Source organism: Eumetopias jubatus, unplaced genomic scaffold, assembly GCF_037043125.1.
Source record: "Eumetopias jubatus isolate StellerSeaLion01/CBP00866 unplaced genomic scaffold, mEumJub1_p1.0 scaffold_32, whole genome shotgun sequence".
Taxonomy (NCBI): Eukaryota; Metazoa; Chordata; class Mammalia; order Carnivora; family Otariidae; genus Eumetopias; species Eumetopias jubatus.
In genome coordinates this window covers 1,118,842-1,263,020 of record NW_028274838.1, presented here as the reverse complement: position 1 = coordinate 1,263,020, position 144,179 = coordinate 1,118,842, and the positions used below count along the sequence as shown (strand labels likewise).

The window sequence follows — 144,179 nt, the reverse complement described above, 5'->3', positions numbered from 1 at the left end:
GATGGGACCTTTAGGACACCTCATGTCAGTTTTGAACTGGGGGAACGTGCGGGCACGTGCGAGACTAGATGTCAGCCAAGTAAGCAGTGTGTGTTCAAGCCCCAGTTAGGACTCTGGACATGAAAGCTGGGGTGAGCTTCCCAGATTGGCTATACCCTGAAGCGTTGTTGTACATGGAAGCTTAAAGGGCCTAACAGTATTTGGGACTCCATGGGGAGAAGATCAGAAACTTTGCATTTAGACCCTCTCAGGCTCCACTTGATGTGTCCTTCCTTTTGGTTAGTTCTGATTTGTCTTCTTTTGCTATAATAAAACTGTAATTGTGAATGCAGCACTTTCCAGAGTTGCGTTGAGTCATTCCAGTGAATTACTGATTTAAGGTGTTTGTGGGAACTCCTGAATTTGTAGCCTGCAGGGCATAAGTGAGGCCCAGGGTGTGTTGGACATGCAGCTGTTGTCTGAGTGAGGGCAACCCGTGGAAGACTGTCCCTAACGTGTGAAATTTGGCCCACCTCTGAGTAGTTGGCACCAGAAGTCATGGCAGGATGAATTATGTAGATTTGTTTTCAATGTTAAACCAACTTTGCCTTTCTAGAATAAATTCAACTTGGCCACAATGCATTATTTTTATTATCCTCTTTATGTTACTGAAAAGATTTATTAATACGTGATAAGTGTTGTACATCTATGTTCATAAGAGGGATTGGCCTGAATTTTCCTTTCCTATAATGTCCGTGTTCGGTTTTGTTATTGAGGTTTTTCTGGCCTTATACGAAAGTGTTAGGAAGTATTCTTTTCCTGTTTTCTAGAAGAGCTTGTGTAAGATTGACACTTTCTGCCTTAACCATTTGGAACATTTTTACCAATAAAACTTTCTGGACCTAATGTGTTCTTTAAGAGACGTGGGCTACTCATAATTCTATTTCTTATTCTGTCCATTTTGGAAAGTTTTGGCTTTTAAGAAAATTATCAATTTCATGTAAATTTCCATACTTGCAGGGTAAAGTTATTCATAATATTCTCTGATTAATTTTTTAGAGTCTGCAGGTTCTCTAAAGACATCATCTCTTATATTATTGATATTGGTAATTTATTTCTTCTTTATGTTTTTTTAGATCGATTTTTGTGGGAATTTACCAATTTTATTAGTCTTCTCAAGATACTAAACTTTGGCTTTGTTCGTTTCCCCTTTTTTTACATTATACATTTGTTTTCTGTTTGATTATGTTCTGCTTTTTCCTTTATATTCCTTTCCTTCTTGGAATTTTCTGGTTTTTCAAATATAATTTCTTGAGATTGATGATCAGACCATTGATGTTTTAGTGTTTTTCTTTCTTCCAGGTACATTTAAGACCATATATTTTATTTTAAACATGGCTTAGCTGCGTGCCACACATTTTCATTTTGATGTACGTACATGTAAAATGTCTCCTATATATTTGAAAAATATGCAGATTCTGCAGTTGCTGGCTGCAGTGTTCATGCAAATTAGGTCAAGTTTGTTAATCACATTGCCAGAAGTGTCTGTATCCTCTTTGGCATTTTGTCTGCTTGTTCTATTATTTCCTGAGAGAGGTGTGTTAAAATCTATCAAAGCAATTGTAGATTTTTTTGTTTCCTCTTTTATTTCTATCAATTTATGCTGTACATATTTTGAATATATGTTAATTAGGTGTATGCACATTTCACATTGTCACATCTTTGCGATAGATTCCTTTACCACCATAAGAGATCCCTGTGTATTTCTAGTAATGCTTCTTTCTTTAAAATGACTTTGTACAGTATTAGTATAGTGTGCTGTCATTCTTTTGATTGGCGTGCGTGGATCTTTTCCTGTGCTTTGATGTCCAGCTTGCCGGCATCCATATGCAGAAAGCCGGTCTCTTTTACAGCATAGACTGAAAAAAACCCAATCAGGCATTGTTCTCTTTAACTGCAGTATTTAGTCCATTCATATTTTATATAAGTACTAATAATATATTTGAGTTTATATTTACAGTTTTACATTTTGTTTTCTCTGTTGTGTGTTCACTTTTAATGTTCTATTTTTTCCTCTCTTGCTTTCTTTTATATTAATGAACATGTTTTTGTTATTTTATATTCTCCCTTTTTAGCTTATTATGCACTCTGTTGCTATTTTCATGGTCTGACTAGATATTCTAACCTGTATCCTTGAGTCATTACAGTGTATCTGCTCAACTTAATGAGCACTTTCACAGCTTCCCCGATGATTTAATTACCGTACAATACTTTGCCTGTTTGGCCTCTCTCACCTTCTGTGTTACTTGTATACTTTATATCTAAATATATTTTAGATGCCACAGAGCAGGATGATGATGGTGATGATATGCAGGTTGTCTAAATAACTCTTGAGATTGACACATGTAGTCACACATTTATTTTTGTTCTCACTTCTTCCTGAATCTGCACGTCTGTATGGGATCACTTTGATCTCCCTGTAGATACCTTTGCTGATTTGCATTTATTTGGAAAAGTCTTTATTTGGTCCTCACCTTCAAATACAGTTTCACTGGGCATAGGATGCTTGGTTGGATCTTGTTTTTTTAGCCCCTTTGAAGGTGCCATTCCTTATTCTGCTGGACTCCGCTGTCTCCGATGTCAGCTGTTACTGTCCCCGTTTGCTGCCGTGAAGGTAAGGCCTCTTAGCTCCTGGCAGCCTTGCTCTTTGTTTTGAGAATCTTGGCTTTCTTTTAATTTACCCTGGCTTGTCAATCTTGTTGTTACTTCTATGAAATAAGGTGGTTTATTTTGTCTGGTTGCTTTTAAGCTTTTCTCTTTGTCCTCGATTTCCTCCCTTCTTCCCTCCTTTTCTTTCTTTCTGTCTTGTAGGCTCCGTGCCCAGCGTGGAGCCCAGTGCGGGACTTGAACTCACGATCCTGAGATTATGACCTGAGCCGAGATCAAGAGTCAGACACTTAACCAACTGAGCCGCCCAGGCGCCCCTGTCCTAGATTTTCAGTGCTTTCATTAAGATGTCCCTGGCTGTGGCTTTTAAAAAATTTGCATTCTTAGGGTTCATAAAATTTTTGACAGATGACTCTGTATTTTGTATCAGTTTTGGAATATTCTTCCATTAATTCTTAAAATTGGGGTTTGTCTCTGATTGCCTACTTCATCCCGCTGAGACTCTAGGGAGATGTACGCTTAATCTTCCAATCACGTGTGTGATTTCGGCTTGTGTCCCTGTTCTCACGTCAGTCTGGGCATGGTCCCCATCCCAGCCACTTACTTACTCTCCGTTCTCACCCGTGATGGGTCTGTAGCCAGACTCATCTATCTATTCAAAAATGTAACTTCAGGTACTGCCTTTTTGAGTTCCAGAATGCCCATTTGCAAGCACTTTCTAGGTTCTAATTCTCCACTAAAATTCTTTGTTATTTTCCCGAATGCATTGTAGTTGTTTCCAAATCCATGCATTATGACTGCAATGTATAGATCACTGGTGGCTCTGTTTCCATTGTTCGTGTTTTCTCTGTGTCTTACACATAGTATGAATGCTGTTTTTAAAAAGTTTCTGATTGAATACTGGAGTAGAGCCTCTGTATGTTATTACAACCTCCAGAAAGGAACGTCACGTTTATTTTAGCTTGCAGTGGACAGTTGTGTCAGGGAGGGGCACCTCACGCCAGCCGGAATTTCTCTTACCATTCCAGGACCCCTGTTTGCCCCTTTCCGGGACTAGTCTGCGCTCATCTCAGCTGCACAGGGTGGCTGGAAGGGTGCTGTTTCTCTGGCATCGAGGACACTTTCTGCTTGTCTTCTTAGGCATTTGCGATCCCCACTTAGCAGTCAGCAGATGTCTCCGGGGAGCGTCAGAACAAAAGGTTGAACTGTCCGCGCTCCCTTTGTCTCCACCTGCATCCCACATGTAACACCAGCCTGTCTCTGGCTCTGTGCGCTCTGCCCAGCCCCCACTTCCTGCTGGCTTTCCGCCCGTGTTCTCAGCCCCCTGTCCACACTGCTGGCCTACTAGCGAGAACCTCAAGGTGAGAACATTGTAGAATATTGGCCTTCTCTACCTGTGTTTTACTTTTCTCTGGGACCTTGGGTCTTCCATCCTTGGTAGTTCTCTATCTTGAAAAACTAAGCTATTTATGTAAAATTCAGCTTTTCTTTGTGTGTGTTTTATATAGTTTTTCTGTAAAAGATTTTTCTTGCTGCAGATTAGTCATTTATACCTTTAACCAGATGATAAAATTTATCATCTTAGTCACTTGGTTGCCTCTTATAAAATAATATCCTATGTATCAGTCAAAACTTTTTTTTTTTTTAGTAAGAAGCAGAAACTGACCCTGGTTAACTTAAGGAAATCAAAACAAAAACTTTCCTCTGGGATAGGCACTTCCATCACCTTCGACGTGGACCTGAAGGTCTGAGGTTCCGGAAGGTCAAATAGGAGATCACACAAATGGTACATTGCAGAGCGGGCATTCAGACGGACGCTCTGGCTCTGAAATACTCTGAAACACCACTGTGTACTGCCATCCCCCAGTAATTACGTAGATTCCTGTGCAGTTGTTAAAATAATACAGAGAAATCCTTCCCTTCCTTCAGCTTCCCCCAGTGGTAACATCTTGAAAGGCTATGTAGTGCAACATAAGCCAAAGATACTGACATTAATACAGTCAACCAGCTTTATTCTTACTTAACTCAACTGTGTGTGTGCATGTCATCCTATGTGATTTTATCCCATGTGTCGATTCCTGTGACCCCCCAGCACAGTCGAGATAGAAAGCTTCCCACCCAAGGACCCCTCATGCTACTCCGTTAGAACCCAGACTGCACTCCCCCCAACCAGACCCTGGCAACCACTAACCTGTTTTCTGTCTCTATAATCTCTATAATCTTGTCGTTTCAAGAATGTTCTATAAATGGAATCATACAGTATGTGAACTTTTGAGATTGACTTGTATGATTCAGCATAATTCCCTTGAATCTCCTGCAAGAGTTTGCATGCACTAATAGCTTATTCCTTTATATTGTTTAGTGGTGTTGCACATGAATTAAAGTTTAAGGTTAAATAAGAGGTGGGGCGCCCGGGTGGCTTAGTCGGTTAAGCGTCCAAGTCTTGATTTCAGCTCACGTCATGATCTCAGGGTCGTGGGATGGAGCCCTGTGTTGGGCTCCATGCTGGGTGCAGAGTCTGCTTAAGATTGTCTCTCTCGCTCTCCCTCTGCCCCTCCTCTCCCTCTCTCTTTCTCTCTCTCTCCCTCTCTTAAAAAAGGAAAAGATATCCTATGTGAATTGCTTCCCACAGTGACTGCCACATAGCAGGACACCCCGTATTTGAAGCTGGTGCTATTTCTCTGTGCAGAAACATGATGTAATGTTTAAAACAGAGTACAGTTCCACAAGCCACGTTAGAAGTTTAAGTGATCCAAGCACACTTACACTGTCCTATGTGTTCAGGTGTGAACAGTGTTGGGAGGCCAGATTGAGGCACCGTTCTCATCCCCCAGAATTTAGCAATACTGGCCTAAGTTGGCCTCAGAAACAGAACACCACAGCCCGCTGAGGACGCTGGCAGGAGACTGGCTCAGCTGGCGCCTGATTGAATCTATTAACGTATCTAAGGAGAGTTTGTGCAATTCAAAGTTTTGCTCTGTCAGGGAAGCAGAGCTAAGCAGGAATCCTACTGGCAAACACTGGAAGTTTCCTTCAGAGCCTCTGTGAGGGGTAAGGAGAACTTAGCCTTTGGAGCCACTTCTGCCCAGAGTGACAAAGCCTGTCATGTAAGGCTGATGCATCTTCTGAGCCTGATGACATTAACTCTTCAGTACCCCTAGCTTTTCCAGGATCCCCAGGGTACTGCTGATTATTTCTGACGCCCCCGTGGGTCTGTCTGCTGGGAGATAATGCAGAAGTCATGGGGACTGTACGCCTTCTCTTCTCGGTCAGAGTTACTTTCCATTGTAAAATCCAACAAGTGATATTCTGAATATGATTTAGCGTCTGTGGTGAGAGAAAGCTTGGTCATGCAGAGGTGAAATTTTCCAATTGCCGTGATAATTACAGGGCGTTTTGATGCCCTTTATTGAATACTTACTAGGTGCTGGGCTCCCTATGAAACCTTTTGTGTGCATTAGCTTGTGCTGATCCTTACTTCAACCCCACAAGTTCTGATAACCCAGATTTGGGAATCCAGGGAGCATTTAGAGAGGTTGTGTCTCCCCTTCATCCGCAGCTAGCAAGTGGCAGAGCTGGGATTTGAACTCCGGGTGGTTTGACTTCAATCTGGGTTCTTACCCACAAAATTACAGAGCTGAATTACCATAGCTAAAACGTTGGCATTCGGGTCTTGCTCTTCCACTGTAAAAGCTTGACTTATCTGAGTCTGTCCCTGGGAGAGGGATCAGCTCTCAAGGAGCTGGCCGAATCGGTCTTTGATCTATAAACCAAGGGCCACAGCCTGAACCAGAGGGAACTTGCAGGCTGAAGGGGACAGCAGGAATCATGATAGTAATAACAGTGAGAAGAGTGAGAATAAAGCTACCGATGCTTAGGGAGTGAGTATTGGGCCAGCTCTGCACTCTGTGCTTTATGTGTGTTGTCACCAGTCTTTAAAACAAGCCTTTGAGAGGGGCACCTGGGTGGCTCCGTCGGTTGAGTGTCCAGCTCTTGATTTCGACTCAGGTCATGATCTTAGGGTTGTGAGATGGAGCCCCTCATCAGGCTACAGCTCAGCGGGAATCTGCTTGAGATTCTCTCTCCCTCTCCATCTGCTCTGACCCTAAAATACATAAATCTTAAAACAAGCCTTAGAGATAATTAAGATCATCAGCTGCATTTCACAGAGGAGGAAACTGAGGCACACAGGGTTTAGGTAGCACCCCGAGGTCACACAGCAGTAACAGAGCTGGGTTCAAACTGGACTGCCTGCGCCCAGAGCACACGCACTTCCCGCTTACGTGCAGCCAGGACAGAACTGAGGCAGCTCGGCCTGCCCCGGGTTGGGGGCCCATCTAGGCATCCTGCAAGGCAGGCGCCTGCAACCTCTCTGGCAGTGGGTGGAGATGAGGCGCCTGGAGGTGGCCTAGAGGGCTTCCAGCTGTCTTTTCCCAGGTGGGAAGGAATCATTTAATCAGGTCATCACAAACTCCGGTTCTGCAGGAGAGGGATCTAGTGGGAGCAGGTTCCACGGGCTTACATACTCAGCGGGGAAGCTGGAGAACCAGGCTGGATAAGGGGCACCGTCCTGTGCAGAGCTGGGGTCTGGGGCACAGGAACCCCCATCAGGCCCCTCGGCTCTGTGCACCTGGTATGAATCAGGGCAACTTTCTCCCATCTCGTGTCATTCTGGTTAACAGAATAAAATATCTGGAGAGAGAGCTGAGACTGTCCCAGCAGGCGTTCCAGTCCCCCCACCTACACCCCACTAAGCAGTGGCAAGGCACCTTGACTTAATGCCTGCAGAGGTAATTGCCCCAGACCTCAGAGAAGGGGACTCGGGCGTGGGGAGCCTCGTCTCCTGGTTGTGCGTGGCCTGCAGCCCCCACAGTGGAGGAAACACCAGAGGCAAAGAGCTGGGGAGGTGGCTGCAGGAAAGCAGAAACAGCCTGCCATGTTGCTGCCGGTTCCTCTGTGGAAGTTCGCAGTCTCCGTAGTGAACCTCGCAGGCCCTAGGAGAACTCAAGTTTCCAAAAATAATGTGGAAACAATGAAAGCATTTTACTAAACTTTGGGTGTATTAATTTGACTTTCTTTCAAGTAAAAAAAAAAAAATCCAGAATCATCTTTCATTTCCTCTTCCGTTATTTTTACTTTCCATGACCGTTTGTTCTCAAACGGGGTAAGATCCATCCAAGACGTCAATGAAGTGAGAGGGTCCTTGCTGGGTGTGTCTAATCAGACAGCGTCCCTTAAAATTGCCTTATCACCCAAGATTTTACCCTAAAAATTGGGATGTCTCTGGAAGTTTAAGAAGGAAAGGTTTATCAAAAAGAAAGGCAAAAGGAGATGAAATGCTTCAAAGATACTTCAAAAGGAAAGAGCTTCAGATGAGAAGTATCCAAATGATTCCTTTGAGCATGAAGAAAAGGCTATTTGTGGGGAGCGGTCTGCAGGAGGCACTTGGCCCCTGCCTCCGCTGTGTTGAGGCAAAGTGTAGTACCTAAGGAGAGATGAGGTCATTGTGCATATTTATACCCACCAAAGGCAAGACCAGATATTTTACTGGGAGCAGCTGCTTTTAATTTTTATAAAGGCTTTGAAATCATAAAAAATGGGATGCTTTGCCTCAACGTGAAATGTTGTAGCGAAATTTGTAGGGAAAGTGTTCTCAAAGTAAAGTTCCCAAAGAGGATGAGCTGGGCTGGCCTCTGTCCACCACCCTCCACGCCCCTCCCACCCCTGACCCCCGCCGGGAATTCCAGCAGGATTGGCTGGTTAGGTGGGAGGTGGCAGCAACTGTACTTGTGAGGCATAAGACTTCAATGAGTCTTGTAAAAAGAACTTTTAGTACATCGGTTTCCAGAAAAACAAAACAAAACAAAACAGTCCTGTGTAGTATTTTATTAAAAATGAATTGTCGGGGAAGGGAGCAAGATGGTGGAGGAGTAGGAGACCTGGATTTCATCTGGTCTTAGGAATTCAGCTGGATAGGGACCAAACCATTCTGAACACCTACGAACTCAACAGAAGATCGAAGAAGAGAGTAGCAACAACTCTCTGAACAGAGAGGCAACCGCTTACTGGAAGGTAGGACGTGCGGAGAAATGAATCCGAGGCGATATTCGGGAGGATAGACGGCGGGAGAGGGGGCCCCCATCGGCCGCTTCTGGCAAGTGCTAGAGCCGCGGAGCACAAAATCGGAACTTTTAGAAGTCGGCTCCGCTGAGGGACGTCGCTCCAGTGGCTAAGCGGGAGGTGGAACCCTCGCAGGACAGCGTGCTCTCAGGACCCTCGGGGTCCCAGGAAGACTGGGGGTGCCTGAGTGTGGCAGAGCTCCCAGGTATCGGAGCAGGGAAGCCGGCTGCAGAGACGGAGCCGAGGCGTGGGCTCTCAGCTCGGGGTTGCCCTAAACTGTGATCGGCGACACAGTCGGGCCACTGCTCCTCCATCAGGGACCCAACAAGTGAGAGATCCCGGGAAACTCCCCTTCCTCCCCCGGGAGGAGCGGCGTGGGAGCGCATCTCAGGGATCTGCTGGGTTTGGAGACTCCACACGGGTCGGGTGCCAGAGATAGAAACGCTCGGTCACAGGCCGGGTGAGCACGGAGTGCTGCTGGAGACCAGGGAGATGGGAGTGACAGCTTTTCTCTGGGGGCGCACTGAGGGGCAGGGCCCCGAGTTCTCGGCTCCTCCTGGGAGGAGATTGGGAGGCCACCATTTTCACTCTCGTCCACCAAAGCTGTACCGAGAGCTTGCAGGGAACAAAAGCTCCCCAAGAGCAAACCCGAGCAGCTTGCTTAGCCCAGACCAGGAAAGGGCGGGGCAATTCCGCTTCCGCAAAGACATTTGGGAACCACAGCAACAGGCCCCTCCCCCAGAAGATCAGCATGAACAGCCAGGAAGCCAAGACCAAGTTTACTGATCAAGAACGGGAGAACTCCAGCGCTAGGGGACTACTGCACATAGAATTCATGGCTTTTTTACCATGATTCGTTAGTCTTTCAAAGTTAATTTTTTTAAACTGTCTTTTTCCTTTAATTTTTCTTTTTCCCTTTTTCAACCAACATCTTATAAATCCCTTTTTAAAAATAAATTTTATTTTTCATTTTTAGAGTCATATTCTATCCCTTCATAGTAGTTACCTTTATTTTTGGCATATATATATAAGTTGTTCTCTCTTTAAAATTTTGAAATACAGTTTCTTCTAACAGATCAAAATATACCCTAAATCTCTAGTGTAGGGCTTTGTTCTAGTCTCCTGCCTGATCACATTCTCTCCCCCCTTTTTTTTCTTTCTTTTTTTTTAATCCTCTTCTTTCTTTTTTCAAACACCTTCTTATCAATTCCTTTTTAAAATTTTTTTATAATTTTCATCTTTACAGTCATATTCCATCCCTTCATCGTATCAATGCTTATTTTGTACATATTTAAGTCTTTCTTTCTTTAAAATTTTAGGAGGCACTTTCTTCTAAAGACCAAAATATACCCAAAATCTAGTGTGTGGCACTGATCTATGCACTAGCCTGATCATATTTGATCATATTCTGTTTTGTTTTGTTTTCTTCTGTTTTTGTTTGTTTTTATCTTTTTTTTTTCTCTTTTTTTATTTCTTTCCCTTTCTTTTCCCCTGGTTTCAGGTCTTTTCTGATTTGTTTAGAGTATATTTTCTGGGGATGTTGTTACCCTGTTAGCATTTTGTTCTCTCATTCATCTCTTCTCCTCTGGACAAAGTGACAAGATGGAAAAAATCATCTCAACAAAAAGAACAAGAGGTAGTACCATCTGCCAGGGACCTACTCAATACGGACATTAGTACGATGTCGGACCTAAAATTCAGAATCATGATTTTCAAAATACTAGTTGGGCTTGAAAAAAGCATGGAAGGTATTAGAGAAACACTTTCTGGAGAAATGAAAGAACTACAATCTAACCAAGTCGAAATCAAAAAGGCTATTAATGAGGTGCAATCAAAAATGGGGGCACTAACTGTTAGGATAAATGAGGCAGAAGAGAGAATCAGCGATATAGAAGACCAAATGATGGAAAATGAAGAGGCTGAGAAAAAGAGAGATAAACAACTACTGGATCACGAGGGCAGAATTCGAGAGATAAGCAATACCATAAGATGAAACAACATTAGAATAATTGGGATCCCAGAAGAAGAAGAAAGAGAGAGAGGGGCAGAAGGTATATTGGAACAAATTATACCAGAGACCTTCCCTAATGTGGGGAAGGAAACAGGCATCAAAATCTGAGAGGCACAGAGAACCCCTCTCAAAATCAGTAAAAATAGGTCCACACCCCGACATCTAATAGTAAAACTTACGAGTCTCAGAGACAAAGAGAAAATCCTGAAAGCAGCTTGGGAGAAAAAATATGTAACCTATAATGGTAGAAATATTAGATTGGCAACAGACCTATCCACAGAGACCTGGCAGGCCAGAAAGGAATGGCATGATAAATTTAGAGAACTAAAGGAGAACAATATGCAGCCAAGAGTACTATATCCAGCTAGGCTGTCATTGAAAATTGAAGGAGAGATAAAAAGCTTCCAGGACAAACAAAAACTAAAGGAATTTGCAAACACGGAACCAGCCCTCCAAGAAATATTGAAAGGGGTCCTCTAAGCAAAGAGAGAGCCTAAAAGCAGCACAGACCATAAAGGAACACAGACAGTATACAGTAACAGTCACCTTACAGGCAATACAATGGCACTAAATTTCTGTCTTTCAATAGTTACCCTGAATGTAAATGGGCTAAATGCCCCAATCAAAAGACACGAGCTATCAGATTGGATTAAAAAACAAGACCCATCCATATGCTGATTGCAAGAGACTTATTTTAGACCCAAAGACACCCCCAGATTGAAAGTGAGGGGGTGGAAAACCATTTACCATGCTAATGGACACCAAAAGAAAGCTGGGGTGGCAATCCTTATGTCAGACAAATTAGATTTTAAAACAAAGAGTGTAATAAGAGATGAGGAAGGACACTATATCCTACTTAAAGGGTCTATCCAACAAGAAGATCTAACAATTGTAAATATCTATGCCCCTAACGTGGGAGCAGCCAATTATCTAAGGCAATTAATAACAAAAGCAAAGAAACACATTGACAACAATACAATAATAGTGGGAGACATTAACACCCCCCTAACTGAAATGGACAGATCATCTAAGCAAAAGATCAACAATGACACACTGGATCAAATGGACTTCACAGACATATTCAGAACATTCCATCCCAAAGCAATGGAATACACATTCTTCTCTAGTGCCCATGGAACATTCTCCAGAATAGATCACATCCTAGGTCACAAATCAGGTCTCCACGAGTACCAAAAGATTGGAATTATTCCCTGCATATTTTCAGACCACAGTGCTTTGAAACTAGAACTGAATCCCAAGAGGAAAGTCAGAAAGTACTCAAATACATGGAGGCTAAAGAGCATCCTACTAAAGAATGAATGGGTCAACCAGGAAATTAAAGAAGAATTAAAAAAATTCATGGAAACCAATGAAAATGAAAACACAACTGTTCAAAATCTTTCGGATGCAGCAAGGCAGTCCTAGGAGGAAAGTATATAGCAATACAAGCGTTTCTCATGAAACAAGAAATGTCTTCAATTCACAACCTAACCCTACACCTAAGGGAGCTAGAGAAAAAACAGCAAATAAAGCCTAAACTCAGCAGGAGAAGAGAAATAATAAAGATCAGAGCAGAAATCAATGAACTAGAAACCAAAAGAACAGTAGAACAGATCAATGAACCTAGGAGCTGTTCTTTGAAAGAATTAATAAGATTGATAAGCCCCTGTCCAGACTGATCCAAAAGAAAAGAGAAATGACCCAAATCAACAAAATCATGATCGAAAGAGGAGAGATCACAACTAACACCAAAGAAATACAAACAATTATAGGAACGTATTATGAGCAACTCTATGCCAGCAAATTAGATAACCTGGAAGAAATGGGTGCATTGCTAGAGATGTATCAACTACCAAAATTGAACCAGGAAGGAATAGAAAACTTGAACAGACCTATAACCACTAAGGAAATTGAAGCAGTCATCAAAAATCTCCAAACAAAAAAAACCCAGGGCCAGGTGGCTTCCCAAGTGAATTCTACCAAACATTTCAAGAAGAAGTAATACCTGTTCTCCTGAAACTGTTCCAAAAAATAGAAATGGAAGGAAAACTTCCAAACTCATTTTATGAGGCCACCATTACCTTGATCCCAAAACCAAAGACCCCATCAAAAAGGAGAATTAGAGACCAATATCCTTGATGAACATGGATGCAAAAATTCTCACCAAAATACTAGCCAATAGGATCCAACAGTACATTAAAAGAATCATTCACCACGACCAAGTGGGATTTATCCCTGGGCTGCAAGGTTGGTTCAACATCCGCAAATCAATGAACGTGATACAATACATTAACAAAAGAAAGAACAGGAGTCATATGATTCTCTCAATAGATGCAGAAAAAGCACTTGACAAAGTATAGCATCCTTTCTTGATCAAAAGTCTTCAGAGTATAGGGAGAGAGGGTACAAACCTCAATATCATAAAAGCCATCTATGAAAAACCTACAGCGAATATCATTCTCAATGGGAAAAACTGAGAGCTCCCCGCTAAGGTCAGGAATGCAGCAGGGATGTCCACTCTCACCACTGCTATTCAACATGGTATTAGAAGTCCTAGCCACAGCAATCAGACAACAAAAGGAAATCAAAGGCACCTAAATCGGCAGAGAGGAAGTCAAACTCTCACTCTTTGCAGATGATATGATACTGTATGTGGAAACCCAAAAGACTCTACCCCAAAACTGCTAGAACTCGTACAGGTATTCAGTCAAGTGGCAGGATATAAAATCAATGCACAGATATCAGTGGCATTCCTATACACCAACAACAAGACTGAAGAGAGAGAAATGAAGGAGTCAACCCAATTTACAATTGCACCCGAAACCATAAGATACCTAGGAATAAATCTAACCAAAGAGGCAAAGGATCTGTACTCAGAGAACTATAAAATACTCATGAAAGAAATTGAAGAAGACACAAAGAAATGGAAAAAACGTTCCATGCTCATGGATTGGGAGAACCAACATTGTGAAGATGTCAACGCTACCTAGAGCAATGTACACATTCAAGGCAATCCCCATCAAAATACCATCGACTTTTTTCAAAGAAATGGAACAAATAATCCTAAAATTTGTATGGAACCAGAAGAGACCCCGAATAGACCGAGGAAAGTTGAAAAAGAAAAGCAAAGCTGGCGGCATCACAATTCTGGACTTCCAGCTCTATTACAAAGCTGTCATCATCAAGACAGTATGGTACTGGCACAAAAACAGACACATAGATCAATTGAACAGAATAGAGAGTGCAGAAATGGACCCTCAACTCTATGGTCAACTTATCTTTGACAAAGCAGGAAAGAATGTCCAATGGAAAAAAGACGATCTCTTCAACAAATGGTGTTGGGAAAATTGGACAGTCTCATGCAGAAGAATGAAACTGGACCATTTCCTTACACCACACACAAAAATAAACTTCAAATGGTTGAAAGACCTTAATGTGAGACAGCAGTCCATCAAAGTCCTAAAGGAGAACCCAGGCAGCAACCTCTTCGACCTCAGCCGCCGCAAATTCTTCCTAGAAACATCGCCAAAGGCAAGGGAAGCAAGGGTATAAAGGACTATTGGGATTTCATCAAGATAAAAAGCTTTTGCACAGCAAAAGAAACAGTCATCAAAACCAAAGACAACCGACAGAATGAGAGAAGATATTTACAAATGACATATCAGATAAAGGGCTCGTATCCAAAATCTATAAAGAACTTATCAAACTCAACACCCAAAGAACAAATAACCCAATCAAGAAATGGGCAGAAGACATCCAAATGGCCGACAGACACATGGAAAAGTGCTCAACATCGCTGGGCATCAGGGAAATCCAAATCAAACCTCAGTGATCTACACCTCACACCCGTTAGAATGGCTAAAATTAAGTCAGGAAACGACAGATGTTGGCGGGGATGTGGAGAAAGGGGAACCCTCTTACACTGTTGGTGGGAATGCAAGCTGGTGCAACCACTCTGGAAAACAGTATGGAGGTTCCTCAAAAAGTTGAAAATAGAGCTTCCATAAGATCCGGCAATTGCACTACTGGGTATTTACCCCAAAGATACAAATGTAGTGATCCGAAGGGGTACGTGCACCCCAATGTTTATAGCGGCAATGTCCACAATAGCCAAACTGTGGAAAGAGCCCAGATGTCCATCGACAGAGGAATGGATAAAGGAGAAGTGGTATATATACACAATGGAATACTATGCAGCCATCAAAAGAATGAGATCTTGTCATTTGCAACGACATGGATGGAACTGGAGGGGGTTATGCTGAGTGGAATAAGTCAATCAGAGAAAGACATGTATCATATGACCTCCCTGATATGAGGAATTCTTAATCTCAGGAAACAAACTGAGGGTTGCTGGACTGGTGGGGGGTGGGAGGGATTGGGTGGCTCGGTGATAGACATTGGGGAGGGTATGTGCTAGGGTGAGTGCTGTGAATTGTGCAAGGCTGTTGAATCACAGATCTGTACCTCTGAAACATAATGCAATATATGTTAAGAAAAAATAAAAGGTAGTAGGAGGGGAAGAAGAAGGGAGGAAATCAGAGGGGGAGAAAAACCAGGAGAGACGATGGAGTTTGAAAAACAAACTGAGTTCTAGAGGGGAGGGGAGTGGGGGAGCTGGGTTAGCCTGGTGATGGGTTTTAAAGAGGGCATGTTCTGCGTAGAGCACTTGGTGTAATGCACAAACAAATAATCGTGGAACACTATATCAAAAACTAATGATGTAATGTATGGTGATTAACATAACAATAAAAAAATTTAAAGGAAAATAAATGAATTGTTCTGTGGTTGGGTAAGGGAACCCGTGTCACCCCCGTGTAGATTTGTATTCATCAGTACCGTAAGGTCTCTTAGAAACCCTGCACGAAAGACACTCGTGTCACTTTCTGAAACCCAGTGTTTTTTGAACTTGTTGGAAACACATTTCCTTTATTCCAAGGATTGTACGTTTTGGAGATGCTCTTTTCCTGGGTTTTGAATCACCAGTTGGGCCCCCCATCTAGAGAACGGAGTGCTGATGTCTATGGCAGAAGACTTTCCAAATCAGAATTTTCTTCTCTAAGTTGCCGTCTTCTTAAGTGGAGAGACTTCACCGCTTTGTGGAAAGGAAGTGTTTCCCCAGTGCACCAAGTCTTTTGAAGACAGAGGGTTGGCGAGCTCACTGGGTCTCAAGCAGGATGGTATAATGTGGCAGAACACAGGCCACTCCGCCTCCCTTGTTTCAGTCTTGACAATACCATCAAAGTGAGTGCATTTGGCAGGACTTTTTAGGCAAAACAAACAAATAGAATCCAGCTCAAACAGGATTAGGCCAAGACAAGGGGCCATAATCGTCCACAGGCCTGGCCAGCCCAGGCTTCAGGCCGCTTTTCTGTCTCTACCATGACGCTAGTTTCACTTCTGGGATGCCTCCTACTTGGGGGATCTCTCCAAGTCATAGTAAAGGTGCTGCTAACAGCTCCAGGCTCACATCCTACCAGCCCAGCACCCGTACCAGAAGAAGAGCATAAATCTAGCAAACCGTTAGAGGATGATGTTCATATGTAACTGGATTTAGTGATGCGTCAACCTCTGAACTAATTTCTGTGACTGGATGTGGGACAGGGGACGTGTTCCTGGAAACGTGGTATGGGTCAGTTCTGAGATTGGCAAATAGGCAGGATCTTAAAATGAGGGCACAGCCGGAAGGAGGGGAACACTTGCTTGGCTGTGGGCAGAGACCTCTATTACATTAACACTGAAAAATGGAGGATGAACATGGGTCCAGGTGGCAAGAGAAGCAGGGATCAAGATTAAGTTCTCCCTACTGCTATGCATTTGGGGTGTCCCTGGGCCGGTGCTTCATAAGTCTTTGTGAAATATATTAGATGCAAAAATGATCGTAGGAACAGCTGATGGCAAACTGTATTGTCTCTAGCAAGGTGCACAGACGTTGACCACCTTCCACCTCACTGGTTTGGAAGTCAGAGGCTTTGACACCTGGGCTCCTTGGAGAGGCAAGGGGGGCGGTGCCAGAGTCTGGACAGAGTAGGTACAGTTCCCACAGGATCTGCCACAGTCCAACACTGGAACCCCAGACTGATCCAACCTTTGCCTTTGGAATGCTGTGGCCCTACTGGGCTTGGAGGGGCCCCTGTGTCTCCATGGTTCCCACGGGCCACGCAGAGCCCTGACAAGGAGATGGCAGCATTTGCAGGAGCCTCTCGCCAAGGCTCACTGTGGTTCCGGGCAGATAACTGCCGTCCTGACAAGCCTGCCTTGCCCTCGAGCCTTTCCACAGCCAGGGCGTTGGCTGCTGCAGTGACCTGACTTGCTGTGGACACAAAGCATTTTTTTAAGTGACCTATGGACAAGCAGGCTTTGGGTCTCCCAGACTCTGCTTTTCACCTGCAGGTTGCTCTATCCGTAGGTTCTTTTCCATCACTGCACTTCCACCTAAATGTGTAGACCTGGATCCCTAGCTGGAAGAACCTGCTTTCCTGCTTCTGCTCTTCCCGGTCTGTGTTTGGCTAAAGGAATGACGAGATGTGGCTCAGGACGGAAGGAGGCCAGGCCCCCAGGTCACTGACAAGTGGGCCCAAACCATAGCTTTGTTTGATGCCAACTGCTTGTCTTTGAGAGAGACAGACTTAATTTTTTTTCTATTTGTTTTTGGTCTTGGCAAACCTTTTATTGTAGAATAGTTTTGATTTACAGACTGCTAAGATAGGACAAAGAACTCTCATCTACCCCAAACCCAGTTTCCCCTATTATTAGCACCCTACATCAGTGTGATACATTTGTTACAGTTAATGAGTCAGTACTGATACATTATTATTTTTTTAAAGATTTTTATTTATTTATTTGAGAGAGAGAGAATGAGAGAGAAAGCGCATGAGATGGGGGGAGGGTCAGAGGGAGAAGCAGACTCCCTGCCGAGCAGGGAGCCCTATGCGGGACTCCAGGATCATGACCTGAGCCGAAGGCAGTCGCTTAACCAACTGAGCCACCCAGGTGTGCACTATTGATACATTATTAAAGTCCATACTTTATTCAGACTTTACTAGTTTTTTCCTCCAGTCCTTTTTCTGGTCCAGGATCCCACCCAGGACACCACATCACATTGTATTCATCATGTTTCCTTAAGCTCCTCTGGGCTGTGACAGTTTCTCAGACTTTCCTTGTTTTTGATGACCATGCAGCTGGGGAGAACTAGCCAGGGCTTTTGTAGAATGTTCCTTTGCTGGGATTTGTCTCATGTCTTTCTCTCTCATGATTATACTTTCATTTCTGAATCCTGATTTCTTTTCGAATTGGCTGATGTTCAGGGAGCATTGCTATGAGCCAGCACATAGCAAATCCAGCCTTTCACCTGGATTATCTCACGTAATCCTCTCAAAACCTCACACCAGGTAGACACCATTGTTAAACCCATTTTACAGATGTGGAAAGTGAAGCATAGCAAGGACCAGTTACTTAGCCAAGATTGGCAGCCGATGGACATGCAGCTGGGTGCCGAGTTTTCCTAGAACCCCTGCTATGATGGAGAATTGACCTTAACACCCTAAAACTGCTCTCTAGACCTGCAAGGTGTATGAGCTCTAGGTTGAATTATGCCAGCTTCTGAGGTTCATACAAGGTGGTTTCCTCCAGTGTGGAGCTGTGCTTGGTGGCCTGAGAACCTACAGCAAGGGAAAGGCCATCCTAGGCAAGGGGGCCAAAAGTTTTGTTGGCAAGATGGTGCCCATCCCGTGGACTGGGAATGGTGCCAAGCTGGTGGGTCCCAGCTCCAGGTGGAACGACGAGATGGGCCATTAAGGAGTGAGGGATTCCTGTTGGGGGTGTGGTGGGCTGGAGGTGGTGGTGGGCTGGAGGTGGTGGTGCAGAAGGGCCGGAGGACAGCCTGAAGCCGTTTCATTCAAAGAGCCTCAGTACAGGCCAACCCCGTCTGGTCTCCTTGCCCGCCATCTGTACTTGGCCTTGTCATGCGGTGGGGCTCTTTGAGCTCCTTTCTTCTCCATCGGCTGGCTTCCTTGGGGTCCCAACAACAGGAGACAGCACACCTGAAGGAGAAGGGGACACAGTCCTTTGCACTCCTGTCCCAACTCACACCACCATGGCACCGTCTTCTCCCTTCCATGCCCCAGAACTGGCCTCCTGCTGCCCCTGCAGAGGCTCCAGCACCAGCTGGGCACGGCCCCTCCCCCACCCTCCCAGCTTCTAGGTTCTGATGGCGAACAAGGAACATTTACCAGTTTACTGTCGCCCCGAATCTAGTCGTCTGTGGACCACCTTTAGATTTTCTCCAAATCCTGTACCACAGGTCAATTACTTGTTAATTTCATTCAATCTAACCATTCTAAATTTCAACATATTTATTTTAAAAGAACATTTTATATCATTACCTTCAGTGGAAAATCTTGCCGTAATTCATTTTAAACAACGTATGAGAATTAAATGAGTGTTTGTCCTCAGGATACCTAGAACCCCTCTTCTTCCATGGATGGTGGGTGGCAGGCTTGGGGACACCCCTGGGGTATTCAGTCAAATAGTGCTTATTGTGTGCTTGTGGGTGCAGATGCTTTTGTAATTGCTCTGAGGGGTTTTACAAAGGTGGCCTGGTCCCAGAGCAGCATTAAATCAGCCTCCGTCCCCATCTCCTCTCCACCCACAATGACCACACACAGGTTTGGCATCCTTTGAAATGCCCCAGGCAGGTGGCTTCTTTCTCTAATGAGCGAGACTGGTATGAAGAACCGGGAACCCCCAGTGAGAGTAGAGAGCTGAACTTGAATTACTCACATCACACATTAGTTGAAAACCCCCCAGAAGTTTAAAAGGACATTATTTATTGTAATTTATGGAAATATATTAGAGAATTTCCTGATGTAACTGGAAAGGTCTCAATTATATTCAAAGGAGAATATTTAACGACATGTTAGAAGGTGCTATATTGGAAGCTATTTGTTAAAGTGCTCCCAATTTTGACAAACATTTGTAGAAGTGATTTTATTTTTTATCTTGAGGGAACAGAAGTAATATATGGATAAAAACTTTGAGTAATATTCACAAATGACATTGGGAAAATAATTCAGCATCTGACGTGTTTTGCTTGCCTAATAAATCAGGCATCACTAGCTTATGTATATAATCATCAGAGCTCATTTTTATTAAACCAATAATGTTAAGTCAGGAATTTTTTTTTTAAGATTTTAAGTTAAACAGACGGTAAAAGACTCTTCCTTGTGCTGATTCATCTAATAAGAAACTCAGGGTAAATTCATCTAATTTCATAAGATCAAGGCAAATAGAATAACTGCTCTGTGTATGTACACGTCTAAGCCTGTTTATTATATACATATATGCAGAGTGTATCACATTAGGTGCATTCAGAACAGTGTGCAGCCGTCACCACCTCCATCTCCAGAATTTTTCATCATCCCAAACAGAAGTTGTGTCTCATTAAACAGCAACTCCCTTTCCCTCCCTCGCCCAGCCCTGGAAACCCTCCTGCTCCTTTCTGTGTGGAGCTGACTGCTGCCTACACCTCCTGTAAGAGGGACCATGCATACAGTGTCTTTCTGTGTCTCACCTACTCCACTTAGCTTGTCCTCAAGGGCCATCCCTGTTGTAGCATGTTCTCAATTTCATTCCTTTAGAGGGCTAAGTGATAGTCCAGTGTATGCATAGCCCTTATTTTGCTTATCCCTTCATCTGTGGATGGACATTGCGTTGTTTCTACTGTCAGGCCATCGTCACTCAAGCAGCCATGCACCGTGGTGTGCAGGTGTCTGCCTGAGCCCCTGCTTTTCCCTCTTTGGACTACACACCTAGGAGTCGACTTCCTGGATCATATGGTAATGCTGTGTTTAACTGTTTAAGGAATGCTTTTGCCATATTTTCGTGCCAAATGAATTACCTGGGAATTGAATCTGCCTATCTGTTGTGAGAGTGTCCCTTACTTATTTCATTAAATAGCAGTGTTCTTTCCTCCTTCACTTACTCATTTTCATGGAGTGCCTCCTGATCGTCATCAGGCTTCTAGACAGGGCCCATAGCAGAGAGCAAGATGCAGACCTTGTTCTCCTGGAACATGCATTCTAATGTGCAAACACGAAGCAGGCAAAGAAGAAGTAGATGATATCAGAGAGTGAGAAGGCCCTGGGAGGAAAAGCAGACCAGGAAGGGGGCTGGAGAGTGCACAGAGTTCCTGTGACCGCTGTGGGGTTTTGGGGAGGGCCCCTGTGGGGATGACATTTGAGCAGAAACCAGCAGTCATGCTGGGTGAAGCTGCAGGAAAAGGTGACGGAGCAGTGAGTGTGGATGCTTGGAAGTGATCCTGGGAGGGTGTCCAAGAAGCATTAGGAAGGCCAGTGTGGTGGCAGCCACGTGGGGACAAGATGGGCTGGGGCACAGAGGGCCTTGTCAACCACGTTGAGAACTTTGGGTATCATCTTAAGAATGATGGGAAGCTGTCAACAGGTTTTGCGTTGGGAATGACAAGATCTGGCTCATGTTTTGAGAGGGTCTTTCTGCTTGTGGAGGGGGTTGGGGGATGGCCACAAGAGTGACCAAGAGTGGAAAGAAGGAGACTGACTTACTATGTGTGCTGAGTACCAGTGACAGGGCGTTTCTTCCAGGCTTCTAGCGAATTCCTGAAGCGCATGTTGGAAATGGGACTTTGATTTGACATTGAGGTTGCTTTCAAAGAAATTACACTCTTTCCATGTCTGTGTCAGAAGGGTTGTTTGGACTGTTCACCTTGCATTTTCAATTGCTTGTCAGGATCATTGCCCAGTGTATTCTCGAGATTATGCACAAATGACCAGATAAAGAGCAAATGGCATCAATGGCTTCTTTATCATCTCAACAGCTGATGTCTGCTTCTTGCCCAAAGACACCGAAGACAGAAGGCTAGGTCGGGATGCTCCTTCCTAAGCTATGACCCAGGAAAAACAGCCTGTGAAATGAATGCTTGCCTTTTTTTTTTTTTTTAATAATGCTTTTCTTCTGTGAGCTTCTCTTGTGCTGTCTGGAGAACACTGAATGTGAACAAGGAATTCAATAAGAAATCTGAAAGTCTCACCATGCAGAACTCTATGGCACGGCAACCAAACCCAACTTTTGGGTTTAACATGAAGATTACCTTGGGTTGTAATACAAAAGAAAAAACTTAGGCTTTGAAATACTTTGTTTATTTAGCAAGGTTTTATAAACTTAGGCTTCAGATGTTCTTTACTACAATTTATTGCTGAAGGAGGGGGAGGAAATAAAGGAGGAAAAAGATTAATTGGTTCATTTTGAGTATATGTTTCTTTTGACAAGTGAAGAGTTACTGCCAAATTTGATATAAAATAAGTTGTTATGACCTGCCATTTATCATTTGGATTTATTTGAGTAACTTACTTCTCCAAATTCAATAATGCTAGGAAGCAGAATTAAGCTAGGTGACTCCATGAAGTGCCCTTTAACCCCATTGGGGGATGTCGACGAGAGACTCCACACTTGGAGGTCAGTGATGATGATCTTGTGCATTTTCTTGCCTTCTTCACATTGAGGAAGCTATATAACCACGGGGATATTATTTTTTTTTACATATTAAATCCCATTCTGTATCATATGGAAAACCCAAAAAGATATTTTAAAAACCCAAACAAGATAAAGAGACAGCAAAGGGCCAGAAAGTATTGAAAGATAGAAAGCAAATAGAATCAGACATTCAGAGAAATAAGACTAGAGCCGGCACAGAGGGAGGCAGCTGAGAAGGTAAGAAATGAGCTGAAGGTCCTGGAGATGCAGGGGGGGGTGGTTCCTGGGATTGACTGAGGGTCTTAATTAGTTAATAAATTAGGTGGGGTGACCCTTCCCCTTCTCCGTGTGTTAGGTGGGAGTGGGCATTCCCTGAGGCCAGGGCAGTTGGTGAGGGCTCAAGGTCAGGGAGCTCCAGGCCTGGGGAGGGCCAGGGAGCCCCACACCCTGGCAGTAAGATCTTCAGCCTGCCACGCATCAATGAATGGGATAGACAACAATCCAGGGATTGACAGAAAGATAAGCAGATAATTCACACATTAGCACACACTCAGGGGAATGAACTCTAGGCACGTGTGGCTCCAAGGCACCAGGTAGAAAAGCTAAAACTAACAAAACAGGGGTCACACGGCAGAGGAGAACCCAGAATGAACCTGACTAGACTCACGGAGGGGTTCCCAGAGATGCAGCGTCTCTGATGTGAACGCCAACCAGAGCTGCACAAGTTACCAGTGAAGCTCTGAAATTGGAAGCTCCGTTGTGGGCAGCAGAGCCTGGGGGGATTCCAGCACGCAGCAGAGGTGTGGGACCAGGAGAGGAGGGGCCGGGGGTCCGCAAGTGTGGCCTCCAGCCAGAGAATTCTGGCAGCCCAGACCGGGGCCCAAGTCGAGGACAAGATGGAAATAGACGAATCCGTGGAAATCCCCGAGGTGAGAGCCCTGCCTGGACGACGCACCGCCCCCCTCCCCACCCCAGGATGTGCGCTGGACCTTTAGAAAACCAAGGAGGCGCAGAATGCCTGAAAGCCTGGACACAAAAATGATGTTTCCTGCTAAGGAGCAAAAATCAGACTGGCCTTCATCCTCTCACTTCCAGAGTGCTGTGCGGAGAGACCTGAGTAGCAGCCTCCCGGCTCCCAGCAAAGCAGACCACATGTGGAATCTTCAGCACGGGGGCAGTAGCATGGGGTGCGGGTGGAACGAAGGCATTTCAGATACGCAAGGATGAAGGTTTGCCTTCCAGAGATACTCAGAGGATCGCCTGGGTATGTCCTCGAGCAACACATAGAATAAATCCAAAATGAGCCTATGTTTGCAACACAGTCAGATAATGATAGAAACATGTCAAGTGGGAAAGTGAAATGTCTTCATTGTCCCCTTCTTCTAGGACACAGTCACTAGAAAGGGTATATTCTTCCACATACTTCCTGTGTATGCGCCAACAGTTCACTCATAGGTGTTATGTTCATGAACATGTAGCTTTACAAAAAGGCTGCGTTCCACATAATATTGGCAAAATTGTTTCCGTAACTTGACATTTTGCTGTGGAAATCTGTCCTGCTTTACCTGCGAAGTTCCCTTGTTCTTTGTAAAGATTGCTTGGCTTCTGTGCATTGGAGGGCCCTAGTTTATTTGAACAGTCCCCTTAGCAAGTGTTTAGATTGCCTTTACATTTCACTATGAAAGGAGTATTGCCGCGGATATCCCTTGGACTTTGAGTCCAAGTCAGAGTATTTGCTGGACCACAGGGAGTGGGCAGCTAACTCTGCTGGACCTTGGTGCCCTCCGCCCAGCACCCTCCTCACCATTTGTCCTGTAGGTGAGGGAGCCCTGCATTTGCCCTTGGGGCAGGGAGGTGGGAGGGGAGGGGTGCTGCTACTGAAGCTGACCAGGGCTGTGATGTTTGTCCTGCAGGTGGGGCTGCCTTCTGGTGCTCTTGCCACTCGTGCCCACAGGGAAGCATCCTAATTATAGAACAAAAAGAAATTAAACTGCTCGCAGAAGCGGACTGCGGCGTTTTTAATGTTTATGACGAGACAGCCCAGATCTACGTTGCCTTACCTTCCAGACTGTAAAACTCAGATAACTTTGTGATCCACTATTCTTCAGAAGAAAAAAGCAAAGATTCTATTTGACCATCTTTTTTGAAATCTTTAGAATTTCATCCTTTGAAAATAAGTCTTTGAGAATTTCCAACAATGTGCATCCAGTCAGTGTATTTCAGGAGAGAAGAAATAATTTAGGTTTCAACTTTTAGTTTTGTTTTTCCATCTCTTCCTTCAAAAAAAAAGGGGGAAAAAAGGGGGGGGATCGCTCTTGATCCAAAGAGAACAAATGGAGAACTGTATGATGATTTTGCAGAATTAATGAGCATTTCAGAAGGCATTGGCCCCTATGGTCCTGTGCACACTGGTGCTTAATCTCCAGGGCTAAAGCCCAGTGATGATGGGAGTGAGGGGTATTCAGTCTGTTGGGCAAGGGAGGGAGGGTCACTCCTGGGCTTTTGGCTGTGTCTCCTCCAGTGTGCGGGGTGACAGATCCCGGTTGGTAGTGAATCAGAGTGCCTCTCTCCCCAGGCAGAAACTGGGGTGGCGTTGGGGAGTAAAGTGGGTAGGTTTGCACAGTCAGGCTCCTGAGCTGGGGACGGCTCCAACATGCTTGGTGGGAGTGGCCAACCCAGAGCAAAGGCGATCAGCACAAGGCACAGACAAGGCACAGCAGACCCGCTATGGCCCAGATTGCCCTCCCTTTCAGCTCAAAGCAAAGCACTAGGCCCTGTAGCAGGTTCCGTCTTCAGAGCACTGGTAAGCTGGGACTTGCTCTGGAAGGGGAGCGAACACCGGCAGGGAGGGATCAGCAGATGACGCTCTGCCTTCAGAGATTTTTATTTCATGCATCCTTTTAGAGGTGAAGTGCACTCACACGTTCCTCTCAGCACAGAGGGTTCGGGGATGCAGCAACCTTAATGGTCACACAGGGGTAATGAAACCCAGACGGAGAGCAAGCCCCTGTCTGGTTGCCATCCTTTGGGGATCTCTAAGTGGGCTGTCTCAACTTCTTCCTACGGAGGCTCCCCTGGTCTACAAGTACAGATGTGCGGTTGATTGGTGGTCCAGTGTACATCAGCCAGAGCTTTGCTTTGTCGGCATTATTAAAAGTTAATTTGTTTCTTTGTGTAAATGCTTATTCTACTGGAAGGGAGCTTCTTGGTTGTTACTATAGTCTTACATAAGCAGAGGAAGCACTCTCAATACCTTGAAAACGTGATGCTTGATACTTCTGCTTGATACTAAACCTGTCAGAAAATCAGAGGGATTTTAAAGGGTGGGTGTTCCCAGAACTGACAGTGGCTGCAAGGTGCTGAGCAGGCCCTGTGTGTGTGTGTCCAGGGTGGTACTGTGTCTCATTTCAGACCCCCTTTCAGCCCAAGGTCATAGATGGCAAAGGTGGACTGATCTCAGAGTATCACCTAGAATGTGAGGTGCAGGAGGCAGGGTTGGCCCCATCTGAGGACCCTGGGCTGGTGTCCGGGAGTGGACAGCTTGAGGTCATGTCTGAGTTTGGCCAGAGGTCAGGAGTAAAGAAGTGTTTTAGGAGCCTAGATTTCAAGACCAAGGACAGCAAACTCCAGGTCTGGGAGGCAGGAGGTCAGCAAAGCAGGAAGGAAGGGGGTGTAGCCAGGTGATCCTGGCCAAGATCCTGGAGGCAGCCTGGTGACAAGGCCGGAGGAATGAAAGGGTAGGGTGATGCCACACCAGCCCTCACTGCTCCTGGGCCATGTGGCATGGGGCATCCCTCCCAGCTTCCCACGGTTTCCTTATTTACTGCTCCAGCATTGGCTGGAGTCCGAGCTCAGTGCTGAGGAGTCAGGCAGCCTTGACAAGGGTTCACAGCCAGGCCCGAGTTGGAACCCAGGTGCCCCGACTCCGGACAGGACTCCCATCCCAGCCGCCAGACCCCGAGGTGCCCAGGCTCCCAGCCTTGGCCGTGCTGCTCTGCCCTTAAGCCTGGCACCCAGGCAGGTTCTCGTGTTCTCCTGCTCCAAGTTCCCAGTCCCAGGTAAGGCCTTTCCCGACTTCTGAATCTCCACCTTCAGTCACACCAGATCCTTCCCCTTCTGCCTCCAAAGTGTTCCCCGGCCTCAGCCTCCATCCCTGCAGTGTCTGGCGGCTCCTGGGGCGATCTCGCTCATAGGAGCTGCTCTCTGTCTGCCTTCCCTGTCCTTCCTCTGCCCTACTTTCCCCTCTGCTGCTTGCTCTAACCCAGTCTCTCCATTGGCCAGATTTTCCAAAGCACTGACAAGCTAAATGCTCCTCTAAGAAGCAGCAGTGATGTCCCCTTTGCCCCAACTCTCCAATGTAGCCTTCCTGTCCTTGTTCCGGCTCTTGTTGGGTAGGCTGCTGGAGCCCCCAGAGGAGGAATCCCAAGCTGGGTCAGAGCTCCCTGGAGCCAGGCCATGGTTGACTGGTAATGCCTGCCAGGGACACAGACATGGCGAGTGGGGGTGGGCCAGTCTATCCTTGTCTCTCTCGGACTACTTGTGGTCACTTGAATGTCCTGTGTGCTGTTGTGTGAGTTTTGCAAATGTTCCTTTCATTTCGTGGGCTGCTCTTCCCTTATTGGATCACCTTGCAAACTCTTACTTGCCCTTCAAGACTCTGTTCTGCAAAGTCACTCCTTTGAGACTTCAACTGACCCCACTAAATGTTTTATCCCGGTTGCTGCCATAAGCCTTTGTATATCTATCTCTTGGCCCTCCCTTCCTGTCTTATAACTGTCCCCCACCCCTCCCTGTAGTTTCTGTGAGTCTCAGAGAGCAGAGGAGGTTTTAGAAATTGCATATCCCCAGTACCTGGCACATAATCAATTTTCAAAATGAGTGTTGAATTTTAGAAATCTATGTCATTTATATCTCCTTTAAAATCAGCACAGGTTGGCACAGTTACACAGAGTTCATACCTCATTGTATAATTGCATCTTTTACCCGGCTCAACTCTTAGGAAAGACTAAGGGGAAAGAAATTAAAATAAAAGGAGAGCAGGAATTTGACTAAGGAGAAGTGAACTTCCAGGTAGGTTCTGCCCTTCCCTTGGCTTCAGCTCATCTGCGATAAGCAAGCACCTGCTGTGTGCCCACCCTGTGATGGTGGCTTCTGTTCTTCTGTGACACAGTGTCTTGGGCGACGAGCACTGATGCCTTGTCCTGGTCTCAGGGTTCCGGGGGTGTGGTGCTGTGGGAACGGGAGTGGGCTGGACCCCAGGTGACATGGGCATGAGCACCAGGCACCCCTAAACAGGTGGAGCTTGCTCATGCACAGAGTGAAGGAGGCGATGCAGGCACAGCTAATCCAGACTGGGCACTCACTGTTTTCACCCCTTTTGTCGCACACTTTCTATGGATTAGCCCATTTAATCCTCAGGACGGCTCCACCAGGGAGGCCTATTACTCTCCCCATTTTATGGATGCAGACTGAGGCTCAGGTTGATGGAACTGCTCTGTCTTCTTTCTGAAATGCAGCATGTAGAATGGTTTTGGCAACCACGTGGAGGTCACTGTCATTCATTCATTCGGCAAGTCGTTACCAGTCAGCTTTCTTTGGTTGGGGGTCAGGTGCACAGGTCTCAGAGTCCAAGGGGGACAGGCGCTCAGGAAGTGGCCTCAGCCCTGGGCAGTTACTCCTATCTGTGCTCTCACACCTCCTCACAACCCCTCTAAGTGTTTGCTCCAGGATTTTCCCCATTCTGCCTTAACACACACTTAATGCTGTGCACATCTGTCCTCATCATAGGGGAGAAAGTTTTTTGAAAACAAGGACTATATGCTTTTCATCTGTGTCTGGCATGATGCAGAATAGACCACATGTAGTTTCAGAATCAGATGACAAATTTAACTCTATCACTGCAGGTGTGATTTTGAGGGCATTTGGGGGAATACTGTCTTCTCCAGGAAGTAAATCAGTATCACATACATTTATTGAGCACCGGCCGTGGGCCGGACCCTGGGGTATACAAGGAGGTGAATACCACATCATCCCCACCCCTCAGAAGGTCACAGCTAGAAAGGAAAACAAGTGGTTCTTTCTAGTCTGTGTTGAAGGATCTCTGTTTCTGAGGTGTTGGATGAATATGCATACCAGGCATCCAGGCAAAAGCTTCTACCGATTTTTCACGTAGCAAAGACCAAGTACCAATAGCTGGATCCTGGTCAGTAGATTTTGTAGCTGCTAAGGGGAGACTGTCTGGGGGAAGTTGCCGTGGGTGGGTAGGTGATGTGGGAGAGAAGGAAAGAGCTCGGATTATGATGGGTGGGGAGGATCCTGGGTGACCAGACCCTGATCTTGCTTCAAGTGCTCAGGAGAATTTGCCATGCTGCGGGGCTGCTGGGTGGGGCTGCATACCATGCTGACCAAAGTGAAGTGTGATTTTGAGTCCAGACCACAGGTGAAGCCTGTCTGTGCGACATTGGGTACGTGACTTAATCTCTCTGTGCCACAACATCCTCATCTGTAAAATGGGATTGGATCACGCTCCTACCTTCGGGGCTTAAGGAGATGGTCATGTGCGTGAATCCGTGGCTGGTGCTGGCTCAGTGGCTGACCCGTATCCAGACAGCTGTCCTTACTGATAGGCTACGGTGTCACTAGTGCCTGGCAGCCCATCATTCCCACAGCCGGCTGATCCTCAGTTACCTGGGGAACTGGGACAAGGTACTGATCGTCCACTCTGCAGCCGTGGTGGAAGTAGATCTCTGTATGCTAACATGGCGCGATTTCTGGAATGTGTAACTGGATGAGGAAGCAAAGTGCCGTTGAGTGTGTAGGGGTTTCTACTTGTGCAGAATAGTGGCCAGATACAGGTACATGCTTGTTCATACATGTTCACACTGTTTCCGGAAGGATCCACATGGAACTGTCACAAAGGAGCCCACAGGAATAGGGGACTGGGATTGGGTTGGAGGGGCGGCTTTAACGACTTTACATTATAACTGAAGAGCTCATCTAAATACAGTTTCCTGGATCCTGTTTCCAGAATTCTGACCCTATCGTTTTCAAGTGGAATCTGGGAATGTGTTTTTTTACAAAGTTCCTTCCCTAAGTGGAGTGTATGACCCACTGGCCTCTGGAGCCCCTGCTTTAGGGGTAAGGGTTGCCGGATAGTGGTTTGGAATCAGCAGCTGCTCTTGCAGGTAGCAGTTTGCATTCTTGTGTTTGTAGAAAGGAAACTGAGGCTGCTGCTTTAACAAACCTGACATCATTCCCAAGCCCCTTCTCCCTTCTCTGTCTGCCTCAGAGGCTGAAAAGTGAATGTCCACTTTCTCAGAATCCTAAGCATTTAGAAGTGGCCATATATAAGAAACACAAGTGTTTTGGGCAATTGCTGCAAAACTTTGGCTTTTGGGAGAGAAAGGACTTATTTAGATACTTCCCTTTCCTTTTCTTTCTGGCCTTGACCATCTACATGATGGCTGGAGTTGTGGCAGCCATTTTGTACTCATGAAGGAAGGCAAAGGAAATTGCAGAGACCCCAGCCCTGATATCCTTAGACCTGTGGAATGATGTCAGCAGTCACTTTTGTAGACTTCTTGTCGCGCAGGTAAAATTAGCCTTTACTGAAGTTGAGTAGGTTTTCTGCTATTTCTAGCAGATAGGGGCCTAAGATGTGGGCACTGAATTAGGGAAGCAGTAGATTTGGGTCCTCGCCCTGGTTATTTTGGATTTGCTGAGTGGCCTCAGGCAGGTGTTTTCCTCTCAACCTCTAAAGTGTGGCGGTGGGGACTTGAAGACACCACCCATCCTTCATGACTTAGGCTGTTTGTAAAATAACTCAGGGGTGATGCTGCCCTTCTTCATCTGAGAAGCACCTTCTAGATCCATTAGGTTCACTTGGTGGCAAACAAGAGAAAGCTGCTTTGCCAGGTTAGGCAGGAAGATAGTTTATTTGAAGAATAGCAGGGACTACACTGAATTAATCGAGCCACCGTTGGAGGACTGACCTGGGGAAGGACAGACTCAGCACAGATGCGACGGTCCAGGGCAGGGGTTCCGGACCGACGGCCAGCTGTCTGTGTTGTAAATACACTGGAAGAGAGCCGCCCCCATTTGTCCATGTGTGGCCAGTAGCTGCCTTCACGAGGGCAGAGTTCTGACAGGGGCACACCCTGCGAAGCTGGAAACAGCTAATCATCTGACCCTTTACTGACAAAAGTTTGCTACCCCTGACCTAGGGGGTTGAACCCACCCCTGAGTCTCAACAGGAAATGCAAAGGAGGAAGGAAGATCAGGCCCCACTCCAGTGCCCCCTGTGCATGCGGGGCCTGGGGGGGGGTCCACCCTGGGGCTCCCGCATGGCGCCCCCTCAGTCCCTGCCCCTTCTTACATCTGCTGCTGCTTTGTTGTCATAAGCCGACTGCTACCTGAGGAGACATGGTGTGTCCTTCTGTTTGTTCCCTGCCGCCCACTTGGAAGTGGCAAGGGCACCCGCCTGGCCCCTTCCCCCCTGTGCACCCTCAGCCCCTGGAATGGGTCTGGCATGGAGCAGGTGTCAGTGAGTACAGTGAATATTTGTTGAACAAATAACTAAGTTCTAGCTGTTCTTTAGCTACACTGCCCCATTTCCCACGACCAGGAGAGAGTCTGTCTGGTCTCATTCGGATCATGTTTGGTTTGCAAACCATCACTTTGGTTTACAAAGATGAGCACATCAGGAGAGAGACAAGTCCCCCGAGGAAGCTAAGTTGCTGTTATAAAGGAGGGAGCAGTAGGTGATGGATGCGGAGAGTCTGTAAAACGACAAAGATCGACGATAGAGGAACTTGGTCTTTGGGAATTGCTTGCACATGGCTGCCCTGTGACAATTTCTTATTGTGTTCTTAGGTAACCGGCCGTGAGGTGGTGTCTTCCTTCCTTCTAAGGGCAGGGAGGCTGGGTACCTACCTAACACTTCTTGGTCTCCCATGGTGGGGAGAACCCTCCGTGCCTAGCACACTGCCTAGCAGAGATGAGGGACTAAGCCAATAGTTTGGGCAGAGATGAGGGGCTCAGCCAATAGTTTGGGCTTGGTGCATTTTAATAGTGACAGGATTGTGCATGCATTTATGTGTCAGCCTTTTGAGCTGAGAAGGCAGAGTTCTGGGGAAAACAACAGGTTGGAACCTCATTATAATCCAAGACATGTCTAGCTGGTGTATGACTCCATCTGCAATGACTGTTTGGATAAAAGTATTCCATACTGGAGGCTCCATTCTTTTTGAATGTACAGATTAATCAATACCATGATTATTTCCAGAAAGCTCCTTGCTGAAGTTTTGTAATGGTGTGTGTAGGCTTTACAGCTACAAAACGTGATCTTCTCGGTGAAAGAAGATGAATAGCTTCAGAGAGAAAGGTATTTCTCCATTCCTGCCCCTGGAAAACATGACCAGATGATGAAGGAAAATGACTCGTGACCTGTCTCTACCTCCTGCGAAATAGTCCACTTCTTGAGCATTTTATTCAGCCAGAGTCAACCTGGCACAGTGCATTAACACCACAAGCTTCTTGTGATGTTTTGTGGCTGATCATACTTTCCTCCTAAGTTCTCTGTAGAACTAAAGCAGTAACAAGGAAAACAGGGCATTTCTTTGCTCCTAAAAATGCTCTCACTGTCTGATTTCTTGAACTGGGCAGAATCTTCTTAGTTTACATGATGATCTCCAGGGAAGGGTGGGATGGGGCATCTTAAAGCTCATGATTTAGACAGCCGGACTCGGAAAATTGGGTCGAGACTACGGGCCCAGCAATAGGCCAGAAGTCAGGAAACCTGGCTGCTCATCAGCCACAGGGCCTTGGGCACCAGCGTCCTGTCAGTTTTCTGTCAGCGGAGCAGGGGTAGCATGGTTCCTTGTGTGTTGGGGAGCCGCGTCCCTGGCCTCTACCCACTGGCCAGTAGCAACCCCCGGTTGTGACTCCAGGCATCTGCCGATGTCCCTGGAGCCGGAGGGCAGTGTTGGCCCTGCCGCTGACCTTGCAGTCGAGATGGCGTGGTGATAGGTGTAGAGGAGGGAGTTCAGGGTCTGTCATGCCCTCCATGTCCTGCAGCTCCTACTTATTTCCAGGGCCCCTTCGTCTCCACCTGAGAAGCCATCCTGTGTTCCTTCTGAAAGAGGCCACAGACGGAACATGTCCTTACCCAGCTTTGTGATGTCTACGTTTTCACTGAGGAGTGACACACAGACAGAAGTGCACACATTGGAGGTTCACAGCGTGGTGAATTTTCACGGGGCAAACAACCCCTGTGAATGTAACTAGCACCCCAATCAAGCAGCAGGTTTGGAACAGGAGCAGCACCCCTCCACACCCCAAATTCACCACTGTCCTGACTTCAAACATCACAGATTGGTTTTGCCTGCTTTGTTGATCTTCATAACACGGACTCATAAAGAAGAATATGTTGTTTTTCCACCTGGCTCCTTTCCCTCTACGGTACTTGTGTCAAGTTCACTTGTGTTATCGTGTGTACGTCTAGCTTGTTTGTTTTCATCAGCTAGCATTCCGTCACCTGAAAACACAGCAACTTATTGATTGATTCCATTGGCCGGGGGCTTTTGGGCAGCCTCCAGCTTGGGGATCATAAGTTGCGCTGTGAACATTTTATCCGTGTCTTTTGGCGAATGTGTGTAATTATTTCTGTTGGGTATGTACCCAAGATTGGAGTTAATGGCAGTATAAAGCACATGACTAAACAAACAATCGTCTTACTGTTTAGTGTGGTGAGTGAGGGTGTCTGAGGCAGGATGCTTCACCGGTGGTGGTTATGGAGAATGTTGTCTTTGAGAAAGCCAAAAGGGCGAGCAGGAGACAACCATTCGTACACAGGAGCAATGCCAAGCAGAGGAGACAACCTGTGCAAAGGCCCTGAGGCAGGGCTGAGCCCACTGTTTTCCAGGAAGTGAAGGAAATTGACTGAACGTGTCTGGGAGAAGTATGTATGAGGACCAGGTCATGCGGGGCTGTGAAGTGGGCAGGAGGGGCTTGGGAAGGGCAGTGGGGGATCATTGCAGGGTTTGAAACAAGGGAGGGAGCATAATGTGGCAAGTGTTTTAGGTTTGTTCCTCTTTCTGCAATGTCAAGACTATACTGGAGGGACTGGCGTGGAGGTAAAGGGACCATTTGGAGAATGTCTGAGAGGCTGGCAGTGATGGCAGCCCAGATGAGGGTGATGGAAAGGAAGTGTATGCATTAGAAGTACAAATACAGCAGTCATAAAAAAGCACTGTTATTACTATAGCAACTAGTACTTGTTGGTTCCCCACTGTGTGCGAGGCAATGTGCTAGCTGTCTCATCTGTGCTTAATACCTGATACAACCCCATGAGGTAGGTACCCGCTATCATCCACATCTTATGGCTCAGAAGACAGAGGCTTATAGAAATTACTGCTGCATCTGTCATTGATACAAGTGTTACTGAATCTGAGAGAGTCGGCCTTGCCAGCCTGTATCACTGACACGGTGGGATCTGGACTCATGGGGTCATGAGAGGCCCCATCCTGTCGCTTACCAGCGTCACGGTGCACGCGCCCATGGTCTCCCAGCTGCTTTTCCCCAGTGGGGCTGGGATTGGAGGTGAATTTGTTCTCAGGTCATATACAGTTTTTGTAAATGCAGAAGCAGTGCTCAAATTTGCATCATTACTAGAGAAGATAAACCACCAGTCCCAACAGACTCAGTGCAGTTTTCTTCTGGAAAAACAGGCTCCAGAACAGGAACAGGTGTTTCATCCAGAGACTCTTGTACCCGGAGAATCCCAGAGGGAGCACAACCAGGAGTTCCTTTTTCCTGAAACTAGATGGAACATCGCAGCTTGGGTTTGAGGTCTGCTCTGCCCCCCCAACCCCCGTCCATTATAGCCTCCGGTATATTCTGAGGCTTCATTAGTCATGGGGTACTGGCGGTGCCCAGATGCACTGTGCCCTTCCCACCTTCCTAGGGCGTTTGGGAAGTGAAGTGGCCACTCCTCACTCCTGCCTTCTCTGCAGACCTTGCCTTGACCAAAGCCACCCCTGATGTCTCCCCCACCCCGTCTCCTCCCTGCTTCTCCTCGTCTCCCTTTGTGCTCTGCCCGTGGATAATCGCCAGCATTTAGGAAGTGCTTACTCTGTGAAAACACTGTTTTAAGAGCACTGAAAGCGCTGCTTCGTTGGGCCCTCCCTCACAAGACAAGTTGTCATCACGCTCCATTGCCAGACGAGGAGACTGAGGTCCAGAGAGCTTTCAGAAATTGGCCGAGGCCGTCACGCTGGCGAGAGGTGCCCTGGGACTGAGCCCACATCTGTCCACCCTGCTGCTGCCTGCCTGTGAGTTCATCTGCCTTCTCAGTGAGGTTGGGCCCCTTCATTCCTGACCCTCGTTAGTGTGGTGCTGGGCATGTCGTGGGCCCCCGGTATATACTTGCTGACTTAAGCTGAGAGCTGGAGAATGTTTGGTTGCCATGGGATGTTTGAGCTCTACTGGAAATGACCCCATGGAATCCCATGACCATGACCTGATGTGGTGGCTGCACACTGAGCTTAGAAAATTCTGCTTCTGACAATGACAGCAGTACGTCATGGCTGAGCGTTTGTTTTGTGCCAAACACTGCAGAGCGCTTTAGGGTCGTGTCCCCAACTCCTCATCCCAGTCCTCTGTGCAGCCGTCCCGCTCACCACAGCTCAGAAAGCTACAGTGAAGGGCATCGCCGGGTGGCGGAGGCTGTACCCCCCTGGCCTGTCAGCATTGCCATCGCGGTCTGCACCATCGAATGCCTGGGGAAAGGTCGCCCCCCGGGGCAGCGGCTGAGGATGGACCACAGACGATCCAGTCGTATGTGATCACTACCTTTCACTTCCCTTGTTCCATCATCAAAAAGGCAAGTGGCACTCTGGCCATTTGGTGTCACAAGTTCTGTTATCTTTCATTATTCTGTGTTTGAGTCCCAAATAAGAAGGAGGAAAGGAGCTGGAGGAAGCAGGGAAATGTGCTCAGTGGTCTCAGATCTCCAGATGTCCTCCCGGTTAGGGGGCTCACCAGGCTGGCTAGGGAGGAGGCAGGTGCGGTGGTTTGGGGAGGTGACGTCTACCGGCCAGGATCTGCGGGCATGTCCTTGCATTAGAGTGGGGACGTTTCTAGGTCAGATCCCACGTGTATCCAAGGACTGGGGGTTTGTAGAGGTGGCATTGTCTGGGTCTGTGTGTGGGAGACACCTGTGTGGTCGTGAGTGTGACTGGAAGTACTCACTCCGTGGGCCTGGAACGTTGGTCTGGACCCAGCTGAGGGTCAAGGGAGTGGCCCCAAAACTCCACTTCCTCGCTGTCACAGGGGACTGGGAGCTGGAAGCACATGGACCACCAAGAGGTCCCATGTAGGGACGGATTGTGAGAGCTCGCTCCATGCCCCTCCGCAAGCTAGCCACTTTGTAATGAGGAGCAGTACCCGGATGAAGCAGCTGGGAAAGGGCAGTGGCCTCTGAGCCCGGCCTTGGAGCCAGGCTTGTGTGGCCTCTGTCTGTTGCCTGTGTCTGTTCTCCGGAGCATCCTGGGTGTGCCGTCACCTGCTGTTCTGGGCTGATGTGAATCTCCAAAGCACTGCTGTATCACCCCTGACTGGAAGGAGCCCCAGACCTGAGGCCAGCCAGGCCCTGGGCTGCACGTGGAGATTTACCCGTTCAATGCTGGCATGGCCTTCTTTGTCCATTGGCCACTCCCCCGCCCCCCCCGCCCCCCTGCACCTGCTTTGCTGCCTCACCACTGTGAACTAGAGGCAGTTTGGTCCTGGAATGGACCTTTGACAGCTGTGGACTGCAAGAGGTTGGTGTCAGACTCCACATTGTTCAGTAGGAACCTTGGGTGAATTACTCATCCTCTTTGAGCTCCAAGGCTTGTCTCTGCTGATTCGGGAGGAAGCTAGCATTGCTGAACTGGGGATGAAGAACATGATCATGATGGTGACTCTAGTAAGTGACATTTAGTTTAGACTGACTATGTGCTAGGCACTCTGTTAAGCACCTTTTATATATTTGTGTATATATACATACACGTAACCTGAACAGACTTTCAGAATCACCCAGGAATTAATATCCTAATTTTCTAGATAAAGAATCAGTGCTAAGAGGGGTTCAATACCTTGCTTCTGTCACTAAATACTAGAAAGAAGCTATAATGAGTTAAGTGGTGATCCTCCGGAAGGTATGGCCACCAGGAACCTGGGAATGTGACCTTAGGTGGGTTTTTGCAGATGTCATTGAGTTAAGGGTCTTGAGATGAGATCATCCTGAACTATCCAGGTGGGCCCTGAATCCAGTGACCCCTGTCGTAATGACAGAAGAGAAGGCAGAGAGACACACAGAGATGAGGGCCACATGCAGGTGGAGACAGGATGGGAGTGATGCAGCCACCAGCCCGGGGGCCTGGAGCCACCAGAAGCTGGGGGAGAGCAAGACGACATTCTCCCTTGGAGTCTGCATCCCTGTTGACATCTTGATTTCAGACTTCCAGCCTCCAGAACTGGGAGAGAATACAATTCTATTGTTTCATACCACCCTGTCTATGGTCCTTTGTTGCAACAGCCTCAGGAGACTAAGACAGAGGCGCAGCCAGGACTGAATCTCAGACCATCTTCTTTTGGGAGGTGATGTACATCTGTCAGACATGTAGCTCATGCTCAGTTATGTCTCAGTCTCTGTGAGAGTGTGTGAGTCTTGCTAGTTGTCTAGGGAGACTTCTCCCCTTGATGTGCTCTCTGATGCTCTGGAAGACTGGGAACTCTTCCACAATGAGATGAATCCTATTCGTTGTCCATTGCACACCTGAGGTCACAGCTGTCGGCACACGAGGAGACCCTGTGTGCAGAAGTGGGACATGGCAGCGTTGCCGCCAGGAGACCTGTTTCTGTCTCCACCTTGACCAACCCAGAGACTTAGGTTTGGAGGTTTCATCTGGGTTTTTGGTCAAGCATGGCCGAGAAAAGTGTTGGAGTCAGCCAGACCTGGCTGCTGCTTCTGGCAAGTTCTGAGATGCTCCTTGGTGTTAGGGAGTGGGCCTTGAGGTTGTGCAGGTAAAGCACTGAGCACAGAGCCCAGAATAGGAGAAACAAAAGTATTTAATAATATAGTATATATTCACATATTTGTGTGCATATAAAAATATATGGGTATTCATAACATATAAATAAATATGTAGAGCAGAAGAGTATTGGAAACATTGATTTTAAAACTTTTTAAAATTTTTTATTGTTATGTTAATCACCATACATCATTAGCTTTTGATGTAGTGTTCCATGATTCACTGTTTTACAAACTGTTTTTAATCACAAAAGTTACACTGTTAATAATGAAGATTTAAATTTTTGAAATAAGATATACAACTAGGAGAAGGGTACATATAAAACTAGTTAGAAATAAACACAGTGAATATTTAGTGTATAGTTTTTGCATATTTTCTCTTTCCTGTATTTTTCCTTAAAATGTGGATCTTATTGAACATAATGTTTTGAACCCTTCTTAAACAATGTACTGTGAATGTTTTCCCCCGTGGTTAAACATTTGTCTTCAAAGTCGTGTTTAATGGCTCATTATGTTCTGTGTGGGAGTTTCTGTGGGGCTCCGATGGACTGACTGATGCCTACCGATGTGGGGAGAGAGAGAAGGCTTTTTGATGGCAGACTGTGCAGAAACTGTCTAGCGGAGATGGTGAGAGGCGGGGTGGGCGAGCTCCCAGCGGCTCCCCCAGGATGCACAGCTGCTGGGGCCTCTCTGTCCTGCCAAAGCGTTGCTCCTGTTCACATCCCCATATTCCCCTGGCATGGTGTCAGACTGCCCTCGGCTCACGACTTTTCCGGCAAGGTACTGTCGAAGTACACATTTTGCTGACCTGACTGTGGGGAAGTTATATCTTATTACTTCATTTGCATTTTCCATGTTGCTCAGAAATGTGAGCATAGTTCTCCCGCTTCCCCTCTGTCACCTGCTGGTGTTCCTATTGGCCTGGGTGCATTTTTCTCATTAATTTTTAGTTCTAATGTTTTTTAGATTTTATTTATTTGAGAGAGAGAGAGACAGAGATACTGAGAGAGAGCAAAAGTGGGGAGGAGAGGGAGAAGCAGGCTCCCCGCAGAGCAGGGAGCCCAACATGGGACTCGATCCCAGGACCCCAGGATCATGACCCAAGCTGAAGGCAGATGCCCAATCGACTGAGCCACCCAGGTGCCCAAGTTTTAGTTCTTTTTGTAGTCTAGATGCTATTTTTTGTTCACTGTGTTGCATTCCAAAGACTTTTTTTTTTAGACTACAGCTTGTCTTTCATGTGGCTTATGGTGTCTTATGTCAAAGATTTTGAAGTTAACCTAGTCCCACTTTCCCATCTTTTCTCTTATGGCTTGTGCTTTGGGTGTCTTGTTTATGAAGTGCATACCTGCTCCCGCTCTGTAGAGTCCCCTGTATTATATAGAGCACTGTGCTGGTAGGCCACAGTACCTAGCGACTCTGTGACTTGGGTGAGACCTCTCTCTGGACCCCACTTTCTCCTTTATAAAATGGGGATAATAGTGTTGGCTTCATTGTTTTTCAGATTTAGTGTAATCTCCTTGAAAGAGTGCCCAGTGCCTGAAAATCACCCAGGAAACATGAGGTGATCATTGTTGTCCCAGAAATTTTGCTTTTCCTTTTAACATTCACGTGTTAACTCCATGTGGAATTTAGTTCTGGTGCAGGATGGACATCCGTATGGCTGGCTTGCTGTCCCTGCACCAGTAATTGACCAATCCATCTTTTCACCCTGAGATAGTAACACTACTTCTGTCCCATAGCAGCTTCCCAGATGGTCGTCTCTGTGCTCTCCTGTTCCAAGGTCTACTTTTCTATCCTTAGGACAATAATGTGTCTTAAGTTAGTGTGGTCTTAACTGATGAGGACAGAGTTCAGTACCTCCTTTACATTCTTCTCCAAAATTGTCAGGGCCAGTTTTCTCATTTATTTATCCATGTGGATTTCAGGAACAGCTTATTAAGCTTCACGAGGACCCTAAGACTAACATGCGACCACAGGACCTTTTCTCCCAGACACACCACACGGCTCCCATGAGAACATTTCCTGGGCATTTCTGTTTGCGTAATAAGTTCTTGATTTTGAAGATGTTCAGTTTAGTAAACCTTCCTGTGTATCTACCCCAGCAGCTGCGTGTTTCTGGTGTAGACACTGAGGCTGTGCTCTGAGGCCAGCGTGGTTGACCCTTTCAGACCGTTCCTGAAGTTCACCTTCGCCAAGGAATTTTAAAGCTTTGGCTTCTCAGAGGTGATCTCCAGTTTTGGAGCATGTTGGGGACTTCCTTCCAGGCCAGGCCAAATGTGGCTTTGCCAACAATACCTGGTTATCAGCGGGGTTCTTTTTCGGCCTAGTCTCAGGTTGACCACTGGGCCTTTGTCTTGCTCAGCCACGTTTCTGACATTTTTCTTCTTCCCATCTTTTCACATCCATCTTTTCTGATGTTATTTCAGCTCCTTTAAGCAGCATATGGGTGGATGAATCCTATCTCAAAATCTGTCTTTTAACTGTAGTATTTTATCCGTTTACATTTACTGTGATGACTGATGAATTCAGACCTAGTTCCAACAACAGTATTTTGTACTCTCTATTTATTGCAGTTTTCTTTGACATTTTTTTCCCTTCTTTTCAGTCTCCTAGCACAGACTGAGTAACTGATCAAAGTTCCTTTATTCCCTTTACTTTTGCTGCTGGTATGGAAGTCCCCCATTCAAGTGCAGTTCTTTTCATGGCCGACCGTAAGCTTTGACGTGCACACTTGCTTTAGTGAACTCTGGACCTCAGGACTGTGCCTGCTACCCCCCCCCCCCGCCCCCAACAGCGTGAAGACATTGAAACCTTGCAGTTTGACCACTTACTCTATTTTCTAACATGCTGTTTTCAGTATTTTACTTTGGCCTTATCTTTAAACCTCCCTAAATTAGTAATCCTGGTTATTTTTATTACAAGAACTAGTTCTCCATATGTTTACTGGTATTTTGATCCCTGCCTCTTGATTCTCTGCCTTTGCTACTCATTTCTTATTGGTCAACAGCTTCTTTCCAAAAGTCTTTAATGCTGTGAGTGGTAACATTTCTTTCAATCTTTATTTGTCTGAGAATGTTTTAATTTTGTCTTTACTTTTGAACAATAGTTTATTGTAATGTAGAATTTTAGATTTTCTTTCCTCATAAGTCCGTAAAGATATCGTTCCATTCCCGTGGGCTTTTATTATGGCTGAGGAGAAGTTGCTCTCTGCTCTGATTATTGTTTCTTTGTAGAGAATCACTTGCTCCTCGGCTGCTATTACACTTTTCTCTTTTTCTTGGGCAATATTCATTTTACTATGTTGCATCTGGTAATGGGTACATTTCACCTGTTTTCTGTGTTGAGTTTGTGTACATCCCGGTGGGTGTAGACTTGGGTTAGAATTTCTAGCAAGGCTTGCTTTCTTCATTCACAGCCAAGCTACACTAAGCTCTCTTGCTGTTTCCCTGGCCTAGCAGAAGTGAAATTGCTGGAGCAAGGTGTCTGAGGAAGTTCAAGACACATTGTCACATTGCCCTCCAATTAAAATACTACTCTCACCACGAGTTCATAAACACAATTTCCCAGTTTTCTTGTTAACCTGGACAAGTGGTTTTCAACTGGGGGCAATTTTGCTGCCCAGGAGACATTTTGCAATGTCTGGAGACATTTTTGGTTATCTCAACTGGGGATGGGGTACTACTGGAATCTAGTATGAAGAGGCTGGGATGCTGCTGAGCATCCTTCAAGCACAGGAACCTCTCCCGCAAACAAAGGGTAGCCCAACTCTAACGTCAGTTGTGCAGAGGTCGAGAAGCTCTGCTCTAGATCAAAGCCTCTTGAGGGCAAGGACTCAGATGGACTAATCCAGGTCTGTATGTCCTTTCTGTCTCTCCTACTGCCTGGTACTTAATAGTGACTCAGTGAGCTTTACAAAATGCCAAACAAACATTAACTTTTGAAATAATTCTTGTCAATATGACAGATGAAAAATAGTATCTTGTTTTAGTTTGAATCTGTTAGTTACCTGTATTTCTTCTTTTGCAAAGCAACCATTCATTTTGTTTGCTTAGGTGAACATACTAATACCTGTCTATCTACAATTGGGACCATGAAGATTAATTGGATCAATTGAGCATAGTACTTGCAGATACACTCTGAATAGTACAGAATGTCAGACAAATAAAGACTTTATTATCACTGCATACTGTCCAAGCAGCCCCCATCCTTAGGAAGGGGCCTGAGACTCTGTGGCTGGGTGCTCGCTGCACATGGAGAAGTGGAGCACTGGAGTCCAGCCAGCACTCTCCTTCAGACAGAGTCACCGCATGTATGTACCTTGGGGGAGGCCCCCACCTCTGTTCACATTGACTGCTTGATATTTTCCCAGATGCTTTCACCTTTCTACTGGTCCTGACAGTACCCTGTGACAGGTGCCGAGAGGGCTGTTGTCGGCAGGTGAGGATCTGAGGCCAAGAGCACCAACACCGGCAATTTCAGAGGGTGATGAGTTCTCACACATGGATGCAGCTTCTATACTCCTGCCCCTGGCTTTTCCCTAGGGTCCAGCATTAGAGGAGGTATGGATAGGGCCTCATCTTGGTGAGCTTCCTTTTAGGGCCCAGAACTGAGAGCTGATGTGGAACACTGGAAAGGCATCCGTGAAAGGACATAACTGATTGCCTCCCACAAAGGTACCAACTCCACCAGAGCATAGGCTGACCTTGGGGAAACATTGTGGCTCTCTCTCCATCCTGTGTTTCCATGAAGCACAACCCAGAAAAGCAAGAGTTAGATTTGTCACCTAAGGCAAAGGAGACAAAAGCAAAAATAAACTGTCGGGACCCATCAAAATAAAATCTTCTAAACAGCAAAGGAATACATCAACAAAACAAAAAGACAATCTACTGAATTGGAGGAGATATTTGTAAATGACATATCTGATAAGGGGTTAGTATCCAAAATAAATAAAGAACATATAGAACTCGGGGCGCCTGGGTGGCTCAGTTGTTAAGCGTCTGCCTTCGGTTCGGGTCATGATCTCAAGGTCCTGGGATTGAGCCCCGCATTGGGCTCCCTGCTCAGCGGGAAGCCTGCTTCTCCCTCTCCCACTCCCCCTGCTTGTGTTCCCCCTCTCGCTGTGTCTCTCTGTCAAATAAATAAATAAATCTTAAAAAAAAACACATACAACTCAACACCCAAAAACCCAAATAATCCAATTAAAAATAGAAGACATGGATAGACATTTCTCCAGAAAAGACATATAGATGGCCAACAGACAGGTGAAGAGATGCTCAACATCATTCATCATTGAGGAAATGCAAATCAAAACCACTATGAGGTTATCACCTCACACCTGTCAGAATGGCTAAAATCAAAAACACAAGAAACAAGTGTTGGTGTGGATGTGGAGAAAAAGGAACCCTCATGCACTGTTGGTGGGAATGCAAACTGGTGCAGCCACTGTGGAAGACAGTATGGATGGTCCTCAGAAAATTAAAAATAGAATTATCATGTGACCCAGTAATTCTACTACTGGGGATTTACCCAAAGAAAATGAAATTAGTGAAAACACTAATTTGGAAAGATATATGCCCCGTATCTTGTTTATTACAGCATTATTTCCAATAGCCAAGATATGGAAGCAACCCAAGTGTCCATCGAAAGATGAATGGATAAAGAAGATATATATATATATATGTGTGTACACACACACACACACACACACACACACACACACACACACATATCTATATCTATCTATCTATCTGTCTATCTATCTATTTATACCATGGAATATTATTCAGCCAAAAAAAAGAATGAAATCTTGCCATTTGCAAGGACACAGATGGAGCCAGAGTGTATTCTGCTAAGTGAAATAAGTCAGTGAGAGAAAGATAAATACCCCATGATCTCACTCCTATGTGGAATTTAAGAAACAAAACATGTAAGCAAAGGAAATAGAAAAGGGAGAGAGACAAACCAGGAAAGAGACCCTTAACTATAGAGAACTAACTGATGGTTGCCGAGGGTAGGGGGGCTTGGGGGATGGGTGAGGTGATGGGGATTAAGAAGTGTACTTGTGGTAATGAGCACTGGGCAATATATGGAAATGTTCAATCACCATGTTATATACTGGAAACTCATGGAACTGTATGTTAACTATACTGGAAAAATATTTTTTAAAAATTTGGAACAATTTTAAAAAGGTGGACCATGGCTTGCTAGATTTCTTTGAGTTGACCTCATGCCATTGACCTGTGGTTGTATTCCTGGAAGCAAACATGGGCAGTTCGAGGTCATGGGTCAATGATGGATGATGTCCACAGTAGATGTGTGCAGTGGTGTTCAGTGGCATAGAAGCTGAGGTTGAGGAGAGAGAAACAGGCAGGCAGGGGAAGTGGTGCCCTGAAGCACCTCTTCACTTCTTCAGCACAGGTTCCCCCCTAGATCTTAGGAGCCAGAGACTTAGGAGGTCGCTGTAGCACTGATAAAGGCAATTGTCCACCTTTAATGTTTGTGGGTCCTGCCCCTGGGCTCCCAAGGAAGCGATGCTTTCACATTTACCAAGGTCAAAATGAATCCACAAAACCTCAATGCATGGGCTCTATTTCACCCCAAGCACACATTGGACATCTGCTTTATGAAAGAAAAGAACCCAAAAGGAGCATTCTGGAAAAGATAAGAAAAAGGAAGACACTTCCCTGGTTCCCATAACATTAAAGCCATACAGCCCTACATGTACTAGAAATTTAAGACCGGGAAATGCAGTGACTTTCTACAATGTCTTTTGTATAAAAATTTGTCACTTTTTATGTAAAAAATATATTTTGGTATATAACCCTTTATCAAAATTTCCTTTGTCATGACACTCTCTCCTGGTAAAGATTCCCTGTCCCATGCAGCTGTACTAATCAGTGCTCAGGTAAAACTCACAACCTTTTATTTTTTTTTTTTTTGAGTTTGAGCGCCATGTGGGATGCAGAGATTACTTAAAAAGAAAATAATTGAAAAGAAGTAAAATTAAAAGAAAAATTTTAAAAATGTATATGCGTATCAGGAAATTTTATTACTCTCTACTCTCTCACATTGATATATTTACATTGTGTTACTTACACCATTAAGAGCACCTTAATTACTGTAGCTTTACGGTGAGGTTTAAAATTTAGTAAATTTCTCCAATTTAATTCTTCAAGGTTGTCTTGGCTATTTAGGTATGTTGATTTCCAAATACATTTGAGAATTAGCTTGTAAATTTGCCCCCAAACTGCCTTCTCCAGTATGAATCAGAATAATGCTGATTTGATGTTCCAACAAATTTGAGTGGTCTAGTCCATGAATGTGATATATTTTTTCCTAATTATTTAGTATCCTTTAATTTATTTCAGCAAGAGTTTTCAGGTATCTTTGTTACATGTGTTCTCATACATTTAATGAAGGTGGACATGAATCTCCACTCTGTTTATTGAATTTCATTTCCTTTTTTTAAAAATTTCATTTTCTAAATGCTCACTGCTAGTATAGAGAAATATAGTAGATTATTACATGAATGTTGCTGAGGTATAATTTAGGTACAGTAGACGGCATCCCTTTAAAGTGTACAATTAAGGCTGTACTTTCAGAGATCATTTCTTTCTTTCTTTCTTTTAATTTTATTTTATTATGTTATGTTAATCACCATACATTACATCAATAGTTTTTGATGTAGTGTTCCATGATTCATTGTTTGCCTATAACAGCCAGTGCTCCCTTCAATGCTGCCCTCTTTAATACCCACCACCAGGCTAACCCATCCCCCCACCCCCTCCCCTCTAGAACCCTCTGTCTGTTTCTCAGAGTCCATCGTCTCTCATGGTTCGTCTCCCCCTCTGATTTCCTCCCCTTCATTTTTCCCTTCCTACTAGCTTCTCTCTCTCTTTTTTATTATTTTTTAAAATTTTTTATTGTTATGTTAATCAACATACATTACATCATTAGTTTTTCATGTAGAGTTCCATGATTCATTGTTTGTGCATAACACCCAGTGCTCCATGCAGAATGTGCCCTCTTTAATACCCATCACCAGGTAACCCATCCCCCCACCCCTCCCCTCTAGAACCCTCAGTTTGTTTCTCAGAGTCCATCTTCTCTCATGGCTTATCTCCCCCTCCGATTTCCTCCCCTTCATTTTTCCCTTCCTACTAGCTTCTCTCTCTCTCTATTTTTTTAAACATATAATATATTATTTGTTTCAGAGGTACAGGTCTGTGATTCATCAGTCTTACACAATTCACAGCGCTCACCATAGCACATACCCTCCCCAATGCCCATCACCCAGGCACCCCATCCCTCCCACCCCCACCACTCCAGCAACCCTCAATTTGTTTCCTAAGATTAAGAATTCCTCCTATCAGTGAGGTCATAGGATACATGTCTTTCTCTGATTGACTTAATTTCACTTAGCATAATACCCTCCAGTTCATTTCTACAGTTTGTTACTAGAGAATTTTCTCTGAACGTGTAGAGGACCTGAAACCTCAAGGAGGAGGCACATTGTTCTCTCCTGAGCATGAACGTGATTTTAGGTGTTGTTTCCACAGCTGCCCATTGCCACTGATGATCGTTCTTCTCCTCCTTTGGAGGGTAAGAGAGAGAGGATGCAGTGTGAGTGCTTTCTCAACAAATAAAAATTAAAAAAGATAAACTGTACAACTAAATGCATTTTCACAGATGTACATACAATTGAAACTACTGCTCCATTCAGGACACAGGGCATTTCTTCTACCTCACAGCTTCCCTTGGGTGGATCCATTGAAGTCTCTCACTGCCTTCACCCTCAGCCCCAGGCAACCACTGGCATCAAAGACGGCTTGATTTTTAACCACGTTATGGAAATGGAACTCTTTTATGCCTACATTCCTCCGTGCAGCCTAAGGATTCTTATATCTATCCATATTACTAATGGATCACCAGTTCAGAATTTTTCATTGCTAAGGAGTATTCCTCTGTATGGATATATTTGGTCTGTACATTCACCTATTCATGGCCATCTATGCAGTTTCCTGGGTTTGGCCATGGGGAATAAAGCTATGATGAATATTCATGTGCAGTTTGCTGTGTGGCCATATTGTGTAAATCCTTAGGAGAGGAATGGCCGTTCACGTGATTGGTAAATGTTTATCTGTGGTTCAGCTTTTCTCGGTGGTTGGACCATTTTTCATTCCCACAAGTGTATGAAACGTCTAGTTACTTTACATCCTCACCACATATGTTTTCGGTCTTCGTAATTTTAGCCACGGGGATGGTTGTGTAATGGTAACTCACTGTAGTATTAATTTATCTTCCCAATGGCTGAGTGTACGGTCGAAAACTGACCTCTGTGCTTCAGAGCCAAAATATAAGACGAAGACAGAGTTTGGAATATTGAGGAACAATAGCTTTATTGCTTTTCGGGGCACAGGGGGCTAGAACAGGCCAAGGCCCTCAAAAACTGTAAGTCCCCTCCCCCTGAAGGAAGGGGCGGGGGGGGTGTTTTATTTTGACAGAAATTGTGTGCATGATGCCAGCCTCCTTCATCCTGTCTTTAGGGTGGTACCAGGCTCCTGAAACAAAAGGCTTAGAAGGGAGGAGCAGAGGTTTGCAGAAGAGAAGGAAAAGGTTACTTAGTTTAAGATGGAGCCTTGCAGAGACATTAGTGAATCCCTTTTGATTTATGTTCAACTTCATGCTTTTCAATGGTTTCAAGTGGAGCATCTTTTCAAGTGCTTTTTGGCCATTTGTGTATCTTCTTTTGTGAAGCATTTCTTCTTCAAGTCTTTTGACCAGGTTTCCTATTGCATTGTCTTATCAGACACAATATGTGTCAGAACATTACACTGAAAACTGCAGAGCACTACTTCCAGAAATTAAAGAACTAAATACATGGGGAGATAAAATTTGTGGTGGATTGGAAGACTCATTATGGTTAGAGGACAATTCTTCCCAAATTGATCAAAAGATCTAATACAATGCCAATCAACCTTCTAGCAGACATTTTAGTAAGTATTTCTAAGCTGATCCAAATGTTTATATGGAAATGGAAATGATCTTAAATTATCAAAGCAATGTTAAGAAGAAGGAGAAAGCGACAGACTTACATTGTCTATTCCAGAATTACTGTATAAACCTTTTGTGCAATTTAAAAGTGATTTGTCCGATTATTATTCAGTATAAGAGTTTCTGCGCATTCTCACTGCAGCTTGGAAGTTGCTTTACCCCTTTTTCACTGTAGCTACTTGATCTATACTTTAGCCAATAGTTCCAAAGTTTTTAAGTGGAGAGAGAATACTGAAGCTAGAAAGTATTTCACTTAACAGAGAGAAAGACTAATCCCTGATCATTAGGGCAAGGATGACCCTACAAGACTTAATGAACTCGCCTCTATTTTCCAGTTGGCCAAGACAAAGTGGGGAGCTACTGATAGCAGCAGTTTCCTCTGCAGACCTTCATAGTGTTGACTGCTTTGGGTTTACATGGAACCTAGGTGTTGGCTGTGTCCTGAGAGGCTGAAATTGAGTTGAGGCCCAGGGTCCCTGGGTCAGGACAGGTCATCCAGCTGTTGGAAAACACGGAGGGAGACCAGGCCATCCCCAGGCAGCACTGGCCACTTCCTCCAAGGAATCCACCACCACTACACTTTTCATGACTTCTGGTAACTAGACTGAGAGCCCCACGACAATTGGGATAATGTTTTACTCATCTCTGTACTCATGACTCCTAGGACCAAACCAAGCACTGAGGAAGCTCTCGGAGACATTCCTTCATGGATCTGATAAAGGGGGTGGCAAATTTCTAATCTCAACTACATTCCTGTCCCAAATACATGCACGAATGCTCTCTGCTTTCTTCCAGGAGGCAACAAATACCCTTCCTTCCAGAGGAGCCTGCCCTACACTCTCAATGCCCCATGACACTCCCCTGTGGTGAGCTCTGATGAAGAGGGACTGTCCTCTTGGATTCCTCTCAATGGTTCTCTCAGTAGGAAGAGATGTCTTCGGCCTAGCCCCCTCCCCCCTCCATCCTCTGCACTGCCACCATACCCCAGGTTAGGAGAGCTACAACAGTTTTTAAAATGATTTTATATATTTATTTGAGAGACAGCGTGAGGGAGAAAGCAAGAGTGAGAGAGAGACAGAGAGAAAGATAGAGAACAGCTGGGGAAGGGACAGGGGGAAGCAGACTCCACTGCTGAGCAGGGAGCCACCCCCCTCAATGGGGCTTGATCCCTGGAGCCTGGGATCATGACCTGAGCTGAAGGCAGGCTCTCGATGAACTGAGCCACCCAGGGGCGCTGAGCTACAAGATTTTGTTTGCATTCTTCCTCTCACTGCTTTGACCTCCTCTGTGAAATCTTATTGATGTCAGAATTCCAAGTTCATAACAGAGACTAAGGAAAATGAAACACTCAACACACGGTCAAGACAAAGGTGTGTAAAGTCTTTGACAACCATAAATTCAGAAGAATATAATTGGTATCACTGCCTCAGAGGCAAGGGTCTCCTAACCTGGCCCTTCCTGACCTTAGGGTAGAACTCTTTGTGGTAAGAATGGACAAGTCCAACCTTTATCCAAACATCACTGATCCCTCTAAGCCCACACTTACTTGGAGAACATCGACCGTGAGGGAGCTCCAAGGTCAAAGCTAGGGGTCTGGGGCAGAACCTCATGGTCACATCGTCCACCTCTTTTTTTTTAAGATTTTCTTTATTTATTTGACAGAGAGAGACATAGCGAGAGAGGGAACACAAGCAGGGGGAGCGGGAGAGGGAGAAGCAGGCTTCCCGCCGAGCAGAGAGCCCCATGCGGGGCTCGATCCCAGGACCCTTAGATTACGACCTGAGCTGAAGGCAGACGCTTAAAGATGTAGCCACCCAGGTGCCCCTCCTCCTCCTCCTCCTCTTGGAACTGGTGCTTCCCTGCAGTACAAACCAACCCCGATCCATTCCGTGGGGCTCCTCGGGAGGTGCACAGGTTCACTGTGGACAAAGTTACTCTCCTCGTTCTCCTTGCTCAGCTCAGGCTGCTCCTTGCAGAGTTGGATGCCGCTGTATGCATTCCTCAGTTTCCCCTGATTTTTCTGGACCCAACTTGTCCTTCTTCTTACCTCCTTTGGGCAACCACCTGCTCCACCATTGCCTTGTCCTTCTTTGCGTTATTCTCATCCTCCAAACCTGCTGATTTTCTGTCTCCCAAATGCTCCCTCTGTTCTCTGTTTTCAGTGTGGGCTCAGCTCAGGCTCCTGCAAGAGACACACAGTGAAGGGACCAAGTCAGGTCTCAGCTGCAGTCCCCAGGGCTGCTTCAAAGGCACCGCAGACCCTTGTGCACTCACAGAAACTGAGCAGGAAGGGACCGTGGAGAATTTGAATAACAACCTTATCTTACATATGAGGAAGCTGAGCGCAGAGAGATGAAGAGATTTTCCCAAACTCCTTCAGCACTTGATGGCAGCACGGCCCCCACACAGGACTTGGCTGCGAGCTTCCCTGTGGAGTCTCCTAACGTACCCTCTGGGAAGGCACATCTGAATTTCAGGGGACACTTAAATTAGAAGTTCAACTTAAAAATAAATACTTTTTAGGAGACTTTGGATCAAATGTAGATATTTCCACTGTTAAAAATACCAGAAATTCCTTCCTGGGGACAAATCTTTTTCCCAGGTATATAATTCTGTTACTTCTTTCCTTTACAAATCATTGGCTAAGATATTAGGATCACAAAAAAGGTATGCAGGGAAGGAGAAGTTCCTCTGTTACCTGTCCTGGTCTCCCAGCTTAAGTAAGAATTAAGTTTCACTGAGACATTGAATACGCATGGAGAACGGATATTGAAATGGAGACCCTTAAAGAAATATAAAGTATTAAGGCAGACAGTTTTTATGCATTTTAGACAAGGAGAAAATACATTTCTCAGGGATTTGGGGGAGTTTTAATTTAGAGAGTGTCTAGACCGAATTTAGAAACCCTGGTGAGAAGGATGTCTTTTTACTTCTTAGTACAGGGGGTGCCTTTTTCATATGGGAGATTGGTTTCCTGCTTTCAGGGAGACAGAGGAGGGTTTGAGTGTCCTGGTACCAGTTTCTTTTTGGGTAGCTTCAATTCAAAATAATCAATATTGTCGACCTCAGAGAGTCGGGGACCTGGGGTGGCGAAGGAACTGAGAAAAAGAGACTACCGCGGCGCCTGGGTGGCTCAGTTGGTTAAGCGGCTGCCTTCCGCTCAGGTCATGATCCTGGATTCCAGGGATCGAGTCCCGCATCGGGCTCCCTGCTCAGCAGGGAGTCTGCTTCTCCCTCTGACCCTCCCCCCCTCATGCTCACTCTCTCTCTATCTCATTCTCTCTCTCAAATAAATAAATAAAATCTTTTAAAAAAAGAAAAAGAGACGACAGTATAGCGAGGCACAGGGGACCCCAAGCAAACAGCCCGAGGTCCTGAGGTTTATTTTCCATAATCTAATATACCTTCTACAGTGATATAGTACTATAATGATTTACAGCAGGGGCTTAGTAAGGCGCATCTTCCACGTACACAGGGTTAGTCAAGTGAAGCAATGGCAGTGGAGAAGGAATAAAGAAATCTGCAACTGGCTGTGATCAATTAATTGTAAACAGCATTGTACTCGGTCTTTAACACAGGATAAGAAAACAAAAAAGGGAATGCACAGTGTGCTGTTACAGCTGGCTTCCTATCTACAAAACATCTTCTGCTGTGTACTTTAGATCAGACCACACACATCCCAAGGGCATTTCACTCTGATCCTTTCAGGTTATTTTTAACCCTGCAATCTCGAGTTTTCTCAGAGATCTTGGAGTCTGAATGAACATGCACCAGTGGTCGTTGTGGCATTCTGTTTCCCCCAAATATGCCATTGTGGTACATTTTGGGCAATCTGACCTTGGCGCCTATGGGTACTATGGTTTCTCTCCGCCTTGCTCATTACTCAGTGCCTATTTCAGAGAGAAGGCTAAACATATCATTCTTAGAAATACCAAGGTGGCTCTCTCGGTTCAGCGTCTGACTCTTGATTTCAGCTCAGGTCATGATCTCAGGGTCATGCGATTGAGCCCCAGTTTAGCCTTCATGCTCAGTGCAGTCAGCTTGGGATTCTTTCTTCCTCTCCGTCTGCCCATCACCCCTGCTCTAAATAAATAAATAATATTTAAAAAAGAAATACAAAATAAATACCATGACCTTATGTGAAACTAATACAATGCCTATGTTAAGTGGACCAGATTAGTTTAAAAATTATTTTAAAGCGCACCTGGGTGGCTCAGTTGTTTAAGTGTCAGTCTTTGGCTCAGGTCAGAATCCCAGGGTCCTGGGATAAGCCCGTATGTCCAGCTCCCTGCTCAGTGGTGAGTCAGCTTCTCTCTGTTCCTCTTCCACTACCCCCACCACCGCTCCTGATATCTCAAGTACTCTCTCTCAAATAAGTAAATTAAAAAATTTTAAAAAGCAATGCAATGGTCCTCTCTGGAATCAACCCACACATAAGCATGCTTTCGTTTTGCTGCACCCCAGTCCCCCTTTCTCTTTATTACCTATCTGACCTACATCCTTCCCCCAGCGATGGAGACAGCTCAGATGCACTGCTTCACCTGGTGGTGGGGCCAAAGAGAAGTGCACACATGGTTAGAATGGGCTGCCTTGAGAGTCAGCCGAAACGTAGCTACAGGCAGTTAGAAACAAGCCTAAAGTACCATTAGGAATAAGCACTACAACATTTAGCGGTACAGATTTTAGGTGTGGTATTGATATCACCTTCCTTGTACAAATGTGTTTAGACTCAAGCATGAGACTATGGGATCAGACAAAATGAAAGAAAACTGTGTCAAGTGTGAAGATACTAAGTTACCAAAGTTATTCTGAGTTGTATAATTAGTTTGTCCCTTAGCCCCTCATTTCCACCTGCAGAACCTAGAAGACGTGCAACAGAGTCTCCACTTGCCATCAAAGTCAATCTGAGGACACAATAATTTAAACTGTTAACCCAAACTTTCCATTTTTTCTTAACCTGTGTTGAATACCAGGCATTTCGATTACCCATTCCCATTTCCAGGGAGACTGCAGTGAGGACGGAGAATAATGTGGTGCATCCAGGTAACAGTCTGTTTCTTGGTCCGCTTCTGTGCTCAGCATGTCAACTTTTGTCTGCCAGTGGACCTCTAACCACACAGGGGAAACCCAACAAATATTAAAAGTGTAGGTTCTCTAGGTTAATCTACATTTAGGATTCTGTAGTGCTCAGAATGGCTCTTGAACTGCAAGGACCAAGGTAAATGCCCCCTCCTTACCTTAGGGGGAGTAATTCTGATTCCTGAAGCATGCACCTCTTCGTTTTCTATTTATTATTATTTTTTTTAAATTTCAGCTAGGCTCCATCACCTACGTGGGACTCTAATGCATGACCCTGAGATGAAAGTTGCACGCTCTACTGACCGAGGCAGCATGCGTCCCCCCCAGGACCTTTGATGCAGGCAAATACCATGATTTTCATATTGGAAAAGTACTGCAAACTGTGGGACATGCCTTCAATCCGCTCCACTCCTTCTGGGCATGTTTCGTGAGTTCCGACTGTGTGCGAGTCCTCTTTCCCACCCACCCATAGAAGGGCATATACATGGAAAATGTGCCCATCCATAGAAGACCCTCTAGGATCCCAACCCAGATCCGCTGGGATCCCTGGGGTCTTTTCTGTGTTATGCTCTCCTGCTCTCAGTGTGTTTCTGCCTCTAAAGGCACCTGTGAGCAGGACTGCCCTGGGGCTCCTGGAGCTCCTTTGTACCCAGTCCCAGAGAACGGGGAGTACATGCCGTATATGACCACAGCCCCCATGTATCTCCCCTCCCCAAAGGCACTCAGCCTTTCACTAACAGGTGCAGCAGGGTGAAATCTCCATTCCTGGCCCAGGGGAGACTAACTCTGAAACACAAGTGTCCCCTAGGCTCTCCTAAACCTGTCAGGACAAAGCTCCCCCACAGCTGTTGCTGGAAATCACAACTTACACAGCAATGAACTCAAAATGGTCACAGATCTAAGTATAAGAGCCAAAACTATTGTGCAAGAGGACTACATGGGAGAAAATGGTCAGGAATTCACAGTAAGCAAAGAGTTCTAAGTCACTACGGCAAGAGCACGATACGTAAGAGAAAATTGAAGAAGAAGAAGTTTTTGCATCAAACTTTGCCACTGAGAAAAGGAACAGAGAAGCCACTGATTAGGAGAAAATATTTGTGGATTAAATACCCAATGGGGACTCACGTTCACGAGAGACAAGAGGACTTTGAACTCACTCAATGGGCAGAAGCAACACACTCGTTTAAGCCAGTATAAGAGTCGAATACACATGTACCAAAGGAGACACATAAAAAGGTAATCAATGTTATTAGTAATATGTTATTATTTCTCAAAGAAATGCAAGGAAAACCAGGTACCATTTTACACCAACTAGTGTGCTTACGTCCCAAAGACGATACCAAGTGTTGCTGAGGATGAGCAGAAACTGGACCCTCCTATATTGCTGGTCGCAACGTAAAATATAACAGCTCCTGCAGAAGCCACTTTGAGAGTTCTTAAGAGTTCAGCACAAGCTTGCCATAGGACCCAGCCATTCCACAACTAGGAATCTATCTGAGAGAATAAAAACATATGTCCGCTCAAGTCTCGTCAGAAATGTTCCGGGCAGCGTTATTCACAATGGGCAAAAACTGACAGCAACACAAAGGGCCATCGGCTGGTGAATGGACAAACCAAATGTTTCCTATGTGTACCATGGCATCTATTCCGCAACAAAAGGCACAGAAATCTGATCCAAGCTACAGCATGGAGGAACCTCAAAAGGATGCTAAGTGAAAGAAGCCAGTCACCAAGAACTACAGACTGTCTCATTCGGCTTATGTAAAATGTGCAGAAAGGAGCAATGCACAGAGACAGAAAGCAAATCAGTGCTGCTTGGGGCTGGAGGAGGGAGCGGAGACTGTCTGCAGAGGGGCTGGAGGGAGTGTGGGAAGGTGAAGGAAGCCTCTGAAACACACTAGGGCACTAGCTGAACAACTCTGTCATTGTTGACAATGGGTGAAATTTATTGTATGTCAATTTCACTTAAAAAAAAAAGAAAGAAGGCGACCCTCGCACATCAGTGGGTCCTGGGGTCCCCAGGCAAACACTGCCTGGTGAGGGGCCACATCCTGGAGTCCCAGCAGGTGGTGGCTCAGAGCCTGGTTTCTGACCTCCCAGCTGGAGTCAGGGGTTCAGTGACTGTGCCTTCAGTCTCAGGCCCTGGCAGTTCCCCTGGAATCCACCAGGCGGCAGACTACTTAAGGGAACAGACCTTCAGGTGGCCCAAGGACACCAGGGGGAAGCAAGCAAAGATAGGGCACCAGCTGGCTGGAGATTCCTAGAGGAAGTGAAGGCTGCAGGACCCAAGGAAGCTGCTGGCAAGATCTGGATGGATCTTAAGTAGGTTTGGTCCCCTGGGTGGGCTCTAAGCACTAAGCTTTAGGTTAACATCCAAAGGTTCCCTTTGATGCTCCCTCCTGCAGTGGCACTGAGGCTCCCCCCGTGGAAGCTCAGCATAGGGAAAAGAACCTGTGCTGCTATTCACCTTCTTCTGAGTCGAAATGGAACACTTGGGCTGCGTTTAGGGGAATCTGCCCTTTTCTGGCCCTCTATGTAGGGCCAGCTCCTGGGTGCTGAACCATCCCTGCAGGAGGCTAGAAGAGGCACTCTGGTCCTTCACATTGGAGCTGGGCTTGCAAAGAAGGGTTCCTGCTAATCCATATTTCCCTGGCCCTGGCTGAGCATCCTGGTCCAAGATCAGGGGCTGCAGTGGCCTAAAATAGGGACTTCCTACATGTCACTGCTCCTCTCTGGAAAGTCCAAAGGCGGCCCATGGTAGTGGTGGGGGGAGGGGAGGGCATAGAAACCTATACTCTGTCAAAACATCATCCACAGTGAAGATTTAAAAACAATGTTAGAGGACAGATCTCATATTATGTAGTCGGTGGTGCAGTAACAGCTCTGCGAGGTGAAAGAGGGTAGCTACACTAGTAATCAGCCTAACATAATTTATAGAGTCGTCCAATCCCTGTGTTGCCATGTGAAACTGATCTCACATGGGGAATCAGTTATGACTCAATTGTTTAAAAACCTGAAGGTGAGGGGAAAACATTTGAACACGAAGCAATAAAACTATAGTTGACTGGGGAACAACATGGCTTTGAATTTTAGTGAACAATGTCGGTCCACTCATGGGTTGATTATTTTTTTTTTTTTTTACAAATACAGTCTAGTACAAATGTAGAAATACATTTTCTCTTCCTTATGATTTTCTCAATGATATTTTCACTCTAACTCACTGTATCAAAAGAATAAAGTACATAATTCAAGTAACCCACAAAATATGTATTAATCAACCGTTTTTGTTATCTGTAAGACTTCAGTAGGTTATTAGTAGCTATGTTTTCTGGGACTCAAATGTTATACAAAGATTTTCAATTGTGGGACTCTGTACCCCTAACCCCCAGGTTCTTCAAGGGACAATTTGTATCTGGATTTGCAAATGACATACTCCTGTATACAGAAAAATACCAAATACACACACACAGAAACCACGACTATTAGAGTCCATAACCTATTTCAGCAGAGTTGCAGCGTACAAGGCAGACAAATCAGGTGTTTCTATAACCTAGGAATGGACACCGGGAAAGTCAATTAAGAAAAAGATTCCATGGACAACAGCACCCACCCGAATGGTATCGAAGAATAATTGAGTCAAGGAGGCACAAAACCTGTACACTGAAAACTACACAATATTGCTGCAAGAGATTAAGGAAGACCTCAACAAGTGGAAAGACATCCTGTGTTCATGGATTGGAATGGTTAAGGTGGTTCAGAAGGCAACAGCAGGATCTGCAGATTCTTTTGGATTCCTATTGAACGTTTTTCTTCTGCCTTCCCTAATCACCATCAGCCCCTTGCAGTACATTTCCTTTCAGACATTGTGGTTTTCATCTCTTCATGTGAGATTGGGTCCTTTTTTTTTTTTTTTTTTAACATTTTCCATGTATCTGCTGAATGTTTTCACCAATGGGATGCAGTTAGAACAAATGCTTTCTTGTGCTCTGGTGATTCCCATCTTGCTGTCAGCTCTGGGTCATTTTCAGATGAGTGATCCATCTCTTCAGGAGGGCTCATTTCCCCCCTTTGTCTGCATACCTCAAACTGTTGGATGGAACGCCAGACACTGTGAATGTTACCTTGCTGTTTGCTGGATATTTTTGTGTTTTCTATAATATTGAGCTTTGTTCAGGGATGCACTGAAGTTACTTGGAAACATTTCTGCTGTTGCTTCAATGCATAGTTCAGTGGCCCAGAGCAGGGCTCCGTGGAGGACTCACCATGAGTTCCAGGTACTGTAGCAAGCCCTCCCCCTGTCTTCCACCCTATTCCTCACAAATTAAGAGGGTTACTTTTGCTTAGTCTATCTGTTGGACACAGGCACTATTCCCAGCACCGTGTGAGCACCAGGCCCTGTGGAAAGGATTACCCCCTGACTTGCTGTCCATGCCTCCCCAGGGCCCCTCCACAGCTCTGGCTAGGTGACTTCCTGCAGCTCTGTCCTCCCTGAGACTCAGTCCTGGGTTCTCTCAGATCAGTGTCCTCAATTCCAGGAGCTCCATGGGGCTCCTATTCAAGTTCCCCTCCCCCCAGTGCCTTGCTTGGAAACTCTCTAGAGCCAGTACCTCTGAGCAGCTCTAGGGCTCTGCTCACCATTGTGTTGCCATGTGTCCGGGATGGCTGTCCCCTTTGCCTGATGCCCAGGATCTTGGAAATCTCCACTTCGCGCATCTTGTGTGACGCTGTTGCTCTTTTGTTTAATTGTTTCTGGCAGAAGAGTAACCCGTTGCTGAGTCCCAGTTGGTGTGGCTCCCCTAAGTGAAAATCAAAGTTGGAAGACCCTCAGTTGTAGATTCTGAATAGAGGCCTTTAGGGAGTAGAGAAAAAAAACACCAGCTCTGGTGAAAGCCTGAAGCCAGAAACCCCTTCAAGCTCAGTTTGACAAAGCAATGCAGGTACATCAGTAGGGACAGGTTTGGCTTGAGCCCAAGAGCTGCAGAAGGCCCACGGCCCTTTGTCCTAGAGCTAACCTGCTGTTTGGGAAAGGTCTGTGGTGCCAAACCCAGCGGGTTCTTTGTGAGTACACAGAGGTGCCTCTTTAAAAGCCTGTCAGGGGGCATCTGGCTGGCTCAGTCAGGAGAGCAGGGGAGTCTCCATCTGGCTTCATGAGCCCTATCCCTACTTTGGGTGTAGGGATTACTTCAACAAATAAACTTACAATAAATAAACAGTACATCAAGCCGGACCCTCTCTAGTCTCGGAAGGGTCCTCTGGAGCAAGGCTATACTAGGTAGGCTACCAAGTGGCCTAATCAAGGGTACTGAGTCTGGGGATTGGGTGAGGCTTTGCAGGGTGCCTGGGGGGATAGGTGGGGAGGGGAGGGAGGAAGGAGAAGGGATGCAAACCCCTGTTCCCTGGGGAATGAAAAGAAAGCACCTTTGCTGGATCAGGGACTGCAAACCACATACTGAAATATAAGCAGAGAAATTGCTCTGCGAAAAACAGAAAAAACCCCGACAGCCAAGGTGGGATGTATGACCAGTGGACAGAAACTGTCCTGCATGCTTTTGATTGAGAAACAGCCAAACCCAGATTCTCAAGAAAGCAGCCCTTAAAAGCAGAGGTGTTTTCTTCAGGGTCCTGGTGTCCCCTGAGTGAGCTTCCTCTTCAGCCCATGTCATCAGCCAAAGTCATGGAAAAGACAAAACAAACAAACAGAAAAATGAATAAGAAAACAAAGGCTATTCTTAAACAACCAACAACAGGTGAAAGAGCAAAAGCAGCCCCCCACTGCCACTGCCACAAATAATGCAGAGGAGTTGTCCATACTCGGGGAAATCGCGGGGGTCAGCATGTCCCTGGTATGATGGAAGGGCCTCCCCTGGGAAAACCACCTGCTTGATCCCGGAGTCTCCCCTGCCGGGTAAGTGTGACTCCCTCCGCCTCCGCCCCACACCAGTCTCACCCCCCTTCCACCGGACACACAGGCTCACTCGCCTAGGCGCACCCCAACACCCTCGGCACCCACTCCTGTCGCAAGCATCCTCACCCTCCACACGACGCTTCCGAATAGGATGGACGCAACAGCGCTGCTACCTCCTCAGCCCCACGAATTCTAAGTTGCAGAACCCCACCGCCATGTTGCCTGGTTTGCATCAGACAAGCCCCGTCCGTGAAGTCAAGGGCTTCGCCTCAGTCCCCAACCCCACCCCATCTCCCTGCCCCCCAGCTCCCCTCCCAACTTGGATTTCAGTACTGGTGTTCCTCCTTCTCCTCCTCCAGTCCCCCTTCCCCTTCTCCCTTCCCCTGCCCTGGCTTCCTTCCTCACCTGCCCAGTCTCCTTTGTCTCCTGAATTGGTTACCACTCTTTCCTCTCCCTGCAGCTATGGCCCCCCAAACCCTACACAACCCCCCCACCCAGCCCAGGGGAGGCTGTACCAGCCAGAGAGAAACATGAGGGAGGACTTTCCAACAGCCCGCGAAGAGCAGATACAACTCTCTCTTGCTCTCTCTAGCTCTCTCTCTCTTTCCCTTTGGGCCCTGGTTGGAGGACACCAAGTGCCATGGCTGCACCTGTACAGTTCAAACCAGTCCCCACAGCCTCCCCCAGGCCTGGACACTGCGGGGGGGAGGGGAGGACCAAAAGTCCGCAACCCCTGGGCCCTCGGGCTGACACCAGCCCACAACACTCCACACGCTGAACACATCCCAGGGCCTGCTTCTTCCCCAGGAGGGCTCCTAGGACAGGGACGGCGCGCCCCCTCGTGGCTTCGCGGGGAGACGCCCAAGGATCCCGCTGTTGAGGGCAGGGCCAAAGGGGACCACTGCTTCTGCTCCCTTAAACCAGGCTCAGCGTTCTCAGCAGGGGGTTAGTGGGGTCCCAGGCTCCCCACTCGGCCACCGCCTGCCCTCCCTCCACCGCTGGGCGCTTCCCCCTGGAGGGGATTTCTGCAGTCAGGTCGGCCTTTGGAGGGAAAATAGCCAGGTCTGGAAAACTAAACAGACTACTTTGAAGAGATTTGGGCAATTGTATGGTCATGGATGGAGCGCCCTAGGGTTCTGATTTGCCTTGTCTTGCTTGCGCCTTGAGGTAGTGGTTTACTTTTCCCGGAATGTTTAAATTAGAAAAGATTGGAGGGTGGAGAGGGGGCGTCCAACTTTAGTTGTCACCTGAGATCAATAGTGTGCTGCTGGGTAGAATAATGCCCCCTCCCTAGGAGCTGTTCAGGCTAATGCCAGGAACCTGTGCACATGTTCCATCCTGCAGCAAAAGGGACCCTGCACAGGTGCTTATGTTAAGGACCTTGAGATGGGGAGATGATCCTGGATTATCCAGGCGGCGCCCTGCAATGACAAGGGGGTCTTAAAACACAAAGAGGCAGAGAAGAGGTCAGAAGGAGGCTGTGTGAGGAGGACTCTGCCTGCTGGGGCTGGGGCTGGGGCTGAGCATGGAGGAGGGGCCTCTAGGAGCTGGAACAGGCAAAGAGACACACTGCCTGCTTAACCTAAAAAATAGCGCCAGGTATTTTACCAGCCAAATTGGGATTCCTGGGGAATAAAAGGGAAAGGTGATGTGGGACAACCAGCTGGTCTGAGGAAAGTCACCTAACCAGAGCTGTGCAGGGTCCCTGGTGTGGCTTGCAGTGAGGTCCTGCTCAGGGCCTCCATGGGAGGAAAGGCCAGCAAGTCAGGGGGCAATCATTTGAAAGCAGTAGAGGGAACAGGACCTGGAGCTCTCCCAGGCAAAATGGCCCCTAATCAGGAGCCAGATCCGTCATCGGAAAATAATCCAGAGCTGACACATGTGAGAACCGCCAGAGAAGGATATGAAAGCTTTTAGTATAAGTTTTCCATCAGTTGTAAATGTTAAACCGAGAAATAGAAAATATAAACAACACCCTCTCTATCTTTAAGAGATGAAAACTACAACGTCTGAAAGGAAATATACTACAAGGTATTGACAGAATTTAGAAAATGCAGAAGAAAAATTTTTGATAGAATTGTATTGACTCTGTAGATCTATTTGCATAGTATTGCCATATGAATGATATTAAATCTTCCAATGCATGCATACAGTTGTTTTTTTCCCCCCATTTGGTCTTTCATCTCTCGCAGAACCATTGCTTCTTATGCTTTTCAGTGAACAAGTCTTGCTCTCCTTGAATGAATTTACACCTGACACTTTTACTGTGTTGTGTGCCATTGTAAATAGAATTGCTTTCTAAATTTCCTTCTCAGATTGTTCATTGCTAGTGCATAGAAACACAACTGATTTTGTATATATGGTACCCTGCAACTTTACGGAATGAGTCTATGGACTCTAATATTTTTGTGTGTGGATGATTTGAGGTTTTTCTATCTTTAGGAGCATGTCCTCTGTAAATAGAGATACAGGTTGACCCTTGACCAATGCGGAGTAAGGATGGTGACTCTCAAGATCAAAAACCTGTGTATAGAGGCGCCGTGAGGGGCGGTAGCAGCGGCGGTGGTGGTGATAGTGGCGGTAGCTGTGAGGGGATTCCGGGAAGATGGTGCTGATTAAGGAATTCCGTGTGGTTTTGCCATGTTCTGTTCAGGAGCAAAGTTCCTGCATTCGTCAGGATGATTGCTCCGGAGGGCTCCTTGGTGTTTCACGAGGAAGCCTGGAACGCATACCCCTACAGTAGAACAAACCATTATGCCTCAGTTGTAACGAGTGTATATATGAAAGATGATTTCTTCATTAAAATTGAAACATGGCACAAACCAGACTTGGGAACATTAGAAAATGTACACGGTTTAGATCCGAACGCATGGAAAACTGTTGAAATTGTCCGCATAGATATTGCAGATCGAAGTCAAGTTGAACCAGCAGACTACAAAGCTGATGAAGACCCAGCATTATTCCAGTCAGTCAAGACCAAGAGAGGGCCTTTGGGACCCAACTGGAAGAAGGAGCTGGCAAACAACTCTGACTGTCCTCAGATGTGTGCCTACAAGCTGGTGACCATCAAATTCAAGTGGTGGGGACTGCAAAGCAAAGTAGAAAACTTCATTCAGAAGCAAGAGAAAAGGATATTTACAAACTTCATCGCCAGCTTTTTTGTTGGATTGACAAGTGGAATGATCTGACAATGGAAGACATTAGGAGAATGGAGGATGAAACTCAGAAAGAACTAGAAACAATGCGTAAGAAGGGTTCTGTCCGAGGCACGTTGGCTGCTGATGTCTAGATGAGTCCCCTGTAGGGTCAGAGACAATATGAAACTGTTTACGTAATCAAGGTCAAGTGAGGGGAACAAGTGCAGCCAGTGATGAGTGAAGAAGGATCTGACCAGTATCTGGCAGTGCTGACGTTTCCCAGATGTGTGCTTGTGATGACATACTCACAGGTTCCCAACCACCTGTGTGTGTGTGTGTGTGTGTGTGTGTGTGTGTGTCTGTGGCTGCATATAAAACACATGTAGAGCTACAGATCAAGATACACACACTTGTGTATATATGTACATACAAACATACTGAAAGGATTAGTACAATTTCTCCAAAGTACTGTACCTATCTTCAAGAATGTTTGGTTGTCTGACTCAGTTGCCTTAGGAGACAATGGCTCCGACTCCAAATCGGAAGTAGGTGTCCACTCCCATCAGTCTGTAAGCCTCGGGTCCTGATTCTGCAACAGAATCTGTAGTCCTTTGTGTCAGCTTCATACCCCCAACAGAGAGTAAATGATCTTTGGTTAAAGTAAAGATTGGTGTGTGTAGCATATTTATGTTAACTCTTTAGGCACTGAACTTAACATCCTGTCAGGTAAAGCTCGCGCAGCTGTGTGACTCACAAGGTCACATTCCCAGTGGCTCAGGTGACATGTCTCAAAGAAACCAAAGCATCCACTCAGTATTAGGTGTCTCTCCTAAAGTTCACTCTTGAAGGGCAAAAATGTGGCTCACAAACAGCTTGAAATGTGTTTGATAAATGTTTGTCTCATAGTTTTTTAAAGTCCAATTACCCAAATGACTTTCAGGACGGTTTGTTGTTTTTGTTTTTCCCAATGCTCTGCCTTTTTGACAGGACCCACGAGTCAATATACACATAGATTTATTCCAATTTGTTTATAATGAACCAGTCATTGTGTACATGACATATAATTCTATACATTCCTTCTTTTACCTGTTTACTTTCAGATGTTGAGATGATGGGAGGTTACTTGCCTCTTCCACTGACATCCTGAATTACAATTCTGCTCTCTGTTTAAAAAAAAAAAAAAGGCTACTTTACCTTGTTATTCATCAAAGTCATCATAGGAGGTGTTTAAATCTGCATTTGGGGGGGCATCATTCCTTTTGAAAGATTTTATTTATTTTGGAGATAGTAAGTGTGAGCTGGGAGAACAGAGAGGAGGGAAAGGTAGAAAGAAACTAAGTAGACCCTGTGCTGAGCATGGAGCCGAATATGGGTCTTGACCCCACTACCACGACATCATGACCCGAGCTAAAACCAAGAGTCAGACCCTTAAGTGCCCGAGCCACTCACGCACCCTTGGTGTTTCTAAGAATAGAAAAGTCATTTTTCGCTCAAGCAAATAGAGGGTAATCTGTGAAGAATGATTGCAGATCATGGACTAAATATTTAGTGTCCAATGAATCCAAAATTTTGCTAGACATGTTTTCCCAAGATTGTGTAAAGTTACTATGAGCCAGCTCACCGGCAACTTCCAAAGCCCCAAACCTTTTTCTCCAAGACCTAGGGCATACTGTCACAAACTCAACCCAGCCCCTTCTTGAAACACATTTCAAGTGATCAGTTTTCTTGCATGACCCAACAGGCAGAGCAACTTTCCAGCTTGTTATGGGCATTAAGGGTCTCCCGTTTCTGTTACCAATGGAAGTAAGTGGTTTGCTTCATTATTTGGCATCTAGAGCCATGATTAGGGTCAAGTTTGTCTCCCCAGAAGTCATTAGGTGCTATTAAATGCAGTAACTTTCCTCCCACTACACTACACTTGACCCCACTCATGTATTATATTCCCTAAAACTTCACTTTCTGAGTAGATCGTTACTCTTTTTATTCAAGGCCCACCCAGGCAGCATTATTAAGATTATTATTAAAATCATGTGGCTTCAGATGCAAGGGTCCCCTACCCTGGCCCTTCCTGACCTTAGGGCACAACTATCTGCAGTAAGAATGGACAACTCCAACCCTTATCCAAACATCACTGATCCCTCTCAGTACACACTTTCTTGGAGGACACCTACAGTGTGGGTAGCTCCAAGTCGGAGCTAGGTGTCTGGGGCAGAGCCTCATGGTAACATCCTCCTCCTCTTGGAACCGGTGCTTCCCAGCAGCATAAACCACCACAATCCATCCTCTGGGGCTCCTCGGCAGGTGCACAGTTTCACCATGGACGAAGTTACTCTTCCAACCTCTTTGCCTAGCTCAGGCTGCTCCTTGCAGAGTTGGATGCTGCTGTATACATTCCTCAGTTTCCCTGGATTTTTCTGAAATCAACTTGTCCTTATTTTTACCTCCTTTGGCAACCACCTGCTCCACCATTGTCTTGTCCTTCCTAGGGTTATTCTCATCCTCCAAACCTGCTGATTTTCTATCTTCCATCTGCTCCCTCCGTTCTCTGTTTTCAGTGTGGGCTCAGCTCAGGCTCCCGCAGGAGACACACAGGGAAGGGACCAAGTCAGGTTTCAGCTGTAGTCCCCAGGGCTGCTTAACAGGCACCTCAGACCCTCCTACACTCACAGAAACTGAGCAGGAAGGCACTTTGGAGAATTTGAATAACAACCTCACCATACAGGAGAGGAAGCTGAGGCCCAGAGACGTGAAGAGATTTTCCCAAACACCTTCAACACCTAGTGGCAACGGTGCCCCCACACAGGCCTTGGCTGCAAGCTTCCCTGTGGAGGCTCCGGAACACACCCTCGAGAACCCCACATTTGAAATTCAGGGAACACTAAAATTAAAAGTTCAGCTTAAAAATAAAAAATTCATTTTCAGGAGACGTTGGATCAAATGTTGGTATTTCCACTGTTAAAAACAAGGCCATTCTGGGGTGCCTGGGTGACTCAGTCATAAAGCCTCTGCCTTTGGTTCAGGTCAGGATCCGCAGGGTCCTGGGATCGAGTCCTGGATCGGGCTCCTGCTTGGCGGGAAGCCTGCTTCTCCCTCTCCCACTCCCCCTGCTTGTGTTTCCTCTCTCGCTGTGTCTCTCTTGGTCAAATAAATAAATAAAATCTTAAAAAAAAGGCCTTTCTGGGGACCAATCTTTTCTCCCAATTATATAATTCTGTTACTTATATTAGCTTTTCCATCACTGGCTCAGGGATTAGGATCACAGAACACAAAAGTATTAAATAATACTTACCATAGTCACAAATAAAAGGCACTTCAATGATTATCTATAAAATATCTGACTCCTGTGCTAAAGTTCTCTTTCCTGAGAGCTGGCACTGGGTCTGCCTGCTCACCCCATGTCCCCCGTGCGTCCGAGAGACTGCCAGGTGAAACATTCAGTAAATACTTGTGAAGCAGATAGATAAAATTTACCAGCAATAACGAGCTTTTACTGATCTCCAGTCCCAACCATCTTTCCATTCAAACCCAATCCCGGTTCTGGGCTGAAGCAATAGAAGCACAGCCTTCAGAAAAGCAGTCCAAGATGCCAATAGCAGCTTCACCACATGTCCCATATGCTTTTGTGGATCACTTAATTATCTCTTTGAGCATATTTATCTCGTGTATGATAGAGAATGTAGAATATAACTTCGAGAAGGCAGCATGGACCACTGGAATGTTAGACGGGAAATGGGGTATCATGCAGCAGACAGGGGTCCCATCCCTGGGCACCAGCTGCAGAGCTAAAGAACACCTCCATCAGAGTCACTGTGTGCCTCTTAGAATGCCCTGGGGATAAGGCCCACAAATCTGCATTTCTGACAAAAGCTCCAAGGAGATTCTCACGTATGGATAAAGCCTGTTTTAAACAAAGAGCCGAGGATGGAGACTCTGAAAGACCCAGTGCTCACACCCTTCACCCAAAGTGGCTTTCAATGGAGAATGGGGACATTTCTGGGAAGGGCTCCTACTTAATCTGTGTCCTGCTTCCATGATTTGGGTTTTTAGGCCCTCCGTTTGCCTGTAGGTTTCCTCCTCTGCTCTAATTGCTGGGGAATGTCAGCCCTCATGGGGGTCATTTCTTTATGAAGACCTCTGTCATTTATTCTCCTCCTGGAGAAGGGACAGCGGAGATCAGGTCTGGGGTTCCACAGTTCTAGCATTCCTCCTAAGCTACCTGGCTAAGCTGAAAGCATCATGACAGATCGAAATGAGGTCAGAGAAGAGGATCCCAGAGGAGTGAGATGCTGAGGGCAGGCCCTCTTCGGAGAGAGAACCACTACAAGGTCACTATCAGACCTGTTCAGGTGGGGGACGACTTACTGACCAATTCCGTGAGCAGAGAACCCACCCTCGTCATTCCAAACTCCTGAGCCAAAGGACTGCAAGATAACACATGTTGGTTGCTTTAAACCACTGCTTTTCTAATTGTTAATATGCATCAATAGAGAACTAGTTCAGATGCTTATCTCTACTTCCCCGGGTTTTTAATGTTTAGAAACATGTATGCTAATCTCTACCAAGGAAAAAAATTTGAGAATGCACTGGGAGGGCGGGTAGGCGGGTGGGGGCGGAGCCACGGCCAGAAGTAGAATAGTGGAGGCAGTGGAAGCTCTGGCAGCTCAGGACTGAGAGCAAGTCAGAATTACCCTGATGCTTCAGATTCTCTTCAGTTTCTCCTCTCATTCGGTCTGCAGTCTCAGTTCATTTGAGGAGCAACACTGGTGTTACCGCGGGGGCATTTAATAAAGAACTTGGTCCTGTACAGAAACTCATCGTGGACAAGATTAGAGAATACAGAACTAAGCTACGGGCATCTGGAGGACCCATTGATACTGGCCCAGAGCACCAGCAAGACCTAGGGAGGGAGCTTCTGAAGCTTAAATACACATATGGTAAATCAGACATGAATACGTTCCCGGAATTCACATTTGAAAATCCTAAATTTGAAGTCATCGAGAAGCCACAGTCCTGGAAAACCCATGTAAAATTTATTTGGAAATTTCACCTAGATTAGTTGTACAACTGGATCAGAATAAACAGTTCTCAACTGTCAAATGTTCTTTTGAATTCTGATTCCAAATAAATTATTTGGTGATGTTGGATGTAGAAAAAAAAAAACACAAAAACCCAATAACCACAGTAAACATCTGTTCCTCACCTTCACGTAATGTTCGTTAGCCCTTGTCACATGAAGGACACCGTGAAGGGCATTTCCTATCTACAAGAGGTTCTTTCTAACACCCTCTTCCTGAGACCATGAGGTGTGTTCTTTCTGGCCGCAAGGAATAAAAACCCCAACTTGCTTCATGGGAGGTACGTTCCTATTGATTTAGCTTAAGGGAATTACCGTCAGCTAAGGTTATGATAGGTCTCAGGGATCAATTTTTCACTCATGTGTGGTGGCGGATTTCCCAAAAATGACGTACTTTTTCAAGGTAAGATTGCCCCCTGTACTTCATCTTTTCTTATCCCTGCTGTCTTCCTAACTATGGGAAATTGTATAAAACAAAATAGTGATATAAAACAATATACACAATATACACAAAACAATAGTGTATAAAACAAAAACAAGATAGACAGGGTTTGGGATTTAATAAGAGCTGTTGGGGCACCTGGGTGCCTCAGTAGGTTAAGCATCTTCCTTCAGCTCAGGTCATGATCCCAGAGTCCTGGAATCCAGCCCCACATTGGGTTCCCTGCTCGGTAGGAAGCCTGCTTCTTCTGCACCCTCTGCTGCTCCCCCTGCTTGTGTTCTCTCTCTGTGTCTCTGTCAAATAAGTAAGTAAAATCTTAAAAAAGATAATGAGAGCTGTTATAATCCTGAACTTCTGGGGAATTGATGACAAGGACCCCAGGGTAGCAGGGAACAATGGCTTTGGGCTTTTGGAGTTGCAAATGGGCATGTGCCAAAGAACAATACATGGTTTTGGGAGATACCTTAGCAACAATTTTGGCCATAATGGCCACAAAATCCATCATCCACCAGTCACTCTGTACACAGGTTATCCAGGTTTAATTTTGGCGAATGGCAACTATTTCAAGAAAGACCAGATAATTGCATAAGAGCACATCCAACAAATATGGGGATGATGTAAAAGGTTGCATTGCCAAATCAGGCGCCACTAATCATAAGTCTTACCCAGGATCAAGTTTTACTCACATTTTCAAAGGGAAATTGTGAGGTACCTGCAAAGCAACTGAGACCACTAACACTAACTGCAAGAACCGATTTCCCACATGAGGACACGCTCTGACCCAGGCAAAACATACATGGTCTCTAAATGTTGTGTGAGGTTACCACACAAAGTGGAACTCTTTGGGTTGATTTCCCATGGCTATGCTTACATAGCTGAGGTGACTTTTTCTAGCGAATAAGGCCATATTAATCCACAGATTCTTAGTTTGTTTCCCTAAATAGTTCTATACACACCAAATCACCCTCCTGAAAGCATGCCAGGGACGGGCCTTCCCAACATTCACCACCATTTGGGTGTTCACCAACAGATTCGTCACGAGATGTTTACAAGGAAAATTGACCAGGACACTTTCTTCCCTCCCTCCTTCCCCCTTTCTTTTTTGTCTGTCTTTCTTTGTCTCTTTTTCTTTCTTTCTTTCTCTCTCTTTCTTTCTTTCTTTCTTTCTCTTTCTTTCTCTTTCTTTCTTTCTTTCTTTTTTTTTCTTTCTTTCTTTCTTTCTTTCTTTCTTTCTTTCTTTCTTTCTTTCTTTCTTTCTTTCTTTCTTTCTTTCTTTCTTTCTTTCTTTTCTTTCTTTCTTTCTTCTTTCTTTCTTTCCGTCCTTTCTTCCTTCCTTCCTTCCTTCCTTTTTCCTTCCTTCCTTCCTTCCTTCCGTCCTTCCTTCCTTCCTTCCTTCCTTCTTTCTTTCTTTTTCTTTCTTTCTTCCTTCCGTTCTTTCCCTTCTTTCCTTTTTTTTCCTTCCTTTATTCTTTCTTTCTTTCTTATTTCCAGGCCAGATCCACTGAAGGGAAATGACCAAATGAAAGAACACAGTTTCCCTTCTTTTCCACACATTGTTTAAGTGGAGCTTGTAAATCAGCAAGAATCCAATAATTTCCCTAGGAAAATATATGCAGGGAAGGACAAGTTCCTCCATTACCCTTCAAGGTCTTCCAGCTTAACTAAGAATTAAGTTTACCTGAGATATTGAATATGCATGAAGAACTGATATTGAAATTCAGACCTTTAAAGAATAGAAACTATTAAGGCAGACATTTCTTATACATTTTAGACAAGGAGACAATACATTTCCAAGGGACGTTTGGGAGCTCTAATTTGGAGTGAGTTCTATGCAGAATTCAGTCCCTCTGCTTTAAAGGCCTTGGTGAGAAGGATGTCTTTTTACTTCTTAGTACAGGGGATGCCTTTTTCATAGGGGAGATGGGTTTCCTGCTTTCAGGGAGACAGAGGAGGGTTTGAGTGTCCTTGCAGCAGTTGCTATTCAAATAGCTACAATTCAAAATAATCAATATGCCATTGTGGTACATATTGGGCAATCTGACCTTGGCCCCTATGGGTACCATGCTTTCTCTTAGGCTTGCTCATTACTCAGTACCTCTTTCAGAGAGAAAGCTAAACATATTATTCTTAGAAATACCAAGGGGCATCCAGGTGGCTATGTCGGATAAGCATCTGACTCTTGATTTTGGCTCAGGTCATGATCTCAGGGTCGTGGGAACCCCACGTTTGGGCTCTATGCTCAATGCAGAATCTCCTTGGGATTCTTTCTCCCTCTCCCTCTGCCCGTAATCCCTGCTCTAAATAAATAAATAAATAAATAAATAAATAAATAAATAAATAAAATCTTTAAAGAAAAAAAATAAAAAATAAATACCATGATCTTACCTGAAACTAATGTAACGCTGTATGTTAAGTATTCCAGAAATTTTTTAAAATTATTTTAAGGGTCACCTGGGTGGCTCAATTGGTTAAGTGTCAGTCTTTGGCTCAGGTCAGGATCCCAGGGTCCTGGGATAAGCCCCATGTCCAGCTCCCTGCTCAGGGGTGAGTCTGCTTCTCTCTCACTCTCCCCCTCCCTCCACCACTCTGCTCTCCCAATCGCTCTCTCTCAAAGAAGTAAAGAAAATAGTTTTTAAAAAGCAATATAATGGTCCTCTCTGGAATCAATGCACTGATAATTATGCTTTCTTTTTGCTGACTCCCAGTCCCCCCATTTCTCTTTATTACCTGTCTGACCTACGTCCTTCCCCCAGTGATAGAGCCCTCTCAGGTGCACTGCTTAACCTGGAGGTGGGGCCAAAGAGAAGTGCACACATGGCTAGAATGGGCTGCCTTCAGAGTCAGTCATAACGAAACTACAGGCAGTTAGAAACGAGCCTAAAGTACCATTAGGAATAAGCACTGTGATATTTAGTGGTATGGATTTTAGGTTTGCTATTGATATCAACTTCCTTGTACAAATATGGTTAGAATCAAACATGACAGCAGGGCATCAGACAAAATGAAAGAAAACTGTGTCAAGTGTGAAGGTACTAAGTTACCAAAGTTACTCTCAGTTGTAAATTGCTTTGTCCCTCAGCCCCTCATTTCCACCTGCAGAACCTAGAAGACGTTCAACAGAGTCTCCACTTGCCATCAGATTCAATCTGGGGACACAATAATTTAAACTGTTAACCCAAACTTTCCATTTTTTCCTAATGTGTGTTGAATACCAGGTATTTCGATTGCCCATTCTCATTTTCAGTGAGACCGCAGTGAGGACAGAGACTAATGTGGTGCATCCAGGTACTATTCTGTGTTTTGGTCTACTCTGTACTCCGTGTGTCAACTTTTGTCTGCCAGTGGACCTCTGACCATACACGGGAAACCCAACAAATACTAAAAGTGTAGAATCTCTGGGTTGATCTGAGGAAATATCAAGCAACTTTTAGGATTCTCTAAGGCGCAGAATGGCTCTTGACCTGCAAGGACTAAGGGAGCTGCCCCATCCTTTCCTTAGGGGGAGTAATTCCAGATTCCTGACGCATGCACCTGTGTATTTTTTATTTATTATTATTATTTTTTTTAATTTCAGCTAGGCTCCATGACCAACGTGGAGCTCTAACGCAGGACCTTGAGATAAAGAGTTGCACGCTCTACCAACTGAGGAAGCATGGGTCCCCCGAGCACCTTTGATGCAGGCACACACCATGATTTTCATGTTGGAAAAATAGTGCAAACTCTGGGAAATGTCTTCAATCTGCTCCACTCCTTCTGGGTATGTTTCCTGAGTTCCAACTGTGTGGGAGTCCTCTTTCCCACCCACCCACAGAAGACCCTCTCGGATCCCAACCCAGATCCCCTGGGATCCCTGGGGTCCTTTCTGTGTTAGCCTCTCCTGCTCTCAGTGTGTTTGTGCTTCTAAAGACACCTGTGAGCAGGACTGCCCTGGGGCTCCAGGAGCTACTTTTTACCCAGTCCCAGAGAACGGGGAGTACATGCCGTATATGACCCCAGCCCCATGTATCTCCCCTCCCCAAAGGCACTCAGCCTTTCACTAACAGGTGCAGCAGGGTCAAATCTCCATTCCTGGCCCAGGGGAGACTAACTCTGAAACAAAGTTGTCCCCCAGGCTCTCCTGTACCTGTCAGGACAAAGCTCCCCCACTGCTGTTGCAGGAAATCACACCTTACACAGCAATGAACTCAAAATGGTCACAGATCTAAGTATAAGAGCCAAAACTATTGTGCAAGAGGACTACATGGGAGAAAATGGTCAGGAATTCACAGTAAGCAAAGAGTTCTAAGTCACTGCGGCAAGAGCACGATACGTAAGAGAAAATTGAAGATGAAGAAGTTTTTTGCATCAAACTTTGCCACTGAGAAAAGGAACAGAGAAGCCACTGATTAGGAGGAAATATTTGTGGATTAAATACCCAGTGAGGACTCACATTCACGAGAGACAAGAGGACTGTGAACTCACTCAATGGGCCGAAGCAACACACTCCTTTAAGCCAGTATAAGAGTTGAATACACATGTACCAAAGGAGACACATAAAAAGGTAATCAAGGTTATTAGTAATATGTTATTAGTGCTCAAGGAAATGCAAGGACAACCACGTACCATTTTACATCAACTAGTGTGCTTATGTTCCAAAGACGATACCAAGTGTTGCTGAGGATGTGGAGAAACTGGACCCTCTTATATTGCCGGTGGCAACGTAAAATATAAGAGCCACTGCGGAAGCCACTTTGAGAGTTCTTAAGAGTTCAGCACAAGCTTGCCATAGGACCCAACCATTCCACAACTAGGAATCTATCTGAGAGAAGTAAAAGCATATGTCTGCTCAAGTCTTGGTCAGAAATGTTCCGGGCAGCGTTATTCACAATAGGGAAAACCTGACAGCAACACAAAGGGCCATCGGCTGGTGAATGGACAAACCCAATGAGGCCTATCTGTACCCTGGCATCTATTGGGCAACAAAAGGCACAGAAATCTGATCCAAGCTACAGCATGGAGGAACCTCAAAAGGATGCTAAGTGAAAGAAGCCAGTCACCAAGAACTACAAACCTTCTCATTGTGCTTATGTAAAATGAGCAGAAAGGAGCAATGCACAGAGACAGAAAGCAGATCAGTGCTGCTTGGGGCTGGAGGAGGGAGCGGAGACTGTCTGCAGAGGGGCTGGAGGGAGTGTGGGAAGGTGAAGGAAGCCTCTGAAACACACTAGGGCACTAGCTGAACAACTCTGTCATTGTTGACAATGGGTGAAATTTATTGTATGTCATTTTCACCTAAAAAAAAGAAAGAAGGTGACCTTCGCACATCAGTGGGTCCTGGGACCCCCAGGTAAACACTGCCTGGTGAGGGGCCACATCCTGGAGTCTCAGCAGGTGGTGGCTCAGAGCCTGGTTTCTGACCTCTCAGCTGGAGTCAGGGATTCAGTGCCTGTGCCTTCAGCCTCAGGCCCCGGCAGTTCCCCTGGAATCCACCAGGCGGCAGACTACTTAAGGGAACAGACCTTCAGGTTGCCCAAGGACACCAGGGGGAAGCAGGCAAAGACAGGGGCAGTAGCTGGCTGGAGATACCTAGAGGAAGTCAGGGCTGCAGGACCCACGGAAGCCGCTGGCAAGATCTGGATGGATCTTAAGTAGGTTTGGTCCCCTGGGTGGGCTCTAGCCACGAAACTTTAGGTTAACATCCAAAGGTTCCCTTTGATGCTCCCTCCTGCACTGGCACTGAGGCTCCCCCCAGTCCCCCCACTCAGCATAGGGAAAAGAGCCTGTGCTGCTATTCACCTTCTTCTGAGTCTAAATGGAACACTTTGGGCTGGGTTTAGGGGAATCTGCCCTTTTCTGGCCCTCTATGTAGGGCCAGCTCCTGGGTGCTGAACCATTCCTGCGGGGGCCTAGAAGAGGCACTGTGGTCCTTCACATTGGAGCTGGGCTTGCAAAGAAGGGTTCCTGCTAATCCATATTTCCCTGGCCCTGGCTGAGCATCCTGGTCCAAGATCAGGGGCTGCAGTGACCTAAAATAGGGAACCTCCTATATGTCACTGCTCCTCTCTGGGAAAGTCCAAAGAAGGCCCATGGTAGTGGTGGGGGAAGGGGAGGGCATAGAAACCTACACTCTGACAAAACATCGTCCACAGTGAAGATTTTAAAAAAAATGTTAGAGGACAGATCTCATATTATGTAGTCGGTGGTGCAGTAACAGCTCTGCGTGGTAACAGAGGGTAGCTACACTAGTAGTCAGCCTAACATAATTTATAGAGTCGTCCAATCCCTGTGTTGCCACGTGAAACTGATGCCACACGGGAATCTGTTATGAATCAATTTTTAAAAGACCTGAAGTTGAGGGGAAAACTTACTCTCCTAGTTCTCCTTGCTCAGCTCAGGCTGCTCCTTGCAGAGTTGGATGCTGCTGTATGCATTCCTCAGGTTCCCCTGAGTTTTCTGGACTCAACTTGTCCTTATTCTCACCTCCTTTGGCAATCACCTGCTCCACCATTGCCTTGTCCTTCCTCGGGTTATGCTCATCCTCCAAATCTGCTGATTTTCTGTCTCCCAAATGCTCCCTCTGTTCTCTGTTTCCAGTGTGGGCTCAGATCAGGCTCCTGAAAAGGACACACAGTGAAGGGACCAAGTCAGGTCTCAGCTGCAGTCCCTAGGGCTGCTTAAAAGGCACCGCAGACCCACATGCACTCACAGAAACTGAGCAGGAAGGGACCGTGGAGGATTTGAATAACAACCTTATCTTACACATGAGGAAAGTGAGGCCCAGAGAGAAGAAGAGATTTTCCCAAACTCCTTCAACAGTTGATGGCAGTACGGCCGCCACACAGGCCTTGGCTGCGAGCTTCCCTGTCGAGGATCCTAACATATCCTCCGGGAACCCACTTCTGAATGTCAGGGGACAGTGGTCAATCCGTATTCCCACTGTTCAAACAACAATGTCCAGAAGGACTTTTCCTGGGAATACTCTTGTTCACAATTGTACAGTCCCACTTGTATACTCAGTTGGTTTACACTCCTGGTTGAACTTCAGTCCACTCTCAAGATGGGAGAGCAGACAGGCCCCGGGGTGGAGCTGCACCGGGGTTAGGGGTGTCTTTTCTTTTTATGTCTCATAGATTATGGGTCACAGCCAGGGTGGTCTCCAACTGAAGATGTTTCCAATCATCTAAGGGACTCAGCCTACTGGTTGATAGGGGGAGATTTGGGCCCTAACAAAGGTCTTCCTGGAACTGTCAAGGCCATCTTCCCCTACTGGGGGATGGAAACCGCAATGTAAATATATTATAAGGAAGCCATACGTTATTGTAGGACACACGCTGGAAAGGAGAGCACATGCTCTGCCCCTGCTGGTCTGGATCTGACAGTCCAGCAGGTGGGAAACCACGAAAGCACTGTGTACCACCCTCCTTGCCTCCAGCTCAGATCTAGCTGCCTACTCTACCAATTTAACACCTGGGACAACCCATGCAGGAACAATTCCTTTTGACCCATTTTGAAATGGGAAATGGAGCCACAGGAAATTCAAGATACTTAGTCCAAGTCTCAGTTTCCCACTCAGGTTTGCAGCTACAGCTTGGGAGACCAGAGGGCTCTCTTTCTTTGTTCTCTGTTTTAGGGATTTCCAGGGACAAAGAACAATCCCAGCCTCCGATGCCCTGAACTGCTCTGGCACTCCCAGCCTGACTGTTTTGTTTCCATGATTGAAATAAATAATCTTACATGTAGAATATCAACCTCAGACAAGATTGCTTTGAGACCTTGATGAAATGAGACAAAACAAGGCTACTCACAATACTGTTCAGACCGACATCCAAACATCGACCTCCCTCCCTAAGGAAACGCCTATGACTTCTTTACCACAATCACAGAATTGTCAGTGCTGCCAGTGTTCAATATAGAACAAACCCTGCCTCTTCCCATCCTTTCCCACATCTCACAACTAAAGCCCGTATCCTATAAGCGATCCTCTCACTGAGACCTTGGCGTGTGTTCTTTTTGGCTGTGAGGAATAAAAAAGCCAATTCCTTTCAACTGGCTTAGAGGAATTGACACCAACTTTCCAGGAACAAACAGGTGTAAAAACCCATTCTCAGGAAGAAAGGTCATATTGTCTATGAGATACCTAGGCTCTGGAACTCCAGAACTTGTTTTTATCCTAAAAAAAGAAAGAAAAAGAAAAGACTCTTTCTACCAACCCCCTTAGTAATTAACATGAACTTTAGGTGTTCAGGCAGGATCTTCCCACCTCTGATTTAAACTAGGGATTGCTGGGGCACCTGGGAGGCTCAGCCGGTTGAGCGTCTGCTTTGGCTCAGGTCATGATTCCAAGGTCCGGGAATCGAGCCCCACATCGGGCTCCCTGCTCAGCGAGGAGTCTCCTTCTCCCTGTGTCTCCCACCATGCTCTCCTGCTCGCTCTCTCACTCTCTCTCAAATAATTAAATAAAATATTTTAAAAAAATAAACAAAAATAAACTAGATATTGCTCCTGATCTCGGTATTGTGAGATCGAGCCTCACAAAGCATGTAGAGATTCCTTAAAAATAAAATCCCTGAAACATTTAAAACATATAGGGCACCTGGGTGGCTCAGTTGGTGAAGCCTTCAACTCTTGGTTTGGGCTCAGGTCATGATCTCAGGGTCCTGAAATTGAACCCCAGGCTCAGTGCAGAGACCTCTTCAGATTCTCTCCCTTTGCCTCTCCCTCTGCCCCTCCACACCGTTTATAGGCTTGCAGGGGCGTGCTCTCTCTCTCCTAAATAAATAAATAAATAAATAAATAAATAAATAAATAAATAAATAAATACATACATACATACATACATACATAAAACTTTTAAAGCTTAAAAAACAAAAATAAAATAGATACTGAGGATAAGTCAGGGAAGAAGCTAGGTAAGAAAGAATGTTTCGCACAGTATAGCTTAGTAAGGCCTCGGATCAGTTATAACCCAGTATTCCCAGCTGGGCTGGAAGCTCCAACCTTCAGTTCACAGGGGAGCAAGCTCTCTGATTACCCAGCCAGAGGCAAGCGCGGGTCCTCTCTGGGGGCTCTCTAGCCCCAAGCTGCCACTCTGGATTCTTCGGCCTTGTCTAACTGCATCGGCTCGGAACACATTGAGCCCGAAAATCATGTCACGGTATCCACAACGATGTGGTGTCATAGAATTGAAATCTTGTGTTGCCGACAAAATGACAGGACTCTCGCATGCCACATTCAGAAGGAAATGCTACATTTCTTGTCATGGAACATGTCATCACCCCCCCCCCCCAAACACACACACACTTAAATGTTAGCTGTTGGGAATGTATTTCTTTGGAATCTGTGGCAAAGGCCGAGCTCCCAGTTTTGGTGCCTGGCGGTCTCCGCCAAATGCATCCAGGACTTGGCCGGCTCTGTCGGGTCTCCTTTCACAGCGGTGCCTGGCCCTGCCCTCCCTCGCTCTTCCCACGACCCTGTGGGGCGTTGATCCCCACGCCTTCCCGCTGCTGAGCGGGACACTCGCCTAACATCTCTTGCTCCGCTCGAAATCCTGTTCCGCACATCTGGCCTTACCAGACACACCTTTTGGGTCTAGCTTCTCCTTTTGTTCTCTTACAGTTTTTTTTTTTTAAAGATTTTATTTATTTATTAGAGAGAGAGAATGAGAGATAGAGAGCACAAGAGGGAAGAGGGTCAGAGGGAGAAGCAGACTCCCCGCCGAGCAGGGAGCCCGATGCGGGACTTGATCCCGGGACTCCAGGATCATGACCTGAGCCGAAGGCAGTCGCTTAACCGACTGAGCCACCCAGGCGCCCGTTCTCTTACAGTTTTGGCTCTGATTTCCAGTACAGATCCTTCGCATGATTCTGCGAATCTATTTATTGTTGTTCTTAGTCCTACGATGATAGTTTTCATTTTCAAGAGCTATTTTGCTGCACTGCTCTCCCAACCAGGCCTGAGAACCCACAGGAGGCCTAAACCCAGGGGGCGTGGACGTCACTTCCTGTCCGGTCACAGGCTGGCCATTGGCCAGGAGGGTAGGGTGGGTGGGGAAAGACATGGCGGGGCGTGGATCAGAGGGCACGTGACAAGGAAGGGAGCCGCGCAACAGGCGTGTCTTCTGTAGAAAAAGCAGGGACAGTGGCTCCTGTTTAGGCATCTGTTGCTCACGGGCTCTGGGCCCTACTACTCGAGGACTGGCTCCTGATTTGATCACAAGTCCTACGGAGATGGACTGGAGGAGTGTGTGAGTGTGTGTGTGTGCGTCTGTGTGTGCGCGTGCACGTGCGCGTTCTAGAAACACTGAATGTGCAGTGTAAAGCTTACAAGGCTCCAGGGCAGCCCAGGCTAGATTTCTGCATATGCTACCTTGAGTATTCAAAATGGCCATGTTTTTTCAAGGTAAGATGACTCTGTTGCACTTCATATTTTCTTGTTCAGTCCTCTCCACATGTTATCAAAGGTAGGGTAGGACCATGTTTGGTATAAAGCCTGCTGAATATTTAGCCCACCAAGGTCCTAAGTCTTACCTAGTATGAAGTCTTGCTCATATTTTTGAGTGTAATATTGGGAGGCACGAGCAAAGCAATGGCCAGTCTGAGTCCTCAGCACTATTTGCAAGAACTTTTCTTTATTTTTTAAGATTTTATTTTTTTATTTGACAGAGAGAGACACGATGAGAGGGAACACAAGCAGTGGGTGTGGGAGAGGGAGTAGCAGGCTTTCTGCTGACGCGGGGCTCCATCCCAGGACCCCAGTATCACGACCTGAGCAGAAAGCAGAAGCTTAACGACTGAGACACCCAGGTGCCCCCTGACATTCATTTTGAGGAGGAAGTCTAAAATGCAGTGAGAAGAAAGGAGGGTGATTTTTCCCTCCATTTCCAAGCCCCAAAGCAGGTCTAATTTAGATTTAATGTCAGGGATGAACTTGAAAAGTTCGTTCTAATCAAGAGGAGACTCAAGAATCCCTCTCTAGGCATGGAATTCGATCCTCGGCCAAAATACTATTCAAAACTGAAAGTGAGAAAAAAGAGTGGGGGAAGGAAGAAATAAAACTAGGGTTGACCTTGTACAACACAGGTTGGAACAGCACATGTACACTTCTACGTGCATTTTTCTATAAACACAGTATACTACTCTAAATATATGTTCTCTTCCGAATGATTTTCTTAATAACATTTTCATTTATCTAGCTTACTTTATTAGAAGTATACAGTGTAGAATACATGTAACTTGCAAAATATGGGTTAGTCATCTTTATCTTATCAGTCAGGCTTCCAGTCAACAAGTGGCTATTAGTAGTTAAGTTTTCGGGGAGTCAAAAGTTATACACAGGTTTTTTTTTTTTTTGGCATTTTGTGATCAAATTTATTTTTTGTTTCAATTTCATTTACTTTGTTTTACTGTAATTTACACAAGAGACTGCCAAGTAAACTAGGTATTTTACATTCACCACGCATTCCCTCAAATCTCCACAGTTGTTAGGAAAACATTAGAATCCATGCGCTGGGCATGGATTTCCATGTGCGCCCAAGCTCCCAACGAAGCTACAGATGCCAGTGAGAGTTTAGTCCATTAAAAGGAGAGAGTGAGACTCTTTATTTCACAAAATTAGCAATAATCTTCCTTGCAGCAAACATTTTGCAGACAATGATTATGCTTTGACAACACCTGTCTTATAACACTGCCCAGAGAGTAAACATCAGTCTTGATCCTGAGTACACGGAGGACATATTCGACGTGGGGTTCGGAGCCAAGGCTAAGAGGGCATCGCGGTGCGGCAGTGATCCTCAACACCTTCGTCCGACTCACTGCCACCACCTCAGTGGGGACATGGCATGTGGGAAAACGAGGAGCAGGGTGGGCAGGACTGTCAGCAAGTCAGATTACAAACGTGATAGGACTACAGGAGCCAGCGTGTTGCAGGAAGGACGAGATTAAAGGAGATAGTTTGTGACCGGAAGGCTCCAACAATATCATTCTGGTCAAGCTTCCAGGACTGACAGGAGAAAACCTGGATTTGGACAGAAAGAGCTGATAAAAATCTTACCTAGCTATGGTGCCTTTCTTAAAGAAGGAGGAGGAGGAGGACAAGGTGGCAGCAGCTGCTAACAGCACGTTCCTGATGCTCACTCGTGACAGGTTCCAATGGTGTCCTCCCCATGGGCGGTGGAGCACTGGCATCTCAGCAGGGCCTCCCAGGCAAGGAGATCAGCCTGTGCTGCCTCTGAAATTCCACTATCTCAAAGGCAGCTTCTCCCCCTTGGGGTGTATTTCAATATGAAAAGTGCAAAACAAAAACAAAAACAAAAACAAAACCATCACCACTATCTGTATTCTAGCCTGTCAGCTCTGAGGAATCTAGGTCATTTGCATAGTTTCCAAGCTCTAATTTCAGAAAACAGTCATTTCAGAAACAAGACTCCATGGAAGTGCTCGACTTCCGAAAGTTTTCCTACAGCCTACGATGCTATTCATTTCTTCATCAATTTCTTTGTTTGCCTACGAGTAGCCTGAAAATTGTATAGTGCTTATTATAAATCACAAACCATCATCTCCATTTTTGCTAGGTTTGATGTAGAAAAATATTGAAATTTAAAATACAAAAATCCAATAAAAACCAGAATTTTTTTTTAAAGGATTTTTTCCCCTCAGGGCAAACAGGTAAAAATTGGATGGTAACTATACTCCTTACTAATAGACAGTGTCCAATTTGAATTTAAGATAATAACCATCCAGAAATAAATCATTATAAATACATTCAGAGTTCACATTCCAGATTCACTGGAATACCAAAAGATTTTGAATAAATTTTTCTGTGGGACTCTGTTGCTTATGGGACTAAAATAAAAATTTGTAAGATTTAAAAGAACAGGAAGATTTAAAAGAACAGAAAAGTAATAAAAGGCTAAATATATTGGTCCACAATTTGACATTTATGAAACATATCAGCTAGTATTACATTGCAGTCAATTTGTCCACCAATGGTATTACTCTGATAATTATTAAAATCTGTTCCAGGTATATATATTGAAAATATTTTCTTTTGCATTCTTGAAGATAGGTACAGTACTTTGGAGAAATTGTACTAATCCTTTCAGTATGTTTGTATGTACATATATACACAAGTGTGTGTATCTTGATCTGTAGCTCTACATGTGTTTTATATGCAGCCACACACACACACACACACACACACACACACACACACACACACACACACACACAGGTGGTTGGGAACCTGTGAGTATGTCATCACAAGCACACATCTGGGAAACGTCAGCACTGCCAGATACTGGTCAGATCCTTCTTCACTCATCACTGGCTGCACTTGTTCCCCTCACTTGACCTTGATTACGTAAACAGTTTGATATTGTCTCTGACCCTACAGGGGACTCATCTAGACATCAGCAGCCGACGTGCCTCGGACGGAACCCTTCTTACGCATTGTTTCTAGTTCTTTCTGAGTTTCATCCTCCATTCTCCTAATTTCTTCCATTGTCAGATCATTCCACTTGCCAATCCAACAAAAAAGCTGGCGATGAAGTTTGTAAATATCCTTTTCTCTTGCTTCTGAATGAAGTTTTCTACTTTGCTTTGCAGTCCCCACCACTTGAATTTGATGGTCACCAGCTTGTAGGCACATATCTGAGGACAGTCAGAGTTGTTTGCCAGCTCCTTCTTCCAGTTGGGTCCCAAAGGCCCTCTCTCGGTCTTGACTGACTGGAATAATGCTGGGTCTTCATCAGCTTTGTAGTCTGCTGGTTCAACTTGACTTCGATCTGCAATATCTATGCGGACAATTTCAACAGTTTTCCATGTGTTCGGATCTAAACCGTGTACATTTTCTAATGTTCCCAAGTCTGGTTTGTGCCATGTTTCAATTTTAATGAAGAAATCATCTTTCATATATACACTCGTTACAACTGAGGCATAATGGTTTGTTCTACTGTAGGGGTATGCGTTCCAGGCTTCCTCGTGAAACACCAAGGAGCCCTCCGGAGCAATCATCCTGACGAATGCAGGAACTTTGCTCCTGAACAGAACATGGCAAAACCACACGGAATTCCTTAATCAGCACCATCTTCCCGGAATCCCCTCACAGCTACCGCCACTATCACCACCACCGCCGCCGCTACCGCCCCTCACGGCGCCTCTATACACAGGTTTTTGATCTTGAGAGTCACCATCCTTACTCCGCATTGGTCAAGGGTCAACCTGTATCTCTATTTACAGAGGACATGCTCCTAAAGATAGAAAAACCTCAAATCATCCACACACAAAAATATCAGAGTCCATAGACTCATTCCGTAAAGTTGCAGGGTACCATATATACAAAATCAGTTGTGTTTCTATGCACTAGCAATGAACAATCTGAGAAGGAAATTTAGAAAGCAATTCTATTTACAATGGCACACAACACAGTAAAAGTGTCAGGTGTAAATTCATTCAAGGAGAGCAAGACTTGTTCACTGAAAAGCATAAGAAGCAATGGTTCTGCGAGAGATGAAAGACCAAATGGGGGGAAAAAAACAACTGTATGCATGCATTGGAAGATTTAATATAATTCATATGGCAATACTATGCAAATAGATCTACAGAGTCAATACAATTCTATCAAAAATTTTTCTTCTGCATTTTCTAAATTCTGTCAATACCTTGTAGTATATTTCCTTTCAGACGTTGTAGTTTTCATCTCTTAAAGATAGAGAGGGTGTTGTTTATATTTTCTATTTCTCGGTTTAACATTTACAACTGATGGAAAACTTATACTAAAAGCTTTCATATCCTTCTCTGGCGGTTCTCACATGTGTCAGCTCTGGATTATTTTCCGATGACGGATCTGGCTCCTGATTAGGGGCCATTTTGCCTGGGAGAGCTCCAGGTCCTGTTCCCTCTACTGCTTTCAAATGATTGCCCCCTGACTTGCTGGCCTTTCCTCCCATGGAGGCCCTGAGCAGGACCTCACTGCAAGCCACACCAGGGACCCTGCACAGCTCTGGTTAGGTGACTTTCCTCAGACCAGCTGGTTGTCCCACATCACCTTTCCCTTTTATTCCCCAGGAATCCCAATTTGGCTGGTAAAATACCTGGCGCTTTCTATTTTTTAGGTTAAGCAGGCAGTGTTTCTCTTTGCCTGTTCCAGCTCCTAGAGGCCCCTCCTCCATGCTCAGCCCCAGCCCCAGCAGGCAGAGTCCTCCTCACACAGCCTCCTTCTGACCTCTTCTCTGCCTCTTTGTGTTTTAAGACCCCCTTGTCATTGCAGGGCGCCGCCTGGATAATCCAGGATCATCTCCCCATCTCAAGGTCCTTAACATAAGCACCTGTGCAGGGACCCTTTTGCTGCAGGATGGAACATGTGCACAGGTTCCTGGCATTAGCCTGGGCAGCTCCTAGGGAGGGGGCATTATTCTACCCAGCAGCACACTATTGATCTCAGGTGACAACTAAAATTGGACGCCCCCTCTCCACCCTCCAATCTTTTCTAATTTAAACATTCCGGGAAAAGTAAACCACTACCTCAAGGTGCAAGCAAGACAAGGCAAATCAGAACCCTAGGGCTCTCCATCCATGACCATACAATTGCCCAAATCTCTTCAAAATAGTCTGTTTAGTTTTCCAGACCTGGCTATTTTCCCTCCAAAGGCCGACCTGACTGCAGAAATCCCCTCCAGGGGGAAGCGCCCAGCGGTGGAGGGAGGGCAGGCGGTGGCAGAGTGGGGAGCCTGGGACCCCACTAACCCCCTGCTGAGAACTCTGAGCCTGGTTTAAGGGAGCAGAAGCAGTGGTCCCCTTTGGCCCTGCCCTCAACAGCGGGATCCTTGGGCGTCTCCCCGCGCGGCCACGAGGGGGCGCGCCGTCCCTGTCCTAGGAGCCCTCCTGGGGAAGAAGCAGGCCCTGGGATGTGTTCAGCGTGTGGAGTGTTGTGGGCTGGTGTCAGCCCAAGGGCCCAGGGGTTGCGGACTTTTGGTCCTCCCCTCCCCCCCGCAGTGTCCAGGGCTGGGGGAGGCTGTGGGGACTGGTTGGAACTGTACAGGTGCAGCCATGGCACTCGGTGTCCTCCAACCAGGGTCCGAAGGGAAAGAGAGAGAGAGCTAGAGAGAGCAAGAGAGAGTTGTATCTGCTCTTCGCGGGCTGTTGGAAAGTCCTCCCTCATGTTTCTCTCTGGCTGGCACAGCCTTCCCTGGGCTGGGTGGGGGGGGGTTGTGTAGGGTTTGGGGGGCCATAGCTGCAGGGAGAGGAAAGAGTGGTAACCAATTCAGGAGACAGAGGAGACTGGGCAGGTGAGGAAGGAAGCCAGGGCACGGGAAGGGAGAAGGGGAAGGGGGACTGGAGGAGGAGAAGGAGGAACACCAGTACTAAAATCCAAGTTGGGAGGGGAGCTGGGGGGGCAGGGAGATGGGGTGGGGTTGGGGACTGAGGCGAAGCCCTTGACTTCACGGACGGGGCTTGTCTGATGCAAACCAGGCAACATGGCGGTGGGGTTCTGCAACTTAGAATTCGTGGGGCTGAGGAGGTAGCAGCGCTGTTGCGTCCATCCTATTCGGAAGCGTCGTGTGGAGGGTGAGGATGCTTGCGACAGGAGTGGGTGCCGAGGGTGTTGGGGTGCGCCTAGGCGAGTGAGCCTGTGTGTCCGGTGGAAGGGGGGTGAGACTGGTGTGGGGCGGAGGCGGAGGGAGTCACACTTACCCGGCAGGGGAGACTCCGGGATCAAGCAGGTGGTTTTCCCAGGGGAGGCCCTTCCATCATACCAGGGACATGCTGACCCCCGCGATTTCCCCGAGTATGGACAACTCCTCTGCATTATTTGTGGCAGTGGCAGTGGGGGGCTGCTTTTGCTCTTTCACCTGTTGTTGGTTGTTTAAGAATAGCCTTTGTTTTCTTATTCATTTTTCTGTTTGTTTGTTTTGTCTTTTCCATGACTTTGGCTGATGACATGGGCTGAAGAGGAAGCTCACTCAGGGGACACCAGGACCCTGAAGAAAACACCTCTGCTTTTAAGGGCTGCTTTCTTGAGAATCTGGGTTTGGCTGTTTCTCAATCAAAAGCATGCAGGACAGTTTCTGTCCACTGGTCATACATCCCACCTTGGCTGTCGGGGTTTTTTCTGTTTTTCGCAGAGCAATTTCTCTGCTTATATTTCAGTATGTGGTTTGCAGTCCCTGATCCAGCAAAGGTGCTTTCTTTTCATTCCCCAGGGAACAGGGGTTTGCATCCCTTCTCCTTCCTCCCTCCCCTCCCCACCTATCCCCCCAGGCACCCTGCAAAGCCTCACCCAATCCCCAGACTCCATATCCTTGATTAGGCCACTTGGTAGCCTACCTAGTATAGCCTTGCTCCAGAGGACCCATCCGAGACTAGAGAGGGTCCGGCTTGATGTACTATTTATTTATTGTAAGTTTATTTGTTGAAGTAATCCCTACACCCAAAGTAGGGATAGGGCTCATGAAGCCAGATGGAGACTCCCCTGCTCTCCTGACTGAGCCAGCCAGATGCCCCCTGACAGGCTTTAAAGAGGCACCTCTGTCTACTCACAAAGAACCCGCTGGGTTTGGCACCACAGACCTTTCCCAAACAGCAGGTTAGCTCTAGGACAAAGGGCCGTGGGCCTTCTGCAGCTCTTGGGCTCAAGCAAAAACTGTCCCTACTGATGTACCTGCATTGCTTTGTCAAACTGAGCTTGAAGGGGTTTCTGGCTTCAGGCTTTCACCAGAGCTGGTGTTTTTTTCTCTACTCCCTAAAGGCCTCTATTCAGAATCTACAACTGAGGGTCTTCCAACTTTGATTTTCACTTAGGGGAGCCACACCAACTGGGACTCAGCAACGGGTTACTCTTCTGCCAGATACAATTAAACAAAAGAGCAACAGCGTCACACAAGATGTGCAAAGTGGAGATTTCCAAGATCCTGGGCATCAGGCAAAGGGGACAGCCATCCCGGACACATGGCAACACAATGGTGAGCAGAGCCCTAGAGCTGCTCAGAGGTACTGGCTCTAGAGAGTTTCCAAGCAAGGCACTGGGGGGAGGGGGACTTGAATAGGAGCCCCATGGAGCTCCTGGAATTGAGGACACTGATCTGAGAGAACCCAGGACTGAGTCTCAGGGAGGACAGAGCTGCAGGAAGTCACCTAGCCAGAGCTGTGGAGGGGCCCTGGGGAGGCATGGACAGCAAGTCAGGGGGTAATCCTTTGCACAGGGCCTGGTGCTCACACGGTGCTGGGAATAGTGCCTGTGTCCAACAGATAGACTAAGCAAAAGTAACCCTCTTAATTTGTGACGAATAGGGTGGAAGACAGGGGGAGGGCTTGCTACAGTACCTGGAACTCATGGTGAGTCCTCCACGGAGCCCTGCTCTGGGCCACTGAACTATGCATTGAAGCAACAGCAGAAATGTTTCCAAGTAACTTCAGTGCATCCCTGAACAAAGCTCAATATTATAGAAAACACAAAAATATCCAGCAAACAGCAAGGTAACATTCACAGTGTCTGGCGTTCCATCCAACAGTTTGAGGTATGCAGACAAAGGGGGGAAATGAGCCCTCCTGAAGAGATGGATCACTCATCTGAAAATGACCCAGAGCTGACAGCAAGATGGGAATCACCAGAGCACAAGAAAGCATTTGTTCTAACTGCATCCCATTGGTGAAAACATTCAGCAGATACATGGAAAATGTTAAAAAAAAAAAAAAAAAGGACCCAATCTCACATGAAGAGATGAAAACCACAATGTCTGAAAGGAAATGTACTGCAAGGGGCTGATGGTGATTAGGGAAGGCAGAAGAAAAACGTTCAATAGGAATCCAAAAGAATCTGCAGATCCTGCTGTTGCCTTCTGAACCACCTTAACCATTCCAATCCATGAACACAGGATGTCTTTCCACTTGTTGAGGTCTTCCTTAATCTCTTGCAGCAATATTGTGTAGTTTTCAGTGTACAGGTTTTGTGCCTCCTTGACTCAATTATTCTTCGATACCATTCGGGTGGGTGCTGTTGTCCATGGAATCGTTTTCTTAATTGACTTTCCCGGTGTCCATTCCTAGGTTATAGAAACACCTGATTTGTCTGCCTTGTACGCTGCAACTCTGCTGAAATAGGTTATGGACTCTAATAGTCGTGGTTTCTGTGTGTGTGTATTTGGTATTTTTCTGTATACAGGAGTATGTCATTTGCAAATCCAGATACAAATTGTCCCTTGAAGAACCTGGGGGTTAGGGGTACAGAGTCCCACAATTGAAAATCTTTGTATAACATTTGAGTCCCAGAAAACATAGCTACTAATAGCCTACTGAAGTCTTACAGATAACAAAAACGGTTGATTAATACATATTTTGTGGGTTACTTGAATTATGTACTTTATTCTTTTGATACAGTGAGTTAGAGTGAAAATATCATTGAGAAAATCATAAGGAAGAGAAAATGTATTTCTACATTTGTACTAGACTGTATTTGTAAAAGAAAAAAAAAATAATCAACCCATGAGTGGACCGACATTGTTCACTAAAATTCAAAGCCATGTTGTTCCCCAGTCAACTATAGTTTTATTGCTTCGTTTTCAAATGTTTTCCCCTCACCTTCAGGTTTTTAAACAATTGAGTCATAACTGATTCCCCATGTGAGATCAGTTTCACATGGCAACACAGGGATTGGACGACTCTATAAATTATGTTAGGCTGATTACTAGTGTAGCTACCCTCTTTCACCTCGCAGAGCTGTTACTGCACCACCGACTACATAATATGAGATCTGTCCTCTAACATTGTTTTTAAATCTTCACTGTGGATGATGTTTTGACAGAGTATAGGTTTCTATGCCCTCCCCTCCCCCCACCACTACCATGGGCCGCCTTTGGACTTTCCAGAGAGGAGCAGTGACATGTAGGAAGTCCCTATTTTAGGCCACTGCAGCCCCTGATCTTGGACCAGGATGCTCAGCCAGGGCCAGGGAAATATGGATTAGCAGGAACCCTTCTTTGCAAGCCCAGCTCCAATGTGAAGGACCAGAGTGCCTCTTCTAGCCTCCTGCAGGGATGGTTCAGCACCCAGGAGCTGGCCCTACATAGAGGGCCAGAAAAGGGCAGATTCCCCTAAACGCAGACCAAGTGTTCCATTTCGACTCAGAAGAAGGTGAATAGCAGCACAGGTTCTTTTCCCTATGCTGAGCTTCCACGGGGGGAGCCTCAGTGCCACTGCAGGAGGGAGCATCAAAGGGAACCTTTGGATGTTAACCTAAAGCTTAGTGCTTAGAGCCCACCCAGGGGACCAAACCTACTTAAGATCCATCCAGATCTTGCCAGCAGCTTCCATGGGTCCTGCAGCCTTCACTTCCTTTAGGAATCTCCAGCCAGCTGGTGCCCTATCTTTGCTTGCTTCCCCCTGGTGTCCTTGGGCCACCTGAAGGTCTGTTCCCTTAAGTAGTCTGCCGCCTGGTGGATTCCAGGGGAACTGCCAGGGCCTGAGGCTGAAGGCACAGTCACTGAACCCCTGACTCCAGCTGGGAGGTCAGAAACCAGGCTCTGAGCCACCACCTGCTGGGACTCCAGGATGTGGCCCCTCACCAGGCAGTGTTTGCCTGGGGACCCCAGGACCCACTGATGTGCGAGGGTCGCCTTCTTTCTTTTTTTTTTAGGTGAAATTGACATACAATAAATTTCACCCATTGTCAACAATGACAGAGTTGTTCAGCTAGTGCCCTAGTTTGTTTCAGAGGCTTCCTTCACCTTCCCACACTCCCTCCAGCCCCTCTGCAGACAGTCTCCGCTCCCTCCTCCAGCCCCAAGCAGCACTGATTTGCTTTCTGTCTCTGTGCATTGCTCCTTTCTGCACATTTTACATAAGCCGAATGAGACAGTCTGTAGTTCTTGGTGACTGGCTTCTTTCACTTAGCATCCTTTTGAGGTTCCTCCATGCTGTAGCTTGGATCAGATTTCTGTGCCTTTTGCTGCGGAATAGATGCCATGGTACACATAGGAAACATTTGGTTTGTCCATTCACCAGCCGATGGCCCTTTGTGTTGCTGTCAGTTTTTGCCCATTGTGAATAACGCTGCCCGGAACATTTCTGACCGAGACTTGAGCGGACATATGTTTTTATTCTCTCAGATAGATTCCTAGTTGTGGAATGGCTGGGTCCTATGGCAAGCTTGTGCTGAACTCTTAAGAACTCTCAAAGTGGCTTCTGCAGGAGCTGTTATATTTTACGTTGCGACCAGCAATATAGGAGGGTCCAGTTTCTGCTCATCCTTAGCAACACTTGGTATCGTCTTTGGGACGTAAGCACACTAGTTGGTGTAAAATGGTACCTGGTTTTCCTTGCATTTCTTTGAGAAATAATAACATATTACTAATAACATTGATTACCTTTTTATGTGTCTCCTTTGGTACATGTGTATTCGACTCTTATACTGGCTTAAACGAGTGTGTTGCTTCTGCCCATTGAGTGAGTTCAAAGTCCTCTTGTCTCTCGTGAACGTGAGTCCCCATTGGGTATTTAATCCACAAATATTTTCTCCTAATCAGTGGCTTCTCTGTTCCTTTTCTCAGTGGCAATGTTTGATGCAAAAAACTTCTTCATCTTCAATTTTCTCTTACGTATCGTGCTCTTGCCGTAGTGACTTAGAACTCTTTGCTTACTGTGAATTCCTGACCATTTTCTCCCATGTAGTCCTCTTGCACAATAGTTTTGGCTCTTATACTTAGATCTGTGACCATTTTGAGTTCATTGCTGTGTAAGTTGTGATTTCCAGCAACAGCTGTGGGGGAGCTTTGTCCTGACAGGTTTAGGAGAGCCTAGGGGACACTTGTGTTTCAGAGTTAGTCTCCCCTGGGCCAGGAATGGAGATTTCACCCTGCTGCACCTGTTAGTGAAAGGCTGAGTGCCTTTGGGGAGGGGAGATACATGGGGGCTGTGGTCATATACGGCATGTACTCCCCGTTCTCTGGGACTGGGTACAAAGGAGCTCCAGGAGCCCCAGGGCAGTCCTGCTCACAGGTGCCTTTAGAGGCAGAAACACACTGAGAGCAGGAGAGCATAACACAGAAAAGACCCCAGGGATCCCAGCGGATCTGGGTTGGGATCCTAGAGGGTCTTCTATGGACGGGCACATTTTCCATGTATATGCCCTTCTATGGGTGGGTGGGAAAGAGGACTCGCACACAGTCGGAACTCAGGAAACATGCCCAGAAGGAGTGGAGCGGATTGAAGGCATGTCCCACAGTTTGCAGTATTTTTCCAACATGAAAATCATGGTATTTGCCTGCATCAAAGGTGCTGGGGGGACGCATGCTGCCTCGGTCAGTAGAGCGTGCAACTTTCATCTCAGGGTCATGCATTAGAGTCCCACGTAGGTGATGGAGCCTAGCTGAAATTTTAAAAAAAATAATAATAAATAGAAAACGAAGAGGTGCATGCTTCAGGAATCAGAATTACTCCCCCTAAGGTAAGGAGGGGGCATCTACCTTGGTCCTTGCAGTTCAAGAGCCATTCTGAGCACTACAGAATCCTAAATGTAGATTAACCTAGAGAACCTACACTTTTAATATTTGTTGGGTTTCCCCTGTGTGGTTAGAGGTCCACTGGCAGACAAAAGTTGACATGCTGAGCACAGAAGCGGACCAAGAAACAGACTATTACCTGGATGCACCACATTATTCTCCGTCCTCACTGCAGTCTCCCTGGAAATGGGAATGGGCAATCGAAATGCCTGGTATTCAACACAGGTTAAGAAAAAATGGAAAGTTTGGGTTAACAGTTTAAATTATTGTGTCCTCAGATTGACTTTGATGGCAAGTGGAGACTCTGTTGCACGTCTTCTAGGTTCTGCAGGTGGAAATGAGGGGCTAAGGGACAAACTAATTATACAACTCAGAATAACTTTGGTAACTTAGTATCTTCACACTTGACACAGTTTTCTTTCATTTTGTCTGATCCCATAGTCTCATGCTTGAGTCTAAACACATTTGTACAAGGAAGGTGATATCAATACCACACCTAAAATCTGTACCGCTAAATGTTGTAGTGCTTATTCCTAATGGTACTTTAGGCTTGTTTCTAACTGCCTGTAGCTACGTTTCGGCTGACTCTCAAGGCAGCCCATTCTAACCATGTGTGCACTTCTCTTTGGCCCCACCACCAGGTGAAGCAGTGCATCTGAGCTGTCTCCATCGCTGGGGGAAGGATGTAGGTCAGATAGGTAATAAAGAGAAAGGGGGACTGGGGTGCAGCAAAAAGAAAGCATGCTTATGTGTGGGTTGATTCCAGAGAGGACCATTGCATTGCTTTTTAAAATTTTTTAATTTACTTATTTGAGAGAGAGTACTTGAGATATCAGGAGCGGTGGTGGGGGTAGTGGAAGAGGAACAGAGAGAAGCTGACTCACCACTGAGCAGGGAGCTGGACATACGGGCTTATCCCAGGACCCTGGGATTCTGACCTGAGCCAAAGACTGACACTTAAACAACTGAGCCACCCAGGTGCGCTTTAAAATAATTTTTAAACTAATCTGGTCCACTTAACATAGGCATTGTATTAGTTTCACATAAGGTCATGGGATTTATTTTGTATTTCTTTTTTAAATATTATTTATTTATTTAGAGCAGGGGTGATGGGCAGACGGAGAGGAAGAAAGAATCCCAAGCTGACTGCACTGAGCATGAAGGCTAAACTGGGGCTCAATCGCATGACCCTGAGATCATGACCTGAGCTGAAATCAAGAGTCAGACGCTGAACCGAGAGAGCCACCTTGGTATTTCTAAGAATGATATGTTTAGCCTTCTCTCTGAAATAGGCACTGAGTAATGAGCAAGGCGGAGAGAAACCATAGTACCCATAGGCGCCAAGGTCAGATTGCCCAAAATGTACCACAATGGCATATTTGGGGGAAACAGAATGCCACAACGACCACTGGTGCATGTTCATTCAGACTCCAAGATCTCTGAGAAAACTCGAGATTGCAGGGTTAAAAATAACCTGAAAGGATCAGAGTGAAATGCCCTTGGGATGTGTGTGCTCTGATCTAAAGTACACAGCAGAAGATGTTTTGTAGATAGGAAGCCAGCTGTAAACAGCACACTGTGCATTCCCTTTTTTGTTTTCTTATCCTGTGTTAAAGACCGAGTACAATGCTGTTTACAATTAATTGATCACAGCCAGTTGCAGATTTCTTTATTCCTTCTCCACTGCCATTACTTCACTTGACTAACCCTGTGTACGTGGAAGATGCGCCTTACTAAGCCCCTGCTGTAAATCATTATAGTACTATATCACTGTAGAAGGTATATTAGATTATGGAAAATAAACCTCAGGACCTCGGGCTGTTTGCTTGGGGTCCCCTGTGCCTCGCTATACTGTCGTCTCTTTTTCTTTTTTTAAAAGATTTATTTATTTGAGAGAGAGAATGAGATAGAGAGAGAGTGAGCATGAGGGGGGGGAGGGTCAGAGGGAGAAGCAGACTCCCTGCTGAGCAGGGAGCCCAATGCGGGACTCGATCCCTGGAATCCAGGATCATGACCTGAGCGGAAGGCAGCCGCTTAACCAACTGAGCCACCCAGGCGCCGCGGTAGTCTCTTTTTCTCATTTCCTTCGCCACCCCAGGTCCCCGACTCTCTGAGGTCGACAATATTGATTATTTTGAATTGAAGCTACCCAAAAAGAAACTGGTACCAGGACACTCAAACCCTCCTCTGTCTCCCTGAAAGCAGGAAACCAATCTCCCATATGAAAAAGGCACCCCCTGTACTAAGAAGTAAAAAGACATCCTTCTCACCAGGGTTTCTAAATTCGGTCTAGACACTCTCTAAATTAAAACTTCCCCAAATCCCTGAGAAATGTATTTTCTCCTTGTCTAAAATGCATAAAAACTGTCTGCCTTAATACTTTATATTTCTTTAAGGGTCTCCATTTCAATATCCGTTCTCCATGCGTATTCAATGTCTCAGTGAAACTTAATTCTTACTTAAGCTGGGAGACCAGGACAGGTAACAGAGGAACTTCTCCTTCCCTGCATACCTTTTTTGTGATCCTAATATCTTAGCCAATGATTTGTAAAGGAAAGAAGTAACAGAATTATATACCTGGGAAAAAGATTTGTCCCCAGGAAGGAATTTCTGGTATTTTTAACAGTGGAAATATCTACATTTGATCCAAAGTCTCCTAAAAAGTATTTATTTTTAAGTTGAACTTCTAATTTAAGTGTCCCCTGAAATTCAGATGTGCCTTCCCAGAGGGTACGTTAGGAGACTCCACAGGGAAGCTCGCAGCCAAGTCCTGTGTGGGGGCCGTGCTGCCATCAAGTGCTGAAGGAGTTTGGGAAAATCTCTTCATCTCTCTGCGCTCAGCTTCCTCATGTGTAAGATAAGGTTGTTATTCAAATTCTCCACGGTCCCTTCCTGCTCAGTTTCTCTGAGTGCACAAGGGTCTGCGGTGCCTTTGAAGCAGCCCTGGGGACTGCAGCTGAGACCTGACTTGGTCCCTTCACTGTGTGTCTCTTGCAGGAGCCTGAGCTGAGCCCACACTGAAAACAGAGAACAGAGGGAGCATTTGGGAGACAGAAAATCAGCAGGTTTGGAGGATGAGAATAACGCAAAGAAGGACAAGGCAATGGTGGAGCAGGTGGTTGCCCAAAGGAGGTAAGAAGAAGGACAAGTTGGGTCCAGAAAAATCAGGGGAAACTGAGGAATGCATACAGCGGCATCCAACTCTGCAAGGAGCAGCCTGAGCTGAGCAAGGAGAACGAGGAGAGTAACTTCGTCCACGGTGAACCTGTGCACCTCCCGAGGAGCCCCACAGAATGGATCGGGGTTGGTTTGTACTGCAGGGAAGCACCAGTTCCAAGAGGAGGAGGAGGAGGAGGGGCACCTGGGTGGCTACATCTTTAAGCGTCTGCCTTCAGCTCAGGTCATAATCTAAGGGTCCTGGGATCGAGCCCCGCATGGGGCTCTCTGCTCGGCGGGAAGCCTGCTTCTCCCTCTCCCGCTCCCCCTGCTTGTGTTCCCTCTCTCGCTATGTCTCTCTCTGTCAAATAAATAAAGAAAATCTTAAAAAAAAAAAAAGAGGTGGACGATGTGACCATGAGGTTCTGCCCCAGACCCCTAGCTTTGACCTTGGAGCTCCCTCACGGTCGATGTTCTCCAAGTAAGTGTGGGCTTAGAGGGATCAGTGATGTTTGGATAAAGGTTGGACTTGTCCATTCTTACCACAAAGAGTTCTACCCTAAGGTCAGGAAGGGCCAGGTTAGGAGACCCTTGCCTCTGAGGCAGTGATACCAATTATATTCTTCTGAATTTATGGTTGTCAAAGACTTTACACACCTTTGTCTTGACCGTGTGTTGAGTGTTTCATTTTCCTTAGTCTCTGTTATGAACTTGGAATTCTGACATCAATAAGATTTCACAGAGGAGGTCAAAGCAGTGAGAGGAAGAATGCAAACAAAATCTTGTAGCTCAGCGCCCCTGGGTGGCTCAGTTCATCGAGAGCCTGCCTTCAGCTCAGGTCATGATCCCAGGCTCCAGGGATCAAGCCCCATTGAGGGGGGTGGCTCCCTGCTCAGCAGTGGAGTCTGCTTCCCCCTGTCCCTTCCCCAGCTGTTCTCTATCTTTCTCTCTGTCTCTCTCTCACTCTTGCTTTCTCCCTCACGCTGTCTCTCAAATAAATATATAAAATCATTTTAAAAACTGTTGTAGCTCTCCTAACCTGGGGTATGGTGGCAGTGCAGAGGATGGAGGGGGGAGGGGGCTAGGCCGAAGACATCTCTTCCTACTGAGAGAACCATTGAGAGGAATCCAAGAGGACAGTCCCTCTTCATCAGAGCTCACCACAGGGGAGTGTCATGGGGCATTGAGAGTGTAGGGCAGGCTCCTCTGGAAGGAAGGGTATTTGTTGCCTCCTGGAAGAAAGCAGAGAGCATTCGTGCATGTATTTGGGACAGGAATGTAGTTGAGATTAGAAATTTGCCACCCCCTTTATCAGATCCATGAAGGAATGTCTCCGAGAGCTTCCTCAGTGCTTGGTTTGGTCCTAGGAGTCATGAGTACAGAGATGAGTAAAACATTATCCCAATTGTCGTGGGGCTCTCAGTCTAGTTACCAGAAGTCATGAAAAGTGTAGTGGTGGTGGATTCCTTGGAGGAAGTGGCCAGTGCTGCCTGGGGATGGCCTGGTCTCCCTCCGTGTTTTCCAACAGCTGGATGACCTGTCCTGACCCAGGGACCCTGGGCCTCAACTCAATTTCAGCCTCTCAGGACACAGCCAACACCTAGGTTCCATGTAAACCCAAAGCAGTCAACACTATGAAGGTCTGCAGAGGAAACTGCTGCTATCAGTAGCTCCCCACTTTGTCTTGGCCAACTGGAAAATAGAGGCGAGTTCATTAAGTCTTGTAGGGTCATCCTTGCCCTAATGATCAGGGATTAGTCTTTCTCTCTGTTAAGTGAAATACTTTCTAGCTTCAGTATTCTCTCTCCACTTAAAAACTTTGGAACTATTGGCTAAAGTATAGATCAAGTAGCTACAGTGAAAAAGGGGTAAAGCAACTTCCAAGCTGCAGTGAGAATGTGCAGAAACTCTTATACTGAATAATAATCGGACAAATCACTTTTAAATTGCACAAAAGGTTTATACAGTAATTCTGGAATAGACAATGTAAGTCTGTCGCTTTCTCCTTCTTCTTAACATTGCTTTGATAATTTAAGATCATTTCCATTTCCATATAAACATTTGGATCAGCTTAGAAATACTTACTAAAATGTCTGCTAGAAGGTTGATTGGCATTGTATTAGATCTTTTGATCAATTTGGGAAGAATTGTCCTCTAACCATAATGAGTCTTCCAATCCACCACAAATTTTATCTCCCCATGTATTTAGTTCTTTAATTTCTGGAAGTAGTGCTCTGCAGTTTTCAGTGTAATGTTCTGACACATATTGTGTCTGATAAGACAATGCAATAGGAAAACTGGTCAAAAGACTTGAAGAAGAAATGCTTCACAAAAGAAGATACACAAATGGCCAAAAAGCACTTGAAAAGATGCTCCACTTGAAACCATTGAAAAGCATGAAGTTGAACATAAATCAAAAGGGATTCACTAATGTCTCTGCAAGGCTCCATCTTAAACTAAGTAACCTTTTCCTTCTCTTCTGCAAACCTCTGCTCCTCCCCTCTAAGCCTTTTGTTTCAGGAGCCTGGTACCACCCTAAAGACAGGATGAAGGAGGCTGGCAGCATGCACACAATTTCTGTCAAAATAAAACACCCCCCCGCCCCTTCCTTCAGGGGGAGGGGACTTACAGTTTTTGAGGGCCTTGGCCTGTTCTAGCCCCCTGTGCCCCGAAAAGCAATAAAGCTATTGTTCCTCAATATTCCAAACTCTGTCTTCGTCTTATATTTTGGCTCTGAAGCACAGAGGTCAGTTTTCGACGGTACACTCAGCCACTGGGAAGATAAATTAATACTACAGTGAGTTACCATTACACAACCATCCCCGTGGCTAAAATTACGAAGACCGAAAACATATGTGGTGAGGATGTAAAGTAACTAGACGTTTCATACACTTGTGGGAATGAAAAATGGTCCAACCACCGAGAAAAGCTGAACCACAGATAAACATTTACCAATCACGTGAACGGCCATTCCTCTCCTAAGGATTTACACAATATGGCCACACAGCAAACTGCACATGAATATTCATCATAGCTTTATTCCCCATGGCCAAACCCAGGAAACTGCATAGATGGCCATGAATAGGTGAATGTACAGACCAAATATATCCATACAGAGGAATACTCCTTAGCAATGAAAAATTCTGAACTGGTGATCCATTAGTAATATGGATAGATATAAGAATCCTTAGGCTGCACGGAGGAATGTAGGCATAAAAGAGTTCCATTTCCATAACGTGGTTAAAAATCAAGCCGTCTTTGATGCCAGTGGTTGCCTGGGGCTGAGGGTGAAGGCAGTGAGAGACTTCAATGGATCCACCCAAGGGAAGCTGTGAGGTAGAAGAAATGCCCTGTGTCCTGAATGGAGCAGTAGTTTCAATTGTATGTACATCTGTGAAAATGCATTTAGTTGTACAGTTTATCTTTTTTAATTTTTATTTGTTGAGAAAGCACTCACACTGCATCCTCTCTCTCTTACCCTCCAAAGGAGGAGAAGAACGATCATCAGTGGCAATGGGCAGCTGTGGAAACAACACCTAAAATCACGTTCATGCTCAGGAGAGAACAATGTGCCTCCTCCTTGAGGTTTCAGGTCCTCTACACGTTCAGAGAAAATTCTCTAGTAACAAACTGTAGAAATGAACTGGAGGGTATTATGCTAAGTGAAATTAAGTCAATCAGAGAAAGACATGTATCCTATGACCTCACTGATAGGAGGGATTCTTAATCTTAGGAAACAAATTGAGGGTTGCTGGAGTGGTGGGGGTGGGAGGGATGGGGTGCCTGGGTGATGGGCATTGGGGAGGGTATGTGCTATGGTGAGCACTGTGAATTGTGTAAGACTGATGAATCACAGACCTGTACCTCTGAAACAAATAATATATGTTTAAAAAAAGAGAGAGAGAGAAGCTAGTAGGAAGGGAAAAATGAAGGGGAGGAAATCGGAGGGGGAGATAAGCCATGAGAGAAGATGGACTCTGAGAAACAAACTGAGGGTTCTAGAGGGGAGGGGTGGGGGGATGGGTTACCTGGTGATGGGTATTAAAGAGGGCACATTCTGCATGGAGCACTGGGTGTTATGCACAAACAATGAATCATGGAACTCTACATGAAAAACTAATGATGTAATGTATGTTGATTAACATAACAATAAAAAATTTTAAAAAATAATAAAAAAGAGAGAGAGAAGCTAGTAGGAAGGGAAAAATGAAGGGGAGGAAATCAGAGGGGGAGACGAACCATGAGAGACGATGGACTCTGAGAAACAAACAGAGGGTTCTAGAGGGGAGGGGGTGGGGGGATGGGTTAGCCTGGTGGTGGGTATTAAAGAGGGCAGCATTGAAGGGAGCACTGGCTGTTATAGGCAAACAATGAATCATGGAACACTACATCAAAAACTATTGATGTAATGTATGGTGATTAACATAACATAATAAAATAAAATTAAAAGAAAGAAAGAAAGAAATGATCTCTGAAAGTACAGCCTTAATTGTACACTTTAAAGGGATGCCGTCTACTGTACCTAAATTATACCTCAGCAACATTCATGTAATAATCTACTATATTTCTCTATACTAGCAGTGAGCATTTAGAAAATGAAATTTTTAAAAAAAGGAAATGAAATTCAATAAACAGAGTGGAGATTCATGTCCACCTTCATTAAATGTATGAGAACACATGTAACAAAGATGCCTGAAAACTCTTGCTGAAATAAATTAAAGGATACTAAATAATTAGGAAAAAATATATCACATTCATGGACTAGACCACTCAAATTTGTTGGAACATCAAATCAGCATTATTCTGATTCATACTGGAGAAGGCAATTTGGGGGCAAATTTACAAGCTAATTCTCAAATGTATTTGGAAATCAACATACCTAAATAGCCAAGACAACCTTGAAGAATTAAATTGGAGAAATTTACTAAATTTTAAACCTCACCGTAAAGCTACAGTAATTAAGGTGCTCTTAATGGTGTAAGTAACACAATGTAAATATATCAATGTGAGAGAGTAGAGAGTAATAAAATTTCCTGATACGCATATACATTTTTAAAATTTTTCTTTTAATTTTACTTCTTTTCAATTATTTTCTTTTTAAGTAATCTCTGCATCCCACATGGCGCTCAAACTCAAAAAAAAAAAAAAATAAAAGGTTGTGAGTTTTACCTGAGCACTGATTAGTACAGCTGCATGGGACAGGGAATCTTTACCAGGAGAGAGTGTCATGACAAAGGAAATTTTGATAAAGGGTTATATACCAAAATATATTTTTTACATAAAAAGTGACAAATTTTTATACAAAAGACATTGTAGAAAGTCACTGCATTTCCCGGTCTTAAATTTCTAGTACATGTAGGGCTGTATGGCTTTAATGTTATGGGAACCAGGGAAGTGTCTTCCTTTTTCTTATCTTTTCCAGAATGCTCCTTTTGGGTTCTTTTCTTTCATAAAGCAGATGTCCAATGTGTGCTTGGGGTGAAATAGAGCCCATGCATTGAGGTTTTGTGGATTCATTTTGACCTTGGTAAATGTGAAAGCATCGCTTCCTTGGGAGCCCAGGGGCAGGACCCACAAACATTAAAGGTGGACAATTGCCTTTATCAGTGCTACAGCGACCTCCTAAGTCTCTGGCTCCTAAGATCTAGGGGGGAACCTGTGCTGAAGAAGTGAAGAGGTGCTTCAGGGCACCACTTCCCCTGCCTGCCTGTTTCTCTCTCCTCAACCTCAGCTTCTATGCCACTGAACACCACTGCACACATCTACTGTGGACATCATCCATCATTGACCCATGACCTCGAACTGCCCATGTTTGCTTCCAGGAATACAACCACAGGTCAATGGCATGAGGTCAACTCAAAGAAATCTAGCAAGCCATGGTCCACCTTTTTAAAATTGTTCCAAATTTTTAAAAAATATTTTTCCAGTATAGTTAACATACAGTTCCATGAGTTTCCAGTATATAACATGGTGATTGAACATTTCCATACATTGCCCAGTGCTCATTACCACAAGTACACTTCTTAATCCCCATCACCTCACCCATCCCCCAAGCCCCCCTACCCTCGGCAACCATCAGTTAGTTCTCTATAGTTAAGGGTCTCTTTCCTGGTTTGTCTCTCTCCCTTTTCTATTTCCTTTGCTTACATGTTTTGTTTCTTAAATTCCACATAGGAGTGAGATCATGGGGTATTTATCTTTCTCTCACTGACTTATTTCACTTAGCAGAATACACTCTGGCTCCATCTGTGTCCTTGCAAATGGCAAGATTTCATTCTTTTTTTTGGCTGAATAATATTCCATGGTATAAATAGATAGATAGACAGATAGATAGATAGATATAGATATGTGTGTGTGTGTGTGTGTGTGTGTGTGTGTGTGTGTGTGTACACACACATATATATATATATCTTCTTTATCCATTCATCTTTCGATGGACACTTGGGTTGCTTCCATATCTTGGCTATTGGAAATAATGCTGTAATAAACAAGATACGGGGCATATATCTTTCCAAATTAGTGTTTTCACTAATTTCATTTTCTTTGGGTAAATCCCCAGTAGTAGAATTACTGGGTCACATGATAATTCTATTTTTAATTTTCTGAGGACCATCCATACTGTCTTCCACAGTGGCTGCACCAGTTTGCATTCCCACCAACAGTGCATGAGGGTTCCTTTTTCTCCACATCCACACCAACACTTGTTTCTTGTGTTTTTGATTTTAGCCATTCTGACAGGTGTGAGGTGATAACCTCATAGTGGTTTTGATTTGCATTTCCTCAATGATGAATGATGTTGAGCATCTCTTCACCTGTCTGTTGGCCATCTATATGTCTTTTCTGGAGAAATGTCTATCCATGTCTTCTATTTTTAATTGGATTATTTGGGTTTTTGGGTGTTGAGTTGTATGTGTTTTTTTTTAAGATTTATTTATTTATTTGACAGAGAGACACAGCGAGAGGGGGAACACAAGCAGGGGGAGTGGGAGAGGGAGAAGCAGGCTTCCCGCTGAGCAGGGAGCCCAATGCGGGGCTCAATCCCAGGACCTTGAGATCATGACCCGAACCGAAGGCAGACGCTTAACAACTGAGCCACCCAGGCGCCCCGAGTTCTATATGTTCTTTATTTATTTTGGATACTAACCCCTTATCAGATATGTCATTTACAAATATCTCCTCCAATTCAGTAGATTGTCTTTTTGTTTTGTTGATGTATTCCTTTGCTGTTTAGAAGATTTTATTTTGATGGGTCCCGACAGTTTATTTTTGCTTTTGTCTCCTTTGCCTTAGGTGACAAATCTAACTCTTGCTTTTCTGGGTTGTGCTTCATGGAAACACAGGATGGAGAGAGAGCCACAATGTTTCCCCAAGGTCAGCCTATGCTCTGGTGGAGTTGGTACCTTTGTGGGAGGCAATCAGTTATGTCCTTTCACGGATGCCTTTCCAGTGTTCCACATCAGCTCTCAGTTCTGGGCCCTAAAAGGAAGCTCACCAAGATGAGGCCCTATCCATACCTCCTCTAATGCTGGACCCTAGGGAAAAGCCAGGGGCAGGAGTATAGAAGCTGCATCCATGTGTGAGAACTCATCACCCTCTGAAATTGCCGGTGTTGGTGCTCTTGGCCTCAGATCCTCACCTGCCGACAACAGCCCTCTCGGCACCTGTCACAGGGTACTGTCAGGACCAGTAGAAAGGTGAAAGCATCTGGGAAAATATCAAGCAGTCAATGTGAACAGAGGTGGGGGCCTCCCCCAAGGTACATACATGCGGTGACTCTGTCTGAAGGAGAGTGCTGGCTGGACTCCAGTGCTCCACTTCTCCATGTGCAGCGAGCACCCAGCCACAGAGTCTCAGGCCCCTTCCTAAGGATGGGGGCTGCTTGGACAGTATGCAGTGATAATAAAGTCTTTATTTGTCTGACATTCTGTACTATTCAGAGTGTATCTGCAAGTACTATGCTCAATTGATCCAATTAATCTTCATGGTCCCAATTGTAGATAGACAGGTATTAGTATGTTCACCTAAGCAAACAAAATGAATGGTTGCTTTGCAAAAGAAGAAATACAGGTAACTAACAGATTCAAACTAAAACAAGATACTATTTTTCATCTGTCATATTGACAAGAATTATTTCAAAAGTTAATGTTTGTTTGGCATTTTGTAAAGCTCACTGAGTCACTATTAAGTACCAGGCAGTAGGAGAGACAGAAAGGACATACAGACCTGGATTAGTCCATCTGAGTCCTTGCCCTCAAGAGGCTTTGATCTAGAGCAGAGCTTCTCGACCTCTGCACAACTGACGTTAGAGTTGGGCTACCCTTTGTTTGCGGGAGAGGTTCCTGTGCTTGAAGGATGCTCAGCAGCATCCCAGCCTCTTCATACTAGATTCCAGTAGTACCCCATCCCCAGTTGAGATAACCAAAAATGTCTCCAGACATTGCAAAATGTCTCCTGGGCAGCAAAATTGCCCCCAGTTGAAAACCACTTGTCCAGGTTAACAAGAAAACTGGGAAATTGTGTTTATGAACTCGTGGTGAGAGTAGTATTTTAATTGGAGGGCAATGTGACAATGTGTCTTGAACTTCCTCAGACACCTTGCTCCAGCAATTTCACTTCTGCTAGGCCAGGGAAACAGCAAGAGAGCTTAGTGTAGCTTGGCTGTGAATGAAGAAAGCAAGCCTTGCTAGAAATTCTAACCCAAGTCTACACCCACCGGGATGTACACAAACTCAACACAGAAAACAGGTGAAATGTACCCATTACCAGATGCAACATAGTAAAATGAATATTGCCCAAGAAAAAGAGAAAAGTGTAATAGCAGCCGAGGAGCAAGTGATTCTCTACAAAGAAACAATAATCAGAGCAGAGAGCAACTTCTCCTCAGCCATAATAAAAGCCCACGGGAATGGAACGATATCTTTACGGACTTATGAGGAAAGAAAATCTAAAATTCTACATTACAATAAACTATTGTTCAAAAGTAAAGACAAAATTAAAACATTCTCAGACAAATAAAGATTGAAAGAAATGTTACCACTCACAGCATTAAAGACTTTTGGAAAGAAGCTGTTGACCAATAAGAAATGAGTAGCAAAGGCAGAGAATCAAGAGGCAGGGATCAAAATACCAGTAAACATATGGAGAACTAGTTCTTGTAATAAAAATAACCAGGATTACTAATTTAGGGAGGTTTAAAGATAAGGCCAAAGTAAAATACTGAAAACAGCATGTTAGAAAATAGAGTAAGTGGTCAAACTGCAAGGTTTCAATGTCTTCACGCTGTTGGGGGCGGGGGGGGGGTAGCAGGCACAGTCCTGAGGTCCAGAGTTCACTAAAGCAAGTGTGCACGTCAAAGCTTACGGTCGGCCATGAAAAGAACTGCACTTGAATGGGGGACTTCCATACCAGCAGCAAAAGTAAAGGGAATAAAGGAACTTTGATCAGTTACTCAGTCTGTGCTAGGAGACTGAAAAGAAGGGAAAAAAATGTCAAAGAAAACTGCAATAAATAGAGAGTACAAAATACTGTTGTTGGAACTAGGTCTGAATTCATCAGTCATCACAGTAAATGTAAACGGATAAAATACTACAGTTAAAAGACAGATTTTGAGATAGGATTCATCCACCCATATGCTGCTTAAAGGAGCTGAAATAACATCAGAAAAGATGGATGTGAAAAGATGGGAAGAAGAAAAATGTCAGAAACGTGGCTGAGCAAGACAAAGGCCCAGTGGTCAACCTGAGACTAGGCCGAAAAAGAACCCCGCTGATAACCAGGTATTGTTGGCAAAGCCACATTTGGCCTGGCCTGGAAGGAAGTCCCCAACATGCTCCAAAACTGGAGATCACCTCTGAGAAGCCAAAGCTTTAAAATTCCTTGGCGAAGGTGAACTTCAGGAACGGTCTGAAAGGGTCAACCACGCTGGCCTCAGAGCACAGCCTCAGTGTCTACACCAGAAACACGCAGCTGCTGGGGTAGATACACAGGAAGGTTTACTAAACTGAACATCTTCAAAATCAAGAACTTATTACGCAAACAGAAATGCCCAGGAAATGTTCTCATGGGAGCCGTGTGGTGTGTCTGGGAGAAAAGGTCCTGTGGTCGCATGTTAGTCTTAGGGTCCTCGTGAAGCTTAATAAGCTGTTCCTGAAATCCACATGGATAAATAAATGAGAAAACTGGCCCTGACAATTTTGGAGAAGAATGTAAAGGAGGTACTGAACTCTGTCCTCATCAGTTAAGACCACACTAACTTAAGACACATTATTGTCCTAAGGATAGAAAAGTAGACCTTGGAACAGGAGAGCACAGAGACGACCATCTGGGAAGCTGCTATGGGACAGAAGTAGTGTTACTATCTCAGGGTGAAAAGATGGATTGGTCAATTACTGGTGCAGGGACAGCAAGCCAGCCATACGGATGTCCATCCTGCACCAGAACTAAATTCCACATGGAGTTAACACGTGAATGTTAAAAGGAAAAGCAAAATTTCTGGGACAACAATGATCACCTCATGTTTCCTGGGTGATTTTCAGGCACTGGGCACTCTTTCAAGGAGATTACACTAAATCTGAAAAACAATGAAGCCAACACTATTATCCCCATTTTATAAAGGAGAAAGTGGGGTCCAGAGAGAGGTCTCACCCAAGTCACAGAGTCGCTAGGTACTGTGGCCTACCAGCACAGTGCTCTATATAATACAGGGGACTCTACAGAGCGGGAGCAGGTATGCACTTCATAAACAAGACACCCAAAGCACAAGCCATAAGAGAAAAGATGGGAAAGTGGGACTAGGTTAACTTCAAAATCTTTGACATAAGACACCATAAGCCACATGAAAGACAAGCTGTAGTCTAAAAAAAAAAGTCTTTGGAATGCAACACAGTGAACAAAAAATAGCATCTAGACTACAAAAAGAACTAAAACTTGGGCACCTGGGTGGCTCAGTCGATTGGGCATCTGCCTTCAGCTTGGGTCATGATCCTGGGGTCCTGGGATCGAGTCCCATGTTGGGCTCCCTGCTCTGCGGGGAGCCTGCTTCTCCCTCTCCTCCCCACTTTTGCTCTCTCTCAGTATCTCTGTCTCTCTCTCTCTCAAATAAATAAAATCTAAAAAACATTAGAACTAAAAATTAATGAGAAAAATGCACCCAGGCCAATAGGAACACCAGCAGGTGACAGAGGGGAAGCGGGAGAACTATGCTCACATTTCTGAGCAACATGGAAAATGCAAATGAAGTAATAAGATATAACTTCCCCACAGTCAGGTCAGCAAAATGTGTACTTCGACAGTACCTTGCCGGAAAAGTCGTGAGCCGAGGGCAGTCTGACACCATGCCAGGGGAATATGGGGATGTGAACAGGAGCAACGCTTTGGCAGGACAGAGAGGCCCCAGCAGCTGTGCATCCTGGGGGAGCCGCTGGGAGCTCGCCCACCCCGCCTCTCACCATCTCCGCTAGACAGTTTCTGCACAGTCTGCCATCAAAAAGCCTTCTCTCTCTCCCCACATCGGTAGGCATCAGTCAGTCCATCGGAGCCCCACAGAAACTCCCACACAGAACATAATGAGCCATTAAACACGACTTTGAAGACAAATGTTTAACCACGGGGGAAAACATTCACAGTACATTGTTTAAGAAGGGTTCAAAACATTATGTTCAATAAGATCCACATTTTAAGGAAAAATACAGGAAAGAGAAAATATGCAAAAACTATACACTAAATATTCACTGTGTTTATTTCTAACTAGTTTTATATGTACCCTTCTCCTAGTTGTATATCTTATTTCAAAAATTTAAATCTTCATTATTAACAGTGTAACTTTTGTGATTAAAAACAGTTTGTAAAACAGTGAATCATGGAACACTACATCAAAAGCTAATGATGTAATGTATGGTGATTAACATAACAATAAAAAATTTTAAAAAGTTTTAAAATCAATGTTTCCAATACTCTTCTGCTCTACATATTTATTTATATGTTATGAATACCCATATATTTTTATATGCACACAAATATGTGAATATATACTATATTATTAAATACTTTTGTTTCTCCTATTCTGGGCTCTGTGCTCAGTGCTTTACCTGCACAACCTCAAGGCCCACTCCCTAACACCAAGGAGCATCTCAGAACTTGCCAGAAGCAGCAGCCAGGTCTGGCTGACTCCAACACTTTTCTCGGCCATGCTTGACCAAAAACCCAGATGAAACCTCCAAACCTAAGTCTCTGGGTTGGTCAAGGTGGAGACAGAAACAGGTCTCCTGGCGGCAACGCTGCCATGTCCCACTTCTGCACACAGGGTCTCCTCGTGTGCCGACAGCTGTGACCTCAGGTGTGCAATGGACAACGAATAGGATTCATCTCATTGTGGAAGAGTTCCCAGTCTTCCAGAGCATCAGAGAGCACATCAAGGGGAGAAGTCTCCCTAGACAACTAGCAAGACTCACACACTCTCACAGAGACTGAGACATAACTGAGCATGAGCTACATGTCTGACAGATGTACATCACCTCCCAAAAGAAGATGGTCTGAGATTCAGTCCTGGCTGCGCCTCTGTCTTAGTCTCCTGAGGCTGTTGCAACAAAGGACCATAGACAGGGTGGTATGAAACAATAGAATTGTATTCTCTCCCAGTTCTGGAGGCTGGAAGTCTGAAATCAAGATGTCAACAGGGATGCAGACTCCAAGGGAGAATGTCTTCTTGCTCTCCCCCAGCTTCTGGTGGCTCCAGGCCCCCGGGCTGGTGGCTGCATCACTCCCATCCTGTCTCCACCTGCATGTGGCCCTCATCTCTGTGTGTCTCTCTGCCTTCTCTTCTGTCATTACGACAGGGGTCACTGGATTCAGGGCCCACCTGGATAGTTCAGGATGATCTCATCTCAAGACCCTTAACTCAATGACATCTGCAAAAACCCACCTAAGGTCACATTCCCAGGTTCCTGGTGGCCATACCTTCCGGAGGATCACCACTTAACTCATTATAGCTTCTTTCTAGTATTTAGTGACAGAAGCAAGGTATTGAACCCCTCTTAGCACTGATTCTTTATCTAGAAAATTAGGATATTAATTCCTGGGTGATTCTGAAAGTCTGTTCAGGTTACGTGTATGTATATATACACAAATATATAAAAGGTGCTTAACAGAGTGCCTAGCACATAGTCAGTCTAAACTAAATGTCACTTACTAGAGTCACCATCATGATCATGTTCTTCATCCCCAGTTCAGCAATGCTAGCTTCCTCCCGAATCAGCAGAGACAAGCCTTGGAGCTCAAAGAGGATGAGTAATTCACCCAAGGTTCCTACTGAACAATGTGGAGTCTGACACCAACCTCTTGCAGTCCACAGCTGTCAAAGGTCCATTCCAGGACCAAACTGCCTCTAGTTCACAGTGGTGAGGCAGCAAAGCAGGTGCAGGGGGGCGGGGGGGGCGGGGGAGTGGCCAATGGACAAAGAAGGCCATGCCAGCATTGAACGGGTAAATCTCCACGTGCAGCCCAGGGCCTGGCTGGCCTCAGGTCTGGGGCTCCTTCCAGTCAGGGGTGATACAGCAGTGCTTTGGAGATTCACATCAGCCCAGAACAGCAGGTGACGGCACACCCAGGATGCTCCGGAGAACAGACACAGGCAACAGACAGAGGCCACACAAGCCTGGCTCCAAGGCCGGGCTCAGAGGCCACTGCCCTTTCCCAGCTGCTTCATCCGGGTACTGCTCCTCATTACAAAGTGGCTAGCTTGCGGAGGGGCATGGAGCGAGCTCTCACAATCCGTCCCTACATGGGACCTCTTGGTGGTCCATGTGCTTCCAGCTCCCAGTCCCCTGTGACAGCGAGGAAGTGGAGTTTTGGGGCCACTCCCTTGACCCTCAGCTGGGTCCAGACCAACGTTCCAGGCCCACGGAGTGAGTACTTCCAGTCACACTCACGACCACACAGGTGTCTCCCACACACAGACCCAGACAATGCCACCTCTACAAACCCCCAGTCCTTGGATACACGTGGGATCTGACCTAGAAACGTCCCCACTCTAATGCAAGGACATGCCCGCAGATCCTGGCCGGTAGACCTCACCTCCCCAAACCACCGCACCTGCCTCCTCCCTAGCCAGCCTGGTGAGCCCCCTAACCGGGAGGACATCTGGAGATCTGAGACCACTGAGCACATTTCCCTGCTTCCTCCAGCTCCTTTCCTCCTTCTTATTTGGGACTCAAACACAGAATAATGAAAGATAACAGAACTTGTGACACCAAATGGCCAGAGTGCCACTTGTCTTTTTGATGATGGAACAAGGGAAGTGAAAGGTAGTGATCACATACGACTGGATCGTCTGTGGTCCATCCTCAGCCGCTGCCCCGGGGGGCGACCTTTCCCCAGGCATTCGATGGTGCAGACCGCGATGGCAATGCTGACAGGCCAGGGGGGTACAGCCTCCGCCACCCGGCGATGCCCTTCACTGTAGCTTTCTGAGCTGTGGTGAGCGGGACGGCTGCACAGAGGACTGGGATGAGGAGTTGGGGACACGACCCTAAAGCGCTCTGCAGTGTTTGGCACAAAACAAACGCTCAGCCATGACGTACTGCTGTCATTGTCAGAAGCAGAATTTTCTAAGCTCTGTGTGCAGCCACCACATCAGGTCATGGTCATGCGATTCCATGGGGTCATTTCCAGTAGAGCTCAAACATCCCATGGCAACCAAACATTCTCCAGCTCTCAGCTTAAGTCAGCAAGTGTATACCGGGGGCCCACGACATGCCCAGCACCACACTAACGAGGGTCAGGAATGAAGGGGCCCAACCTCACTGAGAAGGCAGATGAACTCACAGGCAGGCAGCAGCAGGGTGGACAGATGTGGGCTCAGTCCCAGGGCACCTCTCGCCAGCGTGACGGCCTCGGCCAATTTCTGAAAGCTCTCTGGACCTCAGTCTCCTCGTCTGGCAATGGAGCGTGATGACAACTTGTCTTGTGAGGGAGGGCCCAACGAAGCAGCGCTTTCAGTGCTCTTAAAACAGTGTTTTCACAGAGTAAGCACTTCCTAAATGCTGGCGATTACCCACAGGCAGAGCACAAAGGGAGACGAGGAGAAGCAGGGAGGAGACGGGGTGGGGGAGACATCAGGGGTGGCTTTGGTCAAGGCAAGGTCTGCAGAGAAGGCAGGAGTGAGGAGTGGCCACTTCACTTCCCAAACGCCCTAGGAAGGTGGGAAGGGCACAGTGCATCTGGGCACCGCCAGTACCCCATGACTAATGAAGCCTCAGAATATACCGGAGGCTATAATGGACGGGGGTTGGGGGGGCAGAGCAGACCTCAAACCCAAGCTGCGATGTTCCATCTAGTTTCAGGAAAAAGGAACTCCTGGTTGTGCTCCCTCTGGGATTCTCCGGGTACAAGAGTCTCTGGATGAAACACCTGTTCCTGTTCTGGAGCCTGTTTTTCCAGAAGAAAACTGCACTGAGTCTGTTGGGACTGGTGGTTTATCTTCTCTAGTAATGATGCAAATTTGAGCACTGCTTCTGCATTTACAAAAACTGTATATGACCTGAGAACAAATTCACCTCCAATCCCAGCCCCACTGGGGAAAAGCAGCTGGGAGACCATGGGCGCGTGCACCGTGACGCTGGTAAGCGACAGGATGGGGCCTCTCATGACCCCATGAGTCCAGATCCCACCGTGTCAGTGATACAGGCTGGCAAGGCCGACTCTCTCAGATTCAGTAACACTTGTATCAATGACAGATGCAGCAGTAATTTCTATAAGCCTCTGTCTTCTGAGCCATAAGATGTGGATGATAGCGGGTACCTACCTCATGGGGTTGTATCAGGTATTAAGCACAGATGAGACAGCTAGCACATTGCCTCGCACACAGTGGGGAACCAACAAGTACTAGTTGCTATAGTAATAACAGTGCTTTCTTATGACTGCTGTATTTGTACTTCTAATGCATACACTTCCTTTCCATCACCCTCATCTGGGCTGCCATCACTGCCAGCCTCTCAGACATTCTCCAAATGGTCCCTTTACCTCCACGCCAGTCCCTCCAGTATAGTCTTGACATTGCAGAAAGAGGAACAAACCTAAAACACTTGCCACATTATGCTCCCTCCCTTGTTTCAAACCCTGCAATGATCCCCCACTGCCCTTCCCAAGCCCCTCCTGCCCACTTCACAGCCCCGCATGACCTGGTCCTCATACATACTTCTCCCAGACACGTTCAGTCAATTTCCTTCACTTCCTGGAAAACAGTGGGCTCAGCCCTGCCTCAGGGCCTTTGCACAGGTTGTCTCCTCTGCTTGGCATTGCTCCTGTGTACGAATGGTTTTCTCCTGCTCGCCCTTTTGGCTTTCTCAAAGACAACATTCTCCATAACCACCACCGGTGAAGCATCCTGCCTCAGACACCCTCACTCACCACACTAAACAGTAAGACGATTGTTTGTTTAGTCATGTGCTTTATACTGCCATTAACTCCAGTCTTGGGTACATACCCAACAGAAATAATTACACACATTCGCCAAAAGACACGGATAAAATGTTCACAGCGCAACTTATGATCCCCAAGCTGGAGGCTGCCCAAAAGCCCCCGGCCAATGGAATCAATCAATAAGTTGCTGTGTTTTCAGGTGACGGAATGCTAGCTGATGAAAACAAACAAGCTAGACGTACACACGATAACACAAGTGAACTTGACACAAGTACCGTAGAGGGAAAGGAGCCAGGTGGAAAAACAACATATTCTTCTTTATGAGCCCGTGTTATGAAGATCAACAAAGCAGGCAAAACCAATCTGTGATGTTTGAAGTCAGGACAGTGGTGAATTTGGGGTGTGGAGGGGTGCTGCTCCTGTTCCAAACCTGCTGCTTGATTGGGGTGCTAGTTACATTCACAGGGGTTGTTTGCCCCGTGAAAATTCACCACGCTGTGAACCTCCAATGTGTGCACTTCTGTCTGTGTGTCACTCCTCAGTGAAAACGTAGACATCACAAAGCTGGGTAAGGACATGTTCCGTCTGTGGCCTCTTTCAGAAGGAACACAGGATGGCTTCTCAGGTGGAGACGAAGGGGCCCTGGAAATAAGTAGGAGCTGCAGGACATGGAGGGCATGACAGACCCTGAACTCCCTCCTCTACACCTATCACCACGCCATCTCGACTGCAAGGTCAGCGGCAGGGCCAACACTGCCCTCTGGCTCCAGGGACATCGGCAGATGCCTGGAGTCACAACCGGGGGTTGCTACTGGCCAGTGGGTAGAGGCCAGGGACGCGGCTCCCCAACACACAAGGAACCATGCTACCCCTGCTCCGCTGACAGAAAACTGACAGGACGCTGGTGCCCAAGGCCCTGTGGCTGATGAGCAGCCAGGTTTCCTGACTTCTGGCCTATTGCTGGGCCCGTAGTCTCGACCCAATTTTCCGAGTCCGGCTGTCTAAATCATGAGCTTTAAGATGCCCCATCCCACCCTTCCCTGGAGATCATCATGTAAACTAAGAAGATTCTGCCCAGTTCAAGAAATCAGACAGTGAGAGCATTTTTAGGAGCAAAGAAATGCCCTGTTTTCCTTGTTACTGCTTTAGTTCTACAGAGAACTTAGGAGGAAAGTATGATCAGCCACAAAACATCACAAGAAGCTTGTGGTGTTAATGCACTGTGCCAGGTTGACTCTGGCTGAATAAAATGCTCAAGAAGTGGACTATTTCGCAGGAGGTAGAGACAGGTCACGAGTCATTTTCCTTCATCATCTGGTCATGTTTTCCAGGGGCAGGAATGGAGAAATACCTTTCTCTCTGAAGCTATTCATCTTCTTTCACCGAGAAGATCACGTTTTGTAGCTGTAAAGCCTACACACACCATTACAAAACTTCAGCAAGGAGCTTTCTGGAAATAATCATGGTATTGATTAATCTGTACATTCAAAAAGAATGGAGCCTCCAGTATGGAATACTTTTATCCAAACAGTCATTGCAGATGGAGTCATACACCAGCTAGACATGTCTTGGATTATAATGAGGTTCCAACCTGTTGTTTTCCCCAGAACTCTGCCTTCTCAGCTCAAAAGGCTGACACATAAATGCATGCACAATCCTGTCACTATTAAAATGCACCAAGCCCAAACTATTGGCTGAGCCCCTCATCTCTGCCCAAACTATTGGCTTAGTCCCTCATCTCTGCTAGGCAGTGTGCTAGGCACGGAGGGTTCTCCCCACCATGGGAGACCAAGAAGTGTTAGGTAGGTACCCAGCCTCCCTGCCCTTAGAAGGAAGGAAGACACCACCTCACGGCCGGTTACCTAAGAACACAATAAGAAATTGTCACAGGGCAGCCATGTGCAAGCAATTCCCAAAGACCAAGTTCCTCTATCGTCGATCTTTGTCGTTTTACAGACTCTCCGCATCCATCACCTACTGCTCCCTCCTTTATAACAGCAACTTAGCTTCCTCGGGGGACTTGTCTCTCTCCTGATGTGCTCATCTTTGTAAACCAAAGTGATGGTTTGCAAACCAAACATGATCCGAATGAGACCAGACAGACTCTCTCCTGGTCGTGGGAAATGGGGCAGTGTAGCTAAAGAACAGCTAGAACTTAGTTATTTGTTCAACAAATATTCACTGTACTCACTGACACCTGCTCCATGCCAGACCCATTCCAGGGGCTGAGGGTGCACAGGGGGGAAGGGGCCAGGCGGGTGCCCTTGCCACTTCCAAGTGGGCGGCAGGGAACAAACAGAAGGACACACCATGTCTCCTCAGGTAGCAGTCGGCTTATGACAACAAAGCAGCAGCAGATGTAAGAAGGGGCAGGGACTGAGGGGGCGCCATGCGGGAGCCCCAGGGTGGACCCCCCCCAGGCCCCGCATGCACAGGGGGCACTGGAGTGGGGCCTGATCTTCCTTCCTCCTTTGCATTTCCTGTTGAGACTCAGGGGTGGGTTCAACCCCCTAGGTCAGGGGTAGCAAACCTTTGTCAGTAAAGGGTCAGATGATTAGCTGTTTCCAGCTTCGCAGGGTGTGCCCCTGTCAGAACTCTGCCCTCGTGAAGGCAGCTACTGGCCACACATGGACAAATGGGGGCGGCTCTCTTCCAGTGTATTTACAACACAGACAGCTGGCCGTCGGTCCGGAACCCCTGCCCTGGACCGTCGCATCTGTGCTGAGTCTGTCCTTCCCCAGGTCAGTCCTCCAACGGTGGCTCGATTAATTCAGTGTAGTCCCTGCTATTCTTCAAATAAACTATCTTCCTGCCTAACCTGGCAAAGCAGCTTTCTCTTGTTTGCCACCAAGTGAACCTAATGGATCTAGAAGGTGCTTCTCAGATGAAGAAGGGCAGCATCACCCCTGAGTTATTTTACAAACAGCCTAAGTCATGAAGGATGGGTGGTGTCTTCAAGTCCCCACCGCCACACTTTAGAGGTTGAGAGGAAAACACCTGCCTGAGGCCACTCAGCAAATCCAAAATAACCAGGGCGAGGACCCAAATCTACTGCTTCCCTAATTCAGTGCCCACATCTTAGGCCCCTATCTGCTAGAAATAGCAGAAAACCTACTCAACTTCAGTAAAGGCTAATTTTACCTGCGCGACAAGAAGTCTACAAAAGTGACTGCTGACATCATTCCACAGGTCTAAGGATATCAGGGCTGGGGTCTCTGCAATTTCCTTTGCCTTCCTTCATGAGTACAAAATGGCTGCCACAACTCCAGCCATCATGTAGATGGTCAAGGCCAGAAAGAAAAGGAAAGGGAAGTATCTAAATAAGTCCTTTCTCTCCCAAAAGCCAAAGTTTTGCAGCAATTGCCCAAAACACTTGTGTTTCTTATATATGGCCACTTCTAAATGCTTAGGATTCTGAGAAAGTGGACATTCACTTTTCAGCCTCTGAGGCAGACAGAGAAGGGAGAAGGGGCTTGGGAATGATGTCAGGTTTGTTAAAGCAGCAGCCTCAGTTTCCTTTCTACAAACACAAGAATGCAAACTGCTACCTGCAAGAGCAGCTGCTGATTCCAAACCACTATCCGGCAACCCTTACCCCTAAAGCAGGGGCTCCAGAGGCCAGTGGGTCATACACTCCACTTAGGGAAGGAACTTTGTAAAAAAACACATTCCCAGATTCCACTTGAAAACGATAGGGTCAGAATTCTGGAAACAGGATCCAGGAAACTGTATTTAGATGAGCTCTTCAGTTATAATGTAAAGTCGTTAAAGCCGCCCCTCCAACCCAATCCCAGTCCCCTATTCCTGTGGGCTCCTTTGTGACAGTTCCATGTGGATCCTTCCGGAAACAGTGTGAACATGTATGAACAAGCATGTACCTGTATCTGGCCACTATTCTGCACAAGTAGAAACCCCTACACACTCAACGGCACTTTGCTTCCTCATCCAGTTACACATTCCAGAAATCGCGCCATGTTAGCATACAGAGATCTACTTCCACCACGGCTGCAGAGTGGACGATCAGTACCTTGTCCCAGTTCCCCAGGTAACTGAGGATCAGCCGGCTGTGGGAATGATGGGCTGCCAGGCACTAGTGACACCGTAGCCTATCAGTAAGGACAGCTGTCTGGATACGGGTCAGCCACTGAGCCAGCACCAGCCACGGATTCACGCACATGACCATCTCCTTAAGCCCCGAAGGTAGGAGCGTGATCCAATCCCATTTTACAGATGAGGATGTTGTGGCACAGAGAGATTAAGTCACGTACCCAATGTCGCACAGACAGGCTTCACCTGTGGTCTGGACTCAAAATCACACTTCACTTTGGTCAGCATGGTATGCAGCCCCACCCAGCAGCCCCGCAGCATGGCAAATTCTCCTGAGCACTTGAAGCAAGATCAGGGTCTGGTCACCCAGGATCCTCCCCACCCATCATAATCCGAGCTCTTTCCTTCTCTCCCACATCACCTACCCACCCACGGCAACTTCCCCCAGACAGTCTCCCCTTAGCAGCTACAAAATCTACTGACCAGGATCCAGCTATTGGTACTTGGTCTTTGCTACGTGAAAAATCGGTAGAAGCTTTTGCCTGGATGCCTGGTATGCATATTCATCCAACACCTCAGAAACAGAGATCCTTCAACACAGACTAGAAAGAACCACTTGTTTTCCTTTCTAGCTGTGACCTTCTGAGGGGTGGGGATGATGTGGTATTCACCTCCTTGTATACCCCAGGGTCCGGCCCACGGCCGGTGCTCAATAAATGTATGTGATACTGATTTACTTCCTGGAGAAGACAGTATTCCCCCAAATGCCCTCAAAATCACACCTGCAGTGATAGAGTTAAATTTGTCATCTGATTCTGAAACTACATGTGGTCTATTCTGCATCATGCCAGACACAGATGAAAAGCATATAGTCCTTGTTTTCAAAAAACTTTCTCCCCTATGATGAGGACAGATGTGCACAGCATTAAGTGTGTGTTAAGGCAGAATGGGGAAAATCCTGGAGCAAACACTTAGAGGGGTTGTGAGGAGGTGTGAGAGCACAGATAGGAGTAACTGCCCAGGGCTGAGGCCACTTCCTGAGCGCCTGTCCCCCTTGGACTCTGAGACCTGTGCACCTGACCCCCAACCAAAGAAAGCTGACTGGTAACGACTTGCCGAATGAATGAATGACAGTGACCTCCACGTGGTTGCCAAAACCATTCTACATGCTGCATTTCAGAAAGAAGACAGAGCAGTTCCATCAACCTGAGCCTCAGTCTGCATCCATAAAATGGGGAGAGTAATAGGCCTCCCTGGTGGAGCCGTCCTGAGGATTAAATGGGCTAATCCATAGAAAGTGTGCGACAAAAGGGGTGAAAACAGTGAGTGCCCAGTCTGGATTAGCTGTGCCTGCATCGCCTCCTTCACTCTGTGCATGAGCAAGCTCCACCTGTTTAGGGGTGCCTGGTGCTCATGCCCATGTCACCTGGGGTCCAGCCCACTCCCGTTCCCACAGCACCACACCCCCGGAACCCTGAGACCAGGACAAGGCATCAGTGCTCGTCGCCCAAGACACTGTGTCACAGAAGAACAGAAGCCACCATCACAGGGTGGGCACACAGCAGGTGCTTGCTTATCGCAGATGAGCTGAAGCCAAGGGAAGGGCAGAACCTACCTGGAAGTTCACTTCTCCTTAGTCAAATTCCTGCTCTCCTTTTATTTTAATTTCTTTCCCCTTAGTCTTTCCTAAGAGTTGAGCCGGGTAAAAGATGCAATTATACAATGAGGTATGAACTCTGTGTAACTGTGCCAACCTGTGCTGATTTTAAAGGAGATATAAATGACATAGATTTCTAAAATTCAACACTCATTTTGAAAATTGATTATGTGCCAGGTACTGGGGATATGCAATTTCTAAAACCTCCTCTGCTCTCTGAGACTCACAGAAACTACAGGGAGGGGTGGGGGACAGTTATAAGACAGGAAGGGAGGGCCAAGAGATAGATATACAAAGGCTTATGGCAGCAACCGGGATAAAACATTTAGTGGGGTCAGTTGAAGTCTCAAAGGAGTGACTTTGCAGAACAGAGTCTTGAAGGGCAAGTAAGAGTTTGCAAGGCGATCCAATAAGGGAAGAGCAGCCCACGAAATGAAAGGAACATTTGCAAAACTCACACAACAGCACACAGGACATTCAAGTGACCACAAGTAGTCCGAGAGAGACAAGGATAGACTGGCCCACCCCCACTCGCCATGTCTGTGTCCCTGGCAGGCATTACCAGTCAACCATGGCCTGGCTCCAGGGAGCTCTGACCCAGCTTGGGATTCCTCCTCTGGGGGCTCCAGCAGCCTACCCAACAAGAGCCGGAACAAGGACAGGAAGGCTACATTGGAGAGTTGGGGCAAAGGGGACATCACTGCTGCTTCTTAGAGGAGCATTTAGCTTGTCAGTGCTTTGGAAAATCTGGCCAATGGAGAGACTGGGTTAGAGCAAGCAGCAGAGGGGAAAGTAGGGCAGAGGAAGGACAGGGAAGGCAGACAGAGAGCAGCTCCTATGAGCGAGATCGCCCCAGGAGCCGCCAGACACTGCAGGGATGGAGGCTGAGGCCGGGGAACACTTTGGAGGCAGAAGGGGAAGGATCTGGTGTGACTGAAGGTGGAGATTCAGAAGTCGGGAAAGGCCTTACCTGGGACTGGGAACTTGGAGCAGGAGAACACGAGAACCTGCCTGGGTGCCAGGCTTAAGGGCAGAGCAGCACGGCCAAGGCTGGGAGCCTGGGCACCTCGGGGTCTGGCGGCTGGGATGGGAGTCCTGTCCGGAGTCGGGGCACCTGGGTTCCAACTCGGGCCTGGCTGTGAACCCTTGTCAAGGCTGCCTGACTCCTCAGCACTGAGCTCGGACTCCAGCCAATGCTGGAGCAGTAAATAAGGAAACTGTGGGAAGCTGGGAGGGATGCCCCATGCCACATGGCCCAGGAGCAGTGAGGGCTAGTGTGGCATCACCCTACCCTTTCATTCCTCCGGCCTTGTCACCAGGCTGCCTCCAGGATCTTGGCCAGGATCACCTGGCTACACCCCCTTCCTTCCTGCTTTGCTGACCTCCTGCCTCCCAGACCTGGAGTTTGCTGTCCTTGGTCTTGAAATCTAGGCTCCTAAAACACTTCTTTACTCCTGACCTCTGGCCAAACTCAGACATGACCTCAAGCTGTCCACTCCCGGACACCAGCCCAGGGTCCTCAGATGGGGCCAACCCTGCCTCCTGCACCTCACATTCTAGGTGATACTCTGAGATCAGTCCACCTTTGCCATCTATGACCTTGGGCTGAAAGGGGGTCTGAAATGAGACACAGTACCACCCTGGACACACACACACAGGGCCTGCTCAGCACCTTGCAGCCACTGTCAGTTCTGGGAACACCCACCCTTTAAAATCCCTCTGATTTTCTGACAGGTTTAGTATCAAGCAGAAGTATCAAGCATCACGTTTTCAAGGTATTGAGAGTGCTTCCTCTGCTTATGTAAGACTATAGTAACAACCAAGAAGCTCCCTTCCAGTAGAATAAGCATTTACACAAAGAAACAAATTAACTTTTAATAATGCCGACAAAGCAAAGCTCTGGCTGATGTACACTGGACCACCAATCAACCGCACATCTGTACTTGTAGACCAGGGGAGCCTCCGTAGGAAGAAGTTGAGACAGCCCACTTAGAGATCCCCAAAGGATGGCAACCAGACAGGGGCTTGCTCTCCGTCTGGGTTTCATTACCCCTGTGTGACCATTAAGGTTGCTGCATCCCCGAACCCTCTGTGCTGAGAGGAACGTGTGAGTGCACTTCACCTCTAAAAGGATGCATGAAATAAAAATCTCTGAAGGCAGAGCGTCATCTGCTGATCCCTCCCTGCCGGTGTTCGCTCCCCTTCCAGAGGAAGTCCCAGCTTACCAGTGCTCTGAAGACGGAACCTGCTACAGGGCCTAGTGCTTTGCTTTGAGCTGAAAGGGAGGGCAATCTGGGCCATAGCGGGTCTGCTGTGCCTTGTCTGTGCCTTGTGCTGATCGCCTTTGCTCTGGGTTGGCCACTCCCACCAAGCATGTTGGAGCCGTCCCCAGCTCAGGAGCCTGACTGTGCAAACCTACCCACTTTACTCCCCAACGCCACCCCAGTTTCTGCCTGGGGAGAGAGGCACTCTGATTCACTACCAACCGGGATCTGTCACCCCGCACACTGGAGGAGACACAGCCAAAAGGCCAGGAGTGACCCTCCCTCCCTTGCCCAACAGACTGAATACCCCTCACTCCCATCATCACTGGGCTTTAGCCCTGGAGATTAAGCACCAATGTGCACAGGACCATAGGGGCCAATGCCATCTGAAATGCTCATTAATTCTGCAAAATCATCATATAGTTCTCCATTTGTTCTTTTTGGATCAAGAGCGATCCCGCCCCCTTTCCCCCCCCCTCTTTTTTTTGGAAGGAAGAGATGGGAAAAAAAAAAACTAAAAGTTGAAACCTAAATTATTTCTTCTCTCCTGAAATACACTGACTGGATGCACATTGTTGGAAATTCTCAAAGACTTATTTTCAAAGGATGAAATTCTAAAGATTTCAAAAAAGATGGTCAAATAGAATCTTTGCTTTTTTCTTCTGAAGAATAGTGGATCACAAAGTTATCTGAGTTTTACAGTCTGGAAGGTAAGGCAACGTAGATCTGGGCTGTCTCGTCATAAACATTAAAAACGCCGCAGTCCGCTTCTGCGAGCAGTTTAATTTCTTTTTGTTCTATAATTAGGATGCTTCCCTGTGGGCACGAGTGGCAAGAGCACCAGAAGGCAGCCCCACCTGCAGGACAAACATCACAGCCCTGGTCAGCTTCAGTAGCAGCACCCCTCCCCTCCCACCTCCCTGCCCCAAGGGCAAATGCAGGGCTCCCTCACCTACAGGACAAATGGTGAGGAGGGTGCTGGGCGGAGGGCACCAAGGTCCATTAGAGTCAGCTGCCCACTCCCTGTGGTCCAGCAAATACTCTGACTTGGACTCAAAGTCCAAGGGATATCCGCGGCAATACTCCTTTCATAGTGAAATATAAAGGCAATCTAAACACTTGCTAAGGGGACTGTTCAAATAAACTAGGGCCCTCCAATGCACAGAAGCCAAGCAATCTTTACAAAGAACAAGGGAATTTTGTAGGTAAAGCAGGACAGATTTCCACAGCAAAATGTCAAGTTACGGAAACAATTTTGCCAATATTATGTGGAACGCAGCCTTTTTGTAAAGCTACATGTTCATGAACATAACACCTATGAGTGAACTGTTGGCGCATACACAGGAAGTATGTGGAAGAATATTCCCTTTCTAGTGACTGTGTCCTAGAAGAAGGGGACAATGAAGACATTTCACTTTCCCACTTGACATGTTTCTATCATTATCTGACTGTGTTGCAAACATAGGCTCATTTTGGATTTATTCTACGTGTTGCTCGAGGACATACCCAGGCGATCCTCTGAGTATCTCTGGAAGGCAAACCTTCATCCTTGCGTATCTGAAATGCCTTCGTTCCACCCGCACCCCATGCTACTGCCCCCGTGCTGAAGATTCCACATGTGGTCTGCTTTGCTGGGAGCCGGGAGGCTGCTACTCAGGTCTCTCCGCACAGCACTCTGGAAGTGAGAGGATGAAGGCCAGTCTGATTTTTGCTCCTTAGCAGGAAACATCATTTTTGTGTCCAGGCTTTCAGGCATTCTGCGCCTCCTTGGTTTTCTAAAGGTCCAGTGCACATCCTGGGGTGGGGAGCGGGGGGGTGCGTCGTCCAGGCAGGGCTCTCACCTCGGGGATTTCCACGGATTCGTCTATTTCCATCTTGTCCTCGACTTGGGCCCTGGTCTGGGCTGCCAGAATTCTCTGGCTGGAGGCCACACTTGCGGACCCCCGCCCCTCCTCTCCTGGTCCCACACCTCTGCTGCGTGCTGGAATCCCCTCAGGCTCTGCTGCCCACAACGGAGCTTCCAATTTCAGAGCTTCACTGGTAACTTGCGCAGCTCTGGTTGGCGTTCACATCAGAGATGCTGCATCTCTGGGAACCCCTCCGTGAGTCTAGTCAGGTTCATTCTGGGTTCTCCTCTGCCGTGTGACCCCTGTTTTGTTAGTTTTAGCTTTTCTACCTGGTGCCTTGGAGCCACACGTGCCTAGAGATGATTCCCCTGAGTGTGTGCTAATGTGTGAATTATCTGCTTATCTTTCTGTCAATCCCTGGATTGTTGTCTATCCCATTCATTGATGCGTGGCAGGCTGAAGATCTTACTGCCAGGGTGTGGGGCTCCCTGGCCCTCCCCAGGCCTGGAGCTCCCTGACCTTGAGCCCTCACCAACTGCCCTGGCCTCAGGGAATGCCCACTCCCACCTAACACATGGAGAAGGGGAAGGGTCACCCCACCTAATTTATTAACTAATTAAGACCCTCAGTCAATCCCAGGAACCACCCCCCCCCCGCATCTCCAGGACCTTCAGCTCATTTCTTACCTTCTCAGCTGCCTCCCTCTGTGCCGCCTCTAGTCTTATTTCTCTGAATGTCTGATTCTATTTGCTTTCTATCTTTCAATACTTTCTGGCCCTTTGCTGTCTCTTTATCTTGTTTGGGTTTTTAAAATATCTTTTTGGGTTTTCCATATGTTACAGAATGGGATTTAATATGTAAAAAAAATAATATCCCTGTGGTTATATAGCTTCCTCAATGTGAAGAAGGCAAGAAAATGCACAAGATCATCATCACTGACCTCCAAGTGTGGAGTCTCTCGTCGACATCCCCCAATGGGTTTAAAGGGCACTTCATGGAGTCACCTAGCTTAATTCTGCTTCCTAGCATTATTGAATTTGGAGAAGGCAGTAACTCAAATAAATCCAAATGATAAATGTCAGGTTATAACAACTTATTTTATATCAAATTTGGCAATAACTCTTCACTTGTCAAAAGAAACATATACTCAAAATGAACCAATTAATCTTTTTCCTCCTTTTTTTCCTCCCCCTCCTTCAGTAGTAAAGAACATCTGAAGCCTAAGTTTATAAAACCTTGCTAAATAAACAAAGTATTTCAAAGCCTAAGTTTTTTCTTTTGTATTACAACCCAAGGTAATCTTCATGTTAAACCCAAAAGTTGGGTTTGGTTGCCGTGCCATAGAGTTCTGCATGGTGAGACTTTCAGATTTCTTATTGAATTCCTCGTTCACATTCAGTGTTCTCCAGACAGCACAAGAGAAGCTCACAGAAAGAAAGCATTATTAAAAAAAAAAAAAAAAAAAAAAAAGCAAGCATTCATTTCACAGGCTGTTTTTCCTGGGTTATAGCTTAGGAAGGAGCATCCCGACCTAGCCTTCTGTCTCCGGTGTCTTTGGGCAAGAAGCAAACATCAGCTGTTGAGATGATAAAGAAGCCATTGATGCCATTTGCTCTTTATCTGGTCATTTGTGCATAATCTCGAGAATACACTGGGCAATGATCCTGACAAGCAATTGAAAATGCAAGGTGAACGGTCCAAACAACACTTCTAACACAGACATGGAAAGAGTGTAATTTCTTTGAAAGCAAACTCAATGTCAAATCAAAGTCCCATTTCCAACATGCGCTTCAGGAATTCGCTAGAAGCCTGGAAGAAACGCCCTGTCACTGGTACTCAGGCACACATAGTAAGTCAGTCTCCTTCTTTCCACTCTTGGTCACTCTTGTGGCCATCCCCCAACCCCCTCCACAAGCAGAAAGACCCTCTCAAAACATGAGCCAGATCTTGTCATTCCCAACGCAAAACCTGTTGACAGCTTCCCATCATTCTTAAGATGATACCCAAAGTTCTCAACGTGGTTGACAAGGCCCTCTGTGCCCCAGCCCATCTTGTCCCCACGTGGCTGCCACCACACTGGCCTTCCTAATGCTCCTTGGACACCCTCCCAGGATCACTTCCAAGCATCCACACTCACTGCTCCTTCACCTTTTCCTGCAGCTTCACCCAGCATGACTGCTGGTTTCTGCTCAAATGTCATCCCCACAGGGGCCCTCCCAAAAACCCCACAGCGGTCACAGGAACTCTGTGCACTCTCCAGCCCCCTTCCTGGTCTGCTTTTCCTCGCAGGGCCTTCTCACTCTCTGATCTCATCTACTTCTTCTTTGCCTGCTTCATGTTTGCACATTAGAATGCATGTTCCAGGAGAACAAGGGCCGCATCTTGCTCTCTGCTATGGGCCCTGTCTAGAAGCCTGATGACGATCAGGAGGCGCTCCATGAAAATGAGTAAGTGAAGGAGGAAAAGAACACTGCTATTTAATGAAATAAGTAAGGGACACTCTCACAACAGATAGGCAGATTCAATTCCCAGGTAATTCATTTGGCACGAAAATATGGCAAAAGCATTCCTTAAACAGTTAAACACAGCATTACCATATGATCCAGGAAGTGGACTCCTAGGTGTGTAGCCCAAAGAGGCAAAAGCGGGGGCTCAGGCAGACACCTGCACACCACGGTGCATGGCTGCTTGAGTGACGATGGCCTGACAGTAGAAACAACCCAAGGTCCATCCACAGATGAAGGGATAAGCAAAATAAGGGCTATGCATACACTGGACTATCATTTAGCCCTCTAAAGGAATGAAATTATGAGCATGCTACAACAGGGATGGACCTTGAGCAAAAGCTAAGTGGAGTAGGTGAGACACAGAAAGACACTGTATGCATGGTCCCTCTTACAGGAGGTGTAGGCAGCAGTCAGCTCCACACAGAAAGGAGCAGGAGGGTTTCCAGGGCTGGGCGAGGGAGGGAAAGGGAGTTGCTGTTTAATGGGACACAACTTCTGTTTGGGATGATGAAAAATTCTGGAGATGGAGGTGGTGACGGCTGCACACTGTTCTGAATGCACCTAATGTGATACACTCTGCATATATGTATATAATAAACAGGCTTAGACGTGTACATACACAGAGCAGTTATTCTATTTGCCTTGATCTTATGAAATTAGATGAATTTATCCTGAGTTTTTTATTAGATGAATCAGCACAAGGAAGAGTCTTTTACCATCTGTTTAACTTAAAATCTTAAAAAAAAAATTCCTGACTTAACATTATTGGTTTAATAAAAATGAGCTCTGATGATTATGTACATAAGCTAGTGATGCCTGATTTATTAGGCAAGCAAAACACGTCAGATGCTGAATTATTTTTCCCAATGTCATTTGTGAATATTACTCAAAGTTTTTATCCATATATTACTTCTGTTCCCTCAAGATAAAAAACAAAATCACTTCTACATATGTTTGTCAAAATTGGGAGCACTTTAACAAATAGCTTCCAATATAGCACCTTCTAACATGTCGTTAAATATTCTCCTTTGAATATAATTGAGACCTTTCCAGTTACATCAGGAAATTCTCTAATATATTTCCATAAATTACAATAAATACTGTCCTTTTAAACTTCTGGGGGGTTTTCAACTAATGTGTGATGTGAGTAATTCAAGTTCAGCTCTCTACTCTCACTGGGGGTTCCCGGTTCTTCATACCAGTCTCGCTCATTAGAGAAAGAAGCCACCTGCCTGGGGCATTTCAAAGGATGCCAAACCTGTGTGTGGTCATTGTGGGTGGAGAGGAGATGGGGACGGAGGCTGATTTAATGCTGCTCTGGGACCAGGCCACCTTTGTAAAACCCCTCAGAGCAATTACAAAAGCATCTGCACCCAGAAGCACACAATAAGCACTATTTGACTGAATACCCCAGGGGTGTCCCCAAGCCTGCCACCCACCATCCATGGAAGAAGAGGGGTTCTAGGTATCCTGAGGACAAACACTCATTTAATTCTCATACGTTGTTTAAAATGAATTACGGCAAGATTTTCCACTGAAGGTAATGATATAAAATGTTCTTTTAAAATAAATATGTTGAAATTTAGAATGGTTAGATTGAATGAAATTAATAAGTAATTGACCTGTGGTATAGGATTTGGAGAAAATCTAAAGGTCCACAGACGACTAGATTCGGGGCGACAGTAAACTGGTAAATGTTCCTTGTTCGCCATCAGAACCTAGAAGCTGGGAGGGTGGGGGAGGGGCCGTGCCCAGCTGGTGCTGGAGCCTCTGCAGGGGCAGCAGGAGGCCAGTTCTGGGGCATGGAAGGGAGAAGACGGTGCCATGGTGGTGTGAGTTGGGACAGGAGTGCAAAGGACTGTGTCCCCTTCTCCTTCAGGTGTGCTGTCTCCTGTTGTTGGGACCCCAAGGAAGCCAGCCGATGGAGAAGAAAGGAGCTCAAAGAGCCCCACCGCATGACAAGGCCAAGTACAGATGGCGGGCAAGGAGACCAGACGGGATTGGCCTGTACTGAGGCTCTTTGAATGAAACGGCTTCAGGCTGTCCTCCGGCCCTTCTGCACCACCACCTCCAGCCCACCACACACCTCTGCCCCAACAGGAATCCCTCACTCCTTAATGGCCCATCTCGTCGTTCCACCTGGAGCTGGGACCCACCAGCTTGGCACCATTCCCAGTCCACGGGATGGGCACCATCTTGCCAACAAAACTTTTGGCCCCCTTGCCTAGGATGGCCTTCCCCTTGCTGTAGGTTCTCAGGCCACCAAGCACAGCTCCACACCTGGAGGAAACCACCTTGTATGAACCTCAGAAGCTGGCATAATTCAACCTAGAGCTCATACACCTTGCAGGTCTAGAGAGCAGTTTTAGGGCGTTAAGGTCAATTCTCCATCATAGCAGGGGTTCTAGGAGAACTCGGCACCCAGCTGCATGTCCATCGGCTGTCAATCTTGGCTAAGTAACTGGTCCTTGCTATGCTTCACTTTCCACATCTGTAAAATGGGTTTAACAATGGTGTCTACCTGGTGTGAGGTTTTGAGAGGATTACGTGAGATAATCCAGGTGAAAGGCTGGATTTGCTATGTGCTGGCTCAGAGCAATGCTCCCTGAACATCAGCCAATTCGAAAAGAAATCAGGATTCAGAAATGAAAGTATAATCATGAGAGAGAAAGACATGAGACAAATCCCAGCTAAGGAACAGTCTACAAAAGCCCTGGCTAGTTCTCCCCAGCTGCATGGTCATCAAAAACAAGGAAAGTCTGAGAAACTGTCACAGCCCAGAGGAGCTTAAGGAAACATGATGAATACAATGTGATGTGGTGTCCTGGGTGGGATCCTGGACCAGAAAAAGGACCGGAGGAAAAAACTAGTAAAGTCTGAATAAAGTATGGACTTTAATAATGTATCAATAGTGCACACCTGGGTGGCTCAGTTGGTTAAGCGACTGCCTTCGGCTCAGGTCATGATCCTGGAGTCCCGCATAGGGCTCCCTGCTCGGCAGGGAGTCTGCTTCTCCCTCTGACCCTCCCCCCATCTCATGCGCTTTCTCTCTCATTCTCTCTCTCTCAAATAAATAAATAAAAATCTTTAAAAAAATAATAATGTATCAGTACTGACTCATTAACTGTAACAAATGTATCACACTGATGTAGGGTGCTAATAATAGGGGAAACTGGGTTTGGGGTAGATGAGAGTTCTTTGTCCTATCTTAGCAGTCTGTAAATCAAAACTATTCTACAATAAAAGGTTTGCCAAGACCAAAAACAAATAGAAAAAAAATTAAGTCTGTCTCTCTCAAAGACAAGCAGTTGGCATCAAACAAAGCTATGGTTTGGGCCCACTTGTCAGTGACCTGGGGGCCTGGCCTCCTTCCGTCCTGAGCCACATCTCGTCATTCCTTTAGCCAAACACAGACCGGGAAGAGCAGAAGCAGGAAAGCAGGTTCTTCCAGCTAGGGATCCAGGTCTACACATTTAGGTGGAAGTGCAGTGATGGAAAAGAACCTACGGATAGAGCAACCTGCAGGTGAAAAGCAGAGTCTGGGAGACCCAAAGCCTGCTTGTCCATAGGTCACTTAAAAAAATGCTTTGTGTCCACAGCAAGTCAGGTCACTGCAGCAGCCAACGCCCTGGCTGTGGAAAGGCTCGAGGGCAAGGCAGGCTTGTCAGGACGGCAGTTATCTGCCCGGAACCACAGTGAGCCTTGGCGAGAGGCTCCTGCAAATGCTGCCATCTCCTTGTCAGGGCTCTGCATGGCCCGTGGGAACCATGGAGACACAGGGGCCCCTCCAAGCCCAGTAGGGCCACAGCATTCCAAAGGCAAAGGTTGGATCAGTCTGGGGTTCCAGTGTTGGACTGTGGCAGATCCTGTGGGAACTGTACCTACTCTGTCCAGACTCTGGCACCGCCCCCCTTGCCTCTCCAAGGAGCCCAGGTGTCAAAGCCTCTGACTTCCAAACCAGTGAGGTGGAAGGTGGTCAACGTCTGTGCACCTTGCTAGAGACAATACAGTTTGCCATCAGCTGTTCCTACGATCATTTTTGCATCTAATATATTTCACAAAGACTTATGAAGCACCGGCCCAGGGACACCCCAAATGCATAGCAGTAGGGAGAACTTAATCTTGATCCCTGCTTCTCTTGCCACCTGGACCCATGTTCATCCTCCATTTTTCAGTGTTAATGTAATAGAGGTCTCTGCCCACAGCCAAGCAAGTGTTCCCCTCCTTCCGGCTGTGCCCTCATTTTAAGATCCTGCCTATTTGCCAATCTCAGAACTGACCCATACCACGTTTCCAGGAACACGTCCCCTGTCCCACATCCAGTCACAGAAATTAGTTCAGAGGTTGACGCATCACTAAATCCAGTTACATATGAACATCATCCTCTAACGGTTTGCTAGATTTATGCTCTTCTTCTGGTACGGGTGCTGGGCTGGTAGGATGTGAGCCTGGAGCTGTTAGCAGCACCTTTACTATGACTTGGAGAGATCCCCCAAGTAGGAGGCATCCCAGAAGTGAAACTAGCATCATGGTAGAGACAGAAAAGCGGCCTGAAGCCTGGGCTGGCCAGGCCTGTGGACGATTATGGCCCCTTGTCTTGGCCTAATCCTGTTTGAGCTGGATTCTATTTGTTTGTTTTGCCTAAAAAGTCCTGCCAAATGCACTCACTTTGATGGTATTGTCAAGACTGAAACAAGGGAGGTGCAGTGGCCTGTGTTCTGCCACATTATACCATCCTGCTTGAGACCCAGTGAGCTCGCCAACCCTCTGTCTTCAAAAGACTTGGTGTATTGGGGAAACACTTCCTTTCCACAAAGCGGTGAAGTCTCTCCACTTAAGAAGACGGCAACTTAGAGAAGAAAATTCTGATTTGGAAAGTCTTCTGCCATAGACATCAGCACTCCGTTCTCTAGATGGGGGGCCCAACTGGTGATTCAAAACCCAGGAAAAGAGCATCTCCAAAACGTACAATCCTTGGAATAAAGGAAATGTGTTTCCAACAAGTTCAAAAAACACTGGGTTTCAGAAAGTGAAACGAGTGTCTTTCGTGCAGGGTTTCTAAGAGACCTTACGGTACTGATGAATACAAATCTACACGGGGGTGACACGGGTTCCCTTACCCAACCACAGAACAATTCATTTATTTTCCTTTAAATTTTTTTATTGTTATGTTAATCACCATACATTACATCATTAGTTTTTGATATAGTGTTCCACGATTATTTGTTTGTGCATTACACCAAGTGCTCTACGCAGAACATGCCCTCTTTAAAACCCATCACCAGGCTAACCCAGCTCCCCCACTCCCCTCCCCTCTAGAACTCAGTTTGTTTTTCAAACTCCATCGTCTCTCCTGGTTTTTCTCCCCCTCTGATTTCCTCCCTTCTTCTTCCCCTCCTACTACCTTTTATTTTTTCTTAACATATATTGCATTATGTTTCAGAGGTACAGATCTGTGATTCAACAGCCTTGCACAATTCACAGCACTCACCCTAGCACATACCCTCCCCAATGTCTATCACCGAGCCACCCAATCCCTCCCACCCCCCACCAGTCCAGCAACCCTCAGTTTGTTTCCTGAGATTAAGAATTCCTCATATCAGGGAGGTCATATGATACATGTCTTTCTCTGATTGACTTATTCCACTCAGCATAACCCCCTCCAGTTCCATCCATGTCGTTGCAAATGACAAGATCTCATTCTTTTGATGGCTGCATAGTATTCCATTGTGTATATATACCACTTCTCCTTTATCCATTCCTCTGTCGATGGACATCTGGGCTCTTTCCACAGTTTGGCTATTGTGGACATTGCCGCTATAAACATTGGGGTGCACGTACCCCTTCGGATCACTACATTTGTATCTTTGGGGTAAATACCCAGTAGTGCAATTGCCGGATCTTATGGAAGCTCTATTTTCAACTTTTTGAGGAACCTCCATACTGTTTTCCAGAGTGGTTGCACCAGCTTGCATTCCCACCAACAGTTTAAGAGGGTTCCCCTTTCTCCACATCCCCGCCAACATCTGTCGTTTCCTGACTTAATTTTAGCCATTCTAACGGGTGTGAGGTGTAGATCACTGAGGTTTGATTTGGATTTCCCTGATGCCCAGCGATGTTGAGCACTTTTCCATGTGTCTGTCGGCCATTTGGATGTCTTCTGCCCATTTCTTGATTGGGTTATTTGTTCTTTGGGTGTTGAGTTTGATAAGTTCTTTATAGATTTTGGATACGAGCCCATTATCTGATATGTCATTTGTAAATATCTTCTCCCATTCTGTCGGTTGTCTTTGGTTTTGATGACTGTTTCTTTTGCTGTGCAAAAGCTTTTTATCTTGATGAAATCCCAATAGTCCTTTTTACCCTTGCTTCCCTTGCCTTTGGCGATGTTTCTAGGAAGAATTTGCGGCGGCTGAGGTCGAAGAGGTTGCTGCCTGGGTTCTCCTTTAGGACTTTGATGGACTGCTGTCTCACATTAAGGTCTTTCAACCATTTGAAGTTTATTTTTGTGTGTGGTGTAAGGAAATGGTCCAGTTTCATTCTTCTGCATGAGACTGTCCAATTTTCCCAACACCATTTGTTGAAGAGATCGTCTTTTTTCCATTGGACATTCTTTCCTGCTTTGTCAAAGATAAGTTCACCATAGAGTTGAAGGTCCATTTCTGCACTCTCTATTCTGTTCAATTGATCTATGTGTCTGTTTTTGTGCCAGTACCATACTGTCTTGATGATGACAGCTTTGTAATAGAGCTGGAAGTCCAGAATTGTGATGCCGCCAGCTTTGCTTTTCTTTTTCAACTTTCCTCTGTCTATTCGGGGTCTCTTCTGGTTCCATACAAATTTTAGGATTATTTGTTCCATTTCTTTGAAAAAAGTCGATGGTATTTTGATGGGGATTGCCTTGAATGTGTACATTGCTCTAGGTAGCGTTGACATCTTTACAATGTTGGTTCTCCCAATCCATGAGCATGGAACGTTTTTCCATTTCTTTGTGTCTTCTTCAATTTCTTTCATGAGTATTTTATAGTTCTCTGAGTACAGATCCTTTGCCTCTTTGGTTAGATTTATTCCTAGGTATCTTATGGTTTTGGGTGCAATTGTAAATTGGATTGACTCCTTCATTTCTCTCTCTTCAGTCTTGTTGTTGGTGTATAGGAATGCCACTGATATCTGTGCATTGATTTTATATCCTGCCACTTGACTGAATACCTGTACGAGTTCTAGCAGTTTTGGGGTAGAGTCTTTTGGGTTTCCACATACAGTATCATATCATCTGCAAAGAGTGAGAGTTTGACTTCCTCTCTGCCGATTTAGGTGCCTTTGATTTCCTTTTGTTGTCTGATTGCTGTGGCTAGGACTTCTAATACCATGTTGAATAGCAGTGGTGAGAGTGGACATCCCTGCTGCATTCCTGACCTTAGCGGGGAGCTCTCAGTTTTTCCCATTGAGAATGATATTCGCTGTAGGTTTTTCATAGATGGCTTTTATGATATTGAGGTTTGTACCCTCTCTCCCTATACTCTGAAGACTTTTGATCAAGAAAGGATGCTATACTTTGTCAAGTGCTTTTTCTGCATCTATTGAGAGGATCATATGACTCCTGTTCTTTCTTTTGTTAATGTAATGTAGCACGTTCATTGATTTGCGGATGTTGAACCAACCTTGCAGCCCAGGGATAAATCCCACTTGGTCGTGGTGAATGATTCTTTTAATGTACTGTTGGATCCTATTGGCTAGTATTTTGGTGAGAATTTTTGCATCCATGTTCATCAAGGATATTGGTCTGTAATTCTCCTTTTTGATGGGGTCTTTGGTTTTGGGATCAAGGTAATGGTGGCCTCATAAAATGAGTTTGGAAGTTTTCCTTCCTTTTCTATTTTTTGGAACAGTTTCAGGAGAACAGGTATTACTTCTTCTTGAAATGTTTGGTAGAATTCACTTGGGAAGCCACCTGGCCCTGGGCTTTTGTTTGTTCGGAGATTTTTGATGACTGCTTCAATTTCCTTAGTGGTTATAGGTCTGTTCAAGTTTTCTATTCCTTCCTGGTCCAATTTTGGTAGTTGATACATCTCTAGCAATGCACCCATTTCTTCCAGGTTATCTAATTTGCTGGCATAGAGTTGCTCATAATACGTTCCTATAATTGTTTGTATTTCTTTGGTGTTAGTTGTGATCTCTCCTCTTTCGTTCATGATTTTGTTGATTTGGGTCATTTCTCTTTTCTTTTGGATCAGTCTGGCCAGGGGTTTATCAATCTTATTAATTCTTTCAAAGAACCAGCTCCTAGGTTCATTGATCTGTTCTACTGTTCTTTTGGTTTCTAGTTCATTGATTTCTGCTCTGATCTTTATTATTTCTCTTCTCCTGCTGAGTTTAGGCTTTATTTGCTGTTTTTTCTCTAGCTCCCTTAGGTGTAGGGTTAGGCTGTGAATTGAAGACCTTTCTTGTTTCATGAGAAACGCTTGTATTGCTATATACTTTCCTCCTAGGACTGCCTTGCTGCATCCGAAAGATTTTGAACAGTTGTGTTTTCATTTTCATTGGTTTCCATGAATTTTTTTAATTCTTCTTTAATTTCCTGGTTGACCCATTCATTCTTTAGTAGGATGCTCTTTAGCCTCCATGTATTTGAGTTCTTTCTGACTTTCCTCTTGGGATTCAGTTCTAGTTTCAAAGCACTGTGGTCTGAAAATATGCAGGGAATAATTCCAATCTTTTGGTACTCGTGGAGACCTGATTTGTGACCTAGGATGTGATCTATTCTGGAGAATGTTCCATGGGCACTAGAGAAGAATGTGTATTCCATTGCTTTGGGATGGAATGTTCTGAATATGTCTGTGAAGTCCATTTGATCCAGTGTGTCATTGTTGATCTTTTGCTTAGATGATCTGTCCATTTCAGTTAGGGGGGTGTTAATGTCTCCCACTATTATTGTATTGTTGTCAATGTGTTTCTTTGCTTTTGTTATTAATTGCCTTAGATAATTGGCTGCTCCCACGTTAGGGGCATAGATATTTACAATTGTTAGATCTTCTTGTTGGATAGACCCTTTAAGTAGGATATAGTGTCCTTCCTCATCTCTTATTACACTCTTTGTTTTAAAATCTAATTTGTCTGACATAAGGATTGCCACCCCAGCTTTCTTTTGGTGTCCATTAGCATGGTAAATGGTTTTCCACCCCCTCACTTTCAATCTGGGGGTGTCTTTGGGTCTAAAATAAGTCTCTTGCAATCAGCATATGGATGGGTCTTGTTTTTTAATCCAATCTGATAGCTCGTGTCTTTTGATTGGGGCATTTAGCCCATTTACATTCAGGGTAACTATTGAAAGACAGAAATTTAGTGCCATTGTATTGCCTGTAAGGTGACTGTTACTGTATACTGTCTGTGTTCCTTTATGGTCTGTGCTGCTTTTAGGCTCTCTCTTTGCTTAGAGGACCCCTTTCAATATTTCTTGGAGGGCTGGTTCCGTGTTTGCAAATTCCTTTAGTTTTTGTTTGTCCTGGAAGCTTTTTATCTCTCCTTCAATTTTCAATGACAGCCTAGCTGGATATAGTACTCTTGGCTGCATATTGTTCTCCTTTAGTTCTCTAAATTTATCATGCCATTCCTTTCTGGCCTGCCAGGTCTCTGTGGATAGGTCTGTTGCCAATCTAATATTTCTACCATTATAGGTTACATATTTTTTCTCCCAAGCTGCTTTCAGGATTTTCTCTTTGTCTCTGAGACTCGTAAGTTTTACTATTAGATGTCGGGGTGTGGACCTATTTTTACTGATTTTGAGAGGGGTTCTCTGTGCCTCTCGGATTTTGATGCCTGTTTCCTTCCCCACATTAGGGAAGTTCTCTGGTATAATTTGCTCCAATATACCTTCTGCCCTTCTCTCTCTTTCTTCTTCTTCTGGGATCCCAATTATTCTAATGTTGTTTCTTCTTATGGTATTGCTTATCTCTCGAATTCTGCCCTCGTGATCCAGTAGTTGTTTATCTCTCTTTTTCTCAGCCTCTTCATTTTCCATCATTTGGTCTTCTATATCGCTGATTCTCTCTTCTGCCTCATTTATCCTAGCAGTTAGTGCCCCCATTTTTGATTGCACCTCATTAATAGCCTTTTTGATTTCGACTTGGTTAGATTGTAGTTCTTTTATTTCTCCAGAAAGCGTTTCTCTAATACCTTCCATGCTTTTTTCAAGCCCAACTAGTATTTTGAAAATCATGATTCTGAATTTTAGGTCCGACATCGTACTAATGTCCGTATTGAGTAGGTCCCTGGCAGATGGTACTACCTCTTGTTCTTTTTGTTGAGATGATTTTTTCCATCTTGTCATTTTGTCCAGAGGAGAAGAGATGAATGAGAGAACAAAATGCTAACAGGGTAACAACATCCCCAGAAAATATACTCTAAACAAATCAGAAAAGACCTGAAACCAGGGGAAAAGAAAGGGAAAGAAATAAAAAAAGAGAAAAAAAAAAGATAAAAACAAACAAAAACAGAAGAAAACAAAACAAAACAGAATATGATCAAATATGATCAGGCTAGTGCATAGATCAGTGCCACACACTAGATTTTGGGTATATTTTGGTCTTTAGAAGAAAGTGCCTCCTAAAATTTTAAAGAAAGAAAGACTTAAATATGTACAAAATAAGCATTGATACGATGAAGGGATGGAATATGACTGTAAAGATGAAAATTATAAAAAAATTTTAAAAAGGAATTGATAAGAAGGTGTTTGAAAAAAGAAAGAAGAGGATTAAAAAAAAAGAAAGAAAAAAAAGGGGGGAGAGAATGTGATCAGGCAGGAGACTAGAACAAAGCCCTACACTAGAGATTTAGGGTATATTTTGATCTGTTAGAAGAAACTGTATTTCAAAATTTTAAAGAGAGAACAACTTATATATATATGCCAAAAATAAAGGTAACTACTATGAAGGGATAGAATATGACTCTAAAAATGAAAAATAAAATTTATTTTTAAAAGGGGATTTATAAGATGTTGGTTGAAAAAGGGAAAAAGAAAAATTAAAAGAAAAAGACAGTTTAAAAAAATTAACTTTGAAAGACTAACGAATCATGGTAAAAAAGCCATGAATTCTATGTGCAGTAGTCCCCTAGCGCTGGAGTTCTCCCGTTCTTGATCAGTAAACTTGGTCTTGGCTTCCTGGCTGTTCATGCTGATCTTCTGGGGGAAGGGCCTGTTGCTGTGGTTCCCAAATGTCTTTGCGGAAGCGGAATTGCCCCGCCCTTTCCTGGTCTGGGCTAAGCAAGCTGCTCGGGTTTGCTCTTGGGGAGCTTTTGTTCCCTGCAAGCTCTCGGTACAGCTTTGGTGGACGAGAGTGAAAATGGTGGCCTCCCAATCTCCTCCCAGGAGGAGCCGAGAACTCGGGGCCCTGCCCCTCAGTGCGCCCCCAGAGAAAAGCTGTCACTCCCATCTCCCTGGTCTCCGGCAGCACTCCGTGCTCACCCGGCCTGTGACCGAGCGTTTCTATCTCTGGCACCCGACCCGTGTGGAGTCTCCAAACCCAGCAGATCCCTGAGATGCGCTCCCACGCCGCTCCTCCCGGGGGAGGAAGGGGAGTCTCCCGGGATCTCTCACTTGTTGGGTCCCTGATGGAGGAGCAGTGGCCCGACTGTGTTGCCGATCACAGTTTATGGCAACCCCGAACTGAGAGCCCACGCCTCGGCTCCGTCTCTGCAGCCGGCTTCCCTGCTCCGATACCTGGGAGCTCTGCCACACTCAGGCACCCCCAGTCTTCCTGGGACCCCGAGGGTCCTGAGAGCACGCTGTCCTGCGAGGGTTCCACCTCCCGCTTAGCCACTGGAGCGACGTCCCTCAGCGGAGCCGACTTCTAAAAGTTCCGATTTTGTGCTCCGCGGCTCTAGCACTTGCCAGAAGCGGCCGATGGGGGCCCCCTCTCCCGCCGTCTATCCTCCCGAATATCGCCTCGGATTCATTTCTCCGCACGTCCTACCTTCCAGTAAGCGGTTGCCTCTCTGTTCAGAGAGTTGTTGCTACTCTCTTCTTCGATCTTCTGTTGAGTTCGTAGGTGTTCAGAATGGTTTGGTCCCTATCCAGCTGAATTCCTAAGACCAGATGAAATCCAGGTCTCCTACTTCTCCACCATCTTGCTCCCTTCCCCGACAATTCATTTTTAATAAAATACTACACAGGACTGTTTTGTTTTGTTTTGTTTTTCTGGAAACCGATGTACTAAAAGTTCTTTTTACAAGACTCATTGAAGTCTTATGCCTCACAAGTACAGTTGCTGCCACCTCCCACCTCCCCAGCCAATCCTGCTGGAATTCCCGGCGGGGGTCAGGGGTGGGAGGGGCGTGGAGGGCGGTGGACAGAGGCCAGCCCAGCTCATCCTCTTTGGGAACTTTACTTTGAGAACACTTTCCCTACAAATTTCGCTACAACATTTCACGTTGAGGCAAAGCATCCCATTTTTTATGATTTCAAAGCCTTTATAAAAATTAAAAGCAGCTGCTCCCAGTAAAATATCTGGTCTTGCCTTTGGTGGGTATAAATATGCACAATGACCTCATCTCTCCTTAGGTACTACACTTTGCCTCAACACAGCGGAGGCAGGGGCCAAGTGCCTCCTGCAGACCGCTCCCCACAAATAGCCTTTTCTTCATGCTCAAAGGAATCATTTGGATACTTCTCATCTGAAGCTCTTTCCTTTTGAAGTATGTTTGAAGCATTTCATCTCCTTTTGCCTTTCTTTTTGATAAACCTTTCCTTCTTAAACTTCCAGAGACATCCCAATTTTTAGGGTAAACTCTTGGGTGATAAGGCAATTTTAAGGGACGCTGTCTGATTAGACACACCCAGCAAGGACCCTCTCACTTCATTGACGTCTTGGATGGATCTTACCCCGTTTGAGAACAAACGGTCATGGAAAGTAAAAGTAACGGAAGAGGAAATAAACGATGATTCTGGATTTATTTTTTTTTTACTTGAAAGAAAGTCAAATTAATACACCCAAAGTTTAGTAAAATGCTTTCATTGTTTCCACATTATTTTTGGAAACTTGAGTTCTCCTAGGGCCTGCAAGGTTCACTACGGAGACTGCGAACTTCCACAGAGGAACCGGCAGCAACATGGCAGGCTGTTTCCGCTTTCCTGCAGCCGCCGCCCCAGCTCTTTGCCTCTGGTGTTTCCTCCACTGTGGGGGCTGCAGGCCACGCACAACCAGGAGACGAGGCTCCCCACGCCCGAGTCCCCTTCTCTGAGGTCTGGGGCAATTACCTCTGCAGGCATTAAGTCAAGGTGCCTTGCCACTGCTTAGTGGGGTGTAGGTGGGGGGACTGGAACACCTGCTGGGACAGTCTCAGTGAGCTCTCTCTCCAGATATTTTATTCTGTTAACCAGAATGACACGAGATGGGAGAAAGTTGCCCTGATTCATACCAGGTGCACAGAGCCGAGGGGCCTGATGGGGGTTCCTGTGCCCCAGACCCCAGCTCTGCACAGGACGGCGCCCCTTATCCAGCCTGGTTCTCCAGCTTCCCCGCTGAGTATGTAAGCCCGTGGAACCTGCTCCCACTAGATCCCTCTCCTGCAGAACCGGAGTTTGTGATGACCTGATTAAATGATTCCTTCCCACCTGGGAAAAGCCAGCTGGAAGCCCTCTAGGCCACCTCCAGGCGCCTCATCTCCACCCACTGCCAGAGAGGTTGCAGGCGCCTGCCTTGCAGGATGCCTAGATGGGCCCCCAACCCGGGGCAGGCCGAGCTGCCTCAGTTCTGTCCTGGCTGCACGTAAGCGGGAAGTGCGTGTGCTCTGGGCGCAGGCAGTCCAGTTTGAACCCAGCTCTGTTACTGCTGTGTGACCTCGGGGGAGCTACCTAAACCCAGTGTGCCTCAGTTTCCTCCTCTGTGAAATGCAGCTGATGATCTTAATTATCTCTAAGGCTTGTTTTAAGATTTATGTATTTTAGGGTCAGAGCAGATGGAGAGGGAGAGAGAATCTCAAGCAGATTCCCGCTGAGCTGTAGCCTGATGAGGGGCTCCATCTCACAACCCTGAGATCATGACCTGAGTCGAAATCAAGAGCTGGACACTCAACCGACGGAGCCACCCAGGTGCCCCTCTCAAAGGCTTGTTTTAAAGACTGGTGACAACACACATAAAGCACAGAGTGCAGAGCTGGCCCAATACTCACTCCCTAAGCATCGGTAGCTTTATTCTCACTCTTCTCACTGTTATTACTATCATGATTCCTGCTCTCCCCTTCAGCCTGCAAGTTCCCTCTGGTTCAGGCTGTGGCCCTTGGTTTATAGATCAAAGACTGATTCGGCCAGCTCCTTGAGAGCTGATCCCTCTCCCAGGGACAGACTCAGATAAGCCAAGCTTTTACAGTGGAAGAGCAAGACCTGAATGCCAACGTTTTAGCTATGGTAATTCAGCTCTGTAGTTTTGTGGGTAAGAACCCAGATTGAAGTCAAACCACCTGGAGTTCAAATCCCAGCTCTGCCACTTGCTAGCTGCGGATGAAGGGGAGACACAACCTCTCTAAACGCTCCCTGGATTCCCAATCTGGGTAATCAGAACTTGTGGGGTTGAAGTAAGGATCAGCACAAGCTAATGCACACAAAAGGTTTCATAGGGAGCCCAGCACCTAGTAAGTATTCAATAAAGGGCATCAAAACGCCCTGTAATTATCATGGTAATTGGAAAATTTCACCTCTGCATGACCAAGCTTTCTCTCACCACAGACGCTAAATCATATTCAGAATATCACTTGTTGGATTTTACAATGGAAAGTAACTCTGACCGAGAAGAGAAGGCATACAGTCCCCATGACTTCTGCATTATCTCCCAGCAGACAGACCCACGGGGGCTTCAGAAATAATCAGCAGTACCCTGGGGATCCTGGAAAAGCTAGGGGTACTGAAGAGTTAATGTCATCAGGCTCAGAAGATGCATCAGCCTTACATGACAGGCTTTGTCACTCTGGGCAGAAGTGGCTCCAAAGGCTAAGTTCTCCTTACCCCTCACAGAGGCTCTGAAGGAAACTTCCAGTGTTTGCCAGTAGGATTCCTGCTTAGCTCTGCTTCCCTGACAGAGCAAAACTTTGAATTGCACAAACTCACCTTAGATATGTTAATAGATTCAATCAGGCGCCAGCTGAGCCAGTCTCCTGCCAGCGTCCTAAGCGGGCTGTGGTGTTCTGTTTCTGAGGCCAACTTAGGCCAGTATTGCTAAATTCTGGGGGATGAGAACGGTGCCTCAATCTGGCCTCCCAACACTGTTCACACCTGAACACATAGGACAGTGTAAGTGTGCTTGGATCACTTAAACTTCTAAAGTGGCTTGTGGAACTGTACTCTGTTTTAAACATTACACCATGTTTCTGCACAGAGAAATAGCACCAGCTTCAAATACGGGGTGTCCTGCTATGTGGCAGTCACTGTGGGAAGCAATTCACATAGGATATCTTTTCCTTTTTTAAGAGAGGGAGAGAGAGAGAAAGAGAGAGGGAGAGGAGGGGCAGAGGGAGAGCGAGAGAGACAATCTTAAGCAGACTCTGCACCCAGCATGGAGCCCAACACAGGGCTCCATCCCACGACCCTGAGATCATGACCTGAGCTGAAATCAAGACTTGGACGCTTAACCGACTAAGCCACCCGGGCGCCCCACCTCTTATTTAACCTTAAACTTTAATTCATGTGCAACACCACTAAACAATATAAAGGAATAAGCTATTAGTGCGTGCAAACTCTTGCAGGGGATTCAAGGGAATTATGCTGAATCATACAAGTCAATCTCAAAAGTTTACATACTGTATGATTCCATTTATAGAACATTCTTGAAACGACAAGATTAGAGAGATTATAGAGACAGAAAACAGGTTAGTGGTTGCCAGGGTCTGGTTGGGGGGAGTGCGGTCTGGGTTCTAATGGAGTAGCATGAGGGGTCCTTGGGTGGGAAGATTTCTATCTCGACTGTGCTGGGGGGTCACAGGAATCCACACATGGGATAAAATCACATAGGATGACATGCACACACACAGTTGAGTTACGTAAGAATAAAGCTGGTTGACTGTATTAATGTCAGTATTTTGGCTAATGTTGCACTACATAGCCTTTCAAGATGTTACCACTGGGGGAAGCTGAAGGAAGGGAAGGATTTCTCTGTATTATTTTAACAACTGCACAGGAATCTACGTAATTACTGGGGAATGGCAGTACACAGTGGTGTTTCAGAGTATTTCAAAGCCAGAGCGTCCGTCTGAATGCCCGCTCTGCAATTTACCATCTGTGTGATCTGCTATTTGACCTTCCGGAACCTCAGACCTTCAGGTCCACGTCGAAGGTGATGGAAGTGCCTATCCCAGAGGAAAGGTTTTGTTTTGATTTCCTTAATTTAACCATGGTCAGTTTCTGCTTCTTACTATAAAAAAAAAAAAAAAAAACGTTTTGACTGATACATAGGATATTATTTTATAAGAGGCAACCAATTGACTACGATGATAAATTTTATCATCTGGTTAAAGGTATAAATGACTAATCTGCAGCAAGAAAAATCTTTTACAGAAAAACTATATAAAACACACACAAAGAAAAGTTGAATTTTACATAAATAGCTTAGTTTTTCAAGATAGAGAACTACCAAGGATGGAAGAACCAAGGTCCCAGAGAAAAGTAAAACACAGGTAGAGAAGGCCAATATTCTACAATGTTCTCACCTTGAGGTTCTCGCTAGTAGGCCAGCAGTGTGGACAGGGGGCTGAGAACACGGGCGGAAAGCCAGCAGGAAGTGGGGGCTGGGCAGAGCGCACAGAGCCAGAGACAGGCTGGTGTTACATGTGGGATGCACGTGGAGACAAAGGGAGCGCGGACAGTTCAACCTTTTGTTCTGACGCTCCCCGGAGACATCTGCTGACTGCTAAGTGGGGATCGCAAATGCCTAAGAAGACAAGCAGAAAGTGTCCTCGGTGCCAGAGAAACAGCACCCTTCCAGCCACCCTGTGCAGCTGAGATGAGCGCAGACTAGTCCCGGAAAGGGGCAAACAGGGGTCCTGGAATGGTAAGAGAAATTCCGGCTGGCGTGAGGTGCCCCTCCCTGACACAACTGTCCGCTGCAAACTAAAATAAACGTGACGTTCCTTTCTGGAGGTTGTAATAACATACAGAGGCCCTACTCCAGTATTCAATCAGAAACTTTTTAAAAACAGCATTCATACTATGTGTAAGACACAGAGAAAACACGAACAATGGAAACAGAGCCACCAGTGATCTATACATTGCAGTCATAATGCATGGATTTGGAAACAACTACAATGCATTCGGGAAAATAACAAAGAATTTTAGTGGAGAATTAGAACCTAGAAAGTGCTTGCAAATGGGCATTCTGGAACTCAAAAAGGCAGTACCTGAAGTTACATTTTTGAATAGATAGATGAGTCTGGCTACAGACCCATCACGGTGAGAACGGAGAGTAAGTAAGTGGCTGGGATGGGGACCATGCCCAGACTGACGTGAGAACAGGGACACAAGACGAAATCACACACGTGATTGGAAGATTAAGCGTACATCTCCCTAGAGTCTCAGCGGGATGAAGTAGGCAATCAGAGACAAACCCCAATTTTAAGAATTAATGGCAAGAATATTCCAAAACTGATACAAAATACAGAGTCATCTGTCAAAAATTTTATGAACCTTAAGAATGCAAATTTTTTAAAAGCCACAGCCAGGGACATCTTAATGAAAGCACTGAAAATCTAGGACAGGGGCGCCTGGGCGGCTCAGTTGGTTAAGTGTCTGACTCTTGATCTCGGCTCAGGTCATAATCTCAGGATCGTGAGTTCAAGTCCCGCACTGGGCTCCACGCTGGGCACGGAGCCTACAAGACAGAAAGAAAGAAAAGGAGGGAAGAAGGGAGGAAATCGAGGACAAAGAGAAAAGCTTAAAAGCAACCAGACAAAATAAACCACCTTATTTCATAGAAGTAACAACAAGATTGACAAGCCAGGGTAAATTAAAAGAAAGCCAAGATTCTCAAAACAAAGAGCAAGGCTGCCAGGAGCTAAGAGGCCTCACCTTCACGGCAGCAAACGGGGACAGTAACAGCTGACATCGGAGACAGTGGAGTCCAGCAGAATAAGGAATGGCACCTTCAAAGGGGCTAAAAAAACAAGATCCAACCAAGCATCCTATGCCCAGTGAAACTGTATTTGAAGGTGAGGACCAAATAAAGACTTTTCCAAATAAATGGAAATCAGCAAAGGTATCTACAGGGAGATCAAAGTGATCCCATACAGAAGTGCAGATTCAGGAAGAAGTGAGAACAAAAATAAATGTGTGACTACATGTGTCAATCTCAAGAGTTATTTAGATTACCTGCATATCATCACCATCATCATCCTGCTCTGTGGCATCTAAAACATATTTAGATATAAAGTATACAAGTAACACAGAAGGTGAGAGAGGCCAAACAGGCAAAGTATTGTACGGTAATTAAATCATCTGGGAAGCTGTGAAAGTGCTCATTAAGTTGAGCAGATACACTGTAATGACTCAAGGATACAGGTTAGAATATCTAGTCAGACCATGAAAATAGCAACAGAGTGCATAATAAGCTAAAAAGGGAGAATATAAAATAACAAAAATATGTTCATTAATATAAAAGAAAGCAAGAGAGGAAAAAATAGAACATTAAAAGTGAACACACAACAGAGAAAACAAAATGTAAAACTGTAAATATAAACTCAAATATATTATTAGTACTTATATAAAATATGAATGGACTAAATACTGCAGTTAAAGTGAACAATGCCTGATTGGGTTTTTTCAGTGTATGCTGTAAAAGAGACCGGCTTTCTGCATATGGATGCCGGCAAGCTGGACATCAAAGCACAGGAAAAGATCCACGCACGCCAATCAAAAGAATGACAGCACACTATACTAATACTGTACAAAGACATTTTAAAGAAAGAAGCATTACTAGAAATACACAGGGATCTCTTATGGTGGTAAAGGAATCTATCGCAAAGATGTGACAATGTGAAATGTGCATATACCTAATTAACATATATTCAAAATATGTACAGCATTAATTGATAGAAATAAAAGAGGAAACAAAAAAATCTACAATTGCTTTGATAGATTTTAACACACCTCTCTCAGGAAATAATAGAACAAGCAGACAAAATGCCAAAGAGGATACAGACACTTCTGGCAATGTGATTAACAAACTTGACCTAATTTGCATGAACACTGCAGCCAGCAACTGCAGAATCTGCATATTTTTCAAATATATAGGAGACATTTTACATGTACATACATCAAAATGAAAATGTGTGGCACGCAGCTAAGCCATGTTTAAAATAAAATATATGGTCTTAAATGTACCTGGAAGAAAGAAAAACACTAAAACATCAATGGTCTGATCATCAATCTCAAGAAATTATATTTGAAAAACCAGAAAATTCCAAGAAGAAGGAAAGGAATATAAAGGAAAAAGCAGAACATAATCAAACAGAAAACAAATGTATAATGTAAAAAAAGGGGAAACAAACAAAGCCAAAGTTTACTATCTTGAGAAGACTAATAAAATTGGTAAATTCCCACAAAAATCAATCTAAAAAAACATAAAGAAGAAATAAATTACCAATATCAATAATATAAGAGATGATGTCTTTAGAGAACCTGCAGACTCTAAAAAATTATTCAGAGAATATTATGAATAACTTTACCCTGTAAGTATGGAAATTTACATGAAATTGATAATTTTCTTAAAAGCCAAAACTTTCCAAAATGGACAGAATAAGAAATAGAAATATGAGTAGCCCACGTCTCTTAAAGAATACATTAGGTCCAGAAAGTTTTATTGGTAAAAATGTTCCAAATGGTTAAGGCAGAAAGTGTCAATCTTACACAAGCTCTTCTAGAAAACAGGAAAAGAATACTTCCTAACACTTTCGTATAAGGCCAGAAAAACCTCAATAACAAAACCTAACACGGACATTATAGGAAAGGAAAATTCAGGCCAATCCCTCTTATGAACATAGATGTACAACACTTATCACGTATTAATAAATCTTTTCAGTAACATAAAGAGGATAATAAAAATAATGCATTGTGGCCAAGTTGAATTTATTCTAGAAAGGCAAAGTTGGTTTAACATTGAAAACAAATCTACATAATTCATCCTGCCATGACTTCTGGTGCCAACTACTCAGAGGTGGGCCAAACTTCACACGTTAGGGACAGTCTTCCACGGGCTGCCCTCACTCAGACAACAGCTGCATGTCCAACACACCCTGGGCCTCACTTATGCCCTGCAGGCTACAAATTCAGGAGTTCCCACAAACACCTTAAATCAGTAATTCACTGGAATGACTCAACGCAACTCTGGAAAGTGCTGCATTCACAATTACAGTTTTATTATAGCAAAAGAAGACAAATCAGAACTAACCAAAAGGAAGGACACATCAAGTGGAGCCTGAGAGGGTCTAAATGCAAAGTTTCTGATCTTCTCCCCATGGAGTCCCAAATACTGTTAGGCCCTTTAAGCTTCCATGTACAACAACGCTTCAGGGTATAGCCAATCTGGGAAGCTCACCCCAGCTTTCATGTCCAGAGTCCTAACTGGGGCTTGAACACACACTGCTTACTTGGCTGACATCTAGTCTCGCACGTGCCCGCAGGTTCCCCCAGTTCAAAACTGACATGAGGTGTCCTAAAGGTCCCATCATAAATCACACCACTGGACTGTCCAGTGGCCAAAGCCCCCAGCAAACAAGGATATTCCTGTTGTGCAAGATCACCTCCCCAAAACCGAGGGCAAACCTCTCTTTGGGTCAGGTTAATTCTTCACTACTCGACCCCATTAGTAGAATGAAGGGGGAAAACATTATATACTTGTCTCAATGTATATTTGCTAAAATTCAACAATATTCATGACTTAGAAAAGATCTGGGGAATCTGATTTCTGATTCAATGTTTAAAGAGCTTGGAAGTCACCACTCCATTCTAACAAGCAGTACAAAGTGGACCAGATTGAAACATTAACAACTCTTCTTGGATCTGAAAGACAGGGGAGGACACGGGGGCAAACTGCTGCCTCCAAGACTGCAGACAGACTGGTGACTACAGAGTCAAGGTTTCCAGAGCAAAGACTCATGCGCTCTGTGGGAACCAGCCCTGGAGTCGGAAAACCTCAACTGTAAGTAAGGAATTGCTGGAAGTTTGGTGTGGCCAAAACCCCGGGAAGGCCCAGCAATAGGGATACCCAGCCATGGTAGGCTCTGCACGTTTTTTACCTCCAGCACAACCAGACATTCACAATAAATATTGGACAAAACAATGCATTCCTGTTTCGGGCAGGAGGAGGGGAAGGCAGCATTCTGAAATACCTTAGAGCTCAGAGCTCTCTGTTCTTCAACACGGTCTGCCCTCAGAGGAGATCAGTTCACCAGAGCCTACCCTGCTCGGGTTTTATCAGAGCCTCACTGACCCAGGGAAGGAAAGCACCCACCTCCAGCCCACTCTAGCCCAAGAGGGAAGAAAAAAGGCCAAAACTCTTGTGAAGCTCACAGCTCAGATGCACAGGCTCACAGAGAGACTAGGGCCCAATCAGAGGAATGTGGAACACTTCCCTTCTCCCTACACCTCCACCACCATGTTACTACAGGCCTATTTACAGCAGTTCCTTTCCCCTTTTTCCTTTTTTGTCCTGCTATCAAGAAAAAGATTACTAGGCCTACTAAAAGGCCAAAATCACAATGTGAAGAGACAAAGCAAGCATAGAACCAGACATGACAGAGATGTTGGAATCATCAGACTGGGAATTGAAGTAAGTCTGATTAGCATGGTAAGGGTGCTAGGCGATAAAGGAGACAGCATGCAAGGAAAGATGGACAACATGAGCAGAGATGGAAATCCTAAGAAAGAACCACAAAGAGATGCTAGAGATAAAAAACACTGGAACAGAAATGAAGAATGCTTTTGATGGGCTTATTAGTAGAGTGGACACAGCTAAGGAAAGAATCTCTGAGCTTGAGGACATCTCAAATAGAAGCCTCCAAATCTGAAAAGCAAAGAAAACGAAGACTGAAAAAAAAAAAAAAAAAAAAAAAAAAGAACAGAATATCAAGGACTGAAGGACAACTTTAAAAGTGTAATATACTTGTAATGGGAATTCCAGAAGAAGAAAGAAAGGAACAGAAGAAATATTTGAAACAGCAATGACTGAGAATTTCCCCCAAATTTGTGGCAGACACAAGACCACATATCCAAGCAGCTCAGAAACCACTGAGCAGTATACAATGCCAAAAAAACTATATGTAGGCATGTCATTTTCAAACTACAGAAAATAAAAGATAACAGAAAAAATCCTAAAAGAAGCCAAAGGATGGCGCTTGGGTGGTTCAGTCGGCTAAGCATCTGCCTTCGGCTGAAGTTGTGATCTCGGGGTCCTGGATGGAGCCCCATATTAGGCTCCCTGCTCAGCAGGGAGTCTGCTTGTCCCTCTCCTCTGCCCCTTCCCTCTCTTTCTCTCTCAAATAAATAAATAAAGTCTTTAAAAACATGATTTAAAAAAAAAGAAATTACATCCAACTTCGCCTCCAAGACTGTGTAAACAAGAAGAGAATGGAGTGAAATATTTCAAATGTTGAGAGAAAAAAACCCCACCAATCTAGAATTCTGCACTCTGTGAAATTACCCTTCAGAAGGGAAGGAGAAATAAAGACTCTCTAAAGCAAACAAAGTTGAGGGAACTTGTTGCCAGTAGACCTGCCTTCAAGAAATGTGAAAATAAGTT

General features: G+C 45.7%; 4 non-coding genes across 4 annotated transcripts; 2 read left to right on the top strand and 2 right to left on the bottom strand.

Annotated features, from left to right (window-relative positions):
• The first annotated feature begins 45,773 nt into the window (after nucleotides 1-45,773).
• LOC148161966 (small nucleolar RNA U3) lies at nucleotides 45,774-45,986 on the top strand. Its single transcript, XR_015767252.1, has one exon. It is a non-coding gene; the product is annotated as a small nucleolar RNA U3 (small nucleolar RNA).
• Nucleotides 45,987-58,237: 12,251 nt separating this feature from the next.
• LOC148161965 (U1 spliceosomal RNA) lies at nucleotides 58,238-58,400 on the bottom strand. Its single transcript, XR_015767237.1, has one exon. It is a non-coding gene; the product is annotated as a U1 spliceosomal RNA (small nuclear RNA).
• Nucleotides 58,401-83,704: 25,304 nt separating this feature from the next.
• Nucleotides 83,705-83,867, top strand: LOC148161964 (U1 spliceosomal RNA). The gene has a single exon (XR_015767236.1). It is a non-coding gene; the product is annotated as a U1 spliceosomal RNA (small nuclear RNA).
• A 12,250-nt stretch (nucleotides 83,868-96,117) lies between these two features.
• On the bottom strand, nucleotides 96,118-96,330 carry LOC148161963 (small nucleolar RNA U3). Its single transcript, XR_015767251.1, has one exon. It is a non-coding gene; the product is annotated as a small nucleolar RNA U3 (small nucleolar RNA).
• Between the last annotated feature and the right edge of the window lie 47,849 nt (nucleotides 96,331-144,179).